Here is a 144,179-nt window from a genome sequence, read left to right as displayed (position 1 = left end):
ATATACAAAGGTCCTGTGTACAATGTCACCAGTGATCACTGTATTACCTATACATTATATACAGAGCTCCTGTGTATAATACCATCAGTGATCTCTGTATTACCTCTACACAGACACTGCATACTAATTACAGATCTCCTGTGAATACTGGCACTTATGGTGATAGTATTGTGTTTTTTGTTTTTTTCATTACTGATCAGTATTGTAGTATTCAAGTCACTATATGGTGGTAATATGTGGTCTGGAAATGGTGTTGTGGTATTTGTCCCTTGTATGTGCTATTTGGTCACCAAGTGGTAATATGTGGTCTTGACATGGTGCGGTGGTATTTGTTCCTTGTATGTGATATTATTCGATCACTGTGGTTGTAATTTGTGGTCTGGTCATGGTGCGGTGGTATTTGTTCCTTGTATGTGATATTATTGGTCAAGATATACCTAAATTGTATTGCAGATTTTAACAAATATTTAATAGGTTACAGACAGTAGAGTAGGGCCCGGCCATTTTTCTGGAATAATCTGGTTCAGGTATATCATGACCCCCGTCTCATGACCCCCGTCCATGACCGGGGGGGCCCACAGTGTGTGAACAGCCCGGGGCCCTGGCTACCCTTAATCCACCCCTGTCTATGATTGGTTATTAAATGTTTTGATAGGTTACAATATGTTTTGCATTGCTTCAGTTTGATTGCCAGGTTTTTGTATATTCAGGCAGATTTCTCACTTCCCACTCATTGTCCTTTATTTTAACTTGTGCTGGTTTAAAATTTTTGATTGCTTTGATTAATAAAGATTTTTAGATTGTATGTATTATTGCGGTATGTACTTCAGTGTTTGTAGGTTTAAACACACTGTAAGGCCTCATTCACACCTCAGTATTTTTGATCAGTATGTCATCAATATATGTATGTGAAAAACCAAGAGTGTCTCCAAAACTAAGAACATGGGTCAATCTTTCAGTTATAGTTTTTCTCTGTAAGTCCCACTCCTGGTTTTGGCATGCAAACACTGATGCAAAATACTGTCCAAATACTGACGTGTGAATGAGGCCTCACATTAAGAAAGTGAATGTGCAATAAATGCCCCAAATATTAGATAGATAATAAGCACATTTTATAAGCACTGCAATACTATACAAAAGTATTCTTTGTAGAGCACATAGACATGACGTTTAAAAACAAATCAAAAAACATACTAGGGCTACTGAATAACTAAGGGTTGACAGCCTGATAAATGCACAGGCCCAAAACCCGTTTCACAGAAATGTAGCAGGGGAGGTACTAACACCATGAGGTGCTCTCTGGGTATTCTCATCAGTATTAGCTGACCTTTGGTAGAACAGGGAGCTCTGACTCACTACTCTATGACTGTTCATTTGTAGGCTAATGAATCATTCATACGTTAGTATTTTTTATCAGTATTTTATCAGTATTTGTATATCAAAACCAGGAGTGTCTCCAAAACATCGAACAGGTGTCAATCTGTCAGTTATAGTTTTTCTCTGTAAGTTCCACTCCTGGCTTTGGCATGCAAAATTGTGAAAAACTAATGTTCATATGGACGTTTTCTCCGTCCGCCGGAAAAGAAATTTTGGACGGATCCAGCAGAAAACGGATGATACGTGAGGCCATCAGGCGCTAATACAACTCTATGAGAAAAAAATGGATCCAGTGGAAAAACTCGCGGCATTGTGCCTGACGGCAAAAACCTGATGTGTGAAAGTAGCCTTAATTACTTAACATTGCTCTGTCTGCACTTGGACATCAACAACATACTGTAGTAGAGAACTTGGCTGTTGGATTGCTTTGCATTAAAATCTTACAGTGTCTACCTGCTTAGTTAAAAAATAATAAAATGTATACTCACCATCTCTAACCTTCGTGGCTCCAACTCAACCACTGCAGTAGTCTGTGGCGTGACAGGAAGGAATGATGTCACAAAGGGCTCAATTCTGGCTTTACTAGCAAAGGGACACAGTGAGCATCATGTTGCATCCATCCTTAAAATTTCTAAGATGGCTGTCCATTACAACAAGGTCGAGCAGCAGACATTGGGGACAACAAAGCTACAGACCGATAGAGGATGAAAACGACTCTCCATTGAACGGGATGACCATCGTCTTATTCGAAAGTCACTCAGCAACCGCAGGATGACATCAAATGACCTACAAAAAGAATGGCAAATGGCAACTGGGGTAAAGTGCACGGCAAGAACAGTTCGTAACAGGCTCCTAGAGGCAGGACTCAAGTCATGTAAAGCTAGAAAAAGCCTTTCATCAATGAGAAGCAAAGGAGAACCAGGCTGACATTTGCCAAAGACCATAAGGACTGGACCAAAGAGGACTTGAGTAAGGTAATCTCTGATGAGTCTAAGGCTATGTTCACACTTTGCGGATTTTGCTGCGGATCCGCAGCGGATTTGACCGCTGCGGATCCGCGGCAGTTTCCCATGAGTTTACATTCCAATGTAAACCTATGGGAAACAAAAAACGCTGTGCACATGCTGCAGAAAAATCCGCGCGGAAACGCTGCGGATTACATTCCGCAGCATGTCACTTCTTTTCTGCGGATTTTCACCTGCTCCAATAGAAAACTGCAGATGAAAATCCGCAGAAGAAAACGCAGTAAAAACCGCGATAAAGCCGCAGTAAAAACCGCAACGGGTTTTCACTGCGGATTTTGGAATTCTGCTGCGGAAAAATCCGCAGTGGAATCCGCAAAGTGTGAACATAGCCTAATTTTCAGCTTTGCCCAACACCTGGCCATCTATTGGTTAGACAGAGACCTGGAGACGCATACAAGCCACAGTGACTTGAACCCACTGTGAAATTTTGTGGAAGATCGGTGATGATCTGGAAGGCTGGAATTGGGCAGGTTGTTTTTCGCGAAGGATGTATGAATCATGCCGTATACAAGGTTATCCTGGAAAAATAGTTGATTCTTTTTGTTCAGGCAATGTTCCTCAACTCTGGACAATGTGCCATGCCACACGGCTAGGTCAATCAAGGTGTGGATGAAGGATCACCACATCAAATCCCTGTCATGGGCAGCCCAATCTCTGACCTGAACCCCATTGAAAACCTCTGGCATGTAATCAAGAGGAAGATGGATAGTCACAAGCCATCAAGCTTAGAAGAACTGCTTACATTTTTGTACAAGAAGTGGCATAAAGTCACCCAAAAGCAGTGTGACAGACTGGTGGAAAGCATGCCAAGACACATGAAAGCTGTGAATAAAAATAATGGTTATTCCACAAAATATTGATTTCTGAACTCTTCGAGAGTTAAAACATTAACTTTGTTGTTTCTAAATGATTATGAACTTTTTTTTGCATTATTTGAGGTCTGCAAGCAATGCATGTTTTGTTATTTTGACCATTTCTCATTTTCAGAAAATAAATACAAACTGTATTGCTTGGAACTTCGGAGACATGTTGTCAGTAGTTTATAGAATAAAAGAACAATTTACATTTTACTAAAAAAACTGTAAATTTTGCAGTGGTCTCTTAGTTTTTGCTAGAGCTGTATATGGAGTCCACAAACTATTCTAAGAAAATCTGCGCTCCAGGAAGCAAAAAGCGCTCCGTTCCTCCCAAGTCTCTCCGTGTGGCTAAGAAGTACTGTACAGCCACATTGCCACGTTCAGTAGAAATTGTGGGACAAATTTTGGTGCCATTTTTACCCACTTCTTGCGTGAAAATATCTGGGGCTAAAACAAAATTTAGGTGGTAAAAATATAGTTATTCACTGCCCAATGGTATAAAATTCTGTGACACAACCGTGGTGTCAATATGATCACTGCACCCCTAGATGAATTCATTTAGAGGTGGAGTTTGTAAAATAGGGTCACTTCTGTGGGGGTTCTGCTATTCTGGCACCTCAGGGGCTCTCCCACTGGGTCATGGCACCCACAAACCATAACAGTAAAATCTGCACTATAGTATGGAGCTCCTTCCCTTCTGAGCTTTGCACTGTGCCTGAAAAATATTTCCCGATTACATGTAGGTATTGGCGCACTCAGAAAAATGGACCTCAGTTTGTTGTAAAAAAAAAAAAAAAATCCTATTAGCCCTTAGAAAAATTAAAATCTCAGGGCAAAAAAATTTTAGTGGTAAAAATGTAATTTATTCTTTCTTCACCCCTCAATGGTATAAACATTCTGTGATGCACATGTGGTGTCAATATGATCACTGCACCCCTAGATTAATTCATTGGGGTTTCTTCTGTTCTGGCACTTCACGGGCTCTGCTAATGTGATATGGCAGCCTCAAACCATTCAACCAAAATTTTCCTTTCTGAGCTTTTCACTTTGCCTCAAAAGTAGTATTCCCCCACATATGGGATATCAGCGTATGCAGGAGAAATTGCACAACAAATTATATGGTGCAATTTCTCCTTTTACCCTTGTGAAAATAATAAAATTTGGGGCTAATGTAATAATTTTGTGGGGAAAATGTGCTTATTTTATTTTCACGACTTAACGTTATGAACTTCTGAGAAGCACCTGGAGGTTCAAAGAAGCGACATACATTTTCCTATCAAACCTTTTTCAAAAACTCTTCAAGAAAATAAAAACACACAAAAACTCCTCATATAAACAGCAAAGTGGATTTCCTACAGAAATAAACAAGAACGGTTTTAGAAAAGTTTTTTTGAGGAGGATATTTGAAAGCATCTACTCCAAAAATGTAAGAAAAAAATTCCACATCAATATAGCCTGAAACACACAATTCCAGGAATCTTTGGGAAATGAACTGAGAGGTATGCTGGGGTCACACTGGCATATATTCTTACATCCAATAGAATCGGGCCAAATCCAATTATGCTAATAATGCTCAAATGTGTTCAGATTTTGATCTGAGTGTGATCCAATTCTTTTGGATGAATCGTAGAAGACTGCAAGGAGAAGATGGAGAACAACATTTCAATTTGACATCCAAGTGCAGTCTGATGGCTTCCACGCACCTATAGTCTTGAATGGGCGAGCCTTGTCCGAGATACACCTCAAATCACATCATGTTGCGATTTATTTCTCATGCCGAATTGGTATGAGAAAAAAATCAATGATCAGCACTGCCCCATTACATATCATTGGTCCGAGAGCTATCAGAGGAAAAAAAAACAGCACTCGTCTGATTAATATGGTGGTGTGAGCGAGCCCGTAGATTGAGGTACAGAACAAATTCTATGGACAGCATAGTATGGATCTGTAATATGGCCATGCATGGCATGAACCCTTAGCCACTTTTACCTAAAAATTATAGTGTGATACTTTGACCTCATGTGAACTGACCACAAATCTCAGGAAAGTAGTTCTGCACACAGGAGGCAGTGACTAGCTAAGCAAGCTACATGTGACGGGATTGCTTGGTCTTTGATTAGTCCATGACAGTCAGATGTAATTGGGTTTATTGTCCACAACAAAATAAGTCGTGTTATTGTCTCCTTCTGAGGCAGAGAGCAGATCTACACATGTATCATACACACATTGCCAGAGGAGGTGAGATCAGCACTTTTCATCTGGCTGTAGCACAATAAGTACACGTGGCATTTACTTTGAGATTACATGAAACTTGAATGGAAGCGTAACTGAGGATCTGCACTTTCTGCAGTAACACTGACTATCTGTGCCTTATCACTCGGAGCCCAGGACAATATTTGTGCACTTTAAATAGTTTGTGTTTCATATTTTTGCAGTCACTGTGAAGATTATCATGATCATCTACTGTCAGATTATAATTGACCACTGCACAAATATCTGCAGATGAATAGCAGAACCTCTCCTGGCCTAAAATCTATGGGCTATCACTTTATGCTAGGGCTACAGAGCGACATATCTCGTGTGACAATGAGATAACAGTGTCACATTGCATCTACTAATTTTCTATGGTGTTGGATGGTGACCTCTGACTTACAGGGACTGTTGTAAGGTGAGCAGTTGTGACATCAGAAGTGTATTTCCATCAGGAAAACTGAGGTTACACAAGTCAGGAAAGCTGCTGTGAAATCACAAGTGGTTTTCAGTTACAAGAGCTGCTGTAACATCACAACTGGTTTTCATTTTGATGAGCTGCTGTGACATCACACAAGGTTTTCACGTAGGTGAGCTGCTGTGACATCACAAGAGGTTTTCAGGTAGATGAGCAGCTGAGACATCACAAATGGTTTTCAGTTTGAGCTGATATGACATCACATCTGGTTTTCAGGGAGATGAGCTGCTGTGACATCATCACATCTGGTTTTCAGGTAGATGAGCAGCTGTGACATCATAAGTGGTTTTCAGGTAGGTGAACAGCTGTCACATCACAACTGGTTTTCAGGTAGATGAGCAGCTGTCACAAGTGGTTTTCAGGTAGGTGAGCTGCTGTGACATCACAAGTGGTTTTCATGTAGGTGAGCAGCTGTGACATCATAAGTGGTTTTCAGTTAGATGAGCTGCTGTGACATCACAAGTGGTTTTCAGGTAGGTGAGCAGCTGTGACATCACAAGTGGTTTTCAGGTAGATGAGCTGCTGTGACATCACAAGTGGATTTCATGTAGGTGAGCAGCTGTGAAACCACAAGTGGTTTTCATGTAGGTGAGCAGCTGTGACATCATAAGTGGTTTTCAGTTAGATGAGCTGCTGTGACATCACAAGTGGTTTTCAGGTAGATGAGCTGCTGTGACATCACAAGTGGATGTCATGTAGGTGAGCAGCTGTGAAACCACAAGTGGATTTCATGTAGGTGAGCAGCTGTGAAACCACAAGTGGTTTTCATGTAGGTGAGCAGCTGTGACATCACCAGTGGTTTTCAGGTAGGTGAGCAGCTGTGACATCACAAGTGGTTTTCAGGTAGATGAGCTGCTGTGACATCACAAGTGGATTTCATGTAGGTGAGCAGCTGTGAAACCACAAGTGGTTTTCAGGTAGGTGAACAGTTGTGACATCACAACTGGTTTTCATGTAGGTGAGCAGCTGTGACATCATAAGTGGTTTTCAGGTAGGTGAACAGCTGTGACATCACAACTGGTTTTCATGTAGGTGAGCAGCTGTGACATCATAAGTGGTTTTCAGTTAGATGAGCTGCTGTGACATCACAAGTGGTTTTCAGGTAGGTGAGCTGCTGTGACATCACAAGTGGTTTTCATGTAGGTGAGCAGCTGTGAAACCACAATTGGTTTTCAGGTAGATGAGCTGCTGTGACATCACAAGTGGTTTTCAGGTAGTTGAGCTGCTGTGACATCACAACTGGTTTTCAGTTAGATGAGCTGCTGTGACATCACAAGTGGTTTTCAGGTAGATGAGCTGCTCTTGACAACACAAGTGGTTTTCATGTAGAAGAGCTGCTCTTGACATCACAAGTGGCTTTCAAGTAGAAGAGCTGCTGTGACGTCACAAGTGGTTTTCAGTTACATGAGCTGCTGTGACATCACTGATTTTCAGTTAGATGAGCTGCTGTGACATCACAACTGGTTTTCAGGTAGATGAGCTGCTGTGACATCACAATTGGTTTTCAGGTAGAAAAGCTGCTGTGACGTCATAACTGGTTTTCATATCGATATATAATCACTGCACTCGTACTCAGAAGCTTGCTTTGATATAGGTGAAAAAGTTTATTGAAACAATTGTGGCAAAAAGGAAAATTGGTGTAGCGATAGGCATAAACGACGTTTCGGCCAGCTCGTGGCCTTGATCACGCTATTGCTGGAACAAACAAATAATAAAAAAGACAATAAATAACTATATACAATGCAATCAATGACTATCTACAAGAAAATTAACATATATACAAATCTGGAAAACATGTCAAAACCACAAGTAGCCAATGTCTGTATATAGGGCGCATATAATATCAGGACGACAAATAGAGGCATAGGGAGGCAAAGAGATGCATCTAACGTGCGTGAGAGTAAGATAGTAGCATACCCTGGTGGGAGATTCCTAATATATGGCTGTACTGCAGTGTTGCTGGTGGTGCCAACCAAAATAAAGGGGCCTGGAGAGAATGGTGGAGAGCAAAATGAAAAAAATGAAAAGGAATATTATGGTACTGTCTTGTAGTAAGGGGCACAAAGAAATATGCTACAACGTACTTCTAATTTGCCAATAATACCCGTCTGATGGACCCTTGGTTGCCGTATAGTGGGATACACATATGGAAATAGCTGTAGGGACATATGGTAATATGTTATCTGTTAAGTTCTTGATAGATAAATAATGAGTAAGACAGATTCCAGTATACTTGCCAGTATATTGTTCTTACTACAGACAGTGTAGCAGGCCAGTTGTCGTAATACGAAACGTACGTGCAGATATGGCTAGAGAAATACATAAATATGGGAGTAAATTTGTCTGTACAGTGCATATCAGGTGGGGTACCGCGGAGCCATGTTATACTTGCCTGTATGATCAACCTGTAATACACTGGATGTCCCCAATAAGTGGAAAGGGTACATAGAAGTAACTGTGGAAATAGATATCTAGGGTAAGTGGGTTATAGGGGCGGCTCGTGGTATGAGATTATGTAGTAGGTGTACTACCTGCCGGTGTGTATGCCCAGTCTTGGTCCAACAATACGGGTACCCAGTTTCAATGAGAATGGGAGCTGTGGTGATTACCAATTCAGCTGTAATATAGTAGGGGAGTTGTTAGAATAGAGTACTCAGAGTCCCAAATTACTTAACTGTAGGGTGCATGTAGAAGTCTCACATCAGCGGTCCGTGGTTGTGGAGAGGCCGGCGTTGGTAGCCAGGTGATGGGAGCAGACACAACCTGTGTCCTTGCTAAGGAATGGCTGCCATGTCTAGTAAGGCAGCGCTATATAGGGCTATTGCCGGTCAGGTGACCGGATGCTGGCCGGAGTGTCCGCATCTGCATGATGTGAAGGGGAAGGGGAGGGAGGTCCCGTGGAGCCGGCGCGTGTGTTGTCGGCATCTTGTGCGGCAGAGACCGCAATATGGCACTCACGCATGGGCAGTGGGCTCAAGCGGGGACTCCAAGATGGCGCCCGCGCATGCGCAATGCATGCTGTGGGTTAAAGCGATGCCGGGACAGTAAGATGGCGCCCGTGCATGTGTAATGCCGATAGTAGGCTCGAGCGTTAGTGTCCAGACACCTGGAGCTGGCGACCACAGGGGAAGGAAGCAGTCAGTGTGCTTCAAGGATTACTATAAGGCCTTGATAATACAAGATGTACAAAGTTACAATAACACTGCAGATACATGATATAGATACAGATGTAAATATATATAAATGGTAGGAGTCCAAACTTGAAAAAAAAGAACATAAGCAAACAGGGAAAATAAAAGAAAATAAAGAAAAGAAATAAAAGAAATAAGGAAAAGAAAAAAATAAAGGCTATGGGGATGACCAATGAATGAAGCTAAAGTTTGATTAAAAAAAAAAAAAAAAAAAAAAAAAAAAAAAAACGGGGATAATTTTGAAACTAGAGTATAAAGTAAAGTAAAGTAAACTAGTGAAAATAGGCTGGGCAAATAGATATTGGTAAAGGAATCGGGGGGTATGGATCTTACCGTCTAGATAGTGCGCACGGTGGAGGCTATAAGTGCAGTGGGTCAGTTCGCCTAGGAAAAAAGGGTATACTCATGTTAGCCAATCAATTTCACGATTTAATCCCCTTGGGTGGAGGGTATCCAAGGTGTAGATCCAATATGTCTCCCTCTGTTTTAAAAGTTGGATGTGATTGCCTCCCCTTCTCGGGCGTGGTACTCTCTCGACTATTTGGAACCTAAGTTGGGCAATATTGTGTCTCGCCTCCTTGAAGTGCGCTGGCAGGGGTAACCATAATTTCTCGCGTCGGATCGTAGATTTGTGGCTGGATATGCGATCCCTTATTGCCTGCGTGGTCTCCCCCACGTACAGTAATCCACAAGGGCACTTAATAATGTAGACTACAAAGCTTGTTGCACAGGTGTAAAACTCTCTAATGGGATATGATTTCCCGGTTCGTGGGTGGACTACTTCATTCCCTTTGATAATGTTCGAGCAACACATGCAACTCAAGCAGGGAAAGGTGCCCGTTCTTTTTTGGTCAGTGAGGGTCCTAGTGAGCGATGATTTTTGTGACCCTAAGTCGGCTCTTACCACCCTATCTCGTATATTTTTGGCTCGTCTAGTGCACATTAGTGGGGGATCTTTGAAGATAGGTATGTTGGGATAGGCCTTGTGGAGGAGGGGCCAATGTCCCCGGATGAGGTTATGTATTTTGTGCATAGTGGGGTGGTGATTATGTACAAACGGGAGCCTCGGGTTCTTTTGTATACTGACTGTCCCGTCGTTGAGATCACTAATGGCTCGAGAGGATTCTATCTCAAGGAGATTGGTAGGATAGTTGCGGGCTTCGAATTTTTGTGCCATCTCCTGTATTCTGGTCTCCCTGGTTGGGGGGTCGGAAACAATTCTAGTAACCCTTTTAAATTGTGATCTGGGAAGGCTGTTTTTGATAGATTTGGGATGACAGCTGTTGTATAACAACAGGCTGTTGCAATCAGTCGGTTTCATATAGATATCTGTGGTAAGATGGCCATTGATATCTTTCAGTACTCTAGTGTCCAAAAATGTGACCTCCTTGTCATGGTATACCAGTGTAAAGGACAGCTCTGGTCTAACAGCGTTAATGTTGGCGTGAAATTTTAAAAGGCTAGTTAGGTCCCCTTGCCATATACAAAAAATATCGTCTATGTACCTATACCAGGTACGTGCGTGTAGTTGGAAGATAGGGTCTGTGTACACGTATTCTTTCTCAAAACGATCCATATATAGATTGGCATAGGCAGGGGCCACATTAGACCCCATAGCGGTACCACATGTCTGTACGAAAAAATCATCTCCAAATAGGAAGTAATTTTCTCTAAGTACTAGATTTAATAAATCCAAGCATAGTTCCTGGGTGCCCCTGTCTACGTTGGCCTCATTTAGTGTTAAGGATACCGCCTCGATACCCTTGTCATGAGCAATTGATGTGTACAAGCTGTTTACATCGAATGTACATAGGATACTGTTGTGTGGAATGATGTCAACATTACGGATTTTCTTAAGGAAATCTCCAGTGTCCAATATGAATGATTTAGTGAGTTTGGTATGTGGCGTTAGGAGTTTCTCTAGGAACATGGATAATGGGTTCAATATTGAGTCGGTTGAGGCCACTATGGGGCGGCCAGGAGGGTTTTGAAGGTTTTTATGGATTTTAGGTAGAATGTAAATTACAGGGGTCACCGGGTGATTATTGGTGAGGTACACTTTTGTTTTTTTGTCAATGGTATTCATTTGTAGGTGTTTATCGAGTACCCTGCTAATCTTTTGCTGTATAGCATAAGTTGGGTCGGTCTGTAACATTTTATATGTTGATGTGTCCGAAAGTTGTCTCCTTACTTCGGTCATATAGAAACTCCTATCCATGACAACGATCGCTCCCCCCTTGTCTGCTGGTTTTATGACGATATTTTTGTTCTCACTAAGTGAGTCCAGAGCCTGTTTCTCGAGAGAGTCAAGGTTATGGCGGACAGGGAGGAAGCCTAATCGTTGGTCATGGAGAGTCTGGTTTTCAGACAGATAAGCTGCTGTGACATCACAAGTGGTTTTCAGGTAGATGAGCTGCTGTGACATCACAAATGGTTTTCATGTAGAAGAGCTGCTGTGACATCACATTTGGTTTTCATGTAGAAGAGCTGCTCTTGACATCACAAGTGGTATTCAGGTAGATGAGCTGCTGTGACATCACAAGTGGCTTTCAAGTAGAAGAGCTGCTGTGACGTCACAAGTGGTTTTAAGTTACATGAGCTGCTGTGACATCGCAAATGGTTTTCAGCTAGAAGAGCTGCTGTGACATCACAAGTGATTTTCAGGTAGAAGAGCTGTTCTTGACATCACAAGTGGCTTTCAAGTAGAATAGCTGTTGTGACATCACAAGTGGTTTTCAGTTACATGAGCTGCTGTGACATCACAAATGGTTTTCAGGTAGATGAGCTGCTGTGACATCACAATTGGTTTTCAGGTAGTTGACCAGCTGTGACATCACAAGTGGTTTTCATGTGGAAGAGCTGTTCTTGACATCACAAGTGGCTTTCAAGTAGAATAGCTGCTGTGACATCACAAGTGGTTTTCAGTTACATGAGCTGCTGTGACATCACAAATGGTTTTCAGGTAGATGAGCTGCTGTGACATCACAAGTGGTTTTCAGTTATATGAGCTGCTGTGACATCACAAGTGGTTTTCAGGTAGGTGAGCAGCTGTGACATCACAACTGATTTTCAGTTTGATGAGCTGCTGAGACATCACAAGAGATTTTCAGGTAGGTGAGCAGCTGTGACATCACAAGTGGTTTTCAGGTAGGTGAGCTGCTGTGACATCACAAGTGGTTTTCAGCTAGAAGAGCTGCTGTGACATCACAAGTGGTTTTCAGGTAGAAGTGCTGCTGTGACATCACAACTGGTTTTCTGGTAGATGAGCTGCTGTGACATCACAATTGGTTTTAAGGTATTTGACTAGCTGTGACATCACAAGTGGTTTTCATGTAGAAGAGCTGCTGTGACATCACAAGTGGTTTTCAGGTAGATGAGCTGCTGTGACATCACAAGTGGCTTTTAACTAGAAGAGCTGCTGTGGCATCACAAGTGGTTTTCAGTTACATGAGCTGCTGTAACATCACAAATGGTTTTCAGGTAGATGAGCTGCTGTGACATCACTAGTGGTTTTTAGTTACATGAGCTGCTGTGACATCACAAGTGGTTTTCAGGTAGGAGAGCTGATGTGAGTTCACAACTGGTTTTCAGTTTGATGAGCTGCTGTGACATCACATCTGGTTTTCAGGTAGATGAGCAGGTGTGACATCACAACTGATTTTCAGGTAGATGAGCAGCTGTGACATCACAAGTGGTTTTCAGGTAGGTGAGCAGCTGTGACACCACATGTGGTTTTCAGGTAGTTGAGCAGCTGTGACATCACAAGTGGTTTTCAGTTACATGAGCTGCTGTGACATCACAAATGGTTTTCAGGTAGATGAGCTGCTGTGACATCACAAGTGGTTTTCAGTTATATGAGCTGCTGTGACATCACAAGTGGTTTTCAGGTAGGTGAGCAGCTGTGACATCACAACTGATTTTCAGTTTGATGAGCTACTGTGACATCAGAAGTGGTTTTCAGGTAGGTGAGCAGCTGTGACATCACAACTGATTTTCAGTTAGATGAGCTGCTGTGACATCACAAGTGGTTTTCAGCTAGATGAGCTGCTGTGACATCACAAGTGGTTTTCAGGTAGAAGAGCTGCTGTGACATCACAACTGGTTTTCTGGTAGATGAGCTGCTGTGACATCACAATTGGTTTTAAGGTATTTGACCAGCTGTGACATCACAAGTGGTTTTCATGTAGAAGAGCTGCTGTGGCATCACAAGTGGTTTTCAGTTACATGAGCTGCTGTGACATCACAAATGGTTTTCAGGTAGATAGCTGCTGTGACATCACAAGTGGTTTTCAGGTAGGAGAGCTGCTGTGAGTTCACAACTGGTTTTCAGTTTGATGAGCTGCTGTGACATCACATCTGGTTTTCAGGTAGATGAGCAGGTGTGACATCACATCTGGTTTTCAGGTAGATTAGCAGCTGTGATATCACAACTGATTTTCAGGTAGATGAGCTGCTGTGACATCACAAGTGGTTTTCAGGTAGGTGAGCAGCTGTGACACCGCATGTGGTTTTCAGGTAGTTGAGCAGCTGTGACATCACAAGTGGTTTTCAGGTAGGTGAGCAGCTGTGACATCACAAGTGGTTTTCAGGTAGGAGAGATGCTGTGACATTACAAGTAGTTTTCAGGTAGATGAGCTAATGTGACATCACAAGTGTTTTTCAGGTAGATAATATGATGGGGTCATAGCTAGTTTTGGGTAAGTAACTGATATCACTACTAAGGTAAGGTCAGATAAGTGGCTGTGACATCGTAGATGGCTTTCATTTAGAAACAAACAGTCTGACATTACAACTATGTTTGTTTCAGGTAATCGGCTATAACAGCCCATACAGTGGCATGTAAAATGTAGGCACCCCTGGTCAGAATTACTGTTATTGTGAACAGTTAAGTTGAAGATGAAATGATTTAGAAAAGGCCTAAAGTTAGAAGATGACACATTTCCTTTATATTTTAGGTAACAAAATATACAGGGAGTACAGAAAGTATTCAAACTCCTTCAAATTTTTCACTTTTTGTTTCATTGCAGCCATTTGGTAAATTCAAAAAAGTTTATTTTTTCTCATTAATGTACAGTCTGCACCCCAACTTGACTGAAAAAAAACAAATGTAGAAAATTTTGCAAATTAAAAAAAAGTAAAATTGAAATATCACATGGTCAGATTGGATGGAGAATGTTGGTGGACAGCCATTTTATCTCTCCAGATATGCTCAGTTGGGTTTAGGTCAGGGCTCTGGCTGGGCCAGTCAAGAATGGTCAGAGTTTTTCTGAAGCCACTCCATTCTTATTTTATCTGTGTGCTTTGGGTCATTGTCTTGTTGGAAGGTGAAGCTGCCACCACCTTGTTTCATTGTTGGGATTGTATTGGGCAGGTGATGAGCAGTGCCTGGTTTTCTCCACACATACCGCTTAGAATTATCACCATAAAGATCTGTCTTCGCCTCATCAGACCAGAGAATCTTATTTCTCATTCGGTCGGGCCACTCTGCCATAAAGGCCCGACTGGTGGAGGGCTGCAGTGATAGTTGACTTGTGGAACTATCTCCCATCTCCCTATTGCACTCCATTCCACTGGAGCTCAGCCACAGTGATCTTGGGGTTCTTCTTTACCTATCTCACCAAGGCTCTTCTCTCATGATTGCTCAGATTGGCTGGACGGCCAAGTCTAGGAAGTATTGGTCCCAAAATTCTTCCATTTAAGGATTCTGGAAGCCACTGTGCTCTTAGGGACCTTGAGTACTGCAGAAATTCTGTTGTAATCTTGGCCAGATCTGTGCCTTACCACAATTCTGTCTCTGAGCTCCTTGACCAGTTCTTTTGACCACATGATTCTCATATGGTCTGACATGCACTTTGAGGTCTTATATAGACAGGTGTGTGCCTTTCCAAATCAAGTCAAGTTTATTTAAACACAGCTGTACTCCAATGAAGGAGTAGATCAACACCTGGCCGTCTAATGGTTAGAGAATTAGATCGATCACACTATGATCAGAGTGCGATTTTCATAATCAACCCAATTCTCTCGGACATTAGCCTAACGGTGACAGTACAGGCACAGCTCTTATTCCCGCACCATTATCATGATGTAGAAGTATAGCTAGAAAGACCCAATCATGTCACTGCATTAGTTTGTCATGGGAGGGGAATCTGTTAAAAGCGCTCCATATTGCTTAACTTTTTGCAATTTCTTCGTTTAAAAATGGCAAATTGTTGTTGGCTTAATTTATTGTAGCTTGTTTTGTGGGATGCAAGCCATCACCCTTAGATTTAGACCTCGTTCACATTTGCATATTAAAATATAGAATTAAACACAAGTATAAAATAGATTTTTTTATGCATTTAGCTCCATATTTGTATGAAAGTCCCTCTATTTTAACCAGCACAAATTACATATTTTCATTTGTATTAAGAATATGGAGTGTGGCTTAATAGTTGAATTACCATATAAAGTGTGACATATTAATATGAAAAATCTTGGAATCATAGAATCTCCAAAAATCTTTAATAGCAGAGAATTATACGTCAGAGAGATAAGACCTCATGTTCTTTGCAGTTATTATTGAGTCCAGTATCCCATTAAGAGAAATTTTCAAATCTGAGACAGAATCCTGAGCTCTAACGGCGTCTCGCAATTGTAAATATCTGAAAAATTTATGAGTTATCAAAATTAAAAGATTGCTTTAAATATTCAAATGCGCAAAAGTGCCCTTCCACGTACAATTGATGAAAATAGTTCATTTCATATATTCCAAGATATTTCAACTTTTAAACTACTGGAATATTTAGGAAATTGTGTCTCATTATTCCTCATTGGTAACAAAGCAGATTTTGACCAATTTATGGTCAAATCTGAGAAAGTCCCAAAGGTCTTATTAATTTCCATTATGATTGGAAGTGAATCTTTCATCTTATTGACAAATAATAATACATCATCCGCATAGAGAGCTACTCTTTCATCTTTATTCCCATATCGAAACTCTTCCAGCCCAGGATGTTGTTTGATTTTACAAGCTAGTAACTCAATTTGCCAGAGCAAAAAGGACAGCGATCACCCTTGTCTTGTCCCCTGAATAGCTCTAGCTTGTCAGAAGTATCTCCATTCACTCTAATTTTGGCCGTTGGAGCTTTGTATACTATCCTAACCCCATTAATGAAATTAGGGCTGTGAAGGTTATGGGGAGATTAAGTGGCAATTTACAATCCTCCATCATGTGTAGTTGTAACAGCACACCTGGTTCAGCAGCCACACCAGCTAGTATCCAAGCTCATACAAGATGACCTCCTGTGAAGCCCACGCTGTGTAATTTCTTTGTCCAATCGGATAGGATTTCATGAAGAGATTTAAGGAGAATATAGAGTTACCTTACATCCTAGCCACATACCGCTTACATTTATGAGATCAAAATCTGTTCTAGCACCCCAGGGTGAGGAGGATATGCAGAACCGTTAGTAGAAGCCAGGTAGCAGAGCAGTGTTCAGCCTCCAAGCATAATTGGGGCCCAGACGGATCTGATGGTGCCAAAACATCCTTCCATAGAGAAGCTATGATGATCCATCATAGGTCTTGGATTTTCAGCATTTTCCCTTCCTTAAGCAGCATCACAATTAATACCTCATACAGTGAGCTTGGAAGTGCACCACATTGAAAAGGCATCATTAATCAATTCTAAATAACGTGGTAATATTTCTCCCTCAAAATATTTAAATACTTCCATTGGAAGGCCATCTACGACCCAGAGCTTTATTTTTGGCTTCCAGGGAAATTGGCTGATTTAGGAACATTCTTTCCTTGTCCCCTAACCAGCGAAGAACTATCCCAGACAAATACCCTAACAAATGTCCTGAGAATATTCAACCCTAGTTGAGTATAATTTAGAACAAAAACTGTGCATAACTTCCAATATGTCAGTTGTGTCAGAAGTAACATTACCCTCTGCATCTCTCAGATGATATATGAAAGGTTTTCTTTTTGGGCCTGCACCATCCTTTCAAGTAGCCAACCAGTGGCCTCCCCTTCCTCATAGAATTATTTTAAAAACATTTATTATTTGTTTGTTCTATTTGAAAAGATTATAGTTGCCTCAGATTACTTCCACTGTGTTAAATGTTCAGGGCAGTTGTTCAAAATGAAGGATGGTTACATTTCCCAGACTTCGTTCTTTAATTGTGCCCCCCTGTTGTGTAGTATTTTTGACAATCTTTATCTCTCAACTTAATGCCCTCCTCAGAAAGGCCTTCAAAGTATTCCATACCACATTGATTGACGTCGACCCTATATTCATGTCAGCGGGTTGATGTCAGCAGACATTATATAGCCGACATCAACCCCAAAAACTATTACCCCGATTGCCATCATACCAAGTTAATTGGGAAGAGCCGAAGCTAAGGGCCCTGAATTGGCACATCTAATGGATGCACCATTTCGGGGGCAGCTAAGGGTTGGTCTTATTAGGTTGGGATGGGGCCAACATCCAAGGACCTTCCCAGTCTATTAATATCAGCCATCAGCTGTCTGCTTTGCCTTAGCTGGTTATTAAAAACTAGATTGTGGCCCGATTCTAACGCATCGGGTATTCTAGAATATGCATGTCCCCGTAGTATATGGACAATGATGATTCCAGAATTTGCGGCAGACTGTGCCCGTCACTGATTGGTCGAGGCAACCTTTATGCCATCATCGTCGCCATGGCAACCATTATGACATCTACGTCCATACTGTGCCCGTTGCTGATTGGTCTAGGCGAATTTGCGGCAGACTGTGCCCGTCGCTGATTGGTCGAGGCAACCTTTATGACATCGTCGCCATGCTGTGCCCATCACTGATTGGTCGAGGCCTTGCGGCCTCGACCAATCAGAGACGTGGGATTTCCAGGACAGACAGAGACGGAAAAACCCTTAGACAATTATATATATAGACTAGATTGTGGCCTGATTCTAACGCATCGGGTATTCTAGAATATGCATGTCCCCGTAGTATATGGACAATGATGATTCCAGAATTCGCGGCAGACTGTGCCCGTCGCTGATTGGTCGAGGCCTGGCGGCGACAATGATGTCATAAAGGTTGCCTCGACCAATCAGAGACGCGGGATTTCCTGGACAGACAGACAGACAGACGGAAAAACCCTTAGACAATTATATATATAGATATAGTGGGTCCCTCCCACCAGCAAAAGCAAAGCAGACAGCTGTGAGATGATATTAATAGGCTGGGAAGCTCCATGGTTATTGGGCCCTTCCCAGCACAATAAGACCAACTCACAGCCAATAGCAGCCAATAGGGGCCCTAACTTTTGCGCTATAAAAATGGGGGTAGTAAGGGGTAGGGAGATAAAAAGGAAAGCAAAATGGAGGTAAGAGCAGGACAATCACCCTACAAAGAAATGTGGAAAGGGAAATTACTTAAAATAACAATAATAATAGAAAACAATAATCAATCAAGGAGAAGAGGTCCAAGTGGAGCAGTGCCCTTCCATGTATAGTTTACTGTACTTAATAAAAAAAAAAAAAAAATGAACAAAGTGGGATCCATCTTATTTTTAATAACCAGCCAAGGAAAAGCAGACAGCTGTGAGCTGGTCTTATGCTGGGAAGGGGCCAATATCCATGGACCTTCCCAGCCTATTAATATCAGCCCTCATCGGTCTGCTTTGCTTTTGCTGGTTATTAAAAATGGGAGGAACCCCATATTTTTAATAACCAAGGCAAAGCTGGGGGCTGATATTAATAGACTGAGAAGGTCCATGGATATTGGCCCATATTTGGCATGGCTGTGATAGCTCTGGAAGTACCCACAGCTTAAAATCTTATTCATTGGCTGCGCTGCAGCTTTTTAAAAAGCTTTATTAAGCATCCAAACTCGGAAAAGTAACATAGACTTTCGGGAGTCTGTGTTTGGAGTTCAGCGTGTCCTGTACAAACCCCAAACTTTACAGTTTGGGTTCCCTCATCCCTATTGTTGGCACATAGTCACATGCTAACAGAGCTTCAGGGTCTATTCCTAGGAAGTAGTAGCTCATGGACATCAGGATTAGAAGTAAAACTTTGTTCTATGTCCAGCCTGAAGAATAGTACAGGTAGATAGAACTTAGTTAAATAGTGAAAACATTAAGTAAAAAATTAAGTAAAATGTCTAAAACACTGCAGATATAGTAACACATTCAGAATGAAAAACACTAGTCCACATTTATTCAATGAATTCTCAGTTCAACTGATGCTATACATCAACACAATTACATATCACCAGGAAAATTTATACAAAAAAAAAGTGGGAATTCTATGAAGACTTACAGCACATACAAAAATAAAACTTGTGGTCACAATTATGAGGAAGCTCCTTATCACAATCCATCAATAACAGAACGTGAAAATGGGCAGTTCCAGGGAAATTCTCACAAATAGTGAGTGCATGTGAATATATAATGTATGCTATATATTCAGGGTTCTTTTAAGAGTAAGTAGAGCGTTATTGCAGTGTTTTTAGCCATTTGACCTTCATGCGTTTGGGCTAAAGTGACCATACTGGGAAATTAGCGATTTGCATGAACTTTAAGAGAATTCTGGCTGACACATAATTAAAAAGCTTTTCCACTTTTAGAAAAGTGGACCCAAATAAATGTTTCTTGTAATATAACAGCCAAATCGAAATAGTACTCACTCTACTCTCCGCCATCTGTGTTTTAGCTGCGCAGGTACTCACTTTATGATTGAGCTTTCATTGCAGCCATTTGGTAAATTCAAAAAAGTTCATTTTTTCCACATTAATGCACACTCTGCACCCCATCTTGACTGAAAAAAAACAAAAATGTAGAAATTTTTGCAAATTTAATAAAAACTGAGATATCACATGGTCATAAGTATTCAGACCCTTTGTTCAGACATTCATATTTAAGTCCACTTTCCTGTGATCCTCCTTGAGATGGTTCTACTCCTTCATTGGAATCCAGCTGTGTTTAATTAAACTGATAGGACTTGATTTGGAAAGGTACACACCTGTCTATATAAGACTTCACAGCTCACAGTGCATGTCAGACCAAATGAGAATCATGAGGTCAAAGGAACTGGCCAAGGAGTTCAGAGACAGAATTGTGGCAAGGCCCGGATCTGGCTAAGGTTACAACAAAATGTCTGCAGTACTCAAGGTTCCTAAGAGCACAGTGGCCTCCATAATCCTTAAATGGAAGAAGTTTGGGACCACCAGAAGTCCTCCTAGACCTGGCCGTCCAGCTAATCTGAGCAATCATGGGAGAAGAGCCTTGGTGAGAGAGGTAAAGAGGAACCCCAAGATCACTGTGGCTGAGCTGTAGAGATGCAGTAGGGAGATGGGAGAAAGTTCCATAAAGTCAACTATCACTGCAGCCCTCCACCAGTCGGGCCTTTATGGCAGTGTGGCCTGACGGAAGCCTCTCCTCAGAGCAAGACATATGAAAGCCTGCATAGCGTATGCTAAAAAACACATGAAGGACTCCCAGATTATGAGAAATAAGATTCTCTGGTCTGATGAGATGAAGATAGACCTTTTTGGTGATAATTATAAGTGGTATGTGTGGAGAAAACCAGGCACTTCTCATCACCTGCCCAATACAATCCCAGCAGTGAAACGTGGTGGCAGCATCATGCTATGGGGGTGTTTTTCAGCTGCAGGGACAGGACTGGTTGTCATTGAAGGAAACATGAATGCAGCCAATCACAGAGATATCCTGGATGAAAACCTCTTCCAGAGTGATCTGGACCTCAGACTTGGCCGAAGGTTCACCTTCCAACAAGACAATGACCTGGAGAGATAAAATGGCTGCCTACCAACGTTCACCATCCAACCTGACGCAACTGGAGAGGATCTGCAAGGAATAATGGCACAGGAACTCCAAATCCAGGTGTGAAAAACTTGTTGCATCATTCCCAAGAAGACTCATGGCTGTACTAGCTCAAAAGGGTGCTTCTACTCAATACTGGTCTGAATACTTATAACCATGTGATATTTCAGTTTTTCTTTTTTAATAAAATTTCAAAATAAAAATTCATTTGTTTTTTTCAGTCAAGATGGGGGTGCAAAGTGTACATTAATGAGAAAAAAAATGAACTTTTTTTGAATTTAGCAAATGGCTGCAATGAAACCGAGTGAAAAATTTAAAAGGGGTATGAATATTTTCCATACCCACTGTATATCGCTACTATAGCACACATCACTGCTGCAGCCAATCACTGAGGTCTGTGACTTGTGCCAGCTACATGAGTTGAGCCACCGAGCTCACTGATTGGCTGCAGTGGTAATGTTCGCAGAAGCCATTACGTCTCAGCTGTAGCCAGAACACAGAGACTAGAGCAGTTGTGGGACGCTGGAGATAGAAAGGATGAGTACTAATTGGCTTCGTTATTTTACAAACTTTTTTCTACAATATGAAAAAACCCCTTTAAAGAAAGAAGATCCCCGTTTGTGACTAAGTAATAAATGATAGCACTGAATCTTTTATTTGCAAGGTTCTAGGTAAGGGCGTGAGGACAGGTATTGTTTTACAGGATAGCCTTTTAAATAAAGAACTCATGTGTGAACATAATTTCTATATTTAAGAATTATCCTCATTATAATTACTGTGTCCTGGGCAAAGTATTGCAGATTTATGTCCATTAATTAAATATAAGGTACCACCACTTTTTCAGGCCTGATATACAGCATTCTATAATGCTGTATATCTGCCCCAACCCATCCTACAAGACAAGAAAAAGAGCTTTTATTATACTCACCTGCAGGGCGGTCCAGTCCGAGGGGTGACACTGGTCCTGGTCCAGTGCCTCCTTTCTTCATGTGGATGACGCATCCTTACGTCATCCACACATGGTCCTCCGCCATCGCACTCCTGCGCAGACGTACTTCTAGCCCTGATTAGTGCAACGTAAAGTACTGAAGTGCACATGTGCTAAGGCTCCTTCACATTTCCCTATACCCGCACACTGCAGTACTTTACTCTGCCCTGGTAAGGGCAGAGAAGTACGCCTGCGCGATACAGGGAAGACGGTGTGGATGATGTAGTGACACATCATTCACAGGAAGGAAGGAGGTCAGCATCGCAAAAAGAAGGGAGGCACCGGACCTAGACCAGTGATGCCGCTCCGACCGGACCGCCCCCAGGCGAGTAGAATAAAAGATCTTTTTCTTGGCTTGTAGGTCGGGTTAAAAGGCAGATATACCGTATTATAGATTTCTGTATATCAGCTCTGAACGGTGTGGCTCTTATCTAATATCAGTCAAACCCAATGACATGTTCGCTTTAACTGTAGTTTTGTTTTATATTTTACTTTTGATGTCAGAACATTATTTTGAAATGTTGTGAAAACCAATACTATCCACAGGAAATATTAACAAATCAATTAATAGGATTATATATATTGTTTTCAATTCATGACATAATAGAGGAATAGAACATTTTTAAAATTGTGCCAGATAAGGATATGCTCTATAGTGCTCTAGTGAAATTGTTGTTATATTCCAAAAATAACACTGGTCAACACATAAAAACCATCAGCAAAGGTAATTTGTCTGTTTTATGGAGTTTGATATGCGGATTCCAAAAATATGCTTAGTTTTGCTCTATCACAAAGTTTCTGGAATAAAAGTATTTTTGTTATTACGTTATTTCTGCATTTTCAATGTATGTGTTTTTTTTCTACTTTATTCCCATTTCTTTGCTTCTCTTAGGCCAGGGTCACATTACATTTTTGGCGTCCGTTAGGCGGACTACGTTACACCGCGGCATAACGCGGTGTAATGCAGTCAGTTAACGCCGCCATTAATTCCTATGTCGGACGCATCGCTAACGCACGCCTACAATGGGCGTGCGCTAGCGATGTGCCATCATTGAGTGACGGACCCTGGAACGTGTGCTGCAGCGTTTCCGGGTCTGTCACTGCTAGCGCAGATACAGCATCTGCTAGCTCTATCTGTGATAGCGCGATGGAATGTCGGCACTTGCATTAACCACAGCCCGTTAACGCATGTGTTGAATGGGCTGCTGTTAACGCAATGTGAACCTAGCCTTACTTAATTGTGAATTTTCTTACAGGGACAACATCAGTAAAAGTTTTAGTGAGTTTTATGGGAAAGAGTGTTGACAGTGCAGTCCACCAATGACTGCTTCTCGGAAAGTCACATGGATGGGGAGGAGCTAACTTATGTGGCGGTAAGATTTGAGTCAGTCAGAAACGGACGGTGATGGCAACAAGGACTGGTATCTGAGACTGACAGGAGACAGGCCTCTACAGGGATCTGAACCCTGCCACAGGGAGATAGAAGGGAAGGCAGCGGACAGCTGCCATTGTAAGAGGATTTTCACTGCATTTCTAGGAGGGCAAGTCGCCTCAGAGGGAAGAAAACAGCTCAGCCACTGAGGTGTAGCTGAGTGAGGTCCTCCACAGAGAGAACCTGAAAGCAGTCAATATCACACTGAGAAACTGCCAGTCTGCAAATGTTCATCTGTAAGGAATAGGATGAAACGTTTATCTCACAACTGTATACAGCTCTGGCAAAAATTAAGAGACCACTGCCAAATGTTCAATTTTGTCAGATTTTTCTCATTATTAGTATATTTTTGAGTACAATGTAAATTGCTCTTTTATTCTATAAACGTCTGACGTCTTCGAATTTCCAAGCAGTAAATTTAGTATTTTTTTCTGACAAAGAAAAATGGTCAAAATAAAAAAAACCCAGGGCTCAAATAATGCAAAGAAAGCAAGCTCATATTCATTTAGAAACAACAATACTAATGTTTTAACTCAGGACGGGTTCAGAAATCAATATTTTGTGTAATAACCATGATTTTTAATCACAGCTGTCCTGCGTCTTGGCATGCTTTCCACCAGTCTTTCACACTGCTTCTGGTGCAAAAATGTAAGCAGTTCTATGTTTGATGGCTTGTGACTATCCATCATCCTCTTGATTACATTCCAGAGGTTTTCAATGGGGTCCAGATCTGGAGATTGGGCTGCCCATGACAGGGTTTTGATGAGGTGGTCTCTTAATTTTTTCTAGAGCTGTATAGTTATCTACTGGATTACCTCCAGTAAAATCAGTTCTAAATACAAGCTGCCTCTGTCATCTCTGGGGAAATATCTACATATAGTTGGTCGGCTCGTCGCATTTTTTTTTAGTTTGTCACCACTATTGAACTGAACTTACTCTACTGTTTGATCTGATTTAAAGGAGAAAAATGCCCCAACAGTGTATCATTCATCCGTACAGATTCTGCTCTTTGTGTGGTTCTTTTATACCAAAAGGCCAAGTACGTTCAATCACTCATGATATTAAAAAGATGTACCAGATGTACTTTAAGTGTCCACTTGGTGATCAAGACAAAAGCTGGGCCCCTCATGTGATATGCTCAAGTTGTTCAAATGGTCTTTGTGACTGGTTGAATATGAGGAAAGTGGCTATGCCATTTGCTGTTCCCATGATTTGGAGACAACCCAAAAATCATAGTGATGACTGCTACCTTTGTTTTGTCAAACTGAAGGGCTTTTCTACAAAGAACAAACATAAGACTAATTACCCTGAACTTGAATCTGCGATTAGGCCAGTTCCACATGATGGTACCTTGCCAGTTCCTGTACCGCCGTTGTCTGGATTGGATGATAATGAAGTAGAATATGAAGACTATGGAGCTGAAGGTACTGGCGAAGACATGGAGACCTCAAGTCAAAATGAGTATGTACCTGATGGAGCAGCCAAGCAGCCAGAATGCAGGGGCACGGCGTTATTTGACGTGAACCCCCTGACTGGCTGGCCTGTTGGATTTTAGTTACACGTCCTGCCTTTTTTGCCGACACACAGGGTAGGGGTTAATAGTGACACAGGGACTGGTTAACAGGAGGTGAAGATCGGGCTGCGGTATTTCCGGTGGGGAAGTATTAACTTCCCGGCGATATAAAAGGAGGGGCCTGAGGAGTTTTGACCTCTTTGAACGGCGATTCATTGAGCGGCCCACCCTCCCTCTCGTGTGGCTTTCATGTATAATAAATGGTTAATGGTTTGGGTATGGTAGTTGGTTGTTAAAGGTTGTTAAAAGTTGCAGCGGTTGGCGGAACAAGATGGGTAACGTGTTGGGAGTCCGGCGGCATTTCTCCACAACTTCCATTTGGTTAACAGAAAGAGGGCTGCGACCTTACCCCTCCAAATAAAGAAGGGTTGTTATAAAAGATGAGAATGCTGGTATAATTTCTCCAATAAAGTTACATGTTGCATATAAATGTGTCTGGATCCTTGTGTTGGGGAAAAGGCAGGGGAGGTGGTATGTATGGTCTGGGCAGTCTGCTTTACTCAACATGAATTAAATGATCTCATCAGAGACTTTTCATTGTCAAAAGTTAAAGCTGAACTTCTTGCATCTACGTAGAACACTCTTTTTCGTGATGATGTCAAAGTGTGTTATTACCGAAACAGAAGTTAACATTTTAACACAATTTTTCACAGTTGATGGACCAATAGTGTACTGTAACAGTGTGAATGGCCTCTTTGAAGAACTGAATCAAGAGTATTTTGTTGCAGATTGGGGATTGTTTATGGACTCATCCCAGAGAAGTTTGAAAGCAGTGTTGCTTCACAATGGAAATATGTAACCATCAATCCCTATTGCTCACTCATGTCATCTAAAGGAAAGTTATAAAAATCTGTCAGTTGTTTTGGATGCTATACAATATAAGCATCATCAGTGGAATATCTGTGGAGATTTGAAAGTGATTGGTCTGCTAATGGGAATGTAAGGAGGTTTCACAAAATATTGTTGCTTCTTGTTTTTATGGGATTGTAGAAATACAGTAGAGCATTATGTTTGTCGTGATTGGGAACAGATAAACATCTATGCTCCAGGTAGAGACCATGTTCAGCATAATCCTTTAGTTGCTCCAATACAAATCTTTCGTCCTCCACTACATATAAAGTTGGGATTGATTATAAACTTTGTGAAAGCCATGGCAAAGACAAATTCACAAGGGTTCCAGTACATTTCACAGAAATTCTCCAGCATTTCACCAGCAAAACTGAAGGAAGGGGTATTTGTTGGTCCTCAGATCTTATGAAAGATGTGTTTGCAGGATCTCTAAATGATAAGGAATTGAGATCTTGGAAAAGCTTCAAGTGGATCTGTGAAAACTTCTTAGGAAAACAAAAATCTGCAGACTATGTTGAAGGTGTTGAGGGACTGCTAAATGCATACGAGTGTCTTGGGTGTCACATGTCTCTGAAAATGCACTTTTTGCATTCACATTTAGATTTCTTCCCTCAATCTTGGGGATGTAAGCGATGAACAAGGCGAGCAGTTTCACCAGGACATTAAAGTAATGGAACACCAATACCAGGGTTTTGGAATGACTCAATAATGGCAGATTGGGGGCGTGGCTATGTAAGCCAAGAGAGAAGACGCACCTTTTGGAGGCTCCCATTATCCTGATCTGAATCCGGCCATTTATCCCCCTGAACTGCAGCTGCACCGGCTGAGGCGGTGCTCTGAAAGCTCGGGAGACCGGCGACCCCCCGGGTGGCGGCGGTGGAACGCTGGAGAGCCGATATCTGTGGCGGCCTGGAGGAGCGGCGAGGTCCCTGGGCTGCGGCGGCCATCTTTGAGCGCGGCTCCGACGGGCGGGACGCAGTGCCGGCGGCGGCTGAAGCCGGGTGGATCCCCCGGGGAGCACGGCAGGCACTTACATACAGCGGGGACGCTGTGGAACATCGAGGAGCAGGAGATAGGTGCCGGGTCTGGAGCGGCGGGCGGGCCCTGGGAGACGGCGGCCATTACCACAGCGCACTCTCCAGCAGCAAGGAGAGAGGCGCTATATAGCAAGACTGCGGTGCATTCAGGAGGTGAGCTACCGGCCTGAAACACTAAAAGGGGCAGAGCGGTGTGCGCCCTGGAAAATTGGGCCCTGCACTCCCCTTATCAAAACCCCTGCTTGCACCATTACTTTGGAGGGATCGTTCCCCCCTCCCTGCTGTTCTTCCTGGGGAACTGTGGCTGCTCTGGGACACAGTGCCTGGGCAAACTCCTAAGTTGATACATTTGCAGATATCTGAGACTCTTTGCTTGGTTTGCTGCCTCTCGGGGGTGCATCCCGGTGTTTGGCCCTGTCCGGTCTGCTAGTGGAGAATAGACTGCCATAATAATAAATTTGGTCCTTTGGTGGGGATCTTCTGCCAATCACCATGCATCATCCTAAAGGAGCGGGGGCTGCTGACAAGTTGAGGAAATATGCCAGAGAAGATGCCCCAGATAATACACGCTCTCTCAGAAATAATCCCACGCAGAGTCAACGCAAAAATCGTCTTTCTGACAGCAATGAGGAGGGAGAACAAGACGAACTGACTCTTAAACAAGCATCTGAGCAGTTGATGCAGGCTATATCTCTCACCAGGTCCTCTCTCACTGAGAAAATAGAAGACGTGCATACTGAAGTGGGCCGTCTGCGACAAGATATACAAACTATGAGAGGGCGTATTTCAGAGGTTGAAACAAGGGTGTCTCAGATAGAGGACACCATTGCCCCAATGGAGGCTAAGTTATCAAAGGCCACTGGCTCTGTGAATGCCTGGAAGCAAAAGGCAGATGACCTGGAAAACAGGCTGCGCCGTAATAATATCCGAATTATTGGCCTACCAGAACGCTCGGAGGGTCAGCAACCTGAGCAATTTCTAGAGGACTGGCTTAAAACCTCCCTGGGAGACGGATTCTCCTCAACATTTTCTGTGGAAAGGGCCCATAGGGTCCCAACGAGACCTCTTCCTCCTGGAACTCCGCCCCGACCCTTTCTGGCACGTCTCCTTAACTGCAGAGACAGGGATGCAATTCTTCGCTTGGCAAGGCAGAAGGCCCCTATTAAATTCAATAACGCCACTATATCAATCTTCCCGGACTTCTCTATGGAACTTCAAAAGCAGCGAGTTCGATTTATGGAAGTCAAAAAGCAGCTCAGGGATAAAAACATCATTTACTCCATGCTTTATCCAGCTCGACTCCGTATTGTTCATGAAGGCTCCTCCCTGTTCTTCACTGACCCGGCGGAGGCGGTCGAATGGTTACGGTCATACAAGGGGCCTAGTACCCCGGACTCTTGAGTAGCTCTTTCTATCTGATGGCAACACAATCTAGAGCTCTCTATGTGGGTGCTGAGTTTGTCAACTATACCGGACGCTGATTCCAGTGAGGGTATCCCCTATTCTACTCAACTATAGGAGTGTAGGATTACACTCCTCCACTGTTCAAATGTTGTTTGGTTTGGTATTTTACACCAGTTTCAATTGTTTGTTATGTTTATTAGTCGCCAGTGATAACCTTATGCTCTGTATGATGTTCCTGATTCCCGCCCAGGCTGTGGTGTATATTATGCCTTTTCCCGAACGTAGATATGGGATCTGAGATTGTATGTATGACGTGGAACATACGGGGTATTAAGACTCCTCGAAAGAAAATTAAGGTATTTTCACAAATTAAAAGGTATCATCCACATATTGTAGCACTTGTGGAGACGCATTTGACCAGAGACACAGCTAAGTGTACGCAAAAGCCGTGGGTGCAGTGGTCCCTTCACGCATTTCACACCAGTTACTCCAGAGGGGTCTCCCTGTTGGTACATAGGAATGTCAGGTGGGAGGCTAGAGAGTCACGACGCGATCCCGAAGGTCGCTTTGTTTTTGTTCATGCCTTTATTAATATGAAGGAATATGTGATATTATGTGTTTATAACCCACCCCCGGCCGGCATATCGGTTCTCCGCATGGCACTGGGTTTCTCCCTAAATTATCCCAATGCTAGTGTTATCTGTATGGGAGACTTTAATTTAGTCATGGATAATCTTAAAGACAGACTGAGACTAGACGGCGAGATGTCAAGGGGGCCCCTTTCTCAATCTCCCTCTCAATTGGCATCATTTATGAACGGTAGCGGATGGTTAGACCTATGGAGAACACGTCACCCTGAGATAAAGGAATATACTTGTCATTCTTCAACTAGACAGTCTCTATCCCGTATAGATTACATATTTGGATCTAGCGACCTAGCGCTGTGGGTGAATAGTGTCGAACATGGTAACAGGGGGATATCAGATCACAGCCCAATTGTTCTCAAACTTAAATACGGTCAGTCAAATAATAATATACCTTGGAAATTGAATCCCTTCTGGCTGAAACTAATAGATGCTAGTGATAGAACGGTTGATCAGTTAAACTGCTTTGTCTCTACTCACCCAGACCCCTCGAATCTCAATCTGTTCTGGGACACTCTAAAGGCATATTTGAGGGGATGTCTGTCCTCTACAATCTCCTATATAAAGAGGGTGACGGCGGGGGAAGATGACGAGATTGAGCGACGGCTGAAGGACTCGGAAGCCGCCTATGTGGCCAATCAAACTAACGGCAACAGGGTGGAGTGGCTCACTTCCCAAAGATTATACACCCAAAATATAGACACTAAATCAAAACGTAAATTATTTTTTACCCGTCAGTCTTATTTTGAAATGGGGAATCAGGCCAGTAAACTCCTAGCTTTTTTGGTACGTCAGCATAACACCTCCAACACGGTACTACAGATTCGGACACTCGATGGTTCGTTGGTATCCTCCACCGAGGAAATTCTTCAAAGTTTTTGTAATTACTATAAGTCACTGTACAAATCGGGTAGTGGTCTTGGGGTCCCTGAATGTATAGACTATCTATCAGACATGGCATTCCCCTTACTGAGCCCAACCCAGCAAGCTTTTATGGAAGCCGAGTTTACTCTGGAGGAGGTGGAACAGGCTATAATGGATATGGCCACCGGGAAGGCCCCTGGACCTGACGGGTTTCCCGTTGAGTTCTATAAAAAATATCGGGACCACCTGGCACCACTCTTATTGAAGGTGCTTCAGAATATATGGGAGGGAGAAATTATGCCTGAAACATTTTATGATGCAAATATCATTGTACTTAAGAAGGAGGGAAAGGACCCCTTGGAATGTGGATCATATCGCCCCATATCATTGGTGAACGTAGATTATAAAATCTTCACTAAAATATTGGCCACTAGACTAAATACAATCATATTAGATCTTATACACCCAGATCAAACAGGCTTTATGCCTGGGAAAAGTACCTCTATTAATATTCGGCGGGTCCAATCAGTGATTCAATATAGCTCCCTAGAATTGGATAATAACTGGGCTCTGGCATCCCTAGACACAGCTAAAGCGTTTGACTCCCTTGAATGGCCTTTTCTTTCTGCATGTCTGCAGAAATACGGTTTTGGAGATAAATTTATTAGAGGGATAGATACACTATATAGGAATCCTAGGGCACGGGTAATTGTGAATAATTCTATCTCTGATTCCTTTACTTTACATAGGGGAACCCGTCAGGGATGTCCTCTGTCCCCGGCCCTCTTTGCCCTCGCGATAGAAGCATTGGCAATACGCATAAGGTCTTCCACGGATATCAAGGGAATAAGTATTGCGGATCGTGTAGATACCATCGGTCTATATGCTGATGATATGATCATATTTATGGATAAAACAGAAGAAACACTACCGCGAGTAATAACGACTATAGATAATTTTAGCAAATTCTCTGGTCTCTATATCAATTGGGATAAGTCTGCTCTGATGCCTCTGTCTCATGCGCCGATGCCCCGTCTCGAAAATCTCTCGTCACTACCTGTAGTCTCCAATTTCAAATATCTAGGAATACATATGTCTCAATATAGTCAGCTGGACCTACGACTTAATATTTATCCACTATTGGACCTGGCCAAATCTAAATTCATAGCTTGGAGCAAACTCCCTCTCTCCGTTGCAGGTCGCATTAATTTAGTTAAGATGATATTGCTCCCCAAATTTAATTATTGTCTCCAACATAGTGCTGTGCCAATACCCAAATCTTTCTTTGCAAACTTAAACTCCCTGACCACGTCCTTTATATGGGGGAAGACTAGACCCAAACTCAAGCTATCTACTCTACAGAGACCGACAAGGGGGGGAGGGGCAGCCTTACCAGACTTTTATCTATATTATCTTGCTGGGCAGGCTAGGGCGATAAGCAAATGGATGCCTAGCAACTCCCTACCTAATTCAGAAAGCCATATAATCCATTCTGCCCGTATTGACTGTCCACTGGGTTTTTTGGAAATGGAGAAAGTCAGTGCTCCCCGTTTGCTGCCATTGCTTCGACAAGCGAGATTAATATGGAGACAAATTAAAAAAGTTATTAAATATACAGATATAATAGCCGAAATGCCACTGTGGTATAATAGTTATTTTCCAGAATTACTAAATCACCCATCTACCGAGTTCTGGATCTCATGTGGTGTTCTCTCGGTAGGTAATTTGTATAACCAGGATGTTTTTGTGTCCTTTGAACAATTGCGGGATACCTGCAATATCCCAAGATCTCAATTCTTCCGTTATTTACAGCTGAGGTCAGCTTTCCAGTCACATATGCGAAATGCAGGTGCAAGTCGAGCAATTTCATCTTTACCCCTTATAGGCATTCTCAAATCACAGGGTCCTCAGGGGCTCATTTCCTCTTTATACACATACCTATTATCCGTGGGAGATGGGCTCACTATTAACACCTTAAAAAAGAAATGGGAGGGACTCCTTCCCGATACACTGGGAGAGGAGTGGGAAGATATTTTGGAATCTCCAACTAAAGTTTCTCCCTCAGTTAACAATAGGATGACCCAGCTATATATTACATATCAGACTTATCTGACTCCGACACGACTTTTTAAAATGGGCCGCCTTCAGACGTCAGACTGCTTACGGTGTCACGCACATGATGCGGATTTTACCCACATGATATGGCGGTGCCCGGTAATCCTTCATTATTGGAAAGAAGTCACGACATTGTTAACGTCTTTATTGTTAATCCCTGTCCCACTTGAACCATTGACTTGCCTATTTGGGGTGTGGGATACAGAGACCTGGGATCACCATACTGGGATCTTCCTTCGAGAAACGCTCTTCTTAGCACGAAAGGTACTGGCATTAAGGTGGATGGGTAGCTCCTCCCCGTCTCTCAGAGCTTGGATTGACCTGGTGAACTCGGTTATCCCATATGAAAGAACACTGTACCATAATAGAGGATGCCCAGGTAAATTCGAAAAAATTTGGGGTAGATGGAACTCATCTCATCATACTCTGTAGTCTGCGTGGATTAGATATATGCACGGGGAGGAGGGCATGGGGTTTGGGGACATCGTTGCAGAGCAAACTTGAATCTGTTTTCTTCTGGCGACTTATTACTAAAGGTTAAAGTTGTTTAAGTTGTATAGTAGGTATTTTGTAGATACTAGTGATTCAACATGCACAGTCTATTGCCTCTGAACTTTGGATGCGATGATGTTTGTAATCATTTGTATCTGATGGTATGTTTAATAATGATAAATGTAATATGTGCAATGTTTGTCTATTCTGAAATTAATAAACGAATTTAAAAAAAAAAAAATAATGGCAGATTACCGTTGGATGTTATACAGGGACAACCCTGAAAAATCGTATCCAACGACAGTCTAATGTCAAGCACTTTTAATTTTCGCTCATATTTTGGTTTCTATTTTGCATGTGAAATTAATTTGGTTCAATAAGAACTGTTTGTAAGGTGAAGCATTTTTTTCTGATATGTAGATTACTGTTTTCTTAATGTCAGTATATTTCCTATACCTTATAATAATGATGCTGCTCCATAGAAACTATACGTGCTGCAGAAAAACTATATACATTTTTGAAATCAGGACTAAAAGATTATTCAGAAAAGTACAAAGTCACCTGCGATGATTGCAAAAAATATTTTTTTGTAGACCTGTGTAATTTTTAAGTGACCTTAAAGGATGGGAATGCCATTGGGATATTTAGCCGCTATGTGGTACCTGAAAGATACATATTAGGCTAGGTTCCCATTGCGTTAATGGGAACGCGCCAACGGACAGCGTTGCACGGCGAAATTAACGCCGTGCAACGCGTCCGTTAGCGCGCCCATTCACAGCAATGGGAACGTGCAGCACTAGTGCGTGCCATGTTCGGCACGCGCTAGCGACGCGCCAGTGTTTTGTGGTGCGCCACGGACGCTGCTTGCAGCGTCCGAGGCGCGCCCGCGGTCCGTTCCCCGCTCTCGCAGATCGGGGATCTGCGAGAGCGGGGACGTTACCGCGACCCCGGAAAAAACATTGCGTTAGTGCAATCCGTTTAGCGCTAGCAGATTGCGCTAACGCAATGTGACCCTAGCCTTAGCAATAGAGCAGTACCTCCTAGTGGTCATTCAGAATAACCTAGATTAATACAACTCTGTTATGCACAGATGTGATGCGGCTGCAGTAGAGGTTCACGAGGCCTCTACTGTACTTCCTCAAGCATCCGATTTCAATTGTGCATGCTCCATTGGACCCCATTGTATTCTCCTCTATAAGAAGCACTGCTAGGAGAGATCATTTCCATACACACTGACTGCCCATGCTTATGGCTCTGCAAGGAGTCTGCAATCCAATAGCGATCCCAATTTAGGATAATGGCTTAGCCTGACCATACCATTGACTTTTCTAATTTATCACACATGCACCTGGATACGCTTGTGTGTGCCGTATTGTATGCAGTATTGAGACTAAACACTGCTGGGAAATTCAGTTGTAAACGAGATTTGTCCTGTAACAGTAAAAATGACCTTCCCAGGGAATGTGGCTACAGTCATATTAGGGGAGAATTAATAGTGTCACTAGGTGCAAAAAACTTCCAAGTCAGTAAAAATGGAACTGGTGCTAAATATAAGGGAGCACATGGCATAATTTGTTGCAGCCCACTAAAATAGATATATTTATCGTCTCTGCACCATTAGTATATGTCATGTTAATGCTGGAGTATATTGTGGCTCCCTGTAGCCATTTTCTCTACACATTATTCAAATCAAACTACAAAAAGTGTTTAACATAAGTAATAGGCACAAACCATAAACCTTTTGTACTACCGTATTTGCAACGGAATTCTGCTGCATTTTGTTTAGTAAATCTTACCACGTGTTCTCCATATTCTTTTTTTTTTTTTGTCTGCATCATATCTGAAATCGCATTATGTGTGACTTAGTGATGAGCGAACGTGCTCGGATAAGGTGTTATCCATATTCACGTACTAACAGTGTATTCGGCGTTCTTAAAAAATACGTGTGATTTGTCGCGGCTGAATGTCTCGCAGTTGTTAAACAGCTGCAACACATGGAGGGATAGCCTGTTTTGTTTGACAGCTGCAACATATGCAGGGATTGCCTAACAGCCACGAGACATGGAGCCGCGGGGACTTGAACACATTTTTCGAGCACGCCGAATACACTCGGTTAGCATCCGCGCACGTTTGCTTCTCACTAGTGCGACTCCATAAACCAGCAGCGTTCCTTCATGGCGCCACATTTGTAGTCTTAGGCCTCCTTTTCATTTTGTGGCCAAGGTGCATTTTTTCTGCTGCATATGCAATAAAACTGCAACATGTCACAATTTTTGCAGATTGTGACAAAACATTGAGTTTGCGCTGCAATTGCAAAAAGAAATGCACTGCGTCCAACTGGTGTGAATGAAGCCTTAGTGCGAGATTCATGGTCCAAGTACAGGTGGTGATGTACAAGTACATACAGGTTAGAATGTGTGCACCACACAGATTAGATTTGTAAAAGCTTTAGCTGTATGTCTGCCATTACAAAATATTGCAAATTACATCTATTCAAATACACAGTAAAAAAAAAAACAACAACCTTCTAGCAACAGTAACATGGAAACCTTTTTCAACCTGTCTGCCAAAATGCAAACTGGGATAAATCATCATTACATACTGAATCTATGGACTGCATTCGAACATTTATATTTCCTTTAAAACATAAGATTGGAATAAAATAGGTTAGTATTTAAAATCGAGACCTGGAACTGTGCGGTCAGACAGGTTACATAAAGCATGAGGAAAGCCTAGAAACAAGACTGGAAAGCGACTCCATTGTTAGCATTCACTAAACATTACAATCAGAAGTATAAAAACAAACCATTGCAAAATGATATATTAGAAACATGTAGTGCTGCTGTAAACACCCAATAACATAACCATTGCAAGGCATTGATAATCATGCACAGTAAAAAACAGAACGGGTGCTGGGCGTCCTCAGGGACACAGGCCTCACAGGTGGGAGGAGGTGGAGAAACACAATTTCAGTGTGTAAGGATTTGAGCCGTCTGTGGAAACACAAAATATCAGGGATTTTATCAACAGCGGATTTTTTTTTATTAGATGTGAACATTTTTTTTTTAAAACTTCTGTAAAGGTGCCGATCTATAAAAAAAACAAAAACACAAAAACAATTTTATTCTAAAAAGTTTAAAAGGTATTATTTGTGATTAGAAGTAATTTCTTTTCCCTCCCTTGAATTAGTGCCACAAGAGTCACAGACTTTTCTGCGGCAGATCTAGCAGAGCTCAGTTGTTGAGCTGTAATAGCACCGTCCATATCACAGTTTTCTGTGTTCATTGTATAGGTGTGAGGTTGGACTAGGATGCATGAGGCCAGTTGTCCTATAGTGATAATCTCCTACTGATAAAACACTGATTATATTGAAACAACAAAACACAGCCCAGTAAGTGACACATCGCTATAATCAGTGCCTCTGCTCCTACATTATGGTGCTCTCAGATTATATAGAAGAAACCTGGTGAAAGATTCCCTTTAAGAGCACCTTCCCATCTACCTGTGTTCCCTCTATCTCCAACCCCACTCAAATAGCCAGAGAAAGGCTGAGATAGATGGAAAACAAGAAGTAGGTGGGAAGGTGCACTGAACAGGTTGGCCACACCAGGAGTGCACTGGGATTTTAAAGATATTAAAAAGTTTGGCATTTTTATATATGGGTGAAAACACACGGGCAATTGTCTACTATTGCAGGGCGGTAGGGAAATACAAAACATATTACAATCAGCGCAATATGAAAAGTTACAGAAGTTTTACAGAAATGTAAAAAAAACTGCAGCAAATAAAATAGTAGATTCTACAAAACAAAACAAAACCTAAACTACATCATGTAAATAAACCTTGCAGCACTCGCAGTGCTGCAGAGCTGAGAGTGGGATAGTTCTGTCCATAGTTTTATCATGCCACCAGAAATACATGTACTGTACATCCCTCTTACACAGGCTTCACACTGTAGTTTTTGCATTTTTGTGCTTTTGAAATATAGGGGAAAAGTATTTGAAAAATTTCGGATTTAATTGTGATTTGCTGTGCTTTTAACGGTGAAACTTATTGATTTTGTGTTTAAATTGGACGACCAATATGGCTTCACTAGATATAAATACATACAGTTTTACAAATGCATTTTCTCCAACTTTCAAAAGCACAAAAAACACAACCTAGACAGACGTGAAAGAAAAAAAAAAATACACAAGAAAAAAAAACCACATCGAGATACGCTGCTGCATGCCAAATGGAACAGTAAGTATGGCAATCATCCCACTCCTGACAGTTATTAGGACACATGAACCCAACAGGACAAATGCACGATATCCTAATTAGTCCCTGATGCTTGCCATGGGCACTGCCCAAATGCAGCAGCGTTTCTCAACTTCCCTTTAACGCTTGAAAATAGGGTTCACTTTAATGACTCAAGAGTTTTGCTGGATATTAAGTTTGACTCAATGCAGATCTTAGATTTTTTTAAGGGAAGCGTGCAAAACAAAATAGCGAGATATATAAGATTTTGTGGAGGAAAAGAGATGCAAACCTTCTATCAGATGTTTTGTGCAAAAATGGGCTACTTTTGACAATTTGATGACACGCTTTTCACGTTACAAATGGTGTCCAATGTAGAACGGTTGGGGGCAGCGCAAAAAACAAAATATATACCGTACTTTCATTAGGCCCGAAATTGGTGTAACATATAGTGCAATATTAGTAAGCTCCCCTCCTACACTTTACAGGTAGATGCAATCAATGATGCACACAGTATTTGCAGTTACAATGTCTGTACCGTGACTAAAAGAAGATCCAGAGCCAGCACAAATTCACATCTCCACAGACGATGTGCTTCAGTCTATATCTATAGTGCTTTGGGCTGAATTCAGACATCCGAGCATCACAATCCGAATACACACCAAGATTTCCCAGATTAACCAAAGGTTACCTAACCCAAACTCAAGAGACTCAGACATCTACTGTATAAAGCTGACGAGTTTAGATCAGGAGATCCGCTGCGGGTCCAGAAATCACAGTCCATACACAGACGTCAGAATCCAGCCTTCCTGATTAGCTTTGCTAACCAGATCTAAAATCTGTAGACAGAAGAATGTGCACTGTCACTATACCAAAAGAAAAACTCAGCATTACTGGGTAGATGTAGCTAAACATCATATAAACCTGAAATACTTTCAGTTCCTGCCAGGAGAAGGGTAAAGGAGTACAGCCGCGGAGGATTGGGGCCGATCTGCAATAGACAAGTTGCCCTTTCTCCTTCTTAGAGTGGATTAAGAGGGATTAGGAATGTATTAACCCAGCCAAAAGGAATGATGCATTCTTCTACCCAGCTCACTCAGGCTGGGGCTTTTTCATTTCAGAAAGCAAGGACTGTAAATCAAACGCTAAATAAAACATAATAAATAACTCCTGATAATAAACCATTGCTTCCCTTGAACGCCTTTTCAGAAATCCACTATGGTACAGAATATTTAAGGACATAACAGCACTTACTAGGTACTCTGATTTGGTAGTGATTTAATACTGTGAGTGCTTCAACCGCTTCAGTCTTTGTTTCCCATTCAAGGAGACCGGACAAAGTTTTTGATGATGCTGTAAATGACATACAGTATATAAGCTTTAATAGGGAAGGAAAACCAAAGCCATAGCCAGGATTAATAATAATAGTAATATATAATTTAAAGTGCAATACTGAGTAACAGCGTGGAATATACTGTAAATACGACTTGGCCTACACTAGAGACTTAGACTCACACCGTTGCTTTCTACATCTATCATTCCCTATGGGTAAAAGAAAAACAACATGCAATACATGCTCCACTGAGAGAATTGGAAAGTAACTGACAATGTTGAAATATCTGAGTCATAAGGTTACATGTAACTTTTTTATTCCTAAATAGGAAACTCATGTTGCATGGGATTAAAGTCCTGTCACAGCCGCAAAGATAAAATCCAGGATATACGATCTTCTACATCACAGAAAGACGTGAGCAGATGTTATCGCAGACAACCCTGTTGATACTAGTCTCAGTCCTCAGCTCTTCGTTGCAGGTCTGACTCCTGGGAATCCCTGATTTTGCCATGGGAAGATGCAACCATCTATTACCTTGTGTATGAGACAGGGATTACCTTGATGACTCAACCCCTTTAAATATGACCACCAACACCAAAATGAATGGGTTCTAATGAACCAAAACCTGTTTGGCACTACTCAGAGATTTTCAATACCATCAATCTGACTAACTAGAATGTGACTTAAATTACCATATATACTCGAATATAAGCCGAGGCACCTAATTTTGCCATGAAAAACTGGGTAAGCTTATTGACTTGAGTATAAGCTGGGTATGCATTGTCCCCTCATTCCTGTTCTGGTATGCGTGGCTCCCCCTACCCCCCCGTCCTTGTATGCATGCTTCCTATTACAAAAAACAAAACAAAAAATATCCTACTCACCCTCCAGGGCACCCTCGCAGCATCTCGTTGGTACCGGCTTTCAGTTGCTCTTCCTGTGCTGAGCGATCACGTGGCACCACTCATTAAAGTAATGAATATTCCCTCCACACCTATGGGAGTGGAGATGCGTGCATATTCATTACCTTAATGAGTAGTGCCACGTGATCACTCAGCACAGGAACAGAAACTGGAAGCTGGCACCAACGAGATGCTGCGATGGCACGCTGGAGAGCGAGTATGAGGTCTTCTGGAAGCCGGCGGCTGCAGCTATCACTGTGCACGCTATAAGAGAAATGAATATTCACTTCTCTTTAGCAGCAGCACAGGCTTTAGCCACAGCAGCCGCCCCCTGCGACCCCCTGCTCCGATGCTTCCCCTCCCCCGCTGGCTGTCTGGGACAATGACTCGTGTATAAGCCAAGGGGGCGTATTCAGTACAAAAAAACGTGCTGAAAAACTCTGTTTATGCACGAGTATTTACGGTAAATTTATGAGCAGTGCCAAAGGGGTTTAGGCTCACTGTTCAGCCGTTTTAGTCTGAACATTGGTGGTGGCTTGAAATCAAAGACCTCACTAATGTTACTTTCCCACATATAGATACACAAACTATTCCAGCCTTATTCTTTTTCAAGCCCTGCCAAAGTGCCCAGTCAATTTGCTCTATAGAAATTGTGTGACAAATTGTGGGGTCCATTTAATCTTTTTACCCCTTGCAAAAATGAAAAATTTGGGGCCAAAACAACATTTTATAGGAAAATATCTTTTATTTTCACAGTCCGATGATATAATGTTCTGTGAAACACCTATGGGGTAAAAATGCTCACTGCACCCCTAGAGGACTTCCATGAGGAGTGTAATTTAAATAATGGGGACACTTTAGGCACATGTCCGCAACCTGTTTCAGCCAAATTTGCGCACACACACAAAAAAGAAAAACAATAGCGCGCCTTCCCTTCCGACCTTTGCGTTATGATCAAACAGTAGTTTCCAACCACATACACGGTATTGCCAACTTTGGGAGAAATTGAAAACTTCGTTGAAAAAAAAATTAAAATTTGCTGCTAAATGTTTAAGCCTTCTGACATAAAAAATTTGAAAAATGACATCACCATAAAGTAGACCCATGGCATAAAAACTCACAAAAGTATGCAAATTGCTAATATTTCAAAATTTTCAGAAGATTTAATAAACCAGCTCAAAATATCGACCTAAGTTTAATAATAATAACAAAATAAAACATGTCATGTAAAATGAAAAACATCTCAGAATCACTGGGATGGAAAAAAGAATTCCAAAGTTATAACTGCAGATTTGAAAAATTGATCTTTGTCATGCAGCTCAAAACTGGCGTTGGTGGTAAGGGTTTAAGATGTTGTAGTGAAAAAAAATAGCTATTTTAAGACAAACATTTTTACAAAATGTAATATTCTGTGTTACGATGGAAGCTGTAACTTGGATCATACTTACGTTTGGCATCAAATACTTTGTACTTTATGAACTTTGGAACTTGGTGGTCTTCACAGAGCTATACGAAGAAAGGAAACAGGAAATTGATAATTTTCTCTATTTTATAACAAAGAACAGCACTAATGTTACTAATACCGATTCATGTATTACTAGTGGCTATCCTATATTTTGCTGCACTACATCAATACTATCGATTTGGCCTGCAAACATACTAAAGCTCCTTGTGATGGATCTTCAACAAACCAATTTTTTTCTCACGACAGGTCTACTAGCATGCCAAAAGCTTCCGTGCTCTGAAAGTGCTGGTAAAAGCAGAGGAATTGTTGACTTACATAGTTACATAGTTATTAAGGTTGAAGGAAGACTATATGTCCATCTAGTTCAACCCATAGCCTAACCTAACATGCCCTAACATGTTGATCCAGAGGAAGGCAAAAAAAAACCCATGTGGCAAAGAGTAAGCTCCACCTTGGGGAAAAAAAATTCCTTCCCGACTCCACATACGGCAATCAGACTAGTTCCCTGGATCAACGCCCTATCAAGGAATCTAGTGTATATACCCTGTAACATTATACTTTTCCACTTGCCCTTTATTTTGGTGCAAAATATTCTAAACATAACTTACCTTCTGGAAGATACTTTCTTCCATGCATAGCGGTACATTATAGTAGTGAAGGACACAAGACGGCGGCTGGATTATGTTTTTGGAAGCTTGGCCTGCGCTAGTAAATCTATTATTCTTGCTCATTGCAAAATCTTTGTAACTACTTGCACCATCTTCAAGTTCAAATATCTGACTTGGAACAACAGAGTGCTGTTTAGAAACGCTGGAAATAAGGGGGAAAAAAAGAGAAGATATAACAATCGGGTAAAATATCACATTTCCCTCATCACGAATAACAAAAAAAATTGGGAACTTTAAAGGAAATTTATTTTTATATTTTTGTTATGTAATGCGAGAACAGCGTCATGTAAAGGGCAGATACCCTAATTCTAGCGATGTGTCACTTAGTAGGCTTTGTGTTGCTGTTTCAATAAAATCAGTGTTTTATCAGCAGGAGATTATCACTATTGAACTAGGTGTCTCATGCCTCCCAGTCAACTGCTCCGTGTAACCCCGCCCCCATGACATTAGCATTCTGTCAATGTACAGTGTATACAGAAAGATGCCAACAGTTAAAAGCCACACAAAAGCCTGGACATATGAACTGTAGGTTTTTTTCTGTATAGACATAAACATGTTCAATCTTGAGCATTTTGCTCGCGTTTTTCGGAGAAGGATTACAGAGCAAAAAGCAAAGTAAGAAGTGAGTCCAGATTACTCCACCCACACACCTAATTGACCGTTTAATTTGTATCTGTGTGTGGGCAGAGTAAGCAGGAGTCACTTCTTGGAGTCCTGTCAGAATACACTCAGAAATCATTCTTCAAATCATATAAACCTATATATGAGAGAGTTCAGCCTCTCCCTCTTATATGTGGCTCATTTAGTGCAGTCGGAATGAACACTACACAGACAGTGAATATAGTCCTGTGACAGAAACATCCATGAGAATATTCTCACAATTCTAGCGTTGATCTCATTGAGGTCACCGCAGTGAATCGTCCTGGCTCACAGTGAATTGAGAGTGGGTTTGCAGCTTCAGTGACTAGCGGTAACCTCTGACGTCACTGTCACTGAAGCTGCATTCTTAGCAGGTCAGTTTCTCCTCGTTTTCAGACTGAATGGTCGCATCATGCCACAGTCCATTTCTGCTACATCTGCTTTTCAAACTGAACGAAGGCACGGGTCCGTATGGATTATCTTCACGTCGGACAGGTGAGGGATATGGTTATTTATTATTTTATTTTTATTTTATTTTTTACAAGGGACATGGGCTTCAATGGATTTTGGGCTAAAAAGTGATTATAACTTTGTTTTTAAATTTTTTAGTAAATGTGTAAACCAGGATGTTGAGTTTTATTTCAAATAAAGGATTTTATTCTTGCTGTGTGTTTATTTCAAACCTTACTATGGGCTAAGTAGTGGGGACGTCTTATAGACGCATCTCCATTACTAATCCCTAGTTTTGATGTCAGCTGACAATACAAGGCGGACATCAACCCTAACCATAATACCCCACTTGCCACTGCCACAGGGTAAGTGGGAAGAGCAAAGATAAGAACCAGATTTGGTGCTTTTAATGGACGCACGGTTTCTGGGGCAGCTGAGGGCTGATGTTGGTAGCCTAGGAGGAGGGGGGCAATATCTCTGACCCCTTCCCAGGCTGTTACTATCAACCCACAGCTGTCTGTTTAGCCTTCGCTAGTTTGAATTTATAGGGGTCCCCACGTAAATTCACCCGTAAAGGATAAGCAAACAGCTGTGAGCTGTTATTAAAAGCCTGGGAACCTTATGTGGTATTGTCCCTTGTCCAAGATTATTAACATCAGCCCCCAGCCGTGGGCTGTTCCTTTGCTGGTTATGAAAATTATACGGGAGCCCACGCCATTTTTTTTAATTTAATTCTTAATTTTACACAGAATGTACACAGTGGATGCTGAATACAGCTCCCATCTCAGGAAGATCAAGCGACAAGGACGATAGCGGCCTTCAGAAGCCAGCGCCTGGGATCAGCACAAACTGTACCACTTCTTCCCAGGTGTCTGTATGTGTCGCTCTGATGACACATGGATGCCATCTGTGTGTGGCACACATTTTGTCAGTGCTGCGCAAAAAAACCTGACATATCTGTGGGTTTTTCACACGGACCCCATGGTCCATGTGAAAAACCTGATGTGCACACCGCCACTGAATATAATGGGTGTGTGTATGTCTGTATTTGCGGTCCTTGAAAAACAGACTGCATATGGATATAAACGGACGTGTGAAGGGGGTCTTAGTTCAGCTTAAAAAAAGAAATCCATCTCTGAACATTGTAATATTTTCTCTATATTGATTTTTTAATATAATATCATAGATGTTTCTTCTGAAATGAAAAGCTTTTAGTTTACTATGCTTACCATATAAACTAACAACAAATATATTAGCTGCATGATAATAATACAGAGAGTACAAAAAACACATTGTTTCTCTACAAACTGTACCAAATGCCAAGTTCAGATAGGATCCAAAAAAGCACTGCTGTCTGGTAAATGGAAACCAGCAGAGATCTGAACTTTAAAGAAGCACTCATCCCATCAATTTTTTTATCCTCTTAATATATTGCAATCATCATATTATATAACTCTGTGTACTTACAATTGCTCATTTTGCCTTTCTACCCAGTTAATTCTTCCGGGTTATTAGGGCTATGGCATCACCTGATTAAAAACAGACTAGCTGAAAGAGGAAGTCAATTTTCGCTGTATGACTCATGAGTCACTGCAAAAGTAGCTGGCAGGAGGAAATGGAGCAGCTGGGTCAGGAGTTGAAGAGGGGAATGATAAATGCAGGGAAAAGAGACTTCCTGTGTATACATAGAGCAGAGAAAAGAGAAGAATTATCTGGGTAGAAAGGCAAAATGATCAATTGTAAGAACACAGTGCTGTGTAATAAGATGACTGCTATGTATTAAGAGGATACAAACTTTGATGAAAGCAGTGCTTTTTTTAAAGGGGTTGAGAAAATAAATTCTCTCCGTATCCATTGTATAGGTAATGATTTATATATAAGTAGCGGTCAAATTGCTGGGATCCCCAATCGTTAGAATGAGGTACTTTTAACTCCGTTAGCAAGGAAAGACTGTGCATATGCTTGACAACCACTTAATTCATTTTCTATAGGGACTCAGCAGTCTCATGAAAAACGAATGGAAAGGTGGTCAAGTATGTGCATTGCCACTCCATGTTTAAGGTTCTAAAAGTGTCCCCATTCTATTGAACGACAGGGGCCCACAACCGAGACCTCCACTGATCTATAAATCTATAAGTTATTATCATCTATCCCATGAAGATAACTTTTTGTCACCAAACAACCCATTGAAGAGTATCTAAAGCTAAAAGCAATTCAGAGGTACTAGCGCTATTACTTTCTATGCAGAAAGATGCGGGAAATCTTTTTTTTTTTTTTTTTCTGAAACTCAACCAGAGGCTTGTGAATTCATTTTTTTTTCTCTCTTGTAGTAGGACCCACTCCTACTGTCAACTTGACACATTATCTTTCCCTTTTCGACACAAGTGGGAACTAAACCACCATACAAAAATCAGTATAAAAGAAGTACATGAAAACTCATAGTTTGTAAAGAAAAATGTCACAATTAAAATCTACATAAAATGGTCAATAAGATCGATGTATTCAGAAGCATCAATCAGAATTGTACTGCACGTATTAGAATTACGTTCTCGTATCTGAAATCCAAACATGAACATATTGTAAGTGGGTGTGAGCTGCCTGGGAAAGAAATGCTGGATCTCAAGATGATGATTTTTAGCTGCACTAATTAACAAATCACATGCAAGTTACTTAACCTGATCTGTCTTACCAAACATTAAGTCTCTTTCCAAAAACCTTCACATTATTGAGATGAGTAACTGCTCTCTCCACCGCATACTCATCACCCATCTCTACGAGGGCCGTGCCTGGGATAGTCTTCATGAACTTTACCTACAAATCAAAAGAAAATTAGAACAAAGTAGGCGTCATCATCATCAACATATATTGGATAAACATTGTTGTGATTAACATGCCAAATAATAGGTCAATTATTAAAAGGGATGTCTTATCAGAACAACCTCCTTTCAAGAGGCCAGCCCTGCAAAAAAAAACTACACATCCAACTTAATAGTAGTTTTTTTTTTTTTTTGAGGAGTGGAGGGCTAAATCAGCAAAAAAATATACAATGCCAATAAAATACATATGGGTACCAACCTTTCTGTTAGCCGTTTTAGAGCTGTAGTTTGGGGAACGGAGTTGCTTTTTTTTCCCTTTCTTCTGATTTTTTTTTATACTTTATTTTCTATTTGTCTGCTTTTTGTATACAGAATCTAATATATGTGCCTTTTCTGTGCAGCTGCAGGCTGCTGTTTTTAGGCTGGGGGAGGCCTATATCAATGGCCCCTTACCAGTCTGAAAATAGCAGTCCCCAGCTGTGAGCTTTAGCAAGGCTGGTTGTCAAAAATGGGGGGGACCCCACACCGTTTGTTTAAATTATTTATTTAAATAATTAAAAAAACAGCATGGAGACCCCTCTATTCTTGATAACCAACCTTGCAGATGCTGACATCTATGGGTAGCAGGCCTCAGCTGTGAGATTTGTCTGTTTAGTTCAATAAAATAGGGGGGAACCCACGTCGGATTTTTCATTCATTTATTTCAGAACGATTGCAGCTGACGGCTGTGGAATACCCCAACCATCCGTACCTACTGTCACTGTTATTAGCGGCAGCAGGTGTCGGATGATGGGGGTAACAGTCCCAAAAGTCGCCACCTGTTGTCATTCGGACTTTAATATAACGCTCATCATTCTCCTCTGTTCGCCGGCAGAGCAGGGGAGAAGGATGAGAACCGGCTTCAGCATCAGCCGCCGGGGGAACAGCGCTTATTGTAGCGCTTCTTCCCCGATGCGCGTCACAAGGAGGACATCAACGTGTGTTCAGTGTACATGTGTGCAGGACCTTTTGCCGTCCGTGCTGACAATAGAAAACGGACATGTCAGCGTGTTCTGTCCACGGACACACGGTCCGTGTAAACACACTGACATTTGCACAGAGCCATTCATTTGAATGGGTCTACGCGTGTACGTGTCTCTGGTACATGTGAAAAGTGCCCCCACACGTACCGGAGACAGGGACATGTGAAAGAGGCCTAACAGCCAGCTCTCCTCTCCTCTCTTGAAGCTATACAATTTCCAGGCAGCTGTAGACCCTGCTATTTTATATGTAGACAAGCCGGACGTTGAAGAAGCGTGGTAGGAGACATGTGGTTAAAATTCTCTAAAGTTACTCAGTTATTTGTGGTTTGAGAAAAGGCAGAAAAGAATGAAAATCTACAACAAAATGACATAGTAATGGCAATCTGAATTAGGCAGGTCAGGTTTTAGTCCCTTCTCATTTTGATGCTATTGTGGGTTTATATATTGAAGTATTTATTTTCGGAACGCCCTTTACTTCTGAACTTTTTATATACAATCTTTTGTAAGAGCTGAAGAAAGAAAGCATCATTTACACTGCTGTGGTAGAGGGACACAATGTATTATGAAGCTGTCTGATTAACATGTGGTTACAATGTAAAAGCCTTTGAGATCATACAAATTTATTTTATCTGTGGGAAGTTAGAGGGTTTTTCCACTTTTAATCACAGTGGACCACTGCACTTCTTTCTCGAGTTAAAATGCAATTTGATCTCTGCTAAAAGCACACAACAGTAATATTTTTGCAGCGTGTAATGTCCTACAGATTAATTTAGTTCTTTGCACTGGAATGACTTTTTCGCAATGTGATACAACACCTGCATCATTGTTTTAAAATGAATATCTGCAAATATTGGTAATAAGAACTGGACCTAAATTATATGACTATGTTATAATGCTTATTATGAAGATTTTTTTTTTCAATAAAAAAAAAAAAAAAAAAAGTGGACCACTGCAGCCGAACCACAGATACCAGAGCAGTAGAATAGAGATAGCGCTGGGGTGGTGAAGGGTGTATACTATTTGGCTTTATTTTACACGCCTGCAACTATTTTGCATCCACTTTGCAGAAATGTAAAACCCCTAAATGAGCTTAATAGGGTAGGTGCAAACGATTAGTAAACGCTGCGTACGTTAGTAAACCATGCTGTGTACTTGTGCAGTGTCCAACCCACAGCTTCCAGATGTTGCAGCATAGTGGATGGGATTTCAAGAAATCCCATGTCCACAATGCATTCACAGATGCCCACGGATCACCAGCGGAAACGGACATACGCCACGTCTTTCCATAGAATGTATTAGATGCGGTGAATCCGCACTGTTCAGTGAACGCACGCGGATAAACCTGCGTTCAAGTTGCAAATCTTTATTCATTACTCAGTAGAATGTGTTGAGAACAATAAAACATAAAATGATCAATGTATATCCCATGGAGGTCGGGATTTGGAATGATACTCAAAATTGAAGTGAAAAATTTAATTACAGGCTGATTCAACTTCAGTGGAAATGACTTAAGACAAGGAAACGATGCTCAGTTATGTTTGTGGCCTCTATGTGCCTGTATGACCTCGCTACAACGCCTGGGCATGCTCCTGTTGAGGCAGCGGATGTCCTCCTGAGGGATCTCCTCACAGACTTGGATTAAAGCATCAGTCAACTCCTGGACAGTCTGTGGTGCAACGTGGCATTAGTGGATAGAACGAAACATGATGTTCCAGATGTGCTTGATTAGATTCTGGTCTGAGGAATGGGCAGGCCAGTCCATAGCATCAATGCCTTCATCATGCAGGAACTGCTGACACACATCCGCCATATGAGGCCTAGCATTGTCATGCATCAGAACTGCACCTGCATATGGTCTCACAAGAAGTCTGAGAATCTCATCCTGGTACCTCATGGCAGTCAGGGTACATCTGGCTAGCACATGGAGGGCTGTGAGGCCCTCCAAAGAAATGCCTCCCCACACCAATACGGACCCACTGGAAAAAATGGTCATGGAAGAGGATGTTGTAGACAGAAAACCGTTCTCCACGGCGTCTCCAGACTCTGTCACGTTTGTCACGTGCTCAATGTGAACCTGCTCTCGTCCGGGAAGAGCACCAATATGGAATCTGCCAATCTTGGTGCGCTTTGGCAAATGCCAATGGCCCTGCACGGTGTTGGGCTGTAAGCGCCATACCCACTTGTGGACGTCGGGCCCTCATACCACCCTCATGGAGTCTTTTTGAGCAGACACATGAATGTTAGTGGCTTGCTGGAAGTCATTTTGCACCGTCTGGAACTGCTCCTCCTTGCAAAAGGAGGAGGTAGCGAACCTCCTGCTGGGTTGTTGCTATCCTTCACATCTCCTGGTGTACTGGACTGTCTGTTGACATCTGCTCCATGCTCTGGACAGACACAGCTACCCCTCTTGCTACCATAGATGTGCCATCCTGGATGAGCTGTACTACCTGTGCAACTTTTGTGGGTTGTAGACACCACCTCATGCTACTGTACAGTACCACTAGGAGTGAGAACAATGACAAAATGCAAAAGTGACCAAAACAACAGCCAAAAAGGATGAGAACAGAGAAATGGTCTGTGGTCATCCCCTGCAGAACCCCTCCTTTATAGAGGTTGTCTTTGCTAATTGTATATCCTTTCAATCTGTTGCCTATTCTATTTGCACAACAGCAGGAGAAATTCACTCACAATCTGTTTCTTCATAACTGGACAGGTTGATTTCACAGAAGCGCAAATGACTTGGAGTCACACTGTGCTGTTTAAGTGCTCCCTTTATTTTTTGAGCAGTACATATATACACACATTTCAGATGTACCTTGAAAACACAGCCATTTACTGACACAGCTGTATAGGAGCCTTAAAACTGGCTAAGAAACAGCCAAACTCCGCTACAAAGTGACCCTCAGACGAAAGAATCTATTGAAGAGCACTTTGGGGTCAGGCGCCATCCAAGCAGGACAGGATCTTATTTATATGGGTACAGTGTCTTATTTGTTATTATTACCTTTTATTATATATTTACCTAAAAGTGTTCCCTTTGATATTTCTGTACTTTGTACATATGTGAATATTTTGTTCTCTCCTGCTGTGGGTATCACCCCTACATCTACTGTTGGTCTCATCTACCCGTTTATCCTTCACGCATTTGTACATTTTATGGGCTTATGACTTTGTTTTGTCCTTTTTTCATATACAAAGCTGAGGTTGTGGAAGACATGCCACAGGTTAAATATACCATAACCAGACAGAAAACAGCAACAAGACAGAAATCTGGCATAAACAGCATTGAAATGATTACGCAACACACAAAATGTTTGTGTCTTCTGCCGTTCTTAAGCCAGTTTTGCCAAAATGAGCAGAGCTGGGGCGGGACAGGGATGTGATTCTGCACCTCAAATTCATGACAAGCTGTGGTGTTCGTTACACTAGAAATCTTCCTCCAGTCCCTGACTAGAGTAAGAATTGTTGTGCGGCGCACAGTACTCCCCATCATCAGTCTTGATAAATTGGGCCGAAATATGGCCATAAACTGCTTAGTGGCCGTGCTGCAGGGCTAAAATGGTGGCATTAGGCTTTTGGATGGTAGATTTTACTAGATTGATTTTCTGGTTCTATAGTACATTTGCAAAGCCATTAAAATACCAGAAAAGTTGAAACTCCTAAAAAAGTGACCCATTCGGAAACTAGACCACTAAGTATTTGTCGTAGGGTGTACTGGACATACTTACGTGTTACATAGAAATTTTGAACATTGGGTCAGGGATATAAAGAAATACATATTTCCATAGATATGCCAATGTTGTGCTCAGTTGTGCCACTGAAAAATTACAACTCTTTAATTATAAAACTTGGTTCCATGGTTTTAGAAACAACCTACATGTTGCCCTATGTCGGGCAAATCATATTTTCTCATGAACTTCAAGCCAAAACAAACGGTGCATATTCTGTAGCTTTTTTTATTTTATTTTATTTACACCCTTGCCATTTTTTTGTTTTTTGGGAAAGGGGTCCTTGGGGCCCTATTTTGTTTCCTTGAAATTCATAATAGATTATTGTCAGTCTTCTCTAAAGGCCCAAAAATATATATTTTTTAAAAAGTGTGAAAAATATAAAAAATTATTTTTCTAAGCTAGAATAAAAAACCATGAAATATAACAAAAAAAGGAAGGAAGGAAGGAAGGAAGGAAGTGTAGAAGGCAAAATGCACTTTCGAGACCTAACTTGTGATTTATCAGTAGTGACAATCACACAAGCTATAATATGAAATATTCAAACAAACAACCATTGATCAACCCCTATATCAGAAATTCCAGCCCTCAAGCCATGCATGCACTGATTAAATATTTTGAGCTCACAAATATGTTGGCAAACAATTAATGTGCAGCAGACGGAGCAAAGTGAAAATTGTAATTATTCCGTAGATGGGCTATTTTCAGTGCACAATAGGTTGTGCCCAGCCTGTGCAGCTGACACACACATGCTGTACATTTTTAAGCTGGACACCATTTTGCATCATTGCACGTAGAGAGAAATTTTTAATTTTTCTATTGCCATAAGCATGACGAGTGTTATTATAGATACACAGTACAATTATTTTATTGGCATTGGATAAAAAAAATGGATGGTTATTTTTAGGGATTGGGATGGAAGCAAAAGCAGCAATTCCACTACTGTTTACTACTACTACTTTATTCTGTTTGCTTTATTACCATATATACTCAAGTATAAGCTGACCCGAGTGTAAGCCGAGACCCCTAATTTTGCCACAAAAAAAACTGGGAAAACTTACTGACTCGAGTATAAGCCTAGGGAGGGAAATGCAGCAGCTACTGGTAAATTTAAAAAATAAAAATAGATACCAATAAAAGTTAAATTGAGACATCAGTAGGTTAAGTGTTTTTGAATATCCATACTGAATCAGGAGCCCCATATAATGCTCCATACAGTTTATGATGGGCCCTATAAGACGCTTCATACAAAAATATGCCCCATATAATGCTGCACAAAGGTTGATTATGGCCCCATAAGATGCTTCATAGAAAATGTGCCCCATACAATGCTGCATAGATTGATTATGGCCCCATATAATGCTCCATAGAAAATGTGCCTCATATAATGCTGCATAAAGGTTGATTACGGCCCCATAAGATGCGACATAGAAACATTTGCCCCATATGCTGCTGCTGCGATTAAACAAAAAAAAAAATGACATACTCTTCTCTTGTCCTGAGCAGACGGAGACACCGGCACTTGCAATATTCACCTGTCCCCGTTCCACCGCCACGCGCCGCTCTGTCTTCCGTCTCTCTGCAGTGACTGTTCAGGCAGAGGGCGGCACGCACACTAAACATGTCATCGCGCCCTCTGACCTGAATGTCACATCCAGAGGATGCAAAAGACGGAGTGGCGCGCGGCAGTGGAACAGGGACAGATGAATGTCGCAATGCTCACCCTCCCCCGTTATACTCACCCTCCCGGCGTGGTCCCTGCTTCTCCGATGCAATGGTCTCTGATGCCGGCAGCTTGTTCCTGCGTTCAGCGGTACCGCTCATTAAAGTTATCACTATGCGCTCCACCCCTATGGGAGTGGAGTCACGTCCATATTCATTACTTTAATGAGCGGTACCACATAACCGCTGAACACAGGAAGAGCTGCGGGCGCCGGAGAAGCAGGAACATGCAGAGACGCGCCGGGAGCAGGTGAGTATGATGTGACAGCTGCCCTCCCCCGACCCGACCCCCTGGGACAATGACTCGAGTATAAGCCAAGAGGGGCACTTTCAGCCTAAAAAAAATGGGCTGAAAATTCCGGCTTATACTCTAGTATATACGGTATTTTTACTTGAGTATATATGGTACTTTTACACAATGATTTATTTAAAAAAAAAATTTTTAAAAAAACATTTATAAAGGCTTTTTGTAGGAGGAGTTCAACATTTTCATTAGCACCATTTTGGCTACACAAGGCTTTTTAAAGTTTTTTTTGTTCTGTTTTTATGTTTTTGTAGTGAACAAAAATGGGCTGGAGAGAGGTGAATACTCATTACCTTAATGAGCGGGGACACATGATTGCCCAGCCTCAGGAGCTGCTGGAAGCCGGAATGAGATGCTTCGAGGGCACGCAGGGAAGGCAAGTAAGATGGTTTGTTTTGTTTTTTTAAAATGCTTTTCTCCTGGGGGCCATACATACATGTATGGGGATGAGGAACCATGCATACAAGGATGGGAATAACGAGCCATGTGCCAGGGTTCTGGTCGTTGCAGTAATGTCATTCTCCTCTAGGGGGGAGTGATGTTACATTTGAAGGCAAAGGAGATCTCTTTACCAGGTAACACCAACATGCAACACACTTCAGTCCACCAGGGGGAGCTATGCTCCTATTTAGTAGGGCACTCTTCACAATTGGTAAAACTGGTGGTCTGGATAGGAAGTCAGGCAGAAGCTGGCTGGGCTTCACCCACAGTTAGCTGCTATCTGAGCTCCTCTCAAGTAGTTGGTCCCTGACAGGGGTGGGATCCTGTCAGAAGCCTAGACAGAAGGCCACAGAGCTGCGTCTGCCCCACGTGCGGCAACATCCTAAGAAAGAGACACTGAAGGAGAACTGTATTGTAGAGAGTGAGAAACGAAGTCATAGCAAAAGGAGAGGAAACCAGAAGGAGTTCTGCCCTACACAGGCTGCCTCCTTCTGAGGCACAGGATCCGGTAGCCGGAACACCGAGGGAGCAACAGTCTTTAGGCCTTGCTCCAGAGACAGCTAATTTCAAGTTACTGATCCGCCCTATACCCAGGAGGCATGGTGGCAACTTGTGGAGGCTGGGGCGTGCTACAGTCCCTGTAGAAAGCCTCAGGCCACCAGTCATACGGGTTTGTCCTATCCATCCGGGGGACAGAGAGAGACACAACATCTAGAACATCTACAACAGTTGTGAGGACCTTATGAGAGGCTCAGCAATAAGGTACTACAACACTCAGGTGCTAGAGGAAGGCTACTGATTTCCACCTGGATAAGGGGACTCTGGATTTTCCTCCAAACCGACCGAACTCTGCCTGCCCTGTGATCTGGTGCTCTAGACTGTGGATGCTGAAGCCTTGAGTAAAAAGGTAAAGAGACTGCACCCTTGTATCCTCGTTCTTCACTGCACCTCACACCATCCACCATCTCCACACTGGGAAGCCCTGGGGACATACTTCACCTATGGGAAGGTATACCATCTAGCTGCCATAACATCACCCAAGCGGAACCCTAAGCAGCATCGGTCACCCTGACCGAATACCACAGGTGGCGTCACGAACATTTCCCCTTTAAAGACCTTTCCCTTATTTTTACAACGGACCTCCCAAGGGCCACAGACCGGGTCAGCCACCGTGACATCCCCCTTGAAAACCGAAGGACCTGGTACAGAGTACCCCACAGCCCTACAAGGGGTGCTCCACATGCATACACGAATAGGGATACTGAGCCATGCATATAAGGACGGGAATAAGGAGCCATGCATACAAAGGACGGGAATAAGGAGCCATGCATACAAAGGATGGGAATAAGGAGCCATGCATACAAAGGATGGGAATAAGGAGCCATGCATACAAGGATGGGAATAAGGAGCCATGTATACAAGGATGGGAATAAGGAGCCATGCATACAAGGTTGGGATTAAGGAGCCATGCATACAAGGATGGGGATAAGGAGCCATGCATACAAGGATGAGGATAAGGAGCCATGCATACCAGAATAGGGTTTAGGGGACAATGCATACCCAGCTTATACTCGAGTCAATAAGTTTTCCCAGTTTCTCGAGGCAAAATTAGGTGCCTAGGCTTGTACTCGGATCTGCTTATATATGAGTATATACTTTTTAGATTTTTTTTTTGTTATTACATTATCAAAATAAAAAAAAAAGAACTTATTTTTGGTCACCATTTTCTCAAAACTAAAAGTTTACGTATTCATTGGTCATTAACTCCTCCTCTGCAGTATACACCACTTCACTGGCCAGGATTCAACCAGTTCGGTAGTAAAACAGTAGGAGTATTAAATGAAAGACAATAAAACTATGTCAAAACCAAAGAGGTAACAACAAGCCAAAAGGCTAACAGGGTGGGTGCTGTGTCCCCAATGATTGGCTCGGAGAAAAAGATTTTACGGTGAGTACACAAAAATCTCCTTTTCTCCTACGCCTCACTGGGGGACACAGGACCATGGGACGTCCTAAAGCAGTCCCTGGGTGGGGAGCAACATAGCTGCTAATACCCCATGTACCACTGGCTACAGATAAGGTACCGCCGATTGCAGAATGCGCCTGCCAAGGGCGGCGTCTGCAGAAGATAGAGAATGAATGTGGTAATGTTTTGTAAAAGTATGCAAACTGGACCATGTCGCAGCTTTGCAGACTTGTTGTGCAGACGCCTGGTGCCGGATGGCCCAAGAGGTGCCCACCGACCGAGTAGAATGGGTCTTAATCCCTACTGGGATAGGAACACCCTTGACACGATAGGATTCCTGATTAGCCGATCGGATCCATTTGGCTAGAGTAGCTTTGGAAGTGGGAGAGCCCTTCCTTTGTCCCTCTGGAAGTACGAATAGGACATCAAACTTGCGGAAGGGAGCCGTCCGTGAGATGTACCGTCGAAGGGCTCTCACCACATCGAGTGTGCAGAGCTTTCTCAATGCGATGGACTGGTGCCAGACACAACAAAGGCAGAATAATCTCCTCGTTGAGGTTAAAAGAGGAAACGACCTTGGGCAGAAAAGAAGGAGAGGTCCTCAAGACTGCCTTGTCCGGGTGAAAAATCAGAAACGGAGGTCGCCAAGAAAGTGCCGCCAACTCCGAAACACACCTGATGGATGTAATAGCCACTAGAAAAACTACCTTCCAGGAAAGGAAGGTCAGAGAGACGTCCTGCAGTGGTTCGAAGGGGGCCTCCTGAAGGGCTCCAAGGACCAAATTAAGATCCCACGGATCCAAAGGCATTTTGTAGGGAGGCGCCATATGGGAAACGCCCTGAAAAAACGTCTTAACCAGTAATCTATTGGCAATTTTTTAGTTGGACCAGCACTGACAATGCTGACACCTGTCCCTTGAGAGAGCTAAGTGCGAGACCAGACTCTAGTCCTGATTGGAGAAATTCCAATATGGAAGGAATGGAAAATGCCAGAGGAGATCGTCCATGTGCGTCGCACCATACGAAGAAGACTCGCCAGGTACGGTGGTAACTGCGCATGGACACGGGTTACCTAGCCCTGATCATGGTGGAGGACACCTCGGGAGTGAAACTCGCTTGGCCTAGAATCCAAGATTCAACGGCCAGGCCGTCAAAAACAGGGCCCCTGAGTTCTGGTGGTAAATCGGGCCCTGTGAGAGAAGATCCATGCGATCTGGAAGATGCCAGGGGACGTCGGTGACCAGCTGAACCAGTTCCGCGTACCATGCTCGGCACGGCCAGTCTGGCGCCACGAGGATCACTGGTACCCCCTCTGCCCTGATCTTCTTGATGACCCTCGGTAGCAGGGGGGAGAGGAGGAAAAAATGTACGGGAGGCGGAATTGACGCCACGGCAGGACCAAGGCATCTGCTCCGACGGCACGTGGGTCGAGAGATCGGCCAATGAACTGTGGGACCTTGTTGTTTAGCCTGGAGGCCATAAGGTCCACGCCCGGCATCCCCCAGTGATGACAGATCTGCTGGAAAACTTCCAGGTGGAGGGACCACTCGCTCGAGGCGAGACCCTGGGGACAGAGGAAGTCCGCCGCCCAGCTCTCCACACCTGGTATGTGGATCGCCGAGATGGGCGAATGGTTGGTTTCAGCCCAACGGAGAATGTGGGACACCTCGAGCATGGCCGTCTTGCTGCGGGTTCCCCCTTGACGGTTGATGTATGTCACTGCTGTGGCGTTGTCAGACTGGATTCTGATGGGGTGACCTGCTAGGAGATGGTGAAAACTGACCAATGCTAGTCTGATAGCTCATACTTCCAGGATATTGATGGGGAGACGCGACTCTCGAGTGGACCACCGCCCTTGTGCTGTGTAGTGTTTGAAAACTGCACCCCAGCCCAGGAGGCTGGCATCGGTGGTCACCACCAGCCAACAGACCGGGAGAAAGGACTTTCCTTGGTTCAGGGAGGACTTCAACGTCCACCACCTGAAGGTCTGTCTGACCAGTGGGGACAGACTGAATCGGCGGTCGAGAGAGGACTGGTTCCCATTCCACGCTGACAGCAGCGCAAGTTGTAGGGGATGGAAATGAAATTGCGCGAATGGAAGGAACTGCTTCCATGGCTGCTACCATCTGCCCGAGAATGCGCATGCTGAAACGAATGGAGTGGGAGACTGGACTTGAAAGACTCCGTGCTCCCCGCTGCAAGGCCAAGGCCTTATCTGGAGGAAGAATGTCCAGTGTCATTCCAAGAAAGGAGATCCGTTGAGCCGGGATCGGAGAGGATTTTTTGAAGTTTATCTTCCAACCCAGGCGAGAAAGAGTATCCACCGTGAGATCGACGGACTCTTCGAAGGCTGGGTATGATGGGCCTTTTATCAGTAGGTCGTACCACCACTCCCCTGGAATGAAGAATGGCCATGGCAGCCGCCATGACCTTTGTGAAAACTCTGAGAGCGGTGGCGAGGTCGAAAGGTAAGGCCACAAACTGGAAGTGTTCCTCGCGAAATGTGAAGCAAAGGAACTGTTGATGAGAGAAAATTGGGATGTGGAGGTAAGCATCTTTGATGTATATGGATGCTAGGAACTCACCTTTTTCCATGGACACGACGAAAGAGCGGAGAGATTCCATTCTGAAGCGCCGAATTTTGACGAATTTGTTGAGAAGTTTTAGATCTAGGATCGGAGGCAGCGATCTGTCCTTTTTTGGGACCACGAATAGGTTTGAGTAAAACCCTTCGAACCTTTGGTCTTGGGGAACCGGAATGATGACTCCATCCTTTTATAGTGCCCATATGGCCTGGAAAAAAGCCGTTGTCTTTGGTTTGGGAGGACACGACTGGAAAAAATGTGCCGGGGGGGGAATTCTGTTTTGAATCCGGAGGACACCAGTTCCCTGACCCACTCGTCGGAGATGACCGAGAGCCAGGCTTGACGGAACGAAAGTAGGCGACCTCCTACTTTGTTGATGTCCACCGGATGTTGCAACGAGTCATTGAGGGGAGGATCTAAGGGATTTGGATCCCTTAGACCCAGATGACCGTGGTCTGGGTTTCCAGTTACGGTTAGATCTGTATGAGACCTGGGAGCCTCGGTCCCCACGCGCACCTTGTCCTGATGCGGGGGAGAAGGATGTAGATGACCAATTTGGATTGTTTCGAAAAGGCCGGAATCAAGATTGTTGTTGATACCGAAACTTTTGTTGGGGGAGAAATTTGCTTTTTCCCCCCGATAGCGTCCGAGATTATTTGGTCTAATTTTTCTCCAAATAGGCGACCAGCTTGATAGGGTAGAGATGTCAATGAACGCTTGGAAGCAGAATCTGCTCGCCAATCTCTGAGCCACAGGGCTCTTCTAATGGAAATTACATTTGCGGCTGCCTGTGCAGTGCAATTGGCCGCGTCTATTGAGGCGATAACTACGAAGTCCCCAGCCTGGGCTATCTGGTTAGCCTCTGGAGGTAGATCACTGTCTTGGATGGTCGTGGTAAGCACCTCAGCCCAAGCGACCATAGCCTTAGCCACCCAAGAAGCGGCGAAGGATGGAAAGAGACGCACCTGTGGCCTCGAAGACGGAGCGAGCCAGGAAGTCAATTTGGCGGTCAGAGGGGTTCTTGACTGAGGAACCGTCTGACAAAGATAGGATCGTTTTGGAAGCGAGATGCGATACTGCCGGATCCACTGAGGGAGACTGCAGCCAGTCCTTGATTAGTCCCTGAGCAAAAGGGTATTTGGCCTTAATAGGCTTTTGCCCCATGAAGCGTTTGTCAGGGCAGACCCTGTGTTTTTGTACGATTTCTTTAAACACCGGAAGAGTAACAAATACTTTTTGGACACGTTTTGTCTTCTTAAAAGACACCGCGTGTTCCGGAGTGGATATGGATTCCTCATCCAACTTCAGAGTCCTGTTGACTGCTTCAATGAGAGAATCGAGTGTCTCTTGGGAAGTAGAGGAATCCTGGATGTAAGAATCGTCGGACTCATTCAGAGTCATTTAGGTTCTCCGGAGAAGGGGGAACGAGAGACTGAGCTTGCTGGAAAGCAAACACGCCTGTGGTCGGGAGACGAGACATGGGTACGTTTTCTGGAACCCAGAGCCCTTAGTGACAGAGTACGCCCCCTGCTGGTGGGCAGATCTGTAACGTCGCCAGAGTCCTCTGCGGTCTGACTTAAAGAGGGACCCGGAGGGAGTCAATTGCCTTGGCTAGGGAAGCCATAGATTGTGACAGGGAAGTGGCCCACTCAGGGGGACTAGGCTCTGCAGGGTCGGCGGCGGCATCTGCACAGAGGCCGGGTCACAATCCACACATAATGGTGTATTGTGAGCTCGGGGCAGAGCCGTATTGCAAGTGGCACATGAAGTGAAAAACACTGTGTGCTTCTTGTTAACCTTTTTGGTCTCCTTAAGTTGAGACATAGTGTCTTTAGAGACAGGGGCAGGCTATGCGCTATGGTGCAGGGAAGGGGTTAAGCTTTCTTGATGCAGCTTACCCACTGTCCTGTGCCTGTGTCCCCAGGGAGGAATGTCGCCGCGGCGGTCCTGGAAGCTGTCAGTCAGCGTGGGCCACCTTCGGGGTCTTGCGTGGGGAGGGTATGTACTCACAGTGTCGCAGGTCCTCCTGTCACTGTGAGGGTGCACGCTCAATCCATGCACCCTGGACGGGGGATGGAGAGGCCCCTGATACATCTTCCTCAGTCCCCCAAGTGGGCTGTTGTCGTGGGGTTGTCGTGACGCCATCAGATGTGGGCCTTGTCTCAGGTGTCGGGCCCTGGAGAGGAACATGAGAGCCGGGCTCTATGTGCTCGCCATCTTGCAGGAGAAGGGGGGGGGGGGGGGGGAGAGATCGGGCCATAAAAGGAACCGTCGCCCCAGTAAAGTTAGGCGTGCCCCAGACATCGCAGGAGAGGGACGGGGAGGTATATTCGCTGTACTCGCCTGTTGATGGTTCAGGGGAGAGCGGACCCTATAAAAAGAACCTATCGAATAAAAATTAAAATAAGAAAGTTGGGGTCTGAAAACAGACCCAATTGCCTCCTACAGACACTAAGCAAGAACTGGTTGAATCCTGGCCAGTGAAGGGGTGTATACTGCAGAGGAGGAGTTAATCTTTCTGTGTTAATTTAGTGTCCTCCTGGTGGCAGCAGCATAACACCCATGGTCCTGTGTCCCTCAATGAGGCGTAGGAGAAATGCAATTTCTTGTTCATTTGGTTGTTACTGTTCTTTATAGGTATCAATACTGTGATCGGAAAAGTAGCACAGAGTGATTTGATTAAGCATACTACTCAGGAGTATTTTGAGTGACATATGGGGGTCTCAGGACAATGGCCTCACTCGTCTACAGCATATGTAGAGGCAAAAAAATGTTTTGCAAACATTAACTCTTAATAGGTACACCTGAATGAGGCATTAAAAGGGGTTACAATTCTGTGACTGCAATAACCCACTGATCCCAGGCATTGCAGCTGTAACATTCAGTTGACACCTGCGGATAACATAGTGGGTCAGGCTGTTTATATAGGGAGAGCGTTACCAATGGGTTAAAGGATGACTCAAAGATGATGGACTTGTGAATGGATGACAACATGACTAAGTTGCCACATTGCAAGCTTCATGTAGCAATTACTTTAGAAACTAAAAAATGTGCACAAGTATTTCAATGCATGTTATAGAAAATTGTGTACTCTGAACAGGAAAGAAGACCACATGAATCATTTTCAAATATTCACTATAAGAAAGGAAAGTTGTACACAGCTCCTCGGCTCAACCTCACCTTTTCAATGTTTCCGTACAAGCAGAACAAGTTAAACACCCGAGAGCAGTTCATCTTCTCTTGGTGAAGGCCACTGACCATGGCTACAGAACCTAGAGGAGGGCCACCATGAATGTAGGAGGAGGTCTGAGGCAAAGGATAAGAAACCAGCTCGGGGGTGTCTCTAGATCCCATTCTGTAGCGGTTTGGCAATGGTAACAATGGACCATGATTTCCTGTAAAGATGCAGAATTGCAAGTTATTGACAACATTTAGGAAAACTCCTACTTACAACGCAGGTGCCAGGACGATAATGCAGCAAGAGGAGACGGCGCCCGGCACGCACAGGCCCGGAGTGATGGCTGTGCTGCGTGTAATTAGGAGGGAAAGTCCTGATTTCAGGGTATGTGAGGGCACATTTTATAAGTGTTTATTTCAGCGTGTGCAGGAGTTTGTAACTAAAAAGCCACCTTGTCACAATGCAGCATTAGTGCTGCACAAGGTGACTCTTTTAGTTACAAACAATGGAGGGGGGTGAGTGATAGGTTCCCTTTAACGGAAGGAAGATGTTGAGCCATGCTTTATTACGAAAATATCTAATGTCATCAAGACACATTAGCATAATGTAATGTAGAAAATTAAAAGGCTTAAACGGCTTGTGATTATTTTGTGAGCTGCATGAGTACGTACCAACTCCAGTTCTCTGCTTAGCACAAAATCACATTAACACATGACCCCCATGATACCTCTATGTACCTGCTGTAGCCTACAAACCGCTCTATATTACTTTCTAACAGTATGTTCCCAATATGCTACTTTATGCGAATCGACTAGGGCAATATGACTTAAAGAATGCATGTATGTATCAGTCTGTCATTCATTAGGTCAAGTTTATTGTACTGGTTTTCCTCCTCATGTTACATCCTTATGTTATGTACTGTAACCCTTGCTTGCACCTCTTTCATAAGAACAGCAGCACCCTGGAATTAAGGGTGCTTTAAAATAAAAAATTATAATAATATAATAAAAAAACTAGAATTAAATTATCAGAGACAAAAGTTGATTTTAATCCCCTACTAACTTAAAGGGAAGGTGCCACCAGTTTTCTTGTATTTTGTTTTTTTGTGAAATTAAGCTTAAAATAGTAATTAAAATGTATTAATGCAATGTTTGCACTTTTTGCAAACATTTCTATATGAAAAATATTATATATTTTTCTACAAATATACATATTTACCACTAGGGGGAGCATTTTCAGTTTTAGACCTCAAGCAGCTATAGTAACATTTAGCAGCTCTGCCCCAGGGATATTAGACCACCCAAAAGGGGAGGGAAATGGTGATGTCAGCAGTTACTGCCCCAACAGTAAGGCCATGTTCACACAGTGCGTTTTTTACTGCGGAACCGCAGCGGTATTGCCGCTGCGGTTCCGCAGCAGTTTTCCATGCAGGGTACATAACAATGTAACCCTATGGAAAACAGTCACTGCTGTGCACATGGTCCGTAATTTCGTTTAAAAAGCCGCGCAGAATAGCTGCGGCAAAAAAGAAGGAGCATGTCACTTCTTTTTCCTGAACCGCAGCGGTTCTGCACCCATAGACCTCCATTGTGAGGTCAAAATCGCAGTAAAACCCGCAGATCAAAAATATATCTGCGGGTTTTACTGCGATTTGATGTGCAGAACCGCTGCAGCAGGAAGTGCGGGGGAGCGGGCGGAAGTGCGTGGGCGGAGTGTGGCTGCCCCCCGTGCTCCGATCCCGCCCCCCCGTGCTCCGATGCCCCCCCCCACCCCATGCTCCGATGCCCCCCCCCACCCCATGCTCCGATGCCCCCCCCCCCACCCCATGCTCCGATGCCCCCCCCCCCACCCCATGCTCCGATGCCCCCCCCCCCCACCCCATGCTCCGATGCCCCCCCCCCCCACCCCATGCTCCGATGCCCCCCCCCACCCCATGCTCCGATGCCCCCCCCCCACCCCATGCTCCGATGCCCCCCCCCCAGTGCTCCGATGCCCCCCCCCCCCCCCGTGCCCTAATCTCCCCCCCTTATACTTACCCGGCGTCCCGGTGTCCGTCCGGCCGTCTTCTCCCTGGGCGCCGCCATCTTGCAAAATGGCGGGCGCATGCGCAGTGCGCCCGCCGAATCTGCCGGCCGGCAGATTCGCTCCAAAGTGCATTTTGATCACTGAGATATAACCTATCTCAGTGATCAAAATAAAAAAATAGTAAATGACACCCCCCCCACTTTGTCACCCCCATTGGTAGGGACAATAAAAAAATTAAGAATTTTTTTTTTTTTTTTCACTAAGGTTAGAATAGGGGTAGGGGTAGGGTTAGGGGTAGGGTTAGGGTTAGGGGTAGGGTTAGGGGTAGGGTTAGGGGTAGGGTTAGGGGTAGGGTTAGGGGTAGGGTTAGGGGTAGGGTTAGGGGTAGGGTTAGGGGTAGGGTTAGGGGTAGGGTTAGGGTTAGGGTTAGGGGTAGGGTATTTTCAGCCATTTTAGCCCTAAAAAGCTTCCTAGGAAACACAGTCTCTGCATAGAAAACTGCATAAAAAAAGGATAAAAAAACGCATCAAAAAACGCATCAAAAAAGGACAAAAAAAGGACCAAAAAAAGGACCTGCGTTTTCTGCCAAGAGCTGCAGTTTTTAAAAAAAACTGTCCTGAAAAAAAAAGGATGGAAATCCTGAACGTGTGAACATACCCTAAGAATGAAGAGCAGCATCACAGGGCAGCACCATTTTGTGTGTGACTGCCCTGTGACCTGCTGTCACCAGCAGTTACTGCATCAGAGGCACAGCTTGTTTACAGAGGAGCAGAACACAGTGGGCTCAGCAGCATTTTTTGTGAATAACATTCTTGCCATCCCCCTTCCCCCACCTTAAAGGGAACCTGTCACCCCGAAAATCGCGGGTGAGGTAATCCCACCGGCATCAGGGGCTTATCTGAAGCATTCTGTAATGCTGTAGATAAGCCCCCGATGTTAACTGAAAGAGGAGAAAAAGACGTTAGATTATACTCACCCAGGGGCGGTCCCGCTGCTGGTCAGGTCAGATGGGTGTCTCCGGTCCGCTGCGGCGCCTCCCATCTTCATTACAAGACGTCCTCTTCTGATCTTCAGCCACGGCTCCGGCGCAGGCGTACTTTGCTCTGCCCTGTTGAGGGCAGAGGATAGTACTGCAGTGCCCAGGCGCTGGAAAGGTCAGAGGCCCGGCGCCTGCGCACTGCAGTAGTTTGTCTGCCCTCAACAGGGCAGAGCAAAGTACGCCTGCGCCGGAGCCGTGGCTGAAGATCAGAAGAGGACGTCTTGTAATGAAGATGGGAGGCGCCGCAGCGGACCGGAGACACCCATCTGACCTGACCAGCAGCGGGACCGCCCCTGGGTGAGTATAATCTAACGTCTTTTTCTCCTCTTTCAGATAACATCGGGGGCTTATCTACAGCATTACAGAATGCTGTAGATAAGCCCCTGATGCCGGTGGGCTTACCTCACCCGCGATTTTCGGGGTGACAGGTTCCCTTTAATCCCTGTCCTGTCAGCTGCCCTGCTCTCTCTCTCCAGGTGTCACCTCCCTCTCTGCAGGCTGTGAGTGCAGCTTACTGGAGATCACAGGGACTGTGTGTGAGGGGGAGGCGGAGACACAGCAGGAGAAGCACACAGGGCAGAGAGTGAGGAGCAGAGGATGTGCCTGCTTGGAGTACAGAGGAGCAGTGAGGGCTTCTTCTGTCCTGCGATAGAGAGTAAGTGGAGCTCGGCAGATAGCACAGGGCTATAATAAAATGGCAGCTAGTCACACCTACAGCAGTGAGTTGTGCAGCCCACAGAGGCGTGCCCAGCTCACTGCTAATGCTGCTGCAATGTTACAGATAAGGTCAGAGCCGGTCTATTATCTCCTATGTCCATGGGGTGCCGTAATCTGACACTGATAGTGCCCTGCTACTGCTGCAAAACCAAGATGTCAGCCCCCAGTGCCGTCTTTAAACTCATATAACACATGTAATCTGTTTCACATGCATTTCAAACTTGCTTATTGCAGCATGTTATGCTACATTACAGTGATTTATTAATGACCTACAAATGCGGTACCTTCCCTTTAAGAAAAGAGATCCAAGAGTCACCGTGTCTTTCTGGAGGGCTTTTGTGACTTCTGTTTCAAGTTAACTATGTTCTTGTGCCTGTCTGAACAGATGGATACCGCTGCAAAAGGAGAGCAAATCCATTTGAACTCAGTTTGTTTTCCTGGCCAGGGCTACATAAAAATCCTGCTTTTCAAGAATGCAGATGGATGCCATGAAAGCACCGCTAAATACAGTGTGAATCTAGCCTTAGTGGAAGGTCTTATAATAGCACCGGAATGATTGTATGGCATTACTAGATGGTGGCCCGATTCTAACGCATCGGGTATTCTAGAATATGTATGTAGTTTATTTATGAAGTTTTCAGAATAATGCAATTTATACACAGGATTCGGCCAGCCGGGCGCGACCAATTAGCGAAGCGTGGTTCAAATTCCGTGCCAATTCGCGGCTGGACTGCGCCTGTCACTGATTGGTCATGGCTGGGCGTGACCAATGAGTGAAGCCAGGGCCTGCTCCAGGTTTTTGAGGGCCCCGGGCGATAGAGTCTCAGTGGACCCCCTCTTTAACAAATACCACGATTCATGATGCACAGATACAGCAAAGAAATATAGCACAGCCAAGTAGCATACAGCCCACGTAGTATAGAACACAGCCCGCGTAGTATAGAACACAGCCCGCGTAATATATAGCACAGACACGTAGTATATATCCCAGCCACGTAGTATAGCACAGACGTAGTATATAACACAGCCCACGCAGTATATAACACAGCCCACGTAGCATATTGCACAGCCACGTAATATATTGTACAGCCATGTAGTATATAGCACAGAGACGTAGTATATAACACAGGCCACGTAGTATAGAGCACAGCGATGTAGCATATTTCCCAGCCACGTAATATATACCACAGCCACGCAGTATATAGCACAGAGACGTAGTATATAACACAGCCCACACAGCATATAACACAGCCCGCACAGTATAACACAGCTCACGTAGTATATAACACAGCCCATGTAGTATATAACACAGCCCACGTAGTATATAGCAATGTGGGCACCATATCCCTGTTAAAAAAAATAATTAAAATAAAAAATAGTTATATACTCACCTTCCGTCGGACCCCAGATCCAGCCCAGGCGTTTACCGATGCTCCTCGCAATGCTCCGGTCCCAAGAATGCATTGCTGTCTCGCGAGAAGATGACGTAGCGGTCTTGCGAGACAGCTACGTCATCATCTCGCGAGACCGCAATGCATGGACCGGAGCGTCGCAAGGAGCAGCGGGAAAGGCGACGTAAGGTGACATTAGATCTTTATACTATTGATGCTGCATAGGCAGCATTAATAGTAAAAAGTTAGTCACACAGGGTTAATAGCAGCGTTAACGGACTGCGTTACACCGTGACATAACGCAGCCATTAACCCTGTGTGAGCACTGACTGGAGGGGGCGCTGACAGAGTAGGCGAATTCGCGGCCGGATTGTGCCTGTCGCTGACTGGTCGCGGCCTGCCGCGACAGACAGACGGAAGCACCCCTTAGACGATTACATAGTAGATAAAAGTAGCGTACCATAACCATCGTATCTATAGGATGATGGATGGTCTCCCAGAATTGCTTGTCTCTGGCGGCCTTTGCTCCGATCTGGAATAGAGCAAAATGTCAATGTTAAGCATGCAACGTTGCACTTATTTTTTAAAAAAAAAAAAAAAACAACCACCCTTTTTATTCTTTTTACTGATTATCTCAATCATTCTATTAACTAACAGGACAGAAGACTAGAAAACGAGGTATAATGATCAGTATGGAGGTCACACACGGAGGCAAACAATACGTGCCTCTGCAGCCATGGCTCACAAGATTAGTACAGAGGTGCAGCAATTCAGCAGAGTAAATATTACATAGTTAGAGAACTTCTGATTTAATAAACTGCATAAAACAGCTTCAATGCTTAAAAGGGGTTACTCAGTTTGTACAACCACTTTCCTCTCTTCAAAGATAAACAGTAAAGGTTTTCAACTTTAGTCTTTCGGTCATTGAGATCCGATGTGTGATTTAAGTGTTCCCTTAATTTTATTTCAGCAGTGTAGTTTACCACACACTAGTTTTTAGAATCATAAATGACACACACAAAAAAAAAACATATAAACAGATAGCGCCATACTAATCAAACACAGGAAATACTGAAGAGATTTTAGATATTAAAATTTCAATGAGCTACAGAAAAATACATCAAGATACAGAAGAATACATCATTTGTATCAACAAGTGTATAAGCACAGTGTTTCCTTCATAAAACAGATCAGTTGACAAAAATGAAACATTTGCACAATAAATCACATTTGCATCACTTCCCAGTAAAGCAGCAGCCCTCAGTAAGGCCAGAGAGCTTGTGCTCACTGGTTATTTTTCTTTAGGTTTTGTTTTTTTTTCTGTGAAACCAACCAAAGCGCTTGTTAAAAACGCTTGCTGTTGTGAAGTTTTTACATATGTCTTAAAGGCTGTAAAAAAAAAACAAAAAAACAAAAAACAAAAGGCCCTTGAGCAGGAAAGTGTTAACATAAGTGTAATATAAAATAACCATTTCTCATTCATTTTGCCTCTGCTCCAGTGGTTCTGGCTGGGCTTATAGCAATGATGTTATGTCCGTTTATCTTAAGTGACAACCACTGCAGACAATCACTTGCCTCAACAGTGACTCTTGCATGTACAGCACATGAAGCCAGTGATTGGCTGCAGCGGTCACGTGAATTATAAACATACCAACACCCGGTTTGCAGCACTGGAGCAGCGGGTAATTTATTAGGTGGCATTTTGAGCCAAATTTTAAAAAAATATCTGACAACTCATTTAAAAGGGAACTTGCGACTATGAAAAATACCAGTTCAATCTATCATCTTCCGTTTTAAAGAGCAGGAAGAGCTGAGCAAATTCATAAATATTTTTTTTTATTGCCAAAGATAAAGTATACCTTATTTCTGCTCAGTCTGGCTACGCAGTCCAGTGGGAGGTGTCAGTCTATGATCGCAGCCTTCCCACGCACATAGATTCGGCTGTCAATCACGTGTTAGGACCACCCTCCTGACTGCCAAGTCCAGAATTATATGGACTTAAATTAAATAAAATGATGTGGAATCTTCTCCCTCAAAACCATTTAGCAATCTGCTCAGCTCCTCCTTCTCATTACACTGGCAGATTAGAGTAGTTCATTTCTCCGAGAATAGAAAAAAAAAAAAATAGGAAAATGTCATTATTAATAAATGTTTAAATACCTTTAAATAGGCAAATCCCGTTCACTTTGTCGAGGGAAGTAATCACTTTAGTATACTAAAATGGTGCCGTCCTTTTACATGGATAGAAACCGGCCCTTCAATATTGGGGCAGGCGTCTGTGAACATGTGCAATAGCAAATGACCCAGAGGAAGACCAGCAACCCAATGGATTGATGCTATCAAGATAATGGCGGAGAAGACCCTGCTGGGCATAGCTATTTAAGCTAACACAACATCGATCTTCCTACAAATCGTTCATCAAGTTGAGTCGTCATGGCAGGACATCGAGCTGAAAACTAACACCGTAACCCCCCCTCCCAAAAGAAAAAAACAAAAAACGTGATGATAGCTTGGCAGTATATAGTAAAGGTTGTCTCAAGGTTACAGCAGTGTAGTTTTTTATTGCACATGATTGCTGGTTCTAAAATCCTGGGAAGGTTTTGGTCAGTATAATGAAACTGTGACCATTTTAATGTTCCATAGTGATTACCTCTATTGATAAAAAGGGATTTCCTAACCAAATGGGAATTTGTCACAAGGTTTTTGCTATGTAATTTGGGAGCAGTATGATGTAAGGGCTGAAACCCGGATTCCAGTAATGTGTCACTTACTGGGCTGTGTGTTTCAATAAAAATCAGTGTTTTATCAGCATTTATCATGACAGGACAAGGTGTAATTTACCACCTAGTCAACTGCTCTGTGTAACCCCGCACCCACCACTGATTGGCTGCTTTCTGTGTACAATCAGTGCTGCTCTCAGATTACAAAAGCAAGAACCTGGAGACAAATTCCCTTTACAAGTGTTAAAGTTTATTCATATTGATATTTTCTTTAATTTTTTTCTATTCCTGGAGAACACAAGTGCAGAAATAAAGCGTGTGTGTGTGTGTGTGTGTGTGTGTGTGTGTGTGTGTGTGTGTGTGTGTGTGTGTGTGTGTGTGTGTGTGTGTGTGTGTGTGTGTGTGTGTGTGTAGGAGCCCTACTAAGGGAACTGCAGAAAAGTCCTCAGAAAAGATGCTACAGAATTACGTCATGTGGAACATAAGTATTTACTAAAATAAACATTTATCAGGAGAGCTGGCCTATGCTTTCCACGTTTATAAAAGTGGCTCCAAACGATCAGATCCATTTATAGATAGTAGTCGCCCTCCCTGGGTCCAGAGCTGAAGAGCCCAGCGACTGGCTGTCACCGCTACAGCTTAACACAAAGACCAGTGCAATGGCAGGGAGCAGGCGCCAAGGACCAGCAGTATTTGGTTTTTTTTAATAGTATATGATTGTTTGGGGACCAGGTTTCTAAAAGTGGAATACCCCTTTAATGATCAAAGTATAATATAGTAATACAGTATATTAGCAACATAACATCAGGAATAGTAATATAACAATCACATGCATTAAACAGTACCTTATTCCTACTACAAGCGTCACCATTTTCACAGAGGACTCCTTTCAAGTGGTCTCAGCATAATCCAATAATAACCTGTATTACACGGTTTCACAATTAACAATTCACAGTTAACACAATAAACATGTGAAATATCAATGCTGAACAGAATTTATGCAAACAGGAAAATATACAAAGGTGTTTTTTCACTTAACATGAACATTCAATTTACTCTACAACAGGATTACAAATAAGGATAGGAAAAGTAAGCAGGAATCAAATACACTTATCAGTCAGCAGCACACATTGATAAGGACATAGTGTAGAAAGTGCCACGTAGGCAGGTGGCCAGAGTTGCAACCAGAGTGGCTTACGGTGCCTTGAAATAGTATTCATACCCTGTGAACTTTTCCACATTGTTTCACTTGACACCCACAAACTTCCATGTATTTTATGGGACATACCACCACGAAGTAACAAGTATTTATATATAGATTAAATATAGATCTGAAAATTGTGACAGTCATTTGTATTCAGCCCCATGCCAATACTTTGTAGAACCACCTTTTGCGGCAATTACTGCTGCGAGTCTTTTGGGGTCTGCTTTGCACATCTGGAGGCTGAAATTTTTGCCCATTCTTCTAGTAAACTAGTTTTAGCTCAGTGAGATTGGATGGAAAGGGTCTGAGAACAGCAAGTTTCAAGTCTTGCCACAGATTCCAAATGGGATTTAGGTCTGGAATGTGACTGGGCCATTCACACACATGAATATGCTTTCATCTAAACCATCCATTGTAGCTCTGGCAGCATGTTTAGGATTGTTGTCCTGCTGGAAGGTGACCCTATGCTCCAGTCTCATAACCGTTATTTCCACCAGGATTGCCCTGTATTTAGCTAATTCCATCTTCCCATCAACTCTGACCAGCTTCCTTGTCCCTGCTGAAGAAAAGCATCCCTGTAGTATGATGCTGCCACCTCCATGTTTCGTGGCGAGCACTGTGTTTTCTACTTTGATCTCATCTGATCAGATCACCTTTTTCCACATGCTAGTTGTGTCCTATACGTGGCTTTTTGCAAACAGGACTTCTTGTGGCTTGCTTTAAAAAAAATGGCTTTCTTCCTGCCACTTTTCCATAAAGGCCAGACTAATAGTTGTCCAATGAACAAATTCCTCTCCCCCACCCATGAGCTGGGGATCTCTGCAGCTCCTCCAGAGTGATCATAGGCCTCTTGGCTACTTCTCTAATTACTGCTCTCCTTTCTTGGGATGTCAATTTAGGTGGACAACCACGTCTTGGTAGGTTTGCAGTTGTGCCTTCCTTCTTCCATTTTTGGATGATGAATTGAACAATGCTCTGTGAGATGTTCAGAACTTGGGATTTTTATTTTATTTTAATACCCTAAACCTTGCTTTACTCTTCACAAATTTATCCCTGACCTGTCTGGTGTGTTCCTTGACTTTCATGATGCTGTTTGATCCCTAATGTTCTCGAACATCTGAGGCCTTCACATAACAGGTGTAATTAATCTGATAATAAATTATACACAGGTGGCCTCAAATTTACTAAATACATGACTTCTGGTGGCAATTGGTCTTTTGGTTTATTTAAGGGTATCAGACTACAGAGTGTTTTATACAAATGCACATCACAATTTTCAGATTTATACATTTTTGAAATAGTTAGAAATCCATGTATATTTTCCTTTACACTTCACAAATACTTGCTACTTTGTGTTGGCATATCGCTTAAAATCCCAATAAAAAAACATTCCGTTTCTGAGTGTAACGTGAAAAATGTGGAACAGTTCACAGGGTCTGAATATTTTTTTCAATACTATACTTGTATTGTGTCATATTATATTGCTACAATTTGTCATTACCTATTTCTGCTAATCTACACAACACCGAGTACAATTAGATATATAGGAGACATGTGGACATGGAGGACCTGGCTCTGCAAGGACCTACTGAAAGGGTAACTGTGCTTTCAAGTAACTATTCAAAATAAGGTGTTGTGTATGTGTGTATGAGGAATAACACCATTTCTGGCCATTGTGACTTACATCCTGCATTCTCACCACTTTTACCCTATGGATGCCCTATCTGTAACCTTTCTGATTCATAACAAGGAAAAGAAACTACACAGATTGTGCCTCAATTCAGGACTCTATACAAACAGATACAAAACAAAGCCAAAACCTGACAACTTGGACAACCACTCCATTCCACACACAAAAGCATCTCACTGTGTCATTAATCTCTCAGATTATAAACCCAACAAAGTGGAGCTGGCCGTGCTTTCCAGAGAACTCTCATTTTGTCCTACTAAGGCCCTGGATAAAACTGAACTCTGCAGTGATATGGAACATTTTTTCAGGAGACTGCGCCTGAGGGAATATTTCAATGATACAGAAGATTCAGAACCCACCTAGACTGAAGGAAAAGGGATCCTAACAACCAAGAAGAGGTCAGACTGGACACCTCCACCTGGGCGGAACCCTCATTTGGATAAATATATAGACTCCTTGAGACATTTAATAAAATCCACCATCATAGATACTAACAGGAGACAAGCATCCAACATCAGCGCCCAGGAGAAAAAGGCAATACAGTCTTTGAAAAGCAACAAAGAAATCATCATTAAACCTGCTGACAAGGGAGGTGCAATAGTCATGATGAACACATCAGACGATATGAAAGAAGCAAACAGACAACTTATGGTCACACGCTACTACAAAAAATTGGAGTCGGATCCTACACAGGATTATTACAAGGAACTAAACAAGTTGGTATCTTGAATGCCTGATTAATCCACAAGAGCTGATGACCTGATAGCAAAAGTCCAAGAACAGGGACATTCTACATGCTTCCCAAAATCCACAAATCTGGAAATCCAGGAAGACCAATTATTTCTTGTGTGGGCACCCTTACTGAGCAGGTATCTGGATGGGTAGAGAGGGTATTCGTAAACCCCTGGTAAAGGATACACCCAGCTTCATTCAGGACACAACTGACCTATTGAATAAACTATCAGCAATAGGTCCTCTACCAGAAGGAACCATCCTGGCCACCATGGATGTGGAATCTTTGTACTCCAATATCCCACACCAGGATGGATTAAATGCCTGCAAATTCTTCCTGGAAAACACAGGGACTGATGCAGATTCTGTGGTGAAACTTATAAAATTCATCCTCACCCACAATTACTTCGAATTTGACAACAAGATTTATCTACAGGAGACTGGCACAGCAATGGGAAGTAAAATGGCCCCACAGTATGCAAATCGTTTCATGGCCACGCTTGAAAGCGACTTTTTGTCCTAATGTCCCATCAGGCCTCTGGCGTACTACCACTACGTTGATGATATTTTAATCAAATGGAGTCTGAGCTACAGCTAAAGACGTTCCATGAACAGTTTAATCAATTTCATCCCAACATCAACTTAACACTCAACTACTCCTGCACTGAAATTAACTTTTTGGACACCATCATTAAGCTGCAGAACAATGAAATAGAGACATCCCTGTATCAGAAGCCAATTGACTGTCCAACATACCTTAAATGGGACAGTTTCCATCCAAAACACATAAAAAACTCTATTGTCTACAGCCAAGCCATCAGATACAATCGTCTATGCTCCAACCCCATGGATAGGGATAAACACCTTGGTCGCCTCAGAAAGACCTTTCGTGGGCATCCTAACTTAGTGAGTGCTGTCGGCCTTCTTTTTATGGGTTTGGTCTATCCCCTCTGCTGTGTCTGGGGCTTCTTCTTCATTTAAAGTTTCCCACTGGCGATGTCCTAGCCGCGGGCAGTGCTTGTGCAGATTGAGATCTTATAAGTCTGCAGGAAAAAGGTGCTGGCAGCTGCACATGTGTATATTGCTCAGCGCCACTGGCGCCATTTTACTGAAGCCTACCATTAGATCAATCCTCCCAAGCAAAGCCCATGGTCCAGGCCCATTGTAAAACACAGCAAACATTTATGGAAAGGTCATCTTATATTCCTCACTACTGTCGCCAGACAAGTAGAAAGCCAAACTCTAAAGAGAACCCATCAGTATTTTACTATGGAAAGTACAGCCAGGGCCATATCAGTGTGACACTGATTAAAATGATAACTCAGCTGAAGAAATCCATTTTGTAGATTTTCTTTAATCTCTGTTTGAAGTTTCCTTGTATTTATATATTCGGGCATCGTGGTGGGCCTGTGGTTTGCGCCATCCTAGCGGCGGGTGGCGCATGTGCAGATTGAGCTCTTGGAAGTCTTAAGGAAAATGGCGCTGGCAGCTGCACGTGTGTATATTGCTCAGTGCCACCGTCCACTCAGACTACAGGAAATGTAAAATTCCGCTATGACAACTAGAAAGTGACAAACACTTTCACTAATGAATCAGGCAAATGTCACACTGACAGGCTCTGCTGCTGTGGCACATTTAATTGGAGGCAATTCAAAGAAGCAATCACTCCATCAAAGTTTGTATCCTCTTAATATATAGTTATATTATATGGCCCTGTGTAATTACAATTGCTCACTTTGCCTTTCTACCCAGATAATTCTTCTCTTTTCTCTGCTCAATGTAGACACAGCAAGTCTCTTGTCCCTGCATTAACCATTGCCCTCCTCATCTCCTGACCCAGCTGTTCCCCCTACCCCCTGCAAGGGACTTTTGCAGCGACTCATGACTCCCACAGGGAAAATCGACCTCCTATTTCTACATAGAGCTTAGAAGGATTCAGCTACTCAGTTTTTAATAATGTGATGTCATAGACCTAATGGAAAACAGAAGAATTAGCTAGGTAAGAGGGAAAAATTATCAATTGTTAGCACAGAGTGCTTATATAATATGATAATTGCAATATATTAAGAGGATAAAAACTTTGGTGGGAAGAATGCTTCTTTAAAGAGGAAATGCAAGACTAAAATTTTGAACACCTATCATTAGAATAGGGGGTCTAAAACAGTATTCCTACAGCTCAGGTGATACCAAATCTGTTGGGATTTCATAGCATATCGCGCATGCGCAGTTTTCATTGACGTTGTGTGCTCCCTGATGCATCACCGTGCCTGCGCACAGTCACTCTTCCGGGTCTGGTCCCATGCTGAGGCCCCTACGTGAGAGGAGGGACACATCGGTAACTAATCCTTATTTATCTCTGTCACAAATCACAGGGAGGATATTTTTATCATCCCCACCGCTTACTCTATCATGTCATGAATCGGGGATGATTGGTTGCCCAGTTCTTTCCTGAAGGGGATTTATCTATATCCCACTTCCTTGTTCCGGTTTGGAACTTGCAGGTCTCTGGCACCCCCTTACCCTCAGGTCAGTCAGGGTACTGCATCTAGGATAATTAGTCGCCAGAAAGCAGGGTGGATTTGATTTAAATCTAACTGATTTAAATCACGATTTAAATCCCTAGTCAATAAGGCTTGATTTAAATCAGTGATTTAAATCAAAGTTTCTACCTAACTGAATTTGACTCCGCAGAGGTCCCAGCCTCTTCACAGCAAAAATGTTACAACATGAACAGAGTTGAGAAAAAGACCTTAATCCTATTGTTCTACAAACCTATGAATACAGAATCAACCCCTTCAGTGCCAAGTCCAAGAAGTTAGACAATATGTTTCTGATTGTTTGGAGTGGAATAGATCTGCACAACACAAGAAGAATGTGAATCTAAGTGTGAGGAGGAGGATGACTCATCTTCATCACCGCACTTCTCATGATGTTGCCTCATTCGCGCCACCAGGTGTTGCATCTCTTTGTTGCATCGTTTGCATTTTGCACGCATGCCTGCCTTACCGATAGGCGAAGGAGCTTCATTAAAATATTCCCAAACTGGGTCTCTTTTACGGCCTGCTGCCATTATAAGGAAAGAATGTAATAAACCTCAGATCGTACACACAAACAGATCCAGACTTGTCTGTCTGTGGCTATGCTGCAGTATTGTGCTCAAAGTTTCACTTTCATTTTCTTGTCTGCTTGCCCTTCCTCCTCCTTAATCCTAGAACAATAGGATTAAGGTCTTTTTCTCAACTCTGTTCATGTTGTAACATTTTTGCCTTCAAGAAGAGGCTGGGACCTCTGCGGAGTCAAATTCAGTTTTGAGAACTGCATAAGTAAAGCGAGCGTCTGTGATAATATAGGAGAGAAACTGCCCACTAATCCTACAGAAACCTCTGGAAGAGCATGGCATTGTGAATGTTACACATATACAGCCTTTATTCTACTGAGTTAAACAACTCAGCTTTATCTCATGATGGAAGAACCTTTGGATGGTAAAATATTTTCCTCAAAAAGCAGTTTATTGAAAAAAATCCAATTTAAATAAAAAAAAATCCGATTTAAATTAAAAAAATCCGATTTTTTTTATTTAAAAAAAAAAACATTGATTTTTATCCACCCTGCCAGAAAGGCTGCCTTACTATGTACTGGCTATTGGGCACACGGCACTGAGGGCGATATAACTACTCTCACTCAGGCGGGAACAATAATTATCAACGCCGTCCGTCGCAGCCAGGTATCCCAAACGCGCAGGACAAATCCGCTGCCACCAGCTCTGATTTCTTAATAAGAGGTCTGGAGCCAACCCAAATTAGTAGCGTAATTCACTTCAGAGGACGTGACAGTACATTATAGGGCAAGGAGAAACGAAGCTAGTAATTTTATATATTTTACTCCAAAAGATAGGCAGTGTTTACAAAAGGGTAAAAAGATATTTTAAAATGAGACGATTATGTATATACAGATGATTACAAATAAAAAGGGATTAAAGATGAAAAAAAACACTTACAGTTCTCTCATATTTCAGATCATGGCATACCATGTGGCTGGGGGAGAGGCAAACATCAGAATGCATCGGAGCAGCTTGCAGAGCTGCTGTTGGCTCTTTTCCTGGGCACAAAACTAGTGAAAAAGGAGCTCTCACGGTCTTATACCCTCTGGTAGGGACATCACTGAGTAGGTGGAGCCATGAGTGATGACGGAATTACCATTGATCTTGTTTGTTTAGCGACTAGCATTCTATTAAGGCCAAACATGACCTGGCTATACCACGCGGGTAAGCAGTAATTCGTTTCTTGGATACACAGAGTGATGGCCCGACCGATGCAGAGGCCAAATATGCATTTGTCCTGCTTGCAGACTTAAGCTGTACGATTATGTACCACCAGTTTAAAAGAAAAGAAGAGCTTTCTATGCAACTGAAGAGGGGGGTACCTTCTAAAAAATTACTCAGAACATGGCATTGTTACATTATTGTGGCAATCTCTATTACTATTTAAGGACTAAGTTGGCCATAGCCAGCACTTCCTCTGACGAAGCTGCACCACAGCGACAAGCGTGGGGCCTTACCACACCCATCCTCCTTCCCCACCGCTTGCTCCTTTTCATCTGAGGGCCCCCCCCCCCCCCCCTCTGCAGGCATCTCTGCATCTTCTGAGGATTTTTAGGACATGCTTTCTAAGCATTTGTTTGGATAACCTCCAGGCTTCTATGTGGCAAGGTTGGCTCTATTTGGTACTGGGAATCTTGCCTGCCTTTATCTTTTGATCCTCTTAAGGTACCGTCACACTAGACGATATCGCTAGCGATCCGTGACGTTGCAGCGTCCTCGCTAGCGATATCGTCCAGTGTGACAGGCAGCAGCGATCAGGCCCCTGCTGTGCTGTCGCTGGTCGGGGAAGAAAGTCCAGAACTTTATTTGGTCGCTGGACTCCCCGCAGACATCGCTGAATCGGCGTGTGTGACACCGATTCAGCAATGTCTTCACTGGTAACCAGGGTAAACATCGGGTAACTAAGCGCAGGGCCGCGCTTAGTAACCCGATGTTTACCCTGGTTACCATCCTAAAAGTAAAAAAAAAACAAACACTACATACTTACCTACAGCCGTCTGTCCTCCAGCGCTGTGCTCTGCACTCCTCCTGCTCTGGCTGTGAGCGTCGGTCAGCCGGAAAGCAGAGCGGTGACGTCACCGCTCTGCTTTCCGGCCGCTGTGCTCACAGCCAGTACAGGAGGAGTGCAGAGCACAGCGCTGGAGGACAGACGGCTGTAGGTAAGTATGTAGTGTTTGTTTTTTTTTACTTTTAGGATGGTAACCAGGGTAAACATCGGGGTACTAAGCGCGGCCCTGCGCTTAGTTACCCGATGTTTACCCTGGTTACCAGCATCGTTGGTCGCTGGAGAGCTGTCTGTGTGACAGCTCTCCAGCGACCAAACAGCGACGCTGCAGCGATCCGGATCGTTGTCGGTATCGCTGCAGCGTCGCTAAGTGTGACGGTACCTTTACTCTATTGTGTCCACATTTTTTCACAGTGCCCTTCTTCTGTCATTAATCCCTACTACACATAATCGGGGGTGGTGGGTGGATTGGTATTGCCTACCCTGGTTACTGCATGGGACCTTCTCTTTTTTGGGGCCTGATACTCACAAGGCAGTAATGGGGACGCCCATCTATTGCCTTTTATGTGTCCTTTTTTTTTTGGTTCTTTATTTATCTCTGTCATATACATTTTTGTATGGTTATTTATTTATATTGCCATTCGTCTGTTGTCTAATTTTGTTGGATGTATTGTGTTTTCATAGGGCACTTCTATAGGTATAGATCATCCTTAAACGGATTGGGGTGTCATGTGGTTTTTAGATGTTTTTATAATGTTTTGTGCTACGTTTACAATAAAGTGGTCCTTGTTAGGTCTTATTACATCAGTGCACAGTGCATATACATTGCTTTCTCTCCATTTTGTCATGTTCTCCATCTATGCATTTTTGGAGCACCCTGATTTTTATTGAGCATGTATTTAATTTTATATTATAGCGCATCCAGTACCTTGCCTTTTTTCACAGTATATGGAGCAAGAACACAACATCCATATACTGTGTAGAGGTTGTTCTACACAGTATAAGGTACTGCAGCTCAATCCACATACACAGTATACAGAGCTCATGTGTATGGAGCGATAGTGGTACTGGGTATAGGACCCCCCATCAATCTGGGTGTCCAAAATCATGGGTCACTGTCATTATTGTGATAAACTAAACAAAGCCTGCAATTTTAGCAGTAGTCATGAAAACAGATTTAGCCATAACTTTAGAATAGAGATTGCACACGATGTACAAAGAGTCTGAATCAGCTCCAGGAATCTATTCTTACATTAGACCTCGGCACAAGGACCAATGTCTGCATTGCTAACCCACCCTGCAGCTGTAGGGAGCAGGGACGTGACTGTTAGGCTACGTTCACATTAGCGTTGCGCCGCCCTGCGTCGGCGACGCAACGCGCGACGCATGTTAAAACGCGCGCAAACGCGCGCAAAAACGCGCGCGTTTTGCGACGCGTGCGTCGTTTTTTACAAAAATCGGACGCACAGAAAATGCAACTTGTTGCATTTTCTTGCGTCCGACGCTAGCGTCGGAAACGACGCACGTGGCGAAAAACGCCACCCAAAAAACGCACGCGTCCCCTATGTTAAACATAGGGGCGCGTCGCCGCTGCGTCGCCGCTGCGTCGCCGACGCAACAGCGGCGCAACGCTAATGTGAACGTAGCCTTAGGCAAGTATCTGAGCAATCAGATCTGACAGCAGAACGTTTTCACAGTGCAGTACTCAGTCTTTCCTATTCTAGAAACATGCTCACATCATAGGGGATAGAAAATATATGCAGACAGAATGGGGAACCATAGTATACATGAAGCAATAATCTCACCCACTCAATCTCCACTTACTTAATATGTAACACATAAGAGGTCTGACCAAGGCTACTAAAATCCACACAATTATAAATAGACATGTACAGTACTTTTAATCAGTGCTAATGATGTGCTTGTTATTCCTTATGTCGTCGTTCAAACTAAGTGTAAAGGGAGATTTGCAAGTCATGAAAACCACAGAGTAATAGGGATCTTGTGAAATGCATTTCACAACAAACTTAAAAGGTCCCCCAGGCAGGCCTGCATACAGGATGTTAATTACATCCATATACACGTTACATTTTCCAATGAGGACCTGTCACTTGCTGAAAAAAAAATGGAGTTAAATATCTTGTAAAAAACATTCCAGAGCTCTCCTGATTTTGAGCTGTGTTGCTCCATAGAAGAGATATTAACAACTGTTGCTTTTGGAGTGTATTATGTGAAATCTCTGCTTTGCATTCAAACTCAACGCTTTTTCAGAGTTTTTCTTAGGACAAGCGAATTCACTCCTCCCTTCCCCTTCCAGATGCTGCTAATCACAGCTAGGCAGCGTTTGGTACAGCTATACCAGCTGTGACTGGCAGCATCTGGGGAGAAAGCATACACCGCAGAGAAGACTCTGAAGTAACGCCCAGTTGGACTGCAAGCAGAGATTTCACATACTGCATTACAAAAGCAACAAATGTGAATATGTCTGCAATGGAGTGATGCAGGGCAAAATGGAAAAGAGTGGTAGAATTTGGGGGAACTCGGGGAGCTTTACAAGGTATTTAACTCTTTTTTTTTAGCAAGTGACGGTCCTCTTTTATGGAATTACTGGACAGTAGTTGCTAAGTTGAACAAGCTTTTGAAATCTTCAAGTATTTGTGAAGGTTGCCTTAAATATAGTATTGTTATCAACAGTTACTGTATACAGAACGCTCGATATCACATTATAGTGGGTTTACATTACATTACCCAGGCAGCCCAATTGAAGAGACAGTGACACCATAGAAATTATACAGTACAAAATATCCCCTCATTTATAGAACATGTATATGGGCTCATTTTGTCTGTATTATTGAACGTACACAAAGTAAGATCCTATATATTAAAAGGATTGCACAGCTGGAAAGTCCTGAGTGAGAAGATCTGCCATTCCTCTAATGTCCTGAAAAGGATGATTTGCACTCACATTACTTAAGTCAATGTGCATCCAGGTGACAGCTTTCATGGAGCAATGACACCATATTCAATCCTTGCAAGTATGCAGAGGGCTTTCCCATGTCCATCTCTAGGAGCCTGTGGTGATGATGATGCATGCAGAATGCAGTCAGTGAGTTGCAAGTCTGTGGTTTTAAGAAGAATATTTCCCGAGAGCTGATGCCGATATGATGCATGAAGAGTCAGCCTGTTGGATGATCCTCCGCTAGACTTCTGAATGCCGTGTTCAGCCGGAGAATAAAGTCTTGTCCGATGAGATGCAGTGTGCAAGTTTATGGATTGTTAGTACATTCCTTCCCTCAGTATACAGATAGAAAGCGAGGGGGAAACGGGGAATAGATCTGTTCAGAGAAACGGTACTGCAGGCATGTCAGCATGTGGGGCTTCTCTTGGTATCTGAACGTTCACCACGTGGGCAGGTTCTAAACTAAGACCTTTAAGAAGGAAGCTATCTTTGATCTTAACCAGAATGGAGCCATACCCAACATTTACCCATGTCTGAAACAAGATTATAAAGCTCCTACCTGGTCTGTTCAAGTAGGGTTTGCTGTAATCCCAACTATCATTGTCGTTCCGAATAACATTGAGACGAGTGGGCTGTGAGCAATGAAACAAATGGTTAATGCCACTGCAGATGTGGAAACTGGAAAATATATAGACCGTGAAGAAGACTTACCCTGGCGTATTCTATTTTTAGTGTGCAGCATCCCGCATAAATGTCGGCTCCATTCAATGCAGCTTTGGCCTTCTGGGCACTGTGCACCGTCTCAAATGTCCAAAGGAGTTAAGGAACATGGATGCAGATAAATGCTTAAACTTACACAAAACAAAGTTAATGTCAAGCAATAATTCATGAACACCAAAAATTGCAATGTAATCAATCCTGGTGAATGATAAAAAGTGCTATATCATTAAATATGAATCACATCTACGGTTGGAAGAAGAAATAAAAAAGATAAGAATAGCCCACGTTAATCAATATCTTTCCCTCTAATGGCCTGGGTGTGGAATAGAAGCTGGTTACTGCAGCCCAGATTTTGCCAATGGATGGCACAAAGATGATTTTGCGTTATGCCCATCACAGAATACTGTAGGTGGCTCCAGTAAACAGTGCTAGGATTCTACACCTTTCCCAGTTCTAAAGGAAGTAATACTAGCACACGGCTCATAAAGCAATTCTCTAAAACAATCAGTTTCTTTTGAGTTCCAACCCATTAAAGAAAATTTATCACCTTATATTTGCATCCACATCCAAGAGCAGCATGATGTAAGTGCAGGGCCCCAGATTCCAGCGACGTACCACTTTATGGGCTATGTGTTGTATTTTTTATAAAATCACTGTTTTAATTTGTTGCAGATCTCTCTCTTTGAATGCGGAGCTCTGCATAACCCCGCCCACATCACTGATTGGCAGCTTTCTGTGTACATTGTGCATGACAGGTTCCCTTTAATAAAATGAAATCAAAACGTGCCACCTCTAAAATCTGGGAATGGGACCTCCGGTCTGGGAGAACAAGCCACAATGATACGGACTGAGGTTCTGTCCTCTCCTTCAAGAGAAAAATAAAAGGGCTGGCCTCTCCTGCAGTAAGAGAAACCAGGTCAGATATAGCAAAGAACAAACAACATGGGGTGAGGAGTGTTGAACCAAGGTATGATACCGCTCAACAAACGTCACCCAATCATAAAAGAGCAATCTAAAATGCGCATGTGTGCACGGGACAGATAGATGTGGTCTTAAAAATTATTACAGGTATAGAACCATTCCTTTATTTTTTGGAGAGTGAAACAAACCTATACACACACCTCTAGAGTCAAAATAGTGTCAGACCCTCTAAATTAAGAGAAATGGTGACATGTAGCAATAGGTAGGTTAGAGGTATAGGAGCTTTCCTTTTCTCCCGTTCGGAAAGTGGAACTCTAGAGGCAAATAAAGACAATGTGTCGACCCTAAAGATAATAGGTAAAAACAACAGTAAGTATTAGTCAGGTGTGAAAGTCTGTAAATTGGAACATTCTCACCAGTCCAGTGGTGCACTTGCACCAGGGGAGTATGTCTTTCTCCCTGGTTGCATCTTCCAGAGGAAAGCAGGGACAGCCAATATCCCTGTCAGTCCCTATGGGGATAGTTGTAAGCTAATCCCAACACTCCCACCAGTCCACAGGTACCCCTAGGCTGAAAAGCCCTGCACTCTCCCTTATAGTTCTTCAAGAGAAAACTGTTCCACCTCCTTCAAGTTAGATGGTTTAATCTGGTCAAAGCAACCTTTAAGCCTGACCACAGATTTTCAATTGGATGAAGGTCTGGGCTTTGACTAGGTCACTCCAAACCATGCTTGTTTTGCTCCTCTGCAGCTCCTACTGGGTTCCCCCTTTGGTCGCTGTGCTGTCTCTCTGATTAATGCCCTCCTTGCCCGGGCTGAGAGTTTTGGTGGGTGGCCCTTTCTTAGCAGGTTTGTTGTGGTACTATTTTCTTCCCATTTGATGATAATGGATTTGATGGTGCTCCATCGGATCATCAGAGATTGGGTTATTTTTTTGTAACCCAACCCTGTCTTGTCCTTTTCAATAACTCTGTCCCTGACTTGTTTGGAGATCTTCTTGGTCTTCATGGTGTTTGGTTAGTGGTCCCTTTTGCTGGTGTTGCAGCCTCTGTGGCTGGTAAAGTGTATATACTGACAGCCATGTGACACTTAGATTGCTCACCGGTGGACGTCCTTTCACCAAGAATGTGACTTATGAAGGTAATTGCTAGCACCAGAAATATGCACATGCCAATTTTTAGTTATTTGATCCCATAAATGTAATTTATGCCTACATTTTCCTCACTTCCCCAACTTAGACTATTTAGTGCTGATGCATCACATACAAATCGGATTACAAAAATATTTAAACACAGATTGTAATGTAACAAAATAGGGAAAAAGCCAAGGGGGTGAATACTTTTGTTAGCCACTGTATCAAGTAGAAGATTATTATTATGGTTACCCCATGTGTAAGAAAGCAGTTTAGACAAGTTTATTGTACAAAAAAATAAAAATAATAATATATTGACAAGTTGAAACAATGTGTAAGCAGACCCTAAAGGGTAAATGTTGCTAGCTATATTATAGCAATCAAAGTGGGATACGGAAGATCAAGCTTCATAGGCCTTAGGACAAAGATGCATTCTCACAAATACACATGTCTTTGGTATAAAAACAGTTATATCAGCAAAATAAAAAGACTGGGTAGGCAATAATGCACTACTGTGGCCCCATGGGATGTGTTTGCTGTTAGTGACAAAGACCTCAGGGGAACACAAGCTGATAATAAGCACCTGCTCACCCCAGGTAATGGTCACACAGGAGCGCACCTAAATGCTGAGCTATCTGCCTCACCTTAAAAGACATTCACGTTCTCAATGCATACAAATCTGCTCTTACCTGGGTTATGTAGGCATTGGGGCATCATTCCTACTCGTGCGTTTGGATGTAAATACATGGGCTGGTTAATATTTGTGGAATTTATTCTTAACTGTGGAAGAAAGCTGTACGAGTGTGCAGACCTACTATTTGTCTTGCTACCGCCAAATAATGTGAAAAATTGATCTCCACCCGTATAAAGGATATTCCACCATGGCTTGAATTCCATTTCTTTTAAAAATCACTATGCGTTCCACTTTTCCTACAGGATTGCAGACAGAATAAAGTACATCCTAAACAAAATAAAAACAAAAGTTTTAAAAACACATACCGTAGCTATACAGGTCCTTCTCAAAAAATTAGCATATAGTGTTAAATTTCATTATTTACCATAATGTAATGATTACAATTAAACTTTCATATATTATAGATTCATTATCCACCAACTGAAATTTGTCAGGTCTTTTATTGTTTTAATACTGATGATTTTGGCATACAACTCCTGATAACCCAAAAAACCTGTCTCAATAAATTAGCATATCAAGAAAAGGTTCTCTAAACGACCTATTACCCTAATCTTCTGAATCAACTAATTAACTCTAAACACATGCAAAAGATACCTGAGGCTTTTATAAACTCCCTGCCTGGTTCATTACTCAAAACCCCCATCATGGGTAAGACTAGCGACCTGACAGAGGTCAAGAAGGCCATCATTGACACCCTCAAGCAAGAGGGTAAGACCCAGAAAGAAATTTCTCAACAAATAGGCTGTTCCCAGAGTGCTGTACCAAGGCACCTCAATGGTAAGTCTGTTGGAAGGAAACAATGTGGCAGAAAACGCTGTACAACGAGAAGAGGAGACCGGACCCTGAGGAAGATTGTGGAGAAGGACCGATTCCAGACCTTGGGGAACCTGAGGAAGCAGTGGACTGAGTCTGGTGTGGAAACATCCAGAGCCACCGTGCACAGGCGTGTGCAGGAAATGGGCTACAGGTGCCGCATTCCCCAGGTAAAGCCACTTTTGAACCATAAACAGCGGCAGAGGCGCCTGACCTGGGCTACAGAGAAGCAGCACTGGACTGTTGCTAAGTGGTCCCAAGTACTTTTTTCTGATGAAAGCAAATTTTGCATGTCATTCGGAAATCAAGGTGCCAGAGTCTGGAGGAAGACTGGGGAGAAGGAAATGCCAAAATGCCTGAAGTCCAGTGTCAAGTACCCACAGTCAGTGATGGTGTGGGGTGCCATGTCAGCTGCTGGTGTTGGTCCACTGTGTTTCATCAAGGGCAGGGTCAATGCAGCTAGCTATCAGGAGATTTTGGAGCACTTCATGCTTCCATCGGCTGAAATGCTTTATGGAGATGAAGATTTCATTTTTCAGCACGACCTGGCACCTGCTCACAGTGCCAAAACCACTGGTAAATGGTTTACTGACCATGGTATTACTGTGCTCAATTGGCCTGCCAACTCTCCTGACCTGAACCCCATAGAGAATCTGTGGGATATTGTGAAGAGAAAGTTGAGAGACGCAAGACCCAACACTCTGGATGAGCTTAAGGCCGCTATTGAAGCATCCTGGGCCTCCATAACATCTCAGCAGTGTCACAGGCTGATTGCCTCCATGCCACGCCGCATTGAAGCAGTCATTTCTGCCAAAGGATTCCCGACCAAGTATTGAGTGCATAACTGAACATTATTATTTGTTGGTTTTTTTGTTTGTTATTAAAAAACACTTTTATTTGATTGGATGGGTGAAATATGCTAATTTATTGAGACAGGTTTTTTGGGTTATCAGGAGTTGTATGCCAAAATCATCAGTATTAAAACAATAAAAGACCTGACAAATTTCAGTTGGTGGATAATGAATCTATAATATATGAAAGTTTAATTGTAATCATTACATTATGGTAAATAATGAAATTTAACACTATATGCTAATTTTTTGAGAAGGACCTGAATGTATATTATTTACGGATATACATAATGGATGAATAATGATCAGTTCCTTTCCTATCCCAACTTTCGCACATATATTCTATTTACACACACACACACAATACTGAGCATCAATTAGTATACCACAGATTTGTCAGAAAACCTTTAGTTTCTTTTCAGAATCAACATTTTATTTGGGATGCATACCATACTACAAAGTACTCCCACAAATGTGGCCGATTGATTGCAAACAACATTTGTTATTTTGCACACCCAAAAAAGTAGCTTGCCTAACAAATTCATTCACTCTTCTTAAACAAAGAAAACCCCTTCCCATTTCATGCTCTCAGCAATGGCACCACATGGAAGAGAAATGTTAGAAGACCAGAAAAAGAAAATAACTTCTTTACACAAGAAAGGTAAAGACTATAAGAAGATCAGAAAAGCTTTACTTAACAGTCAGAATACTGTAGCAAAAGTGATACAAACGTTTAACAAAGTTGGAACTACAATCATCCCACTCCATGCCCTTGGTAGACGTGCACTTTTCCAACACGACAATGATCCAAAACACACATCTAAGGCCGGGTCACACTTGCTAGTTCAATACGAGAAACTCGCACGAGTCTCTAGCATCAAGTCCCAGCACTGCCGCCGGCACTCGGGATCAAAGCTTGCGGCTGCATGTATTTCTATGCAGCCGCATGCTCCAGACCCGAGTGTCGGGGGCAGTGAGGGACTTGATGCGAGAGACTCGTGCGAGTTTCTCGCATTGAACTCGCACGTGTGACCCCGGCCTAAACGTCGCTGTCGCATTTATGAATAAAAACAGGGTGAGAAGGGACTCAGTGGCCAAGTATGTCTCCTGATCTGAACCCAATCTAAACACCTATGTGGATTTCTGAAGAGGCAAGTTGAGTATCAACCTCCATCTAGCATCCAGGCTCTAAAAGAGCTCCGTTCTTTAACCCCTTCCCGACCTTTGACGCCACGTAGGCGTCATGAAAGTCGGTGCCAATCCGACCCATGACGCCTATGCGGCGTCATGGAAAGATCGCGTCCCTGCAGATCGGGTGAAAGGGTTAACTCCCATTTCACCCGATCTGCAGGGACAGGGGGAGTGGTAGTTTAGCCCAGGGGGGGTGGCTTCACCCCCTCGTGGCTACGATCGCTCTGATTGGCTGTTGAAAGTGAAACTGCCAATCAGAGCGATTTGTAATATTTCACCCATTATAACGGGTGAAATATTACAATCCAGCCATGGCCGATGCTGAAATATCATCGGCCATGGCTGGAAATACTAGTGTGCCCCCACCCCACCCCTCCGATCGCCCCCCCACCCCCCCGATCTGGCCGGTACACTGCTCCGGCTCCCCTCCGCCCTGTGCTCCGCTCCCCCCCGTGCTCGTGTCCGCTCCCCCCGTGCTCCAATCACCCCCCCGTGCTCCAATCACCCCCCCTGCACTCCGATCCACCCCCCCCGTGCTCCGTTCCACCCCCCCGTGCTCCATTCCAGCCCCCCCGTGCTCCGTTCCACGCCCCCCGCGCTCCGTTCCACCCCTCCCGCGCTCCGATTCCCCCCCCCCGTGCTCCGATCCCCCCCCCCCCGTGCTCCGATCCCCCCCCCCGTGGTCCCCCCCCACCCTATCATACTTACCGATCCAGCCGTGGTCCCGTCCGTCTTCTCCCGGGCGCCGCCATCTTCCAAAATGGCGGGCGCATGTGCAGTGCGCCCGCCGAATCTGCCGGCCGGCAGATTCGTTCCAAAGTGCATTTTGATCACTGAGATATAATCTATCTCAGTGATCAAAATAAAAAAAATAATAAATGACCCCCCCCCTTTGTCACCCCCATAGGTAGGGACAATAAAAAAATAAAGAAATTTTTTTTTTTCCACTAATGTTAGAATAGGGTTAGGGTTAGGGGTAGGGTTAGGGTTAGGGGTAGGGTTAGGGGTAGGGTTAGGGGTAGGGTTAGGGTTAGGGGTAGGGGTAGGGTTAGGGGTAGGGGTAGGGTTAGGGGTAGGGTTAGGGTTAGGGCTAGGGTTAGGGCTAGGGTTAGGGTTAGGAATGTGCACACGTATTCTGGTCCTCTGCGGATTTTTCCGCTGCGGATTTGATAAATCCGCAGTGCTAAACCGCTGCGGATTTATGGCGGATTTACCGCGTTTTTTTCTGCGCATTTCACTGCGGTTTTACAATTGCGATTTTCTATTGGAGCAGTTGTAAAACCGCTGCGGAATCCGCACAAAGAAGTGACATGCTGCGGAATGTAAACCGCTGCGTTTCCGTGCAGTTTTTCCGCAGCATGTGTACAGCGATTTTTGTTTCCCATAGGTTTACATTGAACTGTACACTCATGGGAAACTGCTGCGGATCCGCAGCGTTTTCCGCAGCGTGTGCACATACCTTTAGAATTAGGCTATGTGCACACGGTGCGGATTTGGCTGCGGATTCGCAGCAGTGTTCCATCAGGTTTACAGTACCATGTAAACATATGAAAAACCAAATCCGCTGTGCCCGTGATGCGGAAAATACCGCGCGGGAACGCTGCGTTGTATTTTCCGCAGCATGTGAATTCTTTGTGCGGATTCCGCAGCGTTTTACACCTGTTCCTCAATAGGAATCCGCAGGTGAAATCCGCACAAAAAACACTGGAAATCCGCGGAAAATCCGCAGGTAAAACACAGTGCCTTTTACCCGCAGATTTTTCAAAAATGGTGCGGAAATATCTCACACGAATCCGCAACGTGGGCACATAGCCTTAGGGTTAGGGTTGGAATTAGTGTTGTGGTTAGGGGTGTGTTGGGGTTAGGGTTGTGATTAGGATTATGGCTACAGTTGGGATTAGGGTTAGGGGTGTGTTGGGGTTAGTGTTGGAGTTAGAATTGAGGGGTTACCACTGTTTAGGCACATCAGGGGTCTCCAAACGCAACATGGCGCCACCATTGATTCCAGCCAATCTCGTATTCAAAAAGTCAAATGGTGCTCCCTCACTTCCGAGCCCTGACGTGTGCCCAAACAGTGGTTTACCCCCACATATGGGGTACCAGCATACTCAGGACAAACTGCGCAACAATTACTGGGGTCCAATTTCTCCTGTTACCCTTGTGAATCTAAAAAAATGCTTGCTAAAACATAATTTTTGAGGAAAGAAAAATGATTTTTTATTTTCACGGATCTGTGTTGTAAACGTCTGTGAAGCACTTGGGGGTTCAAAGTGCTCACCACATATCTAGATAAGTTCCTTGGGGGGTCTAGTTTCTAAAATGGGGTCACTTGTGGGGGGTTTCTACTGTTTAGGCACACCAGGGGCTCTGCAAACGCAACGTGACACCCGCAGACCATTCCATCAAAGTCTGCATTTCAAAAGTCACTACTTCAATTCCAAGCCCCGGCATGTGCCCAAACAGTAGTTTACCCCCACATATGGGGTATCACCGTACTCAGGAGAAACTGGACAACAAATTTTGGGGTCAAATTTCTCCTGTTACCCTTGGGAAAAATAAAAAACTCTGGGCTAAATAATTATTTTTGAGGAAAGAAAACGTATTTATTATTTTCACGGCTCTGCATTATAAACTTCTATGAAGCACTTGGGGGTTCAAAGTGCTCACCACACATCTAGATAAGTTCCTTTGGGGGTCTAGTTTCCAAAATGGGGTCACTTGTGGGGGGTTTCTACTGTTAAGCCACATCAGGGGCTCTGCAAACGCAACGTGACGCCCACAGAGCATTCCATCAAAGTCTGCATTTCAAAACGTCACTACTTCACTTCCGAGCCCCGGCATGTGCCCAAACAGTGATTTACCCCCACATATGGGGTATCAGCGTACTCAGGAGAAACTGGACAACAACTTTTGGGGTCAAATTTCTCCTGTTACCCTTGGGAAAATAAAAAATTGCAGGCTAAAAGATCATTTTTGAGAAAATAATTTTTTTTTTTTTTTTCATGGCTCTGCGTTATAAACTTCTGTGAAGCACTTGGGGGTTCAAAGTCCTCACCACACATCTAGATTAGTTCCTTTGGGGGTCTAGTTTCTAAAATGGTGTCATTTCTGGGGGATCTCCAATGTTTAGGCACACAGGGGCTCTCCAAACGTGACATGGTGTCCGCTAATGATTGGAGCTAATTTTCCATTTAAAAAGCCAAATGGCGTGCCATCCCTTCCGAGCCCTGCCGTGCGCCCAAACAGTGGTTTACCCCCACATATGGGGTATCAGCGTACTCAGGACAAACTGGACAACAATATTTGGGGTCCAATTTCTCCTATTATCCTTGGCAAAATAGGAAATTCCAGGCTAAAAAATCATTTTTGAGGAAAGAAAAATTATTTTTTATTTTCATGGCTCTGCGTTATAAACTTCTGTGAAGCACCTGGGGGTTTAAAGTGCTCAATATGCATCTAGATAAGTTCCTTGGGGGGTCTAGTTTCCAAAATGGGGTCACTTGTGCGGGAGCTCCAATGTTTAGGCACACAGGGGCTCTCCAAACGCGACATGGTGTCCGCTAACAATTGGAGCTAATTTTCCATTCAAAAAGTCAAATGGCGCGCCTTCTCTTCCGAGCCCTGCCGAGTGCCCAAACAGTGGTTTACCCCCACATATGAGGTATCGGCGTACTCGGGAGAAATTGCCCAACAAATTTTATGATCCATTTTATCCTACTGCCCATGTGAAAATGAAAAAATTGAGGCGAAAAGAATTTTTTTGTGAAAAAAAAGTACTTTTTCATTTTTACAGATCAATTTGTGAAGCACCTGAGGGTTTAAAGTGCTCACTAGGCATCTAAATTAGTTCCTTGGGGGGTCTAGTTTCCAAAATGGGGTCACTTGTGGGGGAGCGCCAATGTTTAGGCACACAGGAGCTATCCAAACGCGACATGGTGTCCGCTAACGATGGAAATAATTTTTCATTCAAAAAGTCAAATGGCGCTCCTTCCCTTCCGAGCCTTACCATGTGCCCAAACAGTGGTTTACCTCCACATGTGAGGTATTGGTGTACTCAGGAGAAATTGCCCAACACATTTTAGGATCCATTTTATCCTGTTGCCCATGTGAAAATGAAAAAATTGAGGCTAAAAGAATTTTTTTGTGAAAAAAAAGTACTTTTTCATTTTTACGGATCAATTTGTGAAGCACCTGGGGGTTCAAAGTGCTCACTATGCATCTAGATAAGTTCCTTGGGGCGTCTAGTTTCCAAAATGGGGTCACTTGTGGGGGAGCTCCAATTTTTAGGCACACGGGGGCTCTCCAAACGTGACATGGTGTCCGCTAAAGAGTGGAGCCAATTTTTGATTCAAAAAGTCAAATGGCGCTCCTTCCCTTCCAAGCCCTGCCGTGCGCCAAAACAGTGGTTTACCCCCACATATGAGGTATCAGCGTACTCAGGACAAATTGGACAACAACTTTCGTGGTTCAGTTTCTCCTTTTACCATTGGGAAAATAAAAAAATTGTTGCTAAAAGATAATTTTTGTGACTAAAAAGTTAAATGTTCATTTTTTCCTTCCATGTTGCTTCTGCTGCTGTGAAGCACCTGAAGGGTTAATAAACTTCTTGAATGTGGTTTTGAGTACCTTGAGGGGTGCAGTTTTTAGAATGGTGTCACTTTTGGGTATTTTCAGCCATATAGACCCCTCAAACTGACTTCAAATGTGAGGTGGTCCCTAAAAAAAATGGTTTTGTAAATTTCGTTGTAAAAATGACAAATCGCTGGTCGAATTTTAACCCTTATAACTTCCTAACAAAAAAAAATTTTGTTTCCAAAATTGTGCTGATGTAAAGTAAACATGTGGGAAATGTTATTTATTAACTATTTTGTGTCACATATCTCTCTGGTTTAACAGAATAAAAATTCAAAATGTGAAAATTGCGAAATTTTCAAAATTTTCGCCAAATTTCCGTGTTTATCACAAATAAATGCAGAATTTATTGACCTAAATTTACCACTAACATGAAGCCCAATATGTCACGAAAAAACAATCTCAGAACCGCTAGGATCCGTTGAAGCGTTCCTGAGTTATTACCTCATAAAGGGACACTGGTCAGAATTGCAAAAAACGGCAAGGTCTTTAAGGTCAAAATAGGCTGGGTCTTGAAGGGGTTAAAAATTGAAAAAAAAAATGTGTGCTTCAATATGTCGCCAACATGTTTTTTCCATGCCTAGAAGAAATGGTGCTCTGCTTAAAAATCATGGAGGTCATACAAAATACTAGATGTAGTAGATTTTGATGTGGGGTTTATTCATTCATTCATTAGGGCAGCACGGTGGCGCAGTGGTTAGCACAGCAGCCTTGCAGCGCTGGGGTCCTGGGTTCTAATCCCACCCAGGACAACATCTGCAAAGAGTTTGTATGTTCTCTCCGTGTTTGCGTGGGTTTCCTCCGGGCACTCCGGTTTCCTCCCACATTCCAAAGAGGGATTCTAGATTGTGAGCCCCATCGGGGACAGTGGTGATAATGTGTGCAAAACTGTAAAGCGCTGCGGAATATGTTAGCGCTATATAAAAATAAAGATTATTATTAAGATTATTATTTTTGAATCAACTAATTTTAGTAAAACTGACAATTTTGTAATAGAAGTTATATTAACCTTACTGTCATTTAAGTGTTAAAAATATTTCTATGAAACTCAATGTTGACAAAATCTGGAAAAAATGCTCGTGTTCTTTCAGATGTTTTTTTTTTTTTTTTTTAAACGGGGTGTACTCATTTATGCTGCACAACTTGTATATAATATCTCCATGTGCTGCACACACACAACACAATTAAACGATTGTAACAAATCTTACATACAATAAAATTAAAAGTACATAGAAATCGCCAAGAAACAGTCCATGCAAACACAAAGTATACTCAAGGTAACTAAACACTGCTCCCAAAAATGCAATAAACAAAAAGAAAAACAAGCTAAACTGGAGTCATAAGGTCTCCCAATCAATATAATGCTTAGGCTGATATAGATAATCACAAGTCACTCACTCTTGCAAATAGCCACATGTTCTGCACCCCAAAATGCGGGTCACATGATGACTGCAAGGTGGCACTGCTGTGCAGGCGACAACGTGGCACTGCTGTGCAGGCGACAACGTGGCACTGCTGTGCAGGCGACAACGTGGCACTGCTGTGCAGGCGACAACGTGGCACTGCTGTGCAGGCGACAACGTGGCACTGCTGTGCAGGCGACAACGTGGCACTGCTGTGCAGGAGACAACGTGGCACTGCTGTGCAGGAGACAACGTGGCACTGCTGTGCAGGAGACAACGTGGCACTGCTGTGCAGGAGACAACGTGGCACTGCTGTGCAGGAGACAACGTGGCACTGCTGTGCAGGCGACAACGTGGCACTGCTGTGCAGGCGACAACGTGGCACTGCTGTGCAGGCGACAACGTGGCACTGCTGTGCAGGTGGCACTACTGTGGCTGTGTAGGTGGCACTACCGTGGAGGTGACAACAGGGCTGTGGAGTCAGAGTCGGAGCCCATTTTGGTGGATTCAGAGTCATGAAAATTGATAATTCGGAGGTTTGGCTTACCGACTCCAGAGCCCTATGTTACAAGGTGGCACTGCTGTGTAGGTGACACTACTGTTTAGGTGACAAGGTGGCACTGCTGTGTAGGTGACACTACTGTTTAGGTGATAAGGTGGCACTACTGTGTAGGTGACTAAATGTAAACCAGTCTGCTGTGAGGGCGTCACACTGGGCATACCTTCTCGAGTTAGCACAAGACAATAGTGCAGCTCCCGGGAAGCATGCCACTGTTGATAAATGGTATGACACACAAATTGGTGAGACTTACCACTGTAATCGGATAGAGGGGATTTTGGATGGAAAGAAGAAGAACTTTATTCCCACCAGAGGGGTCTTCAGTGTTTGCTGGTCTTGTAATCCTTTTACTTGTGGAATAGTTGAAAAATGCCTGTTGTCCTGCTATGTAGACTGGCTCATTGCTGGCAAACGTCACACACTTCTTTGAAAATTCTGTATCTTCAAATTCAACTAGAGCTTGCCGCTTGAAAGGCATCATCATCACATAGCTAAAGAAGGAAAAACCCCAAAACATAGCAGTAAAAATCTGCATTTGATTTAAGAAACGATTCCTTTACTAGTGAAGGCCTGATACAAAAAGACAACAATATGCAGACAGCCATAATATATTGCAATATAGACGTATTGCAGTGTACTATATTAGCAGTCAATATTTGCAAGTTACATGATCAAATCCTCTAGTGCCACTAGATATGGGACAAAGGTTAATATTAAGAGATAACTTTGGTATTGCCATATTACTGACAAGCAGAATAAAGTTAGCATATCCTTTACTGTTAAAACAATACACTCAACGCCCCAAAAATGTGATAAAATTGATCCATTGCACTGTACTAAAAAAACTGTGATATCATTTATTATTATAAATGACTGTCCAAATGATGCCATTAAAAATTACAACTCAGTTTGCAAAAACAATCCTTCAAGTTTGCAGACACATGGACAGGACTGGACATGACAGGACATAAAGAAGTCAGGATGACCGCTACAGTCGCATGTAATAGTTTGGGCACCCCTGGTCAACATTGCTGTTATTGTGAACAGTTAAGCAAGTTGAAGATTAAATGATTTCTAAAAGGCCTAAAGTTAAAGATAACAGATTTCCTTTGTATTTTAGGCAAGAAAAATAAAATATATTGTTATTTTTTACATTTTAAAAATCACAAAAAGGAAAATGATGCAAAAGTTTGGGCACCCTTAGAGATTTGTGTCCTCAAATAAGGTCTGAAACCTTGGTCAAAGTTAAGTGGCCTGTTAGGATTATGGCTTATTCCCCATCATCGTTAGGAAAGGCCAAATAATGCAAATAATGCAAATTTCGCAGCTTTATAAAAATCCAGCCTCCTCTAACCTTGTGCCAAAAAACAGCAGCCATGGGATCTTCCAAGCAGCTGCACAGCACTCTGAAAATGAAAATGGTGCAGGCATACAGATCAGGAGAAGGTTATAAGAAGATAGCAAAACGTTTTCATGTAGCTCTTTACTCAGTTCAGAATGTAATTAACCCCTTCCCGACCTTTGACGCCACGTAGGCGTCATGAAAGTCAGTGCCAATCCGACCCATGACGCCTATGTGGCGTCATGGAAAGATCGCGTCCCTGCAGATCGGGTGAAAGGGTTAACTCCAATTTCACCCGATCTGCAGGGACAGGGGGAGTGGTAGTATAGCCCAGGGGGGGTGGCTTCACCCCCCCCCCCCCCCGTGGCTACGATCGCTCTGATTGGCTGTTGAAAGTAAAACTGCCAATCAGAGCGATTTGTAATATTTCACCTATTAAAACTGGTGAAATATTACAATCCAGCCAGCGTTTTCCGCAGCGTGTGCACATACCTTTAGAATTAGGCTATGTGCACACGGTGCGGATTTGGCTGCGGATCCGCAGCGGATTGGCCGCTGTGGATTCGCAGCAGTGTTCCATCAGGTTTACAGTTCCATGTAAACCCAAATCCGCTGTGCCCATGGTGCGGAAAATACCGTGCGGAAACCCTGCGTTGTATTTTCTGCAGCGTTTTACACCTGTTCCTCAATAGGAATCCGCAGGTGAAATCCGCACAAAAAACACTGGAAATCCGTGGTAAATCCGCAGGTAAAACGCAGTGCCATTTACCCGCGGATTTGGGGGGTCTAGTTTCTAAAATGGGGTCACTTGTGGGGGGATTCTACTGTTTAGGCACACCAGGGGCTCTGCAAACGCAACGTGACGCCCGCAAACCATTCCATCAAAGTCTGCATTTCAAAAGTCACTACTTCCCTTCTGAGGCCCGACGTGTGCCAAAAACAGTGGTTTACCCCCACATATGAGGTATCACCGTACTCAGGAGAAACTGGACAACAAATATTGGGGTCAAATTTCTCCTGTTACCCTTGGGAAAATTAAAAAATTCTGGGCTAAATAATTATTTTTGAGAAAAGAAATAGTTTTTTTTAATTTTCATGGCTCTGCGTTATAAACTTCTGTGAAGCACTTGGGGGTTCAAAGTGCTCACCACACATCTAGATTAGTTCCTTTGGGGGTCTAGTTTCCAAAATGGGGTCATTTGTGGGGGATCTCCAATGTTTAGGCACACAGGGGCTCTCCAAACGTTACATGGTGTCAGCTAATGATTGGAGCCAATTTTCCATTTAAAAAGCCAAATGGCGTGCCTTCCCTTCCGAGCCCTGCCGTGCGCCCAAACAGTGGTTTACCCCCACATATGAGGTATCAGCGTACTCAGGACAAATTGGACAACAACTTTCGTGGTTCAGTGTCTCCTTTTACCATTGGGAAAATAAAAAAAATTGTTGCTAAAAGATCATTTTTGTGAATAAAAAGTTAAATGTTCATTTTTTCCTTCCATGTTGCTTCTGCTGCTGTGAAGCACCTGAAGGGTTAATAAACTTCTTGAATGTGGTTTTGTGCACCTTGAGGGGTGCAGTTTTTAGAATGGTGTCACTTTCAGGTATTTTCAGCCATATAGGCCCCTCAAACTGACTTCAAATGTGAGGTGGTCCCTTTTGTAAGTTTCGTTGTAAAAATGAGAAATCGCTGGTCAAATTTTAACCCTTAGAACTTCCTAGCAAAAAAAAATTTTGTTTCCAAAATTGTGCTAATGTAAGGTAGACATGTGGGTAATGTTATTTATTAACTATCTTGTGTCACATAACTCTCTGGTTTAACAGAATAAAAATTCAAAATGTGAAAATTGCAAAATTTTCAAAATTTTCGCCAAATTTCTGTTTTTATCACAATCAAACGCAGAATTTATTGACCTAAATTTACCACTAACATGAAGCCCAATATGTCACGAAAAAACAATCTCAGAACCGCTAGGATCCGTTGAAGTGTTCCTGAGCTATTACCTCATAAAGGGACACTGGTCAGAATTGCAAAAAACGGCCAGGTCATTAAGGTCAAAATAGGCTGGGTCATGAAGGGGTTTGAGAAATGGCAGTTATCAGGAACAGTGGAAGTCAAGATAAGGTCTGGTAGACCACGAAAAATTTCAATGAGAGCTACTTGTAGGATTGCTATAGAGGCAAATCCTCTATGCTTGTCTGCAAAAAACCTTCAGAAAGATTTAGAAGTCTCTGGAGTTGTAGTACATTGTTCTACTGTTCAGAGACACCTGCATAAATATGGCCTTCATGGAAGAGTCATCAGAAGAAAACCTCTCCTGCGTCCTCATGATAAAATTCACCATTAGAAGTATGCAAAAGAACATCTGAACAAGCCTGATGCATTATGGAAACAAGTCCTGTGGACCGATGAGGTTGCAATAGAACTCTTTGGCGACAATGATCATAGGTATGTGTGGAGAAGAAAAAAAAAGTACAGAAATTCCAAGAAAAGAGCATCTTGCCAACCATTAAGCATGAGGGTGGATCAATCATGCTTTGGGGTTGTGTTGCAGCCAATGGCATGGGGAATGTTTCACGGAAAAAGAGAAGAATTGATTCAATGAAATTTCAACAAATTCTTAATGCAAACAGAATACAAACTGTAAAAAAAAAGCTGAAGTTAAAACCAAGATGGCTTCTACAAATGGATAATGATCCTAACCACACATCAAAATCCACAATAGACTACCTCCAAAGGCGTAAGCTGAAGGTTTTACAACGGCCCTCACAGTCTCCTGATCTGAACATCATTGAAAATCTGTGGCTATACCTCAAAATAGCAGTGCATGCAAGACGACCTAGGAATCTCGCAGAACTGGAAGAATTTTCTAAGGAAGAATAGATGAAAATCCCTCAAACTAAAAAAATAGACTCTTGGCTAGCTACCAAGTGCATTTACAGTGATATTTGCATAAGGGGGTGCTAATAGGTACTACCCATGCAGGGTACACAAACTTTGCATCGGCCCATTTTCTTTTTGTAAGTTTTAAAATGTAAAATATGAAGAGGTTAGAGGCTGGATTTTAATAAAGCTGAGAAATTTGCATCACCTGGCCTTTCCTTATGATGATGGTGAACAAGCCATAACCCTAATAAGCTAATTAAGGTCTGAGTCCTCGGTTAATGTTATCTGAGCTCACGAATCTCCAAGGGTGCCCAAACTTTTGCATCAGCCCATCTTCCTTTTGTAATTTTTAAAATGTCAAAAATTATTTTTTTTCCTAAAATACAAAGGAAATGTTTCATCTTGAACTTTAGGCCTTTTAGAGATCATTTAATCTTCAAATTCCTTAACTGTTCACAAGAACAGTAGTTTTGACCTGGGGTGCCCAAACTTTTCGATGCCACTGTACCTGGATTGCTGTTAGTGGCTACATTACGCCATAATAAAGGTGATGTGATCCTACTATGTCCCACAAGTTGACGTAACTGAGTCAGTTGAGTTTGCAGAAGTTCAGCTGCTTTAGATTTCTTGTGAACAGAGGGAATGAATCATGACATGACCACACTGCCTTTTTCCTGTAGGGTGATGTAGCATCCCCATACTGTGCTCGCGCGCATTGTACCTCAAGGCTGCATTCGATCACTGTTGAATAATATTTAAGACAAATATGAAGCCTACCATATGGTGCCAAATTTAGAGAGCGCCTCCACCAGGTCAGCCTCCACCACAGACTCACAAAGCCCTCGAACATGAACTACTGGAGAGACTGATACTTTGTGATGGTTTCCACCTCCATTCTGTGGATAAAGAAAAAAAATAATTGAAAATTATTACAGCAAAACTGAATCACTTTCACGTGTCAGCTTTGGGTATGTACACACAGTTTTTCTAATGTGGCTTTTTCTTGCAGAAAATTCATATCCAAAAAACATGTCTTACAGCTTTTTTTTGGAAGTGTCATTTTGTGACTTATTTACTTTTTAGCATTTTTGATTCAGTGGTTAAATTTAAACATTTCTTTACAAGCAGAAAAAGAGTGGACGTGCTCTTTGCGTGCTGAAACCACCCAGTGCTAAATGCACAATAGCCAGGGTTTCAAGTTGAGATTGATGGGAAGTTTATTCAAAGAGTATTTGAAGTGATGTTTGATGTAAAAAAAATCCATTCTGAATCCACGACAAAAAAACACCGTGTGAACATACCATAACAAAACCTGAATGCTACTGACTAGTTGGAAGACAGCAATTCAGACCACCTGTCCAATCTGTAATAAGCCCCCCATCACAACACCTGTGTTACGATACATCTTGTGATGACAGGGATAGACTTCCCATCTGATGATGCTCCTTTAAGCAGAGCAATGTAACTGTACATGGGACTAATACATACATATCATGATTCATTCTTAAGAAATATATATTATGCTAGATGGAGGGTGGTAATGTCATGATGGGGGCAGGCTTTGCAGCGTTGAGAATCTCTTGTCTATGTCTGACCATGTACAGAACATACCACAGCTCCGGGGCAGGGGAGGAAGCAAAAGACAATACTGACATTAAAGCAGGAGATCACAGAGGATACATTTTGTGAGGTAACATATTGTTTAAAAACAGTCAGTGAAATATTTTACCTGACAAAATGAATCCTCTGATCCCCTGCTGTAGATGTGGTATGCTCCGTACACGGTCAGACACAGTCAATTTTTAAAAATGAACTAGTTTGTGGGAAAACCCCTTTAATGTGACTGGCTTCCTCTGCCTGTAGACATGTCGCGCATCTACTGCCGGGATCAGCCGAATGATTCACTGCACCTGTGCGGAATTCGCGCAGGCGCAGTAAATCAGGCCGCCGCCATCTTTGTGCAGACAGATAGCGGTGGTAACATTAGAATTGCGCATGCGCTCCTCTTGTACAAAGATGGCAGCGGTCAGTGAATCATTCGGCTGATCCCGGAAGCGGCGTGTTTGCGATAGTGTTCCGCTGGTGGTACCGCGCAAGAGGTTGGCACCACCAGCAGTTTCCATATTGGGACACTTGGGTGTCCCAATATGGCAGTCAGTGAACTTCCGCCGCTTGGAATTCTGGGATCCGGACACATCTGGACGGAACAGGATGTGAAGACATTACAAGGTTAAGTATATTTTAAGATATACATACATACACACAGTGGTGTGACAAGGTGTTTGCCCCCTTCTTGATTTTCTATTCTTTTGCATGTTTGTCATATGTAAATGTTTCAGATCACCAAACAAATTTAAATATTAGACAAAGATAACACAAGTAAAATCAAAATACTGTTAATAACAAAGACCTTAATTTATAAAGTATAAAAGAAATACAAACCTACAGGGCCTTCTGTGAAAAATTGATTGCCCCCCATAAACACAAATTAACTGTGCATTATTACATCTTTGGGAACCTGAGTTCAAACTCCCTTGCCACACCCAGGCCTGATTATGCCACACCTGTTATCAATCAAAAAATCACTTAAATAGAACCTGCTGAAAAAGTGAAATAGATCAAAAGATCCTCAAAAGCTAGACATCATGCCGTGATCCAAAGAAATTCTGGAACAAATGAGAAACAAATAATTGAGGTTTATCAATCTGGAAAAAGGTTATAAAGCCATTTCTAAAGATTTGGGACTCCAGCGAACTACAGCGAGAGCCATTGTCCACAAATGGCGAAAACATGGAACAGCTGTGAGCCTTCCCAAGGGTGGCCGGCCCGGCCAAAATTACCCCAAAAGCACAGCAACGATTCATCGTGTCACAAAAGACCCCACAACAACATGAAAAGAACTGCAGGCCTCACTTCCCTCAGTTAAGGTCAGTGTTAATGACTCCAACATAAGAAAGAGACTAGCAAAAATGACCTGCATGGCAGAGTTCCAAGACGAAAAGCACTGCTGAGAAATAACAACATAAAAGCTCATCTTAGTTTTGCCAGAAAACATCTGGATGATCCCCAAGACTTTTGGAAAAATACTCTGTGGACTGACGAGGCATATGTCCCATTACATCTGGGGTAGAAGTAATACAGCATTTCAGAAACGGAACATCATACCAACAGTAAAATATGGTTGTAGTAGTGTGATTGTCTGGGGCTGTTTTGCTGTTTCAGGACCTGGAAGACTTGCTGTGGAAAATAGAACCATGAATTCTGCTGTCTACTAAAAATCCTGAAGGTGAATGTCCGGCCATCTGTTTGTGACTTCAAGCTGAAGCGCACTTGGGTTATGTAGCAGGACAATGATCCAAAACACACCAGCAAGTCCACCTCTGAATGGCTTAAAGAAGTTATCCACAATTTCTTCTCATACCCCTCGCTTGGCCCCAATAAAAATAATAAAACTTATACTCGCCTCCTGTGCCAGCGCCGTTCCTGTTCTCCCGGGGCTTCCATGCTGTTGTGGTGACACGTGATGCCGGCGCCCAATCAGCGCTGGGGTCACTGTCCCCACCTTTGGACAGAGCAAACGATGGGAAATGCAGCCCGGACTTCCTCTTCATGTTTGATTTGTCTGAAGGCAGAGACAGTGACACCAGCGCTGATTGGGCACCGATGTCACAACACCGCATGAGAGCCTTGGGGAGAGCGAGTGTCATCACCGTGGGAATGGCGCCGGCACGGGAGGCGAGTATAGACTATATTATTTTATTGGGGACAAACATTTTGATCAAGAAGGGGTGGCCTAGTTCTAGTTCTTCTAATGGACAACCTCTTTAAGAAAAACAAAATTAAAACTTTGGAGTCAACTAGTCGAAGTCATGACCTTAATCCATGCTGTGGCCTGACCTTAAAAAGGCAGTTCATGCTCAGAAACCCTCTAATATGGCTGAATTACAACAATTCTGCAAAGATGAGTGGGACAAAATTCTTCCAGAGTGTTGTAAAAAAAACTCATTGCCAGTTATCAGAAATGCTCGATTGCAGTTGTTGCTCCTAAGGGTGGCCCAATCGGTTATTAGGTATAGGGGGCAGTCACTTTCACACGGGGCCTTATAGGTTTGGATTTCTTTTTCCCTTACTAATAAAGACATTCATTTAAAAACTGCATTTTGTGTTTACTTGTGTTATCTTTGTCTAATATTTAAATTTGTTTGGTGATCCGAAACATTTAAGTGTTACAAACATGCAAAGGAATAGAAAATCAGGAACGGGGGGGGGGGGGGGGGTTAAGGGGGAGGGGGCAAACACTTTCATACCACTGCGTGTATATGTATAATATACAGCTCTGGCAACAATTAAGAGACCGCCCCATCAAAACCCTGTCATGGGCAGCCCAATCTCCAGACCTGAACCCCATTAAAAACCTCTGGAATGTCATCAAGAGGATGATGGATAGTCACAAGCCATCAAGCGAAGAAGAACTGCTTACATTTTTGCGTCAGAAGCAGTGTGAAAGACTGGTGGAAAGCATGCCAAGACGCATGAAAGCTGTGATTAAAAATCATGGTTATTCCACAAAATATTGATTTCTGAACTCTTCCAGAGTTAAAACATTTGTATATGGTTTCTAAATGATTATGAACTTCTTTTCTTTGCATTATTTGAGGTCTGAAAGCACTGTTTTGTTTTTTAAATTTTGACCATTCTTCTTTGTGAGAAAAAAAATGCAAAATTTATTGCTTGGAAATTTAGAGACATGTCAGAAGTTTATAGACAAAAAGAACAATTTACATTTTACTCAAAAAAATACCTATAAAGAGAAAAAACAGACAAACTGAACATTTTGCCGTGGTCTCTTAATTTTTGCCAGAGCTGTACACCATGTTCCAAATTATTATGCAAATTGGATTTAAGTGTCAAAGATTTAACTGTTTTTCAAATAAACTCGTGGATGGTATTGTGTCTCAGGGCTCAATGGATCACTGAAATCAATCTTAAAACACATGTGATAATTAGTTTTCCAGTCAATTCTAATTAAAGGAAAACTACCGTATATACTCGAGTATAAGCCGACCCGAGTATAAGCCGACCCCCCTAATTTTGCCACAAAAAACTGGGAAAACTTATTGACTCGAGTATAAGCCTAGGGTGGAAAATGCAGCAGCTACCGGTGAATTTCAAAAATAAAAATAGATGCTCCATACCGTTCATTATTGCCCCATAGCTGTGCCATATAGTGCTCTGCACCGTTCATTATTTCCCCATAGATGTACCATAGAAAGCTGTGACATATAGTGCTTTGCACTGTTCATTATTGCCCCATAGCTGTGCCATATAGTGCTCTGCACCGTTCATTATTGCCCCATAGCTGTGCCATATAGTGGTCTGCACCGTTCATGATTGTCCCATAGCTGTGCCATATAGTGCTCTGCACCGTTCATTATTGCCCCATATCTGTGCCATATAGTGCTCTGCACCGTTCATTATTGCCCCATATCTGTGCCATATAGTGCTCTGCACCGTTCATTATTGCCCCATAGCTGTGCCATATAGTGCTCTGCACCGTTCATTCTTGCCCCATATATGCTCCTTATAAAGCTGTGCACCGTTCATTCTTGCCCCATATATGCTCCTTATAAAGCTCTGCCATTGCTGCTGCAATAATAAAAAAAAAAAGCCATACTCACCTCTCTTGATTGCAGCTCCCGGCGTCTCGTTCCGGCATCCGGCGTCTCTCTGCACTGACTGTTCAGGCAGAGGGCGCCGCGCACACTATATGCGTCATCGCGCCCTCTGACCTGCACAGTCAGAGCGCAGAGACGCTGGGAAGACAGAGCGGCGCCAGGAAGATGGAGCGACGCCCGGCGTGTGGAACGCGGACAGGTGAATATAAAATACTCACCTAGTCCCGGCGCTCCTGACGCTACCCCTGCCTGTCACACTGTCTCCGGGTCCACAGCTCTTCCTGTCAGCGGTCACTGGCACCGCTCAGAGGAATGAATATGTGGCTCCACCCCCATGGGAGTGGAGTCCATATTCATTTCTCTAATGAGCGGTCCCACGTGACCGCTGACAGGAAGAGCTGCGGCACCCGGAGACAGTGTGACAGGCAGGGGCAGCATCAGGAGCGCCAGGACTAGGTAAGTATGCCTCAGCGCCCTCTCCCCCTCACCCGCCGACCCTGCCGCCCACCGTGACTCGAGTATAAGCCGAGAGGGACACCTTCAGCCCAAAAATTGGGCCCCAAGTCATGTGTATCACTTTATATGATAAATACTGTAATGAGGAGACTACAATATTTGCTGAGTAGGGGACCAGATCATTGACAGTCGTCGCTGCTTATAACTGAAGGAAATAGGGCCAGAATACTCCATCGCTTTGGAGTTGCTTATCTCAACCGAAATCAGAAAGTTACAACACTTGTCATTGATTTTTTAGAGTATATGAAGAACTGTCCTTTTCATACTTGTAAGTAGCTGTGGTTACTGTTCACTGAGGACTTTATAGCACCATTCCAGTGTTTTATGTCAGACCTGGAGTGGCATCACTAGAATTATACTGACCAGCCGCAGTCTTCTGCTCATCCTGACACCACTCTGGTCCTGTTCCGCCTTCTTGCAGACGTCAGAGCTAATTACACAAGCTATCAGTGTAGGTCTAGGAGAGGCTCGCTCTGGCTCTCACAGACTTACCATACATTGAGAAGTGACTTCCAGCTCAGCCAGCAAACACTGGAGCGATCCAGTCACATAACAGAAGAGGACAGGAGCGGCACAGAGAATGAAAAACATAGCGGTGATACAACTTTAGCAGTCAAATTAAAGAAAATAATGTCAGAGTGGTGCTTTAAGACTACTCAACTCATTATGGAGAGGGCAGAAAGCAGATGCTGGCAGAGGATAGTCTTCCCCGAGAAGAAAATGGATGATGCATTTAAATTTACAGTGCTCGATCCCTTTCTTGCCAAGCATCATCAGTTTTACTGAGGAAGGGGGTTGCTTCGATGAATCCATCAGCAATGCATAATAGTTCTCTAAGTTCTCAATATCACCCTTCATACGCTCCCCATTAGTATTAAATAATTGGGACACAGATGAGAAGATGCTGGCAGTATAACAGTTGAAACCAGGCCTGTGTGGTGCAGGCTCAGTTCTTGAGCCAGCACCATACGCCCACAATCGCTCCATGATTTAATAGTACGCCATGAAGCAGAAGGGATTATTCCAAAAATGCACTAGTGATTTTCATTATACAGTGGGTACGGAAAGTATTCCTATCCCTTTAAATGTTTCACTCTGTTTCATTGCAGCCATTTGGTAAATTAAAAAAAAAAGTTCATTTTTTTCCCTCAATGTACACTCTGCACCCCATATGGACTGGGAAAAAACCCAGAAATGTAGTATTTTTTGCAAATTTGTTAAAAAAGAAAAACTGAAGTATCACATGGTAATAAGTATTCTGATCCTTTGCTCAGTGTTGAGTAGAAGCACCCTTTTGAGCTAGTACAGCCATGAGTCTTCTTGGGAATGATGCAACAAGTTTTTCACACCTGGATTTGTGGATCCTCTGCCATTCTTTCTTGCAGATCCTCTCCAGTTCCATCAGGTTGGATGGTGAATGTTGTTGGACAGCCATTTTCAGGTCTCTCCAGAGATGCTCAATTGGGTTTAGGTCAGGGCTCTGGCTGGGCCAGTCAAGAATGGTCACAGAGTTTTTCTGAAGCCACTTCTTTGTTATTTTAGCTGTGTGCTTAGAGTCATTGTCTTGTTGGAAGGTGAACCTGAGGTCTAGGGCACTCTGGAAGAGGTTTTCATCCAGGATATCTCTGTATTTGGCCACATTCATGTTTCCTTCAATGACAACCAGCTGCTGTCCCTGCAGCTGAAAAACACCCCCATAGCATGATGCTGCCACCACCATGTCTCACGGTTGGGATTGTATTGGGCAGGTGATGAGCAGTGCCTGGTTTTCTCCACACATACCACTTAGAATTATCACCAAAAAGGTCTATGTTCGTCTCATCAGACCAGAGAATCTTATTTCTCATAGTCTGGGAGTCTTTAGTGTGTTTTTAGCAAACTCTATGCAGGCTTTCATATGTCTTGAACTGAGGAGAGGCTTCCGTCGGGCCACTCTGCCATAAAGACCCAACTGGTGGACAGCTGCAGTGGTAGTTGACTTTGTGGAAATTACTCCCATCTCCCTACTGCATCTCTGGAGCTCAGCCACAGTGATCTTGGGATTCTTCTTTACCTCTCTCACCAAGGCTCTTCTCCCACGATTGCTCAGTTTGGCTGCACGGTCTAGGAAGACTTCTGGAGGTCCCAAACTTCTTCCATTTAAGGATTATGGAGGCCACTGTTCTCTTAGGAACCTTGAGTAATGCAGAAATTCTGTTGAAACCTTAGCCAGATCTGTGCCTTGCCACAATTCTGTCTCTGAGCTCCTTGGCGAGTTCCTTTGACCTCATGATTCTCATTTGGTCTGACATGCACTGTGAGCTGTGAGGTCTTATATAGACAGGTGTGTGCCTTTCCAAATCAAGTCCTATCAGTTTAATTAAACACAGCTGGACTCCAATGAAGGAGTAGAACCATCTCATGGAGGATCACAAGGAAATGGACAGCATGTGACTTAAATATGAGTGTGAGCAAAGGGTCTGAATACGTATGCCCATGTGATATTTTTTTTATTAAATTTAAAAAATGTCTACATTTCAGCTTTTTTTTCAGTCAAGATGGGATGCAGAGTGTACATTAATGTGAAAAAAATGAACTTTGAGTTTACCAAACGGCTGCAATGAAACAAAGAGTGAAAAATGTAAAGGGGTCTGAATACTTTCCGTACCCACTGTATTGTATGGAGGAACCAAGAAGCTACTACTTTCTAAAATCAGTTTGAAATTTCAGCATCTATAAATTAAGAAAAAAATTCTAGTGCACATATTGACTGGAGCAGATTTGAAGACATTTACAAGCCACTCTATACAGGTCTACCGATAATCACATTGCATCAAAGCGTCACATAACAGTTAATCAAGTATTTTTCTGGGCAGGCAGTTTTTCACGAAGGATTTCTGATCATGTCCATTCCCAGGCTCTACACCAAGGTCTGTGACTAATGTATTGCCTTCACAAGGTTAGTACCATTCTACCCTTCTTTTCCATGAAATATTTGTTTTCTTGTTAATTTAGGTTTTGATTTGACATCCCTTAACCATAGTATGGATAGTTTATTTAAATGAATAACATATTTTACTCATTTGGGAGTCTTGGATGATGGTCTCTGCACAAATTTCGGGTGGAATCTGCCCCATGCTAGCTACTATTCTTCTGTTTATTCCGATTGTTACATTTTAGCCTAGTGAATTCCCTCTAATAGGATAATGTTACTGGCTTTTCTCATTTCATGTAGGCAGTAGTATAGCCATAAGCTATGGATGGCATTGTTAATTATTTCTATTTTTTTTGTATGGTGAACAATGCAACAAAACTATTTAAATACAAAAACAACCATACATAGACAGAATATTAAAAAAAAGGCTTGCAAAATTCTGTGAATAACCAAAGAAATAACATTGAACGTCTTATAAGATGGCCAACGGAGGAGTCCTTGAGGGGAGATATCTGTCATTGCGGCTGTTAGCTGCGGTGATGTGAGCTCTGAAGTATGCTCCAGCACATATAGTGCCAAAAGAGTTATTTGGCCATTCCAGAGCCGGGTTTTAAGAGCGGTCATAAGAGATAGGTGGGAATGACCGCTCACATATCCCAACCCCAGGGGAGTGGTTTGGCTAATAAACTGGAAGCCAAATGTCTCATTCAGTGTCTGTGGCTAGAGGTGAGACCTCCAGTGTGTGTTGTCAAAAACACTGACCTGAGCGTGTGGACCCGCAAGGCGATAATAGAATTAGACTTAATGGTAATTCGGTTTCTAGGAACCTTCCACGACAGTCACCTTGGAGGATGTCTCCCCACCCTAATGGGGGACAGTAAAACACAGAGTTTAAATAACCCTCGGACCCTTCCTGCGATCTCCAGTGTTTTTTCTGGCCATACTAGCATGAATAGTTACCACCAAAGTGCAGAAATCATCCAGTGAATATCAAATAGGGAGGGAAATTAGTGCTGTCGTGGAAAGTTCCTAGAAACCGAATTACCGGTAAGTCTAATTCTATTTTCTCTAGTCACCTTTCACGACAGTCACCTTGGAGTTATACCAACGTTCATTTCTTTAGGGAGGGACTACGGCCTGTAGAACACATCTGCCGAATGTCAGATACCTGCTGAAATTTAGCCTGTAGTGTCTGATGAAAGTATGTACAGAAGACCAGGTGGCGGCTCTGCATATCTGCTCTGATGAGGTGTTCCCTCTTGCTGCCCATGACGTGGAAACCGACCGGGTAGAATGGGCCTTCAGTGAGATCGGCGGAGGGAGATCTTTTGCCGAATATGCAAGGCAGATGGCTTGTTTTACCCAGCTTGCAATTGTGCTCTTAGCAGCTTTTTTTTCCTTTATTCTCTCCTGAGAACAGGATAAATAGATTCTGGTCGACCCTCCAAGCCTTGGACTGCTCCAGGTAGTGGAGGACTACCCTGCGAATATCCAGGGTATGGAAGTTTTCCTCCTTGTTGGAAGGATTTGGACAAAATGAGGGCAAAACCAGATCCTGACCCCTATGAAAATTCGAAACGACTTTGGGCATAAAGGCAGGGTAGGACTATGCTATCAGAGTTTATGGATAGGAAGGGCTCTTGAACTGACAAGGCTTGCAATTCTCCTATGCGCCTAGCTGTGGCAATTGCGACCAGGAACACCGTTTTAAGTGTTAGGATTTTAAGGAGCAGAGAAGATAAGGGCTCAAAGGGTGGATGAATTAAACTATTGAGTACTTTTAGATCCCAGGGGGGAACCCGACTAGGGAGACTAAAAGTCATGAATCTTTTGATCCAGCGGTGGCCAGCCAGAACCTGAACTTTTAGAGTACTCGGGGAGAGCCCAAGATCTAAACCCTTCTGGAGGAAGTCTAGGATTTGAGAAATGTTGGGGTGGAAGGGATCAAGGACACTGGGAAGACACCAGGAAGAGAACTTATTCCATACTTTGCTATAGATCGCAATGGTCAGAGGTTTCTTACTCTTTTGGAGAGTTTGGATAACCCTGTCCGAGAGGCCTCTGGCTCTTAATATGTTGGTCTCAGTAGCCAAGTTCAACTTTTTGAGATCTGGATAACGAAGGGGACCTTGAACAAGGAGGTCGGTTCTTTGAAGAAGTATGGGACCTTCTTCGGTCATTCCCCTCAAGGCGCTGTACCAGCTCCGACCTGACCACATTGGGGCAATCAAGATTGTTGTGACTTGGTCTGACAGAATCTTCTGCAGCGTCTTCGACAGCATCGGAATTGGTGGGAAGGCGTAAGCCAAGTTAAAGGTCCATGGATGAATGAAAGCATCCATTCCCAGAGCCCCATGCACGGGACTGAGGGAAAAATATGTTTTTGACTTTGCGTTTTGGGCATTCGCAAATAAGTCGACCTCCGGGATCCCCCATCTCGAGGTTGAGGATAGGAAAACCTTCTGGTTCAGGCACCATTCCCCAGGATGTACGTCCTTCCTGCTGAGGAAGTCCACCTTGGTGTTGTCCGAACCCTTCAGATGTACTGCAGAGATTGAGAGCAGGTGTTTCTCCGCCCAGAGAAATATCCGTGCTGCCACTAGCTTCTGACTGGCATACTTCGTGCCCCCTTGATGATGAAGATACACCACGTCGTCACGTTGTCGGAGTAGACACGTATATGATGGCCTTGGACTAAAGATGAGGCAGCTACCAGAGCTTCCTCTACGGCCTTTAATTACCTCAGGTTGGAAGATCTGGAACTTATGTCTGAGGACCATAGTCCCTGAAAATATGTTTGTTCCACCACGGCACCCCAACCTCTTCGGCTGGCATCTGTGTGAAGCACTTTCAGGGGGAGCTGGTCCCAGCTTACCCCTCGCTAAAGGTTCCGGCCTTTTAGCCACCACAAGAGGACTGACTTCACATGTCCGGGAAGTGGAATTCTGGACAGAGTTCGATACCTTCGAGAGTATAGGAGAAAGCGAATCTGGAGGGTCCGTGTGTGTGCCTGGGCCAAGGATACTGCCTGAATGCACGAAGTTAGGGACCCTAGAATGGACATGGACTCCTTCAGCGTTGGGGACCTTTGTTGTTTGAATCTGGAGATTCTTTGGCAAAGGTCGCGCTGACAATCTTCGGGAAGGATGGACATTCTTTCTTCTGAGTTTAAGAGAATCCCCAGGAATTTCTTCCTTGTGGACGGCTGTAGGTCCGACTTTTGGAGATTCGGGATCCAGCCCAGGGACTCGAGAATACCTAGAGTTTTTGATACATCTTGGTTCAGCTTAGATGTTGAAGGAGCAATGATGAGAATGTCGTCTTAGTAAGGGACAAGGCAGATTCCCTGAAGACGGATGCCGCCTTCACGCCTGCCTTATTAGAAAACACCAGTGATTGTCTTACCGCTGTCTCTAGCATCATGTCCTCCCTCTATCTGAAACTAAACCTGTCAAAAACTGAACTCCTCGTGTTTTCTCCCTCTACTAACCTACCTTTGCCTGACATTGCCATCTCCGTTTGCGGTTCCACCATTACTCCAAAGCAACATGCCCGCTGCCTTGGGGTCATCCTTGATTCTGACCTTTCATTCACCCCCCACATCCGATCACTGGCTCGCTCTTCTTACCTGCATCTCAAAAACATTTCTAGAATTCGCCCTTTTCTTACTTTCGACTCTGCAAAAACTCTTACTGTTTCACTTATTCATTCTCGTCTGGACTATTGTAACTCTCTACTAATCGGCCTCCCTCTTACCAAACTCTCCCCGCTCCAATCTGTCCTGAATGCTGCTGCCAGGATCATATTCCTCACCAACCGTTACACCGATGCCTCTACCTTGTGCCAGTCATTACACTGGTTACCCATCCACTCAAGAATCCAGTACAAAACTACTACCCTCATCCACAAAGCACTCCATGGCTCAGCACCACCCTACATCTCCTCTCTGGTCTCAGTCTACCACCCTACCCGTGCCCTCCGCTCCGCTGATGACCTCAGGTTAGCATCCTCAATAATCAGAACCTCCCACTCCCGTCTCCAAGACTTTACACGTGCTGCGCCGATTCTTTGGAATGCACTACCTAGGATAATACGATTAATCCCCAATCCCCACAGTTTTAAGCGTGCCCTAAAAACTCATTTGTTCAGACTGGCCTACCGCCTCAATGCATTAACCTAACGATCCCTGTGTGGCCTATATTAAAAAAAAAAAAAAAAAAAAAATTAATTAACTGGTTCATGCAGCTTTACATGAACACCCAAGCCTTACACTATGGCTGGTCCGAATAACTATAGCAATTGTTACCATCCACCTCTCGTGTCTCCCCTTTTCCTCATAGTTTGTAAGCTTACGAGCAGGGCCCTCACTCCTCTTGGTATCTGTTTTGAACTGTATTTCTGTTATGCTGTAATGTCTATTGTATGTACAAGTCCCCTCTATAATTTGTAAAGCGCTGCGGAATATGTTGGCGCTATATAAATAAAAATTATTATTATTATTATTATAAGATAACCGCTTCTCTCATGATTTTCGAGAATACCCTCGGAGCTGAGGATACTCCGAAGGGAAGCACATTGAACTGGTAGTGAGTGATCTTGCGGTTGTGGGAGATCGCGAACCTGAGGAACCTCCTGTGATCCGGATGGATTGGAACATGATAATAGGCGTCCCTTAGGTCTATCGTTGCCATTACTAAGTGGGATTGCCGTCTTGACTGACTCCATTTTGAACCTTCGATATTTGATGACCTGGTTCAAGGGTTTTAAATTTATGATTACTCTGCATTTTCCGGAGGGCTTCCTTATGAGGAATAGACGAGAGTAATGACCTCTGCTAAGTCCTGCTGAGGTACAGGGGAGATCACTTTCTCACAAGAAATCCTGAATTTGAAGGAGAAAGGAGTCGTGGAGGTCTGGGGGGTGTTCCGGGGTAATTCTCAGACAATGGGGGGGGGGGGGGGCTCTCGAATTCCAATTTCAGCCGGAATTGTAAGGTGTGGAGGATCCACTGGTCCATGGATATGGACTGCCATTGGGTGAGAAACTGTGAGAGCCGCCCCCCCACCGGAGAGTCAATGTTGCTGGAGAGTCAATGTTGCCTCTACCCAACTTTTGGTAGCTCCATCAACCCGTTTTACCTTTTCCCCTAAAGTCCTTCTGGGAGGACTGGTCACGAGGTGGGTGAAAAAAACGCTTCCTAGCAACCTTTTGTTCAGGAAGCGATTTCTTCCTATCGGAGGCCTTATCCAGGATATCATCCAGGACTGGTCCGAACACATGACCTGAAAGGGGATGGCGCAGAGTTTAGTTTTAGAGGTAACCCCGAAGCCTTTTGAGAAAGGAGAAGGGAGTCCAGGATTTCCTCTCTGGAAGTACCCTGGGAGAGATGTTCCTCTAATTTGCGAAGCCAGAGGACCAGGGCCCTGACGACGCAAGTAGATGCAATATTTGCTTTAAGAAGGTTTGTAGAGGACTCCCAGGACTTCTTTAGGTGGCTCTATATTTTTCAATCCATTGGATCTTTCAATTGAGAAGAGTCTTCAAATGGGAGAGACGTCTTTTTTGGTGACCTTAGAGACCTGAACGTCCACTCTGGGAACCTCCCAAATAGAACTTTCACCTCCTAGGGGAAAACGGTTTTTAAAGTCTGAAGGAACACTAAGGCCCTTCTCTGGGGAAGCTCACTCTTGGAAAATGAGATTTTGGACATTTTCATGGATAGGAAACTTTTTTTAGTTTTGGGTTTCAGACCCCCAAACATTTAATCCTGTACTTAATGTTTTTCCTCCACTTCCTCAACCCTCATGGTGCTTCTTACTATGGAGACCAGCTCATCAATATCCTCAGAGGAAAAGTAAAATTTCTTTCCATGAGGTTTAGGGGTGGATGTGGAGCCCTCATTTTCCCAATTATCGTCTGACTCAGAGGAATGGACCGCACCAGAGTCAGAATCAGTATCAACTGGGGCCATTTTCCTCTTTTTAGGAGGAGGAGGATGCGACACTTGGGGTTGGGAGAAGGCCGCCATGGAGGATTGTACCTCCTGTTTAATCAAAGTTTTTATGCTGTCCAGGAGGGAGGGCTGTTCAGCACGTAATATGTCATCCGTACAGGGTTGACACAGGGTCTTCTTGTAGGCGGAAGGCAGCCGGGAGCCACAAACACCACACTTGCAGCTGGGTTTGTTCTTTGGGGCAGAGACCTTTTCTCCCTGAAAATGGCTGAACAGTAAAGGGACAAGCCCAGCTACTCAAGGCAGGAGGGTGAATGCTGGGATCTGCAGATGAAGCAGAGGGTTTGTCATTGTCCATGATCAAGCTGTATACAGTCACACAGAGACAAGGAGACATCATCTTACCTGGAGGCCCCTGACCAGGATATGAAGATATCGAGGTTCCCAGCGTTAGTTACGTGCTCCTCCCCCTTTCGTCCGTAGTGAGGCCCGAAGCGACCCTAACATGCCGGCGATTTCTCCATGAAACGCAGGAGACTGCGTGCGTTCCAGCGTGGAGCCCCAGGCCGCGAGCCGGAAGTACGATGACGTTACATCAGGCGCGCGCGAACCCGGAACCCCACACGAACGTCGGAGGAGGAAGCTGGGGAGCTCAGCGAGGACCCGGGCAGGACATCACCGCCCCGCTCTGCCCCTAACAGAGGCGCAGGAGGGGCGGGAAGGAGGGCCCGAGTCCAACCTTGAAGATGGAGACGAGCGCAGCCGCGTGGAGGAGGAGAAGATCACCGCCCAACCTCGGCTGTCGGGCGGGTAGGAGAATCCAGATGCTCCGTTCACAGCCACGATAGCACCTGCAGGAACCTCTTCATGCCCCACTGCTGGACAGGAAAACACTGGAGATAGCAGGAAGGGGAGGGTTATTTAACCTCTTTGTGTTTCCTGTCCCCCATTAGGGCGGGGAGACATCCTCCAAGGTGACTGTCCTGGAAGGTGACTAGAGTAATGGACTATTTACTTGCAGTTTGTGTTCACCATCAGTGTGTGTTGCTAAAGGCACTGACCTGAGCGGGCAGGTTTATTAAACTTATTTAAGTTTAATAAACTTTCTTGGACGTTTCAACAAGCACTCACTCTCCCCAGGGATCTCATGCGGTTGATACTGCTGGAACGGTGTCGGTACGGGAGACTAGCATAAGCTTTTTTATTTCATCGGGGCCAAACAATTAAATCAAGAAGATGTTGTCCAAGCAGTGGGCAACCCCTTTAAGACCACAAGGAAGAGTTCAGACAATGTTTTCACTGTATAATGCAACACCTGGCTGTGTCATTATGATTAATCATAGGACCATTAGTTATATTATTATAGAGCAGTAGTGATCCAGCTTCTGATTATACCAACTGTAAGTAAGGCCTCTTTCACACTAGCGTCGGTACGGGTCCGTCGCTATGTGTCGGGCTGACGTACCGACGCACGTTGTGAAATTTATGCACGACGTGGGCAGCGGATGCAGTTTTTCAACGCATCCGCTGCCCATTCTAAAGTCCGGGGATGAAGGGGCGCAGTTTTGGCAGCGCATGCGCAGTAGAAAGTGGCGGACGCGACGGACACAAAAACGTTCACTTGAATGTTTTTTCGTGCCGACGGTCCGCCAAAACACGATGGATCCGTTGCACGCCGGAAGCGACGTGTGGCCATTCGTCGCGATACGTGGCTAATACAAGTCTATGGGTAAAAAAACGCATCCTGCGGGCACATTTGCAGGATCTGTTTTTTTCCCAAAACGACGGATTGCTAAAAACGCAAGTTTGAAAGTAGCCTAACACGACCAACCAGTTAAAAAATATACATATATCGCAAGTACTCTTTTTAATACTAATTTGTTAATATTGTGATGGGAGAAGTTTTGCAATACAGTTTGGTTTTCTATAAGAAAATCACTGATCATAAAAACTGATACACTGAGCAAACACTGATGAAAATCAGTCCGTACAGGAAAAAAACAAAACATATCTGTCACACTTATGAAACCACATTATAGTAGTAGCTTTATTTTCCTGCTCAAATGATTTCAGTTTTTTCTTAATGGATTTGTACAAATTTTGGGTGACATTAAAGAGAATCTGTCAGCAGTTTTTTTTTTTATATTTAATTGAGAGAAGTATAATGTATGAGCAGAGACCCCAATTCCAGGGATGTGTTGTTTGCTCAGCATCTCACCATTTCAATACAATCAGTGTTTTATCAGCAGAAGATTATCACTACAGGACTAGGTGTCACATGCTAGGTAATCCAGCTAATCTACGTAACCCGCCACCACCACTGATTGGCAGCTTGCATACAGGAAGATGCCAATCAGGGGTGTGGGCGGGGTTATACACTGCTCAGCGTTCCAAGAAAAGCAAAAGAGAAAACAGTGATTGTATCAAAACTATACCAAACAGATCAGAAAGTGACACATAGCTGGATTCAGGCTTTCTGCCCCTACATCATGCTGCTCTCAGTTTCTTTTGCAAAAATTAGATGACAGATTCCCTTTTAAAAAGTGTAAAAAGTTTTCGTATGATTTTTTTAACATGACAAAAACCTGGCATTTTAAAAGGGGTTTATAGGCGTTTAATATTCACTGTGTATACTAGTTAAAGTACACAGTGCTCACTTTATTATACCGATTTATATAGGATCGACCAATGTAACTCGGCCACAACGCTATGGAAGTTTAAGCTGAATGTGGTTTTTGCTTAACAGAGGCCCAGGAAATGATGAACAGATATCACCTACTATAGGCAAGCATGCCACCTACCTTCCTGTCTTCCGGTAAACGTACGTGGAGGTTCTAGAATTGAATACAAGGCTTGGTTTACTTTCTTAATTGTGACACTGACGAGACACAGGATAGATGATAAATGTGTAATCAGCGAGATTCCGACTACTGATCCCAAGAACAGAGGGTCCAGGGCCTGCGTTAAATCACCTCTACATCCCCATTATGCAAGAAGCAGTGCGCATGCGCAACTACTACTTCCACGGACAGAAACTGAAGGGGTAACATAGTAACATAGTAACATAGTAACATAGTTAGTAAGGCCGAAAAAAGACATTTGTCCATCCAGTTCAGCCTATATTCCATCATAATAAATACCCAGATCTACATCCTTCTACAGAACCTAATAATTGTATGATACAATATTGTTCTGCTCCAGGAAGACATCCAGGCCTCTCTTGAACCCCTCGACTGAGTTCGCCATCACCACCTCCTCAGGCAAGCAATTCCAGATTCTCACTGCCCTAACAGTAAAGAATCCTCTTCTATGTTGGTGGAAAAACCTTCTCTCCTCCAGACGCAAAGAATGCCCCCTTGTGCCCGTCACCTTCCTTGGTATAAACAGATCCTCAGCGAGATATTTGTATTGTCCCCTTATATACTTATACATGGTTATTAGATCGCCCCTCAGTCGTCTTTTTTCTAGACTAAATAATCCTAATTTCGCTAATCTATCTGGGTATTGTAGTTCTCCCATCCCCTTTATTAATTTTGTTGCCCTCCTTTGTACTCTCTCTAGTTCCATTATATCCTTCCTGAGCACCGGTGCCCAAAACTGGACACAGTACTCCATGTGCGGTCTAACTAGGGATTTGTACAGAGGCAGTATAATGCTCTCATCATGTGTATCCAGACCTCTTTTAATGCACCCCATGATCCTGTTTGCCTTGGCAGCTGCTGCCTGGCACTGGCTGCTCCAGGTAAGTTTATCATTAACTAGGATCCCCAAGTCCTTCTCCCTGTCAGATTTACCCAGTGGTTTCCCGTTCAGTGTGTAATGGTGATATTGATTCCCTCTTCCCATGTGTATAACCTTACATTTATCATTGTTAAACCTCATCTGCCACCTTTCAGCCCAAGTTTCCAACTTATCCAGATCCATCTGTAGCAGAATACTATCTTCTCTTGTATTAACTGCTTTACATAGTTTTGTATCATCTGCAAATATCGATATTTTACTGTGTAAACCTTCTACCAGATCATTAATGAATATGTTGAAGAGAACAGGTCCCAATACTGACCCCTGCGGTACCCCACTGGTCACAGCGACCCAGTTTGAGACTATACCATTTATAACCACCCTCTGCTTTCTATCACTAAGCCAGTTACTAACCCATTTACACACATTTTCCCCCAGACCAAGCATTCTCATTTTGTGTACCAACCTCTTGTGCGGCACGGTATCAAACGCTTTGGAAAAATCGAGATATACCACGTCCAATGACTCACCGTGGTCCAGTCTATAGCTTACCTCTTCATAAAAACTGATTAGATTGGTTTGACAGGAGCGATTTCTCATAAACCCATGCTGATATGGAGTTAAACAGTTATTCTCATTGAGATAATCCAGAATAACATCCCTCAGAAACCCTTCAAATATTTTACCAACAATAGAGGTTAGACTTACTGGCCTATAATTTCCAGGTTCACTTTTAGAGCCCTTTTTGAATATTGGCACCACATTTGCTATGCGCCAGTCCTGCGGAACAGACCCTGTCGCTATAGAGTCACTAAAAATAAGAAATAATGGTTTATCTATTACATTACTTAGTTCTCTTAGTACTCGTGGGTGTATGCCATCCGGACCCGGAGATTTATCTATTTTAATCTTATTTAGCCGGTTTCGCACCTCTTCTTGGGTTAGATTGGTGACCCTTAATATAGGGTTTTCATTGTTTCTTGGGATTTCACCTAGCATTTCATTTTCCACCGTGAATACCGTGGAGAAGAAGGTGTTTAATATGTTAGCTTTTTCCTCGTCATCTACAACCATTCTTTCCTCACTATTTTTTAAGGGGCCTACATTTTCAGTTTTTATTCTTTTACTATTGATATAGTTGAAGAACAGTTTGGGATTAGTTTTACTCTCCTTAGCAATGTGCTTCTCTGTTTCCTTTTTGGCAGCTTTAATTAGTTTTTTAGATAAAGTATTTTTCTCCCTATAGTTTTTTAGAGCTTCAATGGTGCCATCCTGCTTTAGTAGTGCAAATGCTTTCTTTTTACTGTTAATTGCCTGTCTTACTTCTTTGTTTAGCCACATTGGGTTTTTCCTATTTCTAGTCCTTTTATTCCCACAAGGTATAAACCGCTTACACTGCCTATTTAGGATGTTCTTAAACATTTCCCATTTATTATCTGTATTCTCATTTCTGAGGATATTGTCCCAGTCTACCAGATTAAGGGCATCTCTAAGCTGTTCAAACTTTGCCTTCCTAAAGTTCAATGTTTTTGTGACTCCCTGACAAGTCCCCCTAGTGAAAGACAGGTGAAACTGCACAATATTGTGGTCGCTATTTCCTAAATGCCCAACCACCTGCAGATTTGTTATTCTGTCAGGTCTATTAGATAGTATTAGGTCTAAAAGTGCTGCTCCTCTGGTTGGATTCTGCACCAATTGTGAAAGATAATTTTTCTTGGTTATTAGCAGAAACCTGTTGCCTTTATGGGTTTCACAGGTTTCTGTTTCCCAGTTAATATCCGGGTAGTTAAAGTCCCCCATAACCAGGACCTCATTATGGGTTGCAGCTTCATCTATCTGCTTTAGAAGTAGACTTTCCATGCTTTCTGTTATATTTGGGGGTTTGTAACAGACCCCAATGAGAATTTTGTTACCATTTTTCCCTCCATGAATTTCAACCCATATGGACTCGACATCCTCATTCCCTTCGCTAATATCCTCCCTTAAAGTGGATTTTAGACAAGACTTTACATAGAGACAAACCCCTCCTCCTCTCCGATTTTTACGATCCTTTCTAAACAGACTGTAACCCTGTAAGTTAACTGCCCAGTCATAGCTTTCATCTAACCATGTCTCGGTTATTCCCACTATGTCAAAGTTACCTGTAGATATTTCTGCTTCTAGTTCTTCCATCTTGTTTGTCAGGCTTCTGGCGTTTGCGAGCATGCAGTTTAGAGGATTTTGATTTGTTCCAATCTCCTCACTGTGGATTGTTTTAGAAATGTTCTTACCTCCCTTCTGAGTATGTTTTCCTGGGTCGTCTTTGTTCGAGTCTGATGTTTTTCTTCCCGTCCCCTCTTCTTCTAGTTTAACGCCCTCCTGATGAGTGTAGCGAGTCTTCTGGCGAATGTGTGTTTCCCAGGTTTGTTGAGGTGTAGTCCGTCTCTGGCGAGGAGTCCATCATACCAGTAATTCACACCGTGGTCCAGGAATCCAAATCCTTGTTGTCTGCACCATCGTCTTAGCCAGTTGTTTGCATCAAGGATCCTGTTCCATCTCCTGGTGCCATGCCCGTCTACTGGAAGGATAGAAGAAAAAACTACCTGTGCATCCAGTTCCTTTACTTTCTTCCCCAACTCTTCAAAGTCCTTGCAGATTGTCGGTAGGTCCTTCCTTGCCGTGTCATTGGTGCCAACATGTATCAGAAGAAATGGGTGGACGTCCTTGGAGCTGAAGAGCTTTGGTATCCTATCGGTCACATCCTTGATCATCGCACCTGGAAGGCAGCATACTTCTCTTGCAGTTATGTCCGGTCTGCAGATGGCTGCTTCGGTGCCTCTCAGTAGTGAGTCTCCCACCACCACCACTCTTCGTTGCTTCTTGGCTGTACTTTTTGCTGTCACTTGTTGCTGTGTGCCCTTTTCTTTTTTGCTTGCTGGTATTGCTTCATTCTTAGGTGTGCCATCTTCATCCTCTACAAAGATTTGATATCGGTTCTTCAGTTGTGTGGTTGGTGATTTCTCCATGGTCTTCTTGCTTCTTTTGGTCACATGCTTCCACTCATCTGCTTTTGGAGGTTCTCTGACACTTTTTGCACCTTCTGTGACCAGTAGAGATGCTTCTGTTCTGTCTAGAAAGTCTTCATTCTCTTTGATGAGTTTCAAAGTTGCTATTCTTTCTTCCAGACCCCGCACCTTTTCTTCTAAAAGGGCCACTAGTCTACACTTCTGACAGGTGAAATTGGATTCTTCTTCTGGTCGATCTGTGAACATGTAGCACATGCTGCAGCTCACCATGTAGGTTGTCACATCTGCCATGTTGCTCCTAGATCCTGCTGACTTGCTGTGTGTTTTCCTTCTTGTGTAATCTACTCAGCCAAGCTCTCTTGCAATAATGTCCTACAGGCAAAAATTCGCGCGCCGTAAGGCGCGCGGTTTGGTGATGCTTTCGAAGCAGCTGGTCCAGGCTGTACCCAACGATCTTCTAGCTTAGGGAGACTTCGCTTCTCCCAGAAGGCACCTGGAATATGCAAATTAGCCTCCTGAAGCTTGAATCCCTGGTTTGGTGATGCTTTCGAAGCAGCTGGTCCCGGCTGTACCCAACGATCTTCTAGCTTAGGGAGACTTCGCTTCTCCCAGAAGGCACCTGGAATATGCAAATTAGCCTCCTGAAGCTTGAATCCCTGGTTTGGTGATGCTTTCGAAGCAGCTGGTCCCGGCTGTACCCAACGATCTTCTAGCTTAGGGAGACTTCAATGGAATAGAGCAATGGAATCACGAAAAACAGGTGTGAACAGAGTCTACTCAAGAGTATCAAGTCTCATGCGGCTTAATTCCTTTCACACCACAATATTACACACACATCTTACTTTAAAGGCAAAGGAATATTATTACATACAACCTTTGATGGCCACTTGTATACAGTCCGGCACAGGTGATGTTATGGATTTTACTGCAGGGTAAAAATCCTCTCCTTAGCATTTAAGGATTACGGTATTTTAGCCAATATGATGTACATCATTTGCAGTAACTCAGCTTTGCAATAAATAGGCATATGCGCACTCTACAGACGGAAACATTAATATTTCTTATAACAATGCTCCAATGTATAGAGAATGGGGTCACGCTAACCTGATTTTACACCATATCATGTGCTGTGACAGTCTGGAGATATTTAATACTTGGTCTGGACCCCACTATATTACTGTAAATAGAGCTGCAAAAAAAAAAAAAAAAAAGACTCAGTGGCATATCAAGCCCATACAGCGACATAATGTAAGGTCCTTTCTTAGGGATCATATCATACAAGTGATCATTCATGCAATTGCTTGTTCTTCCCCCGCTCATGCAGTAAATGGTAAGCACATGCCTGTGTACACAAAGAGAAGTGCTGATGTCAATGGTTTTGCAGGTCAGTAACTCAGTAAGAAAGATGGGATTGTTGGACAAAGTGTACACAGGGCAGAAGCTGTGAAGCATGTTTTGATCTATTATATCACATATAAAAAGCCATGAATATAAGGAGAGATTGTCCTGATGGAGCAATCAATTTTATTAATCCCCAGAAAAACAAGTTACCCACTTTCCATAGTGAAAGCGGAACATACTCAGTCTCTACGCCATTCACAGTCAATGGGACTGCCAGAAACAGTTCAGTAGTCGTGTAGACAATGACTACAGCAGAGGTGGAGCATGCACACCTCCTCTCCCTTCAAGGATGCAACAGCAATCTATACGAGGAATACCACTTCACTACTACTCTCATCAGAGTTAGAAGTGAGAAAGCTGCGTTTGGGCCTGCATCCGTCTTTGGGGTGACCACCTCCATCTCCCAGACCTGGGTAAGCTTGTCCCCTTGCACTTTTTAGATATTCTCCTGTGTGATGTGTGTTTTTTTAATTAACTAGATGGTAGCCCGATTCTAACGCATCGGGTATTCTATAATATGTATGCAGTTTATTTATGAAGATTTTCGAATAATACATTGAATACACAGGATTCGGCCGGCCGGGCGCGACCAATTAGCAAAGCGTGGTTCAAATCCTGTGCCAATTCGCGGCCGGACTGCGCCTGTTGCTGATTGTTTGCGGCCGGCAACGTAGTATATAGCACAGCCACGTAGTATATAACAGCCCACGTAGTACATAGCACAGCCACGTATATAGCACAGCCCACGGAGTGTATAACAGCCCACAAAGCATATAACACAGCCACGTAGTTTACAACAGCCCACGTAGTATATAACACAGCCACGTAGTATATAGCACAGCCCACGTAGTATATAGCACAGCCACGCAGTATATTGTACAGCCCACATAATATATAGCACTGCCACGCAGTATATTGCACAGCCGACGTAGTATATAGCAATGTGGGCATCATATCCCTGTTAAAAAAAATAATTAAAATAAAAAATAGTTATATACTCAGCTTCCGTCGTCCCCCCGGATCCAGGCGAGGCAATTACCGATGCTCCTCGCGACACTCCGGTCCCAAGAGTGCATTGCGGTCTCGCAAGATGACGATGTAGCGGTTCCGCGGGACCGTACGTCATCATCTCGCGAGATCGAAATGCATGGAGCAGTCACCAGAGCGTCGTGAGGAGCGGGAAAGGCCTGTTCTGGATCCGGGGGGCCGACGGATGGTGAGTATATAACTATTTTTTTTAATATTAGATCTTTTTACTATTGATGCTGTTTTTTAGTAAAATTAATCGCCCGGTACTCCCTTTTCTCCTATTTGTCATGTTTTTGGAGTTGGTGTAGCTGTTTTAGGGTGGGCCACCATAGGTGCCCAATTCTCTTAGCATTTGATATGCAGCTGGGTTGGTTTCTCTCACCAGAGTTGTGCCTGACCTACACAAGTCCACCAGGTGAGCAGATTCCATCTACTCTTCCCCATTTCTCCTCACCAGGACTTCAGCAAAGAGCGCTCTTATTTTGTCTTTTAGTTCTCCATTCAAGATGGAGCTGCAGAGCTATGGATAGGTGATAGCTTATTTTTTCAGGGAATGAATAAATCTTCAAAAGACTTTAAAGGGAACCTGTCACCAGGTTTGACCGATATGAGATACGGCCACCACCTTTTAGCTCTTATATGCAGCATTCTATAATGCTATAAATCTGCCCCAGATCCAGCCTGCAACAAAAGAAAAACACCTTTTATTATACTCCATGGGGGGTGGTCAGGTCTGAGGGGTGTTGCTGGTCTCGGTCTGGCGTCTCCCTTCTGCTTTTGATGCCGTCCTCCTTCTTATGGATGACACATCCCTACGTCATCGTGCTCCTGCGCAGGTGTACTTCTCTGCCCTGACTAGAGCAAAGTAAAGTACTACAGTGCGCAGGAGCCGGGAAAGGTGAAAGAGCCCCAGAGCATGCGCACTCCAGAACTTTATACTCTGTCCTAGTCAGGGCAGAGAAGTACACCTGCACAGGAGCGTGATGCCGGGAGACTGTGGATGACGCAGGGACGCACCATCCACAAAAAGCAAGGAGGACGGCATTGCAAGAAGAAGGGAGGTGCCGGACAAAGAAGAGAGACCCCTGGCACACTCCGCAGGCGAGTATAATAAAAGCTCTTTTTCTTCTCTTGCAGGTCGGGTTGAGGGCAGATATACAGCATTATAGAATAATGTATATCAGCCCTGAAAGGTGATAGTGTTATCTCATATCCATGAAACCTGGTGACGGGTTCCCTTTAAACACGTCCCTAACCTGGAGTTCTGCGAAAGAAAGGTCCTGTATTATCACTTAATAGACACACAGACAGCAGTAGGCAGCCAGTAAATAAAGTGAACTTTCACATGCAAAGAAAAACAGTAACGTGCTGTAATTACAAAAGCGAACGGGCCATATTCTCGGGAAAGGAGGGGCAACAAAACAGAAAGGAAAACGCAGATTCAGGAGAACAGCGGCATTTACACCACGTAAAAACAATGACATATTTATGACAAGTGACAGGTCCTCTTGTACTAGTTGGTCCGCTGTGAGATATGTCAACAGTTACACGGCTGGAGGTCACATAGGCAAAGAACAGTAAGTACATGGAGACGTAACTACGCCATAATCACTACCAGCGACAGCTCTCGCTAGTCCACAGCCACTTGCTGCACCTGCAGAGCCCTCGCACACACTGGCTGTGCACAGCACGGTGACGTCTGTAGAGGCTTTGCTGCGATCCCCGAGTGCATGGAATGTGAAGAGTCCACACAGGAACAGACCCAATAATTGTGCTGACTCATGACCTGGAAGAATGTGCTTCACTTGCTCCACATGCTTTTCTTGGAACATGTGATATGTATTAGGGCAAACTAAGTGGAAAGGGAGTGGTGGAGACCCGGAACCATCACCAATTTAAAAAGTGATTTTATTACATACTACAGTAGGACAGTACAGCATTCTGTACTACAGTCCACCACAATCTATGACCGTGACGCCAGCACTGATTGGGCACATGGCTAATGTGCCATAACAACCGCACCTGAGCACAAGGAACGAGAGTGCCGACACCGCTGGAACGGAAACGGCGCGGGAGGGGAGTATAATGGTTTTATTTTCATGGGGGCAAACATTCAGATCAAGGGCTTGTTCTAGTAGTGGACAACCCCTTTATTATAAGGGACCGTCCCGAGTAGGGTCACCTTGATGTGGTGGGATGGCCTTTACGTTTTTTTAATCAAAACAATATTACCCAAGCCCCCCATGTTATTTTCATGCACCATTGATATTTGCTTACTTACTGCGGGGTATTTGCTCATTTTGTTTTTGTCTTAGGTTTTGTTTGTTTAGAGGCCAGTGTGAACATGCGCCTACACATTGCATGCATACCAACTTCTATTCCAGCTAATTTATTTCTTTTTCCCTTTGATATAAGAAAGTGGTGTCCGAAGCCCTCAGTTTTCCAGATATGACCTTTCGTATGTCACTTCTGAGCAATGACAGGTGGCTGTTACTAGAAAGTTAGAACTGGAGGCCCCATCACTTGATACAATGGGCTTTCAAGCTTTATTATTAATATTATTTATTTATATAGCACCATTGATTCCATGGTGCTATACACAAGAAGAGGTTACATCAAAATACAGATATATCTTACAGTAAACAATGACAGACTGATACACCATCGTCAAAGCCACTTCACGGCAAGGAGAGGAAACGTGCGAGTAAGAGGTGCAGCAATATTCTATACCACGTTCCCACTGATATACACAAACTACTTTAAGTCTCAACTGCTCAAACTATAGAAAGTTCATGATGAGATTCAATTTGTATCTTTAACACAATATAAATGACAATGCTGGATTGGCAGAGAGTAAGTAATGCTGATTTTCTTTTTACAGAGCTGGAAAATCCCTTTAAACTTGTCACTGAAAAGGTAAAGCGAGAGTGTAAAAAAAAAAAATAAAAAATAAAAAAATTGGCCGATTTTCATCGCAAAAAAAAAAAAAAAAGGTAGTTTTCATCAGTATGGCATTCATTTTTATACATCAGCAATGAATAAAATTTATTAGACCAAATACAGTTCCCTAGTTTCATAATGACAATATATCCTCAAAAATTGAGGAACTGTTGATCCGATATTTTTTTTTTGTTTAGGCACTCGGACTTGAATAGGAAAGTCTCATCCAAAACACGGAAGAAACATTTGTGTTACAAAAAAACAGCAATCCACTTAACAGCCCAAAGGAAAACATGGGGCCGTCAGTCTTTTCCATGAACAGAAGTAGGACTGGAAATACAGTTGTGTGAACGGAGCCAAAATGTGAGATCAGCACAATACTGTATGTTATCTAGTTTTCATGGCTTATAGTCATCTGCTCCTTCTTACTGCATTATTGGAGAACATTGCGGACTCCCTCAACTCCACCTCGTCCACCTGGATTCAATTTGAGGTCTCTGATGCTCACAATTTGCTCGAAGTTCGAGTTACCGCCTAAAATTCTCAATAGAGCAGTCTGACTTTTTACTTTCATTCCCTCCGCTCTTTCTATTAGGAGTCTCTTTTGCAGCATCCGCCTGACGGCTGAGTTATTAAATTAAGACTTGAACATTCTTTGTACTTAGCAATAAGTGTGATTTTACTACATTTTTATCTTTAATTCCATGTCTTAGTAAAAGTGTTTTTTTTTTTTGGTTTGTTTGTTTTTTGCAATTGACGACCTTTTCACTCTGGATTGATGATTCCCAAACTCCAATCCTCACAGTCCCCAAATAGACCATGTTTTCAGGATTTCCATAGTATTCCACTAGTCAAGAACCTGGGACAATTTCTAATGCCTTAATAATAATTCCATCACTTGAGAAATACTAAGGAACTCTTGAAAAACAGATAGGTTGGGGCCCATGAGGACTGGAGTTTGGGAAACGCTGCTATAGATTGGGTATGCATGGTGAACTGGGTTGATACTCCTCTGGTAGCCAACTTGTATATTCTTGTTTTTTTCCGCTTGTTGAGTTTTTGTACTATTATTAAGCAATTAAAAATCAGACTTTTTTTTTTTTTTTTTTTTTTTTTTTTTTTAAAAAGGACCTCTAATAGCCGACACGGATAGTGGCTCCCTCCCTCTAACAGCTCGCTCACACAAGCATATAAGGCTACTTTCACACTAGCGTTGTACGACGCGCGTCGCAATGCGTCGTTTTGCAGAAAAAATACATCCTGTAAAGTTGTCTGCAGGATGCGTTTTTTCTTCATAGGCTTGTATTAGCGACGCATTGCCACACGTCGCAAACGCCGTGCGACGGTTGCGTCGGACTGTCAGCACCAAAAAACGTTGCTTGTAACGTTTTTTGGTGCGTTGTGTCCGCCATTTCCGACCGCGCATGCGCGGCCAGAACTCCGCCCTCTTCCCCGCAACTCACAATGGGGCAGCGGATGCGTTGTAATAATGCATCCGCTGCCACCGTTGTGCAGTGTTGAGACAGGATGCGTCGGTACGTCGGCCCGACACACTGCGACGGGCCGACGCTAGTGTGAAAGTAGCCTTACGCGGCCGAGTGCTATTCGATGTTTTGTCAGATAGCTCTCACACCAATGTTATACTATGGAACAATGTTGACTTATGGTTTTGTTTTTCTCACTCCAAAAGGAGGGAAAATAAAAAAAAATAAAAAATTGCAACATGCTGCAAGTGCTTCCAATAATCAAATCATGCGCACCCATATAAGCCTATGGGTGCATGTGAAACATCAGACTGCACTCGGATCCGCAGACTTAGACAATGGAGAAATTAAGTCCTCTGTCTTCTCTACACCCGTGATATGATTCTCTTATGCCAGAGAATCGGATCCTACTAAGATGACACTCGGCTCAAACTTAGATCAGAGTTATCCAAGTGGCATTAGCATAATCGGCCAGATTCTCGCTTATTACAGAATCTAAAGCCGTCTGACCGCAGCCTAACCCTGACCAACCTGGCAAAATGGGAATACTTTTGCAAACTGAAAACCAACTTGATCTCTCCTGAACTGCCTCTATTAATGCCCCTTGTTTGGATATCTGAGGGCTCATTCAGACGTCAGTTTTTCTAGTACGAGCGCTATCTGGCGTTTCTTCGCAGACGGCATTCGTACCTAGAATATTCTATGGGGCTGTGTACATGGCAGATGTTGATACAACCGTTGGATCAAAATCAGCAATGCAAAACGGCATTCGAGTGGGGTCCGATTTTCAAGGAGAAACTTTTTTTTTTCTCTCAACGCAAGAAAAAAAACTGATGAGACACTGATCAGAATAATAGTTTTTTCTCGTATGTGGAAAATACTGATTGAGCCCTGACACTGCATTATTATTCTCACTTACACACATTATATATTACAAATATAATTTACTTTCACCACTTTCATTTAGGGTATATTTCTTTCTCGGTATTACCTAGTATTCCACCCACTGGGGGCTCGTTCTCTTTATATCGTGGTTACTATCTGGGGGTCATCTGACTATCATTGCCTGGACTTTGAATTTTTCACCTCTTACATGTTTAGTTGTCTTTAAATGTAATGTGTCATTGTTATAGGCATTTTTTAGTGTTCCAACAAAATATTGTGATCATTTTTTGTCATATCTGGGTGTGCCGTCTGTTTGCTGTTTCCTATATCTGAGTAGTATTTGCACAGGTGGATGTACACCCCGTTACGCAAGCTAGTGGACTCACTACTTTCCTCTTTATGTCAGTATCTAATACTTAGCACCTATCTGAAGGAGAAGTCATGAATATTCCTTGGGGCAACATGAATGTAATCTCTATACCTCTCCAAGCCCTATGGTCACTGGTGACTGGTTAGTTTCCTGCAATCACCTGATGACTGCAATTTCCCTTATCAACAATTAGACAGAAATAAGCCATTCAAAGGTGGGCTGTAATTTTCTTGTTTTCTTTGGGGGAAGTCCATCCGTAAGTAAAGTAACATCAGCAAGGACAAGAAAGTACCAATCTGTGCACTCACCCTATTGGCATAGAGCTGAAAGATAGTATACAAAGGCACTACAAGTTTTTAAAGAGACACAGACTCGAGCATCTTCATCACCCTGCGAGTAAATGGGGAAAGCATAAAAAAGAGAAAGAGAAAAAACATGCCTAAAGCAAGCTGCAATTAGAAAATAAAATAGCAAGAGGTAGATTAACTAAAGTGCCACATTTATCATGGGGTGCTGACTCTTCTTGCAGCTCATAAAAGGGGCATGACTGAGTATCTGTAAGTTACACCAAATAAATTAGTGGTAGGCGTTTGTTTTTTGGTGCAAAAAAAGGTCTAAAACTATGCCCCCCAAGAGATGGGATAAAAATAGATAAGTGCATCAAAAATGAACCATTATGGCACATTTGGGGCATTTTATGACTGTCTATTCTAATTTAACGCTGTCAAAAATATAGACAGGATTAGTAGATCTGGCTCCCCCACGTGCACACCTCCCTCCAAAAAAAACAAATGTGTCAAAAGGGTGAAAAAAAGCCACATAGAATGCAGTTTTTGTAATAAGGGTCACATTGCCTTACTAACTGGAAGCCAACATCTGGAATAACAAAAGAAGCGCTATGTGAAACCACATTACTATATAAAAATATAGAATAAAAGGGCAAAAACGAGCTTACAGATGACTGCCCCCAAAACCCAGAAAAAGTATCAAAAGGATGGAAGAAAGTCACCCAAAATGCCGTGGTTGTAAGGGGTTTCATACCTCCTTACTGACTTTGAATCAAACATCTGGAACCAGACAATACACTGTGCGACACCGCATTACTAGATGAAAATATACATTAACCCCTTCGCGACACGCGCCGTACTAGTACTGCGCTGCCGGCACTGCATTAGTGCCAGCAGCAGTACTAGTACGGCGCACCGATCACCGCGGTCTCGCGCTGAGCGCCGCGGTGATCGGGTGCGGGTGTCAGCTGTATACGACAGCTGACACCCCGCAGCAATGCCCACGATCGGCGCTATCGCCGATCGCGGGCATTTAACCCCTCTGATGCCGCTGTCAGTAGTGACAGCGGCATAGAGGGGGATCGCGCAGTGACGGGGGCTCCCTGCGCTCTCCCACCGGAGCAACGCAATGAGATCGCGTTGCTCCGGTGACCCGGAAGGAGTCCCCGGATCCAAGATGGCCGCCGGACTCCTTCCGGGTCATGAAGTGACCTGGCTAGCCGGCGCCTGCTGAGAGCAGGCGCTGGAAAGCCAGCTAAGCTGCCTGTCAGATCGTTGATCTGAAAGTGTGCTATGCACAGTGTCAGATCAACGATCTGATCTAATACAGAGATGTCCCACCCTGGGACAATGTTAGAAAGTAAAAAAAAAAAAAAATAGAATGTGTAAAAAAAAAAAAAAAAAATCCCCAAATAAAAAAAAAAAACCATTTCCCAATAAATCCATTTATTTATGTAAAAAAAAAACAAAACAATAAATGTACACATATTTGGTATCGCCGCGTCCGTAACGACCCACTCTATAAAACTATCCCACTAGTTAACCCCTTCAGTGAACACCGCAAAAAAAAAAAAAAAACAAGGCAAAAAACAACGCTTTATTATCATACAGGCGAACAAAAAGTGGAATAACACGCGATCAAAACGACGGATATAAATAACCATGGTACCGCTGAAAACGTCATCTTGTCCCGCAAAAAAAAAGCCGCCATACAGCATCATCAGCAGAAAAATAAAAAAGTTATAGCTCTCAGAATAATGCGATGCAAAAACAATTATTTTTTTATATAAAATAGTTTTTATTGTGTAAAAGCGCCAAAACATTAAAAAAATTACATAAATGAGGTATCGCTGTAATCGTACTGACCCGAAGAATAAAACTGCTTTATCCATTTTACCACACGTGGAACGGTATAAACGCCTCCCCCAAAAGAAATTCATGAATAGCTGGTTTTTGTTCATTCCGCCTCCCAAAAATCGGAATAAAAAGCGATCAAAAAATGTCATCTGCCCGAAAATGTTACCAATAAAAACGTCAACTCGTCCCGCAAAAAACAAGACCTCATATGACTCTGTGGGCCAAAATATGGATAAATTATAGCTCTCAAAATGTGGTGATGCAAAAACTATTTTTTGCAATAAAAAGCGTCTTTTAGTGTGTGACAGCTGCCAATCATAAAAATCCACCAAAAAAACGCTATAAAAGTAAATCAAACCCCCCTTCATCACCCCCTTAGTTAGGGAAAAATAATAAAATGTAAAAAAATGTATTTATTTCCATTTTCCCATTAGTGCTAGGGTTAGGGCTAGGGCTAGAATTAGGGCTAGGGTTAGGGCTAGGGTTAGGGCTAGGGTTAGGGTTAGGGTTTCAGTTATAATTGGGGGTTTCCACTGTTTAGGCACATCAGGGGCTCTCCAAACGCGACATGGCGTCCGATCTCAATTCCAGCCAATTCTGCTTTGAAAAAGTAAAACAGGGCTCCTTCCCTTCCGAGTTCTCCTGTGTGCCCAAACAGTGGTTCCCCCCAACATATGGGGTATCAGCGTTCTCAGGACAAGTTGGACAACAACTTTTGGGGTCCAATTTGTCCTGTTACCCTTGGGAAAATAAAAACATAGGGGATAAAATATCATTTTCGTGGAAAAAAAAATATTTTTTATTTTCACGGCTCTGCGTTATAAACTGTAGTGAAACACTTGTTGGTTCAAAGCTCTCACAACACATCTAGATAAGTTCCTTGGGGGGTCTAGTTTCCAATATGGGGTCACTTGTGGTGGGTTTCTACTGTTTAGGTACATCAGGGGCTCTGCAAATGCAACATGACACCTGCAGTCCATTCCATCTAAGTCTGCATTTCAAACGGTGCTCCTTCCCTTCCGAGCTCTGCCATGCACTCAAACGGTGGTCCCCCCCCCCACATGTGGGGTATCAGCGTACTCAGGACAAATTGGACAATAACATTTGTGGTCCAATTTCTCCTGTTACCCTTGGGAAAAAAAAAATTGCGGGCTAAAACATCATTTTGTGGAAAGAAAAAATGATTTTTTAATTTTCACAATGCTACATTCTAAACTTTAGTGAAACAATTGGGGGTTAAAAGTGCTCACCACACATCTAGATAAGTTCCTTAGGGGGTCTTCTTTCCAAAATGGGGTCACTTGTGGGGGGTTTCCACTGTTAAGGCACGTCAGGGGCTCTCCAAATGCGACATGGCGTCCGATCTCAATTCCAGCCAATTTTGCATTGAAAAGTCAAATGGCACTCCTTCCCTTCCGAGCTCTGCCATGCGCTCAAACAGTGGTTTATCCCCATATATGAAGTATCGACGTACTCAGGACAAATTGCACAACAACTTTTGGGGTCCAATTTATCCTTTTACCCTTGGGAAAATAAAAAATTTGGGGCAAAAAGATCATTTTTTGTGAAAATTAATAAAAAAAATTTTTTTACGGCTCTACATTATAAACTTCTGTGAAGCACTTGGAGGTTCAAAGTGCTCACCACACATCTAGATTAGTTCCTTAGGGGGTCTACTTTCCAAAATGGTGTCACCTGTGGGGGTTTCCACTGTTTAGGCACATCAGGGGCTCTCCAATCGTGACATGGGCTCCGATCTCAATTCCAGCAAATCTTGCATTGAAAAGTCAAATAGCGCTCCTTCCCTTCCGAGCTCTGCCATGTGCCCAAACAGTGGTTTACCTCCACATATGGGGTATCGGCGTACTCAGGACAAATTGTACAACGACTTTTGTGGTCCAATTTCTCCTGTTACCCTTGGTAAAATGAAACAAATTAGACCTGAAGTAAAAATTTTGTGAAAAAAAGTTAAATGTTCAATTTTTTTAAACATTCAAAAAATTCCTGTGAAGCACCTGAAGGGTTAATAAACTTTTTGAATGTGGTTTTGAGTACCTTGAGGGGTGCAGTTTTTAGAATGGTGTCACTTTTGGGCATTTTCTGTCATATAGACCCCTCAAAGTCACTTCAAGTGTGAGGTGGTCCGTAAAAAAATGGTTTTGCATATTTTGTTGCAAAAATGAGAAATCGCTGGTCAACTTTTAACCCTTATAACGTCCTAACAAAAAAAAATTATGTTTCCAAAATTGTGCTGATGTAAAGCAGACATGTGGGAAATGTTGTTTATTAACTATATTATGTGATATAACTCTCTAATTTAAGAGCATAAAAACTAAGAGTTTGAAAATTGCTAAATTTTCATAATTTCCGACAAATTTTTGTTTTTTTCACAAAAATGCAAGTCATATCGAAGAAGTTTTACCACTATCATGAAGTACAATATGTCACGAGAAAACAGTGTCAGAATCACCAGGATCCGTTGAAGCGTTTCAGAGTTATAACCTCATAAAGTGACAATGGTCAGAATTGTAAAAATTGGCCCTGTCACTTAGGTGAAAACAGGCTTTGGGGTGAAGGGGTTAAAGGGCAAAAGTGAGCTTTTATGTGACTGAAGCTGCTGCAGATGGATCCGTGTCTGTGCACAATCACTAGTAAGAGAAAGGATGATAGAAATGAGTGGACGCACGCCGGCCGTCAGGGCAGATACTGGGAATCTACTCCTCAGACACAGCAGGCTGGGGCCAGTGACACAGCGAGAAGGACACATGACCTGCACATTGTATGATCCACATGTGTCTGTACACGCTTCACGCCTGCAGCCACACAACACGCTCAGCCTCTATACCTACAGTGTATGAATTATTAGTATTTCATGGAAAGCAGATCGCTTATGCTTTTAGAATTCTGATGCTGCTATATTGCAACTATAGAGGATAGTGCCCAGCATGTACCAGCTGAGAATTCAGAGGATAGTGCCCGGCCTGTGCCAGCTGCGAATACAGAGGAGGATAGTGCCCGGCCTGTGCCAGCTGCGAATACAGAGGAGGATAGTGCCCGGCCTGTGCCAGTTGAGAATACAGAGGAGGGTAGCGCCCGGCTGAGGGTACAGAGGAGGGTAGCGCCCGGCTGAGGGTACAGAGGAGGGTAGCGCCCGGCTGAGGGTACAGAGGAGGGTAGCGCCCGGCTGAGGGTAGCGCCCGGCTGAGGGTACAGAGGAGGGTAGCGCCCGGCTGTGGGTACAGAGGAGGGTAGCGCCCGGCTGTGGGTACAGAGGAGGGTAGCGCCCGGCTGTGGGTACAGAGGAGGGTAGCGCCCGGCTGAGGGTACAGAGGAGGGTAGCGCCCGGCTGAGGGTACAGAGGAGGGTAGCGCCCGGCTGAGGGTACAGAGGAGGGTAGCGCCCGGCTGAGGGTACAGAGGAGGGTAGCGCCCGGCTGAGGGTAGCGCCCGGCTGAGGGTAGCGCCCGGCTGAGGGTAGCGCCCGGCTGAGGGTAGCGCCCGGCTGAGGGTACAGAGGAGGGTAGCGCCCGGCTGAGGGTACAGAGGAGGGTAGCGCCCGGCTGAGGGTACAGAGGAGGGTAGCGCCCGGCTGTGGGTACAGAGGAGGGTAGCGCCCGGCTGTGGGTACAGAGGAGGGTAGCGCCCGGCTGAGGGTACAGAGGAGGGTAGCGCCCAGCTGAGGGTACAGAGGAGGGTAGCGCCCGTCTGAGGGTACAGAGGAGGGTAGCGTCCGGCTGAGGGTACAGAGGAGGGTAGCGCCCGGCTGAGGGTACAGAGGAGGGTAGCGCCCGGCTGAGGGTACAGAGGAGGGTAGCGCCCGGCTGAGGGTACAGAGGAGGGTAGCGCCCGGCTGTGGGTACAGAGGGTAGCGCCCGGCTGTGGGTACAGAGGAGGGTAGCGCCCGGCTGTGGGTACAGAGGAGGGTAGCGCCCGGCTGAGGGTACAGAGGAGGGTAGCGCACGGCTGTGGGTACAGAGGAGGGTAGCGCCCGGCTGAGGGTACAGAGGAGGGTAGCGCCCGGCTGAGGGTACAGAGGAGGGTAGCGCCCGGCTGAGGGTACAGAGGAGGGTAGCGCCCGGCTGAGGGTACAGAGGAGGGTAGCGCCCGGCTGTGGGTACAGAGGGTAGCGCCCGGCTGTGGGTACAGAGGAGGGTAGCGCCCGGCTGTGGGTACAGAGGAGGGTAGCGCCCGGCTGAGGGTACAGAGGAGGGTAGCGCACGGCTGTGGGTACAGAGGAGGGTAGCGCCCGGCTGAGGGTACAGAGGAGGGTAGCGCCCGGCTGAGGGTACAGAGGAGGGTAGCGCCCGGCTGAGGGTACAGAGGAGGGTAGCGCCCGGCTGAGGGTACAGAGGAGGGTAGCGCCCGGCTGTGGGTACAGAGGAGGGTAGCGCCCGGCTGTGGGTACAGAGGACGGTAGTGCCCGGCTGTGGGTACAGAGGAGGGTAGCGCACGGCTGTGGGTACAGAGGACGGTAGTGCCCGGCTGTGGGTACAGAGGAGGGTAGCGCCCGGCTGAGGGTACAGAGGAGGGTAGCGCACGGCTGTGGGTACAGAGGACGGTAGTGCCCGGCTGTGGGTACAGAGGAGGGTAGTGCCCGGCTGAGGGTACAGAGGAGGGTAGCGCCCAGCTGTGGGTACAGAGGACGGTAGTGCCCGGCTGAGGGTAGCGCACGGCTGTAGGTACAGAGGACGGTAGTGCCCGGCTGTGGGTACAGAGGAGGGTAGTGCCCGGCTGTGGGTACAGAGGACGGTAGTGCCCGGCTGTGGGTACAGAGGACGGTAGTGCCCGGCTGTGGGTACAGAGGAGGGTAGCGCCCGGCCTGTGCCAGCCATGGGTACAGTCAGAGTAGTGCCCAGCACCCCCATTACACATACATATAGCAGGGTTACATACAGCAGTGACCCGCACACAGAGCACAATACACGTGTCACACACAGCCCGGGGCTGCACACCCCACACGGATACATTACCCCATGGCCGGCTAAGCCCCGGACACCGGTCTCCTTGGCAGCACACGCCTCTTCTTGCTCCTCTGAGGTATAGTCCAGCTCCCCGTCCTCCTGGTTGCTCTTCTGTCTCTTGGGCTGACTCTCGTACTCGCCCTCTTCGTACTGCTCGGAGGATGAAGACGACATGACTGCGACTCCTTTGTCCCGCACTGACTGACACTACACTCTGAGTCCATCCAACCGGGAGCGGGGCGGAGACTGCACGGAGGACGGCCTTCATGGAGTGGGCGTGGTCTGACAGCCGCCGGCCGAACAGAGCAGGGCGCATGTCACTGCAATAAACCCTGCGCCAGCAACTGGACGGGGCGGAGCTCTGTCATCTGCCTTTACAATTGGGAAAGCTTGTTGCCATGGCGATCATGTTTCTACTAGTTCTAATGGCGACTGGACTCTGGCAGTAACCGCTTGTGGTGCAGCCCAGACAAGCTGTAGTGTACCGTAACCAGCACATGTGACTGTGGAAAAGAGAAACGTGTGGTGGAAGATATGTCTGTACATGCTGATACTGCGGGTATGGATGGCGGCCACACAGGCCAACGCGCCAATGCAAGATAGGCTGCTTTCTTTATTCCAATGGCTGGTTTTATGTTAGAACTGCCTGCGCCTGGTTTACACCAGTTGTGATGTCACCCCACCATAGCTGTCACTGGTTGTGATGTCACCGCACCATAGCTGTCACTGGTTGTGATGTCACCGCACCATAGCTGTCACTGGTTGTGATGTCACCGCACCATAGCTGTCACTGGTTGTGATGTCACTGTACCATAGCTATGCATGTAGAAAAGCCGCGGAGACACCATCACGTGTTTCTCAACGCAGGCAATAAATAGCCAGGTCTTTCACCGGGAAGGAACAACCACGGGAAGGGAGCATCCAAAAAGGAAAACCACCTATGCCAAAACATGGTATCCATCCACAGACAGCTGTTTCGGGGTAATTGCCCCTCATCAGTGTGGAGTAGGAAACTGGCTATTAGGAGCAGTGCCTAGTAAAAAGACTATAAACATAAGGATGAATGACCTCGGGGAGATCAAAACATCCAACACCGCGGAGACACCATCACGTGTTTCTCAACGCAGTGATCCAGAACACTGCCCCCATCCCTTATGGGAAACTGGCTATTAGGAGCAGTGCCTTTCTACATGCATCTGCATATTTCCCATAAGGGATGGGGGCAGTGTTCTGGATCACTGCGTTGAGAAACACGTGATGGTGTCTCCGCGGTGTTGGATGTTTTGATCTCCCCGAGGTCATTCATCCTTATGTTTACTGTACCATAGCTGTCACTAGCTGTGATGTCACCGCACCATAGCTGTCACTGGTTGTGATGTCACCGTACCATAGGTGTCACTGGTTGTGATGTCAACGCACCATAGCTGTCACTGGTTGTGATGCCACTGTACCATAGATGTCACTAGCTGTGATGTCACTGTAAGGGGGTTACATTCACTGTAAGGGGGTTACCCCAGAAGTGAAGTCGCCCAGTTCCTGGGCCTCCCAGACGAGATGGTCCCATCGGAAACGGTACAGCTGACCGCTAGGCCAGAAGATCCATGGCTGGTGACTGTCAAAGCGGAGGCAGCTCCGGACCCCAGACTGCTGCAAGAAGGGCGACAGATATTGGAACTCATGAGGGCGGAGCTCTCAGAACTTACCCCACAGCAGGTACCTAAGGTGGAAGCCTTATTGGGGAAATATCGGGAGGTGTTCGCCAGAGACGAAAACGACTTTGGACGTACTACGGCCATCACCCACGAGATACCCACCGGGGATGCGGCCCCAATCCAGGAACAGTACCGCCAAATACCCCCACAGATGTACCAGGAGGTGAAGGGAATGCTGTCACATATGTTGAAGAAGGGAGTTATACGTGAGAGTCAGAGCCCGTGGGCTGCCCCTATAGTCTTGGTGAGGAAGAAGGATGGGTCCTTGCGGTTCTGTGTGGACTATTGTCGGCTCAACGCTTGCACTGTGCAGGACTCGTACCCACTGCCCAGGATAGAGGAGTCTCTGTCGACACTCGGGAATGCCAGGTATTTCTCCACGTTAGACTTGGCCAGCAGCTACTGGCAGGTGCCCATGTCCGAGTGAGACCGAGCCAAGACGGCTTTCATCTTTCCGATGGGACTGTATGAGTTTGACCGGATGCCCTTTGGCCTAGCCAACGCCCCTGGAACGTTTCAGCGACTCATGGAGAGATGTCTGGGAGACTTGAACTTTGAAGCCACTTTGATTTACTTGGACGATATCATCGTCTTTGCCCCCACCTTTGAGGAGCATCTGCAGAGACTGGGGTAAGTTCTGAGTCAGCTGCAGAAGTACGGCTTAAAAGTAAAACCCCAGAAATGTCACCTCTTTCAGACTGAGATTGAATACTTGGGGCATATTGTCTCCGCTGAGGGGGTGAGGCCTTCCCAGGAGAAGATCGCTGCGGTACAATAGTGGCCAACGCCAAAAACTGTGAAGGATGTGCGTGCATTCCTGGGACTCACAGGATACTTCAGACGCTTCGTAAAAGACTTTGCTCACCTTGCTAATCCACTGCAGGAGTTTTTGAGGGGAGTGCCCTCTTGCGCCAAAAACAGAAACATACAGTGGGGGAAGCGTCAGGAAGAGGCATTCTTAGCTCTGAAGAAGGCTCTGACGGAGGCCCCTGTGCTGGCCTACGCCGACTTCATGTAGTCGTTTATCTTGCACACTGATTGGAGCCTGCAGGGCCTCAGGGCAGTACTCTAGCAGATGCAGGACGGAAAAGAGCGCGTCATCGCATACGCCAGTCGGTCTGTGCATGACTCGGAAAGGAATCCAGAAAACTACAGTTCGTTTAAGCTGGAGTTGATGGCGCTGGTGTGGGCAATGACTGAGAAGTTCGCGGAATATCAGGCTAGCTCAGAAGTTTATGTACGCACCGATAACAATTCGCTGGCCCATCTTGAGACTGCCAAGTTAGGGGCCCTAGAACAATGTTGGGTAGCCCGAATGGCCAAGTTTCAATACAGAATTTCGTATAAAAGAGGAGCCGAGAATGTTCATGCAGATGCCCTCTCTCGAGTGAACTATCGCAAACCAGCACCCAGCCAGGATGAAGAACTGGAGGATGTAGAGGTTCCAGGTTTTGGAGAGACTGCCAGGATGGTGGCAGCGGCGCGGGAAATTGAACAGGAAGAGGCCTGTGTGAATTTGTTGGAGAAGCCCCGCGATGAGTGGGTCCAAGTGCAGCAAGAAGATCAGGAACTAGCTCAGTTTAGGTGGTGGGTCGTGTCTGAACAAATGCCCAATCGTCTCGAAAAGAGGTCCATGTCATCTGTAGTGCTGAAGATGTTGCGCCAGTGGGAGAGGCTCCAGTTGTGGGATGGTATTCTGTACCGGAAGGTATTCCTGCAAACAGAACTCGGTCCTGTTCCTGTATGGCAGACGGTTATTCCCTCATCCTTGATAGATCAGGTGGCTAAGGAAGCGCATGAGAAAGGAGCAGACTTTGGGCCGGAAAAGACTTTCCAGTGGTTGCAGCACCTATTTTATCATCCCCACCTGAGGAACATTGTGGAGAAAGTATGCCAGCAATGCAGGAGTTGTGAGCTGGTCAAACCACCAGAACAACGAGCTCCCACAGAGACGGTGAGGTCTTCTGGCCGCATGGACCTCCTGGCCATAGATTACTTGACAATTGGACCAGCGCACCAACGCTATGAGCATTGTTTAGTGATGATAGACCACTTTACTAAATTTGCCGTAGTGACACCCACATGGGACCAGATTGTCGAGTCTGCTGGTCACGCAATCTGCAAGCACTTCATACAGGTGTACGGTTGTGCTAAGCGCATCCATTCTGATGAGGGGGCCTGCTTCCTCGGAAGAGTGATGGAGGAGTTGCACCAGCTGTACAAGATCGATAAGTCATAGACCACCCCTTACCATCCACAGGGGAATGGGGCTTGTGAAAGGTTTAACTGCACTCTGATTCAAATGCTGAGGACACTGGAAGAGGACCAGAAGGCGAGGAGGTGTAGTTTGTAAAATGAGGTCACTTATGGGGGGTTCTGCTGTTTTGGCACCTCAGGGGTTCTGCTAATGTGACATAGCACCCTGAAACCAGTGCAGCAAAATCTGCACTGTAATATGGTGTTCCTTCCCTTCTGATCTTTGCTCTGTGCCTCAAAACTAGTTTTCAACCACATATGGGGTATCAGTGAACTCAGGAGAAATTGCATAACAAATTTTGGGTCCATTTTCTCCTGTTACCCTTCTGAAAATGCAAAATTTGGGGCTAAAAAATATTCCAGCAAATTTTGCATTAAAAAAGTGCTGCCATACTTCCAAACAATAGTTTTCCTCCACATATTGGGTATCGGCGTACTCAGGAGAAATTGCACAACAAATTGTATGATGCAATTTCTCCTGTCACCCTTATGAAAATGCAAAGTTTGGAGCTAAAAAACATTTTTGTTGGAAAAATGTGATTCTTTTATTTTCACGGCTCAAATTTCTGTGAAGCACCTGGGGGGGTTCAAGGTGCTCAATCAACATCTAGATAAGTTCCCTGAGGCGTCTACTTTCCAAAATAGTGTCACTTGTAGGGGGTTTCCACTGTTTAGGCACATCAGGGGCTCTCCAAATGTGACATGGTGTCCACTAATTATTCCAGCAAATTTTACATTCAAAAAGTGAAATGGCGCTCCTTCCCTTCTGAGCTCTGCCGTGCGCCCAAACAGTGGTTTTCCCTCACATATCGACATGCTCAGGAGAAATTGCAAAACAAACTGTATGGTCCATTTTCTCTTGTTACCCTTGTGAAAGTAAAAAAAAAATGGATCTAAACGAAAATTTTTGTGAAAAAAAGTTAAAATGTTTATTTTTTCCTTCCGCATTCCATTAATTCCTGTGAAGCACCTGAATGGTTAATAAACTTTTTGTATGTGGTTTTGAGAACTTTGAGGCGTACAGTTTTTAGAAAGGTGTCAGTTTGGGGTATTTTCTATCCTATAGGCCCCTCAAAGTTACTTCAAGAACTGTGATGTGGTTCCTAAAAAAAAAAAAAGATTTTGTTGTAGAAATGATAAATCACTGGTCAACTTTTAACCCTTATAACATCCTAACAAAACAAAAAAATATGTTTCCAAAATTGTTCTGATGTAAATTAGACATGTGGGAAATGTTATTTATGAACTATTTTGTGTGACATAACTCTCTGATTTAAGGGAATAAAAATTAAAAGTTTGAAAATTGCAATATTTTCAAAATTTTCGCCAAATTTCCAATTTTTTTCCACAAATATACTTAAGTCATATCAAAGAAATGTTACCATTATCATGAAGTACAATATGTCGTGACAAAAACAATAGAATCACTGGGACCCATTGAAGCCTTTCGTAGTTATTACCACTACGGATGAGCGAATAGCTTCGAATAACTACTAATTATTCTTATAGCTATAGCACTTACTAAATATCTGCAGTGGGAACCCGGACACCTTGAGAGCTCCTGAAAATCAGCTGTCCAGTGCTGCAGCTGCATGTGTTGCGGCTGTGTGACAGTCACACCAAATGCATGGAGAGCCTGTTTGTTGGGGTCTCCATGCATGTTGTTGTGATTGTCACACATCCGCGACACATGCAGATGCGGCGCCGAACAGCTGTTCAGGAGCGCTCCAGTTATCCGGGTTCCCGAGGCAGCTATTTGGTAAGCACTATAGCTATTTGGATAAGGAGTTATCGGAAGCTATTCTCTCATAACTAATTACCTCATAAAATGACAGTAGTCAGAATTCTAAAAATTGGCCTGGTTGGGAAGGTGAAAACAGGCTTCGGAGTGAAGGGGTTAACTGACTCTGAAAAGTAAAAAATGATTACAAGTACTACTTATGATTTCCTGCTGCTCGCATAGGAATCTTCCGTCAGCTCACACTGGGTTGGACTTCTGGGTGTCATGTGGGAAGACGCCATAACACCCAAAAGTCTGGCACAGCGTGAGAAGACCAAAGATTCCAAAGCTAGCAGTGAGGGATCAGAAAATGCAGGGAAGACTGAATAGATGATGGTGAGTAGCTTAGGGACCAGAGAGGTGAATGGAGGATGATGACTTTTTTTTTAGTTTTTACATATTGTGTTTATTATGCTCTGGGGTCTTTGAGAAACCCCAGAGAATAAAAACAGACATTAGATTCCCAGAGAATAACTTCATAATTTCCTAAGAAAAAGCGTGAGAACAGGTGAATTTGAAATTTGCCCGATCCACGCATCTCTAGTTGAAGCAAGAAGACTGGACCAAGATATATCTGAAGACAGATTTTTCCTAGAATTTATGGAGTGATGAGATGAGAGTGACTCTTCACAGATCAGAAGGATGGGCCCATGGCTGGATCAATATCAGTCACAGACCTCCACTTCGACTCACGTGCCATTAAGGTGGAGGTGGGCTGGTATTATCAAGGATGAGCTAGTTGGACCTTTTTTTGGATTGAAGATGGACTCAAAATCAACTTCCAAGCCTACTGGTAGTTTTTAGAAGACACTTTCTTCAAGGAGAAGGAAAAAGTCTGCATCTTTCAAAAAAAAAAAAAAAAAAAAACATGTTTTTTTTTGCAGGGCAAAGCTCCATCACATACATTGAAGTCCTCTACTGCTTGGCTGCCAATACAAGCCAAAAAGATGAAAGAATGATGACATCGCTGCTTCTTTGCCTGACCTAAACTCTATGAGAACTTTTGGGGGCCTTCTTATATGGGAGATTTCCAGTGAAGGAAAACAGTACAGCTCTCTGAACAGTGTCTGGGAGGCTGTGGTTCTGAACAGTGTCTGGGAGGCTGTGGTTGGTGCTGACCAAAAAGTTGATCATCAACAGTTTAAGGCTATTTGCACACTTTCAGGATTTCTCGCAGAAAATTCCTGAGAAAAAAACTGACATTTTCTGCAAGAAATCCACAAGAAATCTGCATGCGGTTTTGCCGCGTTTTTTGCCGCGGTTTTGATGCGTTTTTGCCGCGTTTTTTTCCGGACACTTCCCAATGCATTTTGTAGTGGGCAATCCGCAAAAAAACCCGCAAAATTAATGAACATGCTGCGGTTTTTACCGCAATGCATTTTTTTTCGCGGAAAAAAATGCATCATGTGTACAAAACATGCGGAATTCATTCTAAATGACTGTAAGCTTATTGTATGCGGTTTATTTGCGGTTTTATAGCTTTTTTATCGGGAAAAAACGCAAAACAAACGCGAAAAAACTGCAACGTGTGCACACAGCCTAAAAATTGACAGACTACATGAATGGAAGACTTGTGACTGTTATTGAAAAGGGCGACTATGTTGGTTATATATATATATTGTAGCATGGCTAACGGGTGTGTAGTCGACGGGAGGTATGTGCCACATAAGTGCCTTGTTGCTGTAATGTAGCCCGGAGTATTTCTTTCTTGCACATAACCTTGTATATATATGTGTTTCAGGACCTGTGGTGATGTCAGACCACATGGCTAATCATGTGATGGGTTACTGGGTGTGGTTAGCTGTATATAAGACTGGCTAATGCTTTACACAGCAGATATGTGTGGAGATGGAACCCTCCTGAGTGTGTCAAGGCTCCAGGACTGAGCCGGAAGGACTGGACACTTGTTTTTTCTTTCCTGAGCCAAAGGCTATTTCCTTTCTGTTATTTTGCCATGTGGTTTATGATGCAATAAACCCTGTGAACTTTTCAAGGAACACGCCTCCTGAGTCTCAGCCGTCGCACCTGAGTGAGTGAAATCCCTACAATATATACATATTAAATCATAGAACAAATGCGGCAGCACTCATCGGTCCTGTAGTCAGCAGTTCCTTTAATCAAATATATAGAAAAAAAATCTTCACGGCTCGGGGGAACAGGGCAGTGAGAGGAGTGTGCAGAAGGAGACGACGGCCGTTTCGCGCTTGAAACAGCGCTTCTACGGGTCCCGTGAAGATGTTTTTTTCTATATATTTGAATAAAGGAACTGCTGACTACAGGACCGGTGAGTGCTGCCGCGTTTGTTCTATGATTTACTATGACTTGATCTCTCATTTTCACGCGAGCACCTCCGTTTACCTACTGGGCTACCACTGATTAAAAGTTTTCATTTTGGCGACTCTTTGGATTCTGCAGCTGTGCAGCTCGCTTTCTTCTTTTGTTTATATATATATATATATATATATATATATATATATATATATATATATATATATATATATATATATATACACAGTGGGGCAAAAAAGTATTTAGTCAGTCAGCAATAGTGCAAGTTCCACCACTTAAAAAGATGAGAGGCGTCTGTAATTTACATCATAGGTAGACCTCAACTATGGGAGACAAACTGAGAAAAAAAAATCCAGAAAATCACATTGTCTGTTTTTTTAACAATTTATTTGCATATTATGGTGGAAAATAAGTATTTGGTCAGAAACAAAATTTCATCTCAATACTTTGTAATATATCCTTTGTTGGCAATGACAGAGGTCAAACGTTTTCTGTAAGTCTTCACAAGGTTGCCACACACTGTTGTTGGTATGTTGGCCCATTCCTCCATGCAGATCTCCTCTAGAGCAGTGATGTTTTTGGCTTTTCGCTTGGCAACACGGACTTTCAACTCCCTCCAAAGGTTTTCTATAGGGTTGAGATCTGGAGACTGGCTAGGCCACTCCAGGACGTTGAAATGCTTCTTACGAAGCCACTCCTTCGTTGCCCTGGCGGTGTGCTTTGGATCATTGTCATGTTGAAAGACCCAGCCACGTTTCATCTTCAATGCCCTTGCTGATGGAAGGAGGTTTGCACTCAAAATCTCACGATACATGGCCCCATTCATTCTTTCATGTACCCGGATCAGTCGTCCTGGCCCCTTTGCAGAGAAACAGCCCCAAAGCATGATGTTTCCACCACCATGCTTTACAGTAGGTATGGTGATTGATGGATGCAACTCAGTATTCTTTTTCCTCCAAACACGACAAGTTGTGTTTCTACCAAACAGTTCCAGTTTGGTTTCATCAGACCATAGGACATTCTCCCAAAACTCCTCTGGATCATCCAAATGCTCTCTAGCAAACTTCAGACGGGCCCGGACATGTACTGGCTTAAGCAGTGGGACACGTCTGGCACTGCAGGATCTGAGTCCATGGTGGCGTAGTGTGTTACTTATGGTAGGCCTTGTTACATTGGTCCCAGCTCTCTGCAGTTCATTCACTAGGTCCCCCCGCGTGGTTCTGGGATTTTTGCTCACCGTTCTTGTGATCATTCTGACCCCAGGGGGTGGGATTTTGCGTGGAGCCCCAGATCGAGGGAGATTATCAGTGGTCTTGTATGTCTTCCATTTTCTAATTATTGCTCCCACTGTTGATTTCTTCACTCCAAGCTGGTTGGCTATTGCAGATTCAGTCTTCCCAGCCTGGTGCAGGGCTACAATTTTGTTTCTGGTGTCCTTTGACAGCTCTTTGGTCTTCTCCATAGTGGAGTTTGGAGTCAGACTGTTTGAGGGTGTGCACAGGTGTCTTTTTATACTGATAACAAGTTTAAACAGGTGCCATTACTACAGGTAATGAGTGGAGGAAAGAGGAGACTCTTAAAGAAGAAGTTACAGGTCTGTGAGAGCCAGAAATCTTGATTGTTTGTTTCTGACCAAATACTTATTTTCCACCATAATATGCAAATAAAATGTTAAAAAAACAGACAATGTGATTTTCTGGATTTTTTTTTCTCAGTTTGTCTCCCATAGTTGAGGTCTACCTATGATGTAAATTACAGACGCCTCTCATCTTTTTAAGTGGTGGAACTTGCACTATTGCTGACTGACTAAATACTTTTTTGCCCCACTGTGTGTGTGTATGTATATATATATATATATATATATATATATATATATATATATATATATACATATACAGTACAGACCAAAAGTTTGGACACACCTTCTCATTTAAAGATTTTTCTGTATTTTTATGACTATGAATATTGTAAATTCACACTGAAGGCATCAAAACTATGATTTAACACATATGGAATTATATACTTAACAAAAAAGTGTGAAACAACTGAAAATATGTCTTATATTCTAGGTTCTTCAAAGTAGCCACCTTTTGCTTTGATGACTGCTTTGCACAATCTTGGCATTCTCTTGGTGAGCTGCAAGAGGTAGTCACCGGAAATGGTCTTCCAACAATCTTGAAGGAGTTCCCAGAGATGCTTAGCACTGTTGGCCCTTTTGCATTCACTCTGCGGTCCAGCTCACCCCAAACCCTCTCGGTTGGGTTCAGGTCTGGTGACTGGCATAGCACCCCATCACTCTCCTTCTTGGTCAAATAGCCCTTACACAGCCTGGAGGTGGGTTTGGGGTCATTTTCCTGTTGAAAAATAAATGATGGTCCAACTAAACGCAAACTGGACGGAATAGCATGCCGCTGCAAGATGCTGCGGTAGCCATGCTGGTTCAGTATGCCTTCAATTTTTGCCTTCAATTTTGAATAAATCCCCAACAGTTTCACCGGCAAAGCACCCCCACACCATCACACCTCCTCCTCCTCCATGCTTCACAATGTGAAGCAGG

At 43.7% G+C, this 144,179-nt stretch overlaps 1 protein-coding gene across 1 annotated transcript; it reads right to left on the bottom strand.

The window, feature by feature from the left end:
* Positions 1–34,819: 34,819 nt before the first annotated feature.
* Positions 34,820–133,927, bottom strand: HNRNPLL (heterogeneous nuclear ribonucleoprotein L like). Its single transcript, XM_069769082.1, has 13 exons — positions 133,595–133,927; positions 97,346–97,464; positions 92,596–92,833; positions 83,075–83,160; positions 80,140–80,236; positions 79,988–80,060; positions 65,479–65,550; positions 59,849–60,063; positions 44,774–44,895; positions 40,936–41,137; positions 40,311–40,368; positions 37,882–37,980; positions 34,820–35,381 (listed from the first exon to the last, which is right to left on the bottom strand). Exons 1-13 carry the CDS (start codon positions 133,757–133,759, stop codon positions 35,326–35,328), a joined length of 1,602 nt encoding a protein of 533 aa, XP_069625183.1. The 5' UTR covers positions 133,760–133,927; the 3' UTR covers positions 34,820–35,325.
* Between the last annotated feature and the right edge of the window lie 10,252 nt (positions 133,928–144,179).

This window comes from Ranitomeya imitator, chromosome 5 (assembly GCF_032444005.1).
Source record: "Ranitomeya imitator isolate aRanImi1 chromosome 5, aRanImi1.pri, whole genome shotgun sequence".
Classification (NCBI taxonomy): Eukaryota; Metazoa; Chordata; class Amphibia; order Anura; family Dendrobatidae; genus Ranitomeya; species Ranitomeya imitator.
The sequence above is the reverse complement of the archived record's forward strand: the minus strand, read 5'-3'. Positions and strand labels throughout refer to the sequence as shown.

Coding starts and splice junctions, on each gene's coding strand:
- HNRNPLL (XM_069769082.1), bottom strand. CDS start 133,759: ATGTCGTCTTCATCCTCCGAGCAGTACGAAGAGGGCGAGTACGAGAGT. Junction 83,161..92,595: donor CCCTCTATCCGATTACAGTG/GTAAGTCTCACC, acceptor TATTTTGTTTAG/GATGTACTTTATTCTGTCTG. Junction 41,138..44,773: donor GGAAAGAGACTTAATGTTTG/GTAAGACAGATC, acceptor CCTTATTTCCAG/CGTTTCTAAACAGCACTCTG.